Here is a 144,179-nt window from a genome sequence, read left to right as displayed (position 1 = left end):
ATCATCTGTAAACCCAGATGTAAAGATTGCAGCAGGAGAAAGGAGTGGGAGGCAGTAAGCTGATAGGAAGGGAGTTTTGGCAAGGATTCCCATGTGCTACTTAAATCTTCAGTTGTACTTTCCAAGTTCTTCTAGCTGTTCCTGTGAATAATAGGCTTGTGAGGCCTCAGAATTCTCTGGCCTTTCATGAGTAGCTTGGATAATTCTCTTTTAGGAAATATTATGCTATTTTGAAGTAGTAGAAGTCTGCAGAGATGAATGTGAGTCCATACAGATTATTGTGCTGAATTTCATGGATTTAGAAAAGAAATTGCCTCCCTTCATTTCCCTACCCCATGTTTATATTGCTCTGTAGGTCTCTAAGCTAGTGGTAGGGTGGAAAAAATAATTTTTCCTCTTTTTTTACCCTTTCCTGCCCTTCTTATTTTTTCTTCCCTTGCTGTGATTTCCCTCATGCTAGTATTTATTTGAAGAACATCTATGTTATGAAAACATAGTTTTTACTGCTCTTTATCCTGTAACATGAAAAGAATGAGCTAGAGTGTAAAGTAATACCATATTTCATAGTTTGGGGACTTACTGTTGAGGATTTTTTAAGGTTATTTAATCAGGGGTATAGAGGCTTCTTCTAAGCTAAGTACACATTGTTTCTCTGCTATTCAAATATCAATGCTAAGTAATTACTGAAGCCTTTTTAGTTTTCTTTTTATCTTCCCTTGGCTTTCAGTGACTTTGAAGTTTGGTTCAGGTCAAGTTGTACATTCATCTTTTAAAGCATCTGAAGTGATAACCTCAACTTGTCCTTTAGATCCTGAAAGCTTACATTTCTGTTCAGCTTTAATTCAGCTCTTCATGTTCTGCACCAAAATTATTAGAGGGTACCGAGTGATTTGGTTTTAATGAAAAATAGGAGACCTGCATCTGGCATTGCATAGACTTTGGAAGAATATATTTGGGGAAAAAACCCTATTGTTGGATTTTGCTGCAACTGTCACCTGTCAGTTTGCTTTCTGACAAAATCTGATTTATGGGTATGAAAATAGAACCCTTGAAAGCTGCCTGTTCAGGGAGAACATTTCTTTAATTAGTATTTCTTCACTCATGATTGGAAGTGATGTAACCTTATGTCTTGGAATTTCCTTTTTGCCCCCAGAGAGTCTAATATTTACAGCTTCTCTGTGTCTTTAAATATGGTTGTATGCACTGGGGTAAAAAAAAGTGGTATAGATACAAAAATATCTTTATAGATTTTGTAAAGATTTTTGTTTTCTGCGTCAACATCGTGATCTGTTTGGCAGATTTCTATCATCATTCTTCTGGAGAATTTTGCACTCTCCAAAATGGAGCATGCATTAGAACATTCATTTTGAATTATGAGCTGCTGTCTTCCCAGAAAAAATGTTGAACACCTTAGAGAACAGCCATGGTGGGACAATTTTTGGTCAGTCTCAGAGCTGCTGAACTATACCCTTGAAGTGCTGGGCTGTTATCCCAGGCCTGGGAGCTCAGCCTGCAATATTGTTGAAGAGTTGTAGCAATCTTTGATTCTTTGATTCTACAGCTCTTAATGGTACCAATAATTTTGATTTTTAGACAAGCAAAAATCACGTTGTCTTCCACATCAACTCTTGGGCACTTCTAGTCTAGCCACATTTGTGCAATGTGAGCTGTGGTTGAATGGTGAATGTGGAAATGGGATGCAGTGGTTCGTTGTGAGTTCTCACTTGCCATGTAACCATGGGCAAGTCATGATCCTCCTTTAAGAAAGGAAGATGGAGATGCTAATGGGGAAGTTGAATCCAAAAGTCAATGTTATGAAGCCTGTATTTGGGTACTGCATGTTCTGGGTACTGCGTGTGCTTTCGCAGTGCCTTACTAAGAAGTGACATATATGTCTTGTCTAATGAGTTCTGAGGAACGCTTTGGACCTGTTCCCAGCCTGATGGTATTTTATCATGAGGTCATCTTTGATATCAGTGAAATGATTGCTTAAAATTTTCATGCTTTGAAGCAGAAGAATTAGGTTCTTGCATGTGGGAAGACCTTGGCTTTGGTTGAAGTCTTCCCTTGTGCTGTGACTTCACTTCTCAGTGACAGTACTGAGATAGTGCTGGAGCTAAATTATAAAAGTCCTTTCAATATATGCTACTAAGATAGTGAATTAGCTGTCAAAGTTCAGGTCTGTTGAGAATCACTCCCTTTTTCCATAATTAACAGAATGCCTTCACAGGCACAGATGTATGAACTCAATGCTAAAGCATTATGATAAGGCTATAATGATCATGCTCCAATTTGCAATGGATGAGTACTTCCTTTATGAAGTTTTATTTCACCATTTCAGGAAAAAAAAAAAAAAAAGGAGGCAGGAGGAGAGGATAAAAAAAGGAATATTTTTAGTGAAAATAATTGCATTAGCTCTTCTGAGAAGTGCTCTTTGTAAGAGACCAGAGTTCAGTGATCTGGGCAAAGGCAACACATTTGAGTTTCTTTGCTCAGAGAGTTCCTGTGTGTCAGCTGTGTCGTGATAACTGCCACTGCATATGTGCTATAGGAAGTGTAAGGTAAAATGTGTTAGCATGAACCTCCAGGAAAAAGGTTTAAGCTAAATCATTCTGTCTCCTTTTGATAAGCTAAAAGCAACCACATACCGTGTTACTGCAACACCCTGGTAAGTGTCATAATTCAGCCAGGATCCTGAGGTGGAACTGCCCTGCTAAAGGAATTAAACACTGGGTCGGTAATATTTCTTCTTTGGTGCCAGTATTGTTTGCTTTCAAAACAGTGGATTAAATGAGGAAAGTTTCAGTTAGGTCTAGCTATCCTGTTAAAAAGAGTGATTATGCAATTTTAGAAGTATTTTGGGACCTGAGTTCTTAGTTCTGGTCATCTCTGCACTCACTGAAGTGCAAAGTCTAGCTTTGTAAATGGTATTTGTTTGACTGGGCAGTCAGCCCTGGCATAATCCCTAACCCTGACTCTGTCCAAGGAAGGCTTGGGCTGAGTTTACTTTAAGGAATGAGTACACACGATAATATGCTTGTACTCTACGTCCGTCCTGTTTCTTCATTCATGCCAAATGGGAAACTGAACAGTGTGTACAGCAGCTCCTGCCTGGCTGTCCCACATGGAAGGAACAGCCCAGGGAATGCTGAGTCATGTCAGATCTCACCCTGATGGGACAGAGGTTTGGTGTAATGCTGCTGGAATGGACAGGTCCTTTGCAACCAAATTAAAAATACCTCTAACCTGCTAGTATTCCCCCTACCCCTCATGTTTATTTGTATCTGCATGTGTTTGTTTAGAGAAAGTTGTTTACATTGTGCTTAGTGCCATTTCGGATGCCTTGTGATCAAATTCACCCACAGGTCATTTGATAAAAATCAGTGATCCAGAGGTCTGGGTCAAACATGCCTTTGTGTGGCACATCATTTTCTCCTTGATCTGTGACCTAGAGATCATACTGAAAACACCATGATTTAGAAGAGCTAAACTTGGGTGAAACTGATTTTGATATTTTCCAGAGGAAGAATTAATTGTTTCAAGAGTTTATCTCCAACATGGCAGGAGAAACGAAAATTGAGGTGGTTGTTAAAACTTCTGTGTTTTCAGACCATCTTTGCTAGTTTCCTTTGCTCAAATTCAAACACTGTAGGATTCTAGTAAGTTTTATTTTTGACGATTTCACCTCCACCCTCTCTCTCTTAAGGATTCACTTTCACCTCCGTATCTTGGTGACTATGAAGAAACATGTTCCTTTTATTCATATTTTTTTTCAGTTTCAATTTGGACCATTGAGTCCCTCCACCAGTAAGTAGGTATTTAGTCTTGCCCTTGCATTTAAAAACCTTTTTGGAAGGATTGCTGATTTTCCAAGTCACTATATTTGAGCTGGTTGTGCAATCATGAGGGAACAGGAACAGCTGTGATTTCCAATATGATAAGTACTGTTCAAGTCCTGTGTAACACTTAGGGTTGCAATCCTGCTCTCTGTGTCATCATTCTCTTCTGGAGTTCTTTCCCTACCACACTGTGGAAACTTTTCTTAATTTAAAAGATGTGATCTTTGAATCAAATTGGGAGAGTCATTGAAGAGGTAATGCCAGTCATCAGCTAGAACAAGCATATGCTGCTTAGTCATAAAGTGACACACATCCCAGGGGAATGCTCCCCTTACTGGATTCCTGCATGCTCTGTGAGAGACTTCTTCCAGTCTCATGTAACCAAATATTTATCAAGTCACAGAGAGAGAATGACTTCCTCTCTCACTCAGCTGCATTGTCACTGAGTGTGGTTCATTTCTTTGCTTTAACGGTTGTGTAGTTATTTATACGAAAGTATATAAAGTTATTTAAACAGTTTACCTAACAGAGGCTTACCCAACAGCCTGTGTTATAGAATTACAGACCCCTGGGTTAAATTCCATTTTAGGGGCCTGAAACATGATCTTCCATGGGAGCTGGAAGTACTCTAACCACTAAACTAATACAAGAAGCTAAGTGCTGAACATACAGGGAGAAAAATCTTGGTTTGGCTTTTGTGAGCGCTGTGTATATCTTAGGAGTGGCTCAGAGCTGACCTACAGGGTCCAGTTATCCTGGGAATGTGCTGGAGGAAGAGCCTGGTTGAAGGTTTCTACTTTGGGACTTCAGGAGTTTGCTTCAGTCAGTGGCATACCCATGGAGTGATCCTAGGATAGGTTTGAGGAGATCAAATCATGAAAGTGTACCTACATGCCATGTTAGACATTAGCTTTTGCAGAAATCCATTAGTCATCTAGTATCACTTGATGTTGCGTCTTTTCTTCTGTTTGTATGTCACCTTGGAGTTCTTGATACAGGGATGGATTAATTGTATGTGTCCCAGTATTGTCATTTTAGAATGAAAACAAAAAAAAAAAGTAAAATGGTCCTGGAAATAGTCATGAAAGTATCTCAGTTTCTCAGGGAATAAACAGATCTAAATGACTATTTGTAGATTTTTAGGTTCTTGTTCCTAAGAAAGAAGCACTTATTCTTGTTCCTAGATGCTTCTTGAAAATATGACAAGAAAAAACCTTAGTTGATTTCAAATATAGATCTGATCACAGTAAGCTTGGTGGACACCGCCATCCCCCTTCCTCTCCAAAAGGAAGGATTTAACAGTTGGGGGGTTTTGTTTCCAGTAGGATTATTTTATAGACTTTGGAAGTCAGGAAGATGTAGAAGCTTTGCAGCATGGACAGAAGCTCAGTAAAATAATTGCTTTACTGAAGTCTTGGCAGGCAGTGGGAAGCTGAGCAACCTTTTTGGAGAAAAGCACGGGGCAGTTCTTGCTCACTACCCAGAGCAATATCACCTGATGGCTCTGAGGGCTGCACAGAGCTCTCCAGAGAAAAACCAACTGATGCCTCTCAAATCTATGTTTCTGTAACTAAGGAACTGCCCAGCTCTGCAATGGTTTCATTGTCTGGGTATGTTTAAAATGCAGTGTGGCATGAAGGAAGAGGAAGAAGTTTTCAGGATTATACCTTCATCTGTGCTACTAAGCCTAAAAATTAATTTAAAATCTAGTTCAATTTCATTCCAGGTTTTCATTTTCTCAGTTATTTGGGGTAAATGCAAAGTGGATTTATTGGCATTGTTTTAGATGTGTTGAATTAAAACAGGATGTGGCCTAAACCACAGCAAGTACAACGTATTTTTCCACAATTCTCTTTTCAGTGCTTATTTCAGTTTATGCTGACAAATATTGCATGCTTCTTCTACTTGTCTTTTTTTCTAGAAATGTTTTAAAATAAGTATGGTTGAAGTTTAGGCCTGATTTAATGTTTTGAATTGAAGATCTTTTTACCTTGTCTTGGCAACAGCAGAGTAAAGTTAGGACAGTCTTTGGGAGGGGTCTCTATCACTGCCTCTGAGCAGGGACAGCTTTACAGAGGGTGGGCAGGAAGGTTGGGTATTGCTCAGGAAAATATTTGGGGAAGGGGGCTGAAACTGTCTACAAACTAACAGCAAACCTTTTGCATGCAAGGTGGAACCTTACAAGCAGTGTTCCTCCCGAGCCAGGGCGTCCCCTCCACTGGGCACATCTCCTCCACAGAAGGAATGATCTTGTCAGTGGTTTCTCCCCTGTGAGAAGGGCCAAGCAGCAGTGGGATCTCAATAAGGGGGGATTTTCTGCACTTGCCAGAGGGGAGAGAGGATAATAGGGCCTGAACCATTGACTCCATGTCAGCGTGAGAGGTCTCACAGGCACATGGCTCTTCTCTACAGACCTCTACTGAGTGTTGGGCCTGGCGGGTGGGGAAGTTTTTACATTCCCTCGTGGGATGGAGTGGTGATGTAGAAGGTTCTAATGGAGCAGCCAAAGCAGCAGGTTCAGCAGCACCCTGTCTGAGATGTGTGCCCACTTTTCCCATCATCAGCAGTTTGTGAGGTGAGTCCAGTCCTGTAGCACTGCAACAGATTCAGGATGTCAGTTTTCTTGAGTTCCCTGCTCTATACTCAGGTCCTCCCCAATATTAACTTTCAGGGTCCAGGGTGAAACTTGTGACCACTGTGCCTCATCTGGCTGCAGAAGGGAGGGCGGCTGAGGTGATGTGAGGACTGTGCCAGAATAGCCATGAGGCAATGCCAAAGGGGAGCCCAAGCTCCACACAGAAGAACACTTCTGATTTAGTGTGTCCTGATATCCTGGGTGCAGGGCTCTCTCAGATCGGAAAGTTGGAGATGTCCCACTGAAGATGTTGGACTAGATGACCTAGAGAGGTTTAGGTTAGGGATTAGAAAAGCATGTTTCATGGGGAGGGTTGTACAGCACTGGAACAGACTGCCCAAGGAAGTGTTGGAGTCACCATCCCTGGTGTATGTAAAAAAATGTGTGGTTGTGACCTTTGAGGACTTTATTTAATGGTGAGCAGTATGATGGTACTAGGTTGATGGTTGGACTTGATGGCCTTAAAGGTCTTTTCCAAGCTTAACAATTCTATGATTCTACCTTCAAAAGTCCTAATCATCCCAAATCATTCCATGGTCCTATGATTCCATGGAAGCGGCACTCACAAAAGATTCCTGTTTAATCAAGTATGTTTCCCAAGTACCAGGTTTGATATGGCTCTTTCAATTCCATGTGAAAAAAAAGTCTTTGGATTTATTAAAGAACCCTTATCTCCTTAGAAAGATAATTAGCTGCCCACCACCAACAGGATTTTGATGGAAAACTTTTGAATAAAGGTTGTAGAAGAAGTCTTTGCCTAGGTCCAGAATACTAGTTTAGTAGAATGGCAGTGTAATATATTAAAGTTTTGCCCAGGAATGGTGGATGTATTAAAGATTACCTTGGTACTCCAAGTTTTTAAACTAGATGTCTGTGGAAAGGTAAAGCAAATTCTGTGTTCAGTACTGTGGTCTTTGCTGTACAATGCATCCAGCAACATTAGTATTTACCTTGTACATTTTTTTCTCTGCTTTGGAGATGCAAATATGTACTCATAGCTATAAGATCATGTTAATTTTATCAGGAGATCCAGTCTGCCAAATCATGCAACTGGATTGTTGCCATGGTCGTGACTTGTAATGAAAGAGGAGCTTTTAGCTATGCCATGAAATAGGACTCCAGTGAGATTGGTCAGATGTATAATAGATGAGGGCTTGAACTGGCAGGACTTAGTGAGTCAGAGTGATTTGGTAAGTAACATGTTTTTCATGCTGCATGTCTAAAAGAGTGACTAAGAAACCCAACCCCCAGGGTGAGAATGAAAATAAAAAGGGAAAACTGCTCATATCCTGGCCAAATGGGAACAGTCCAAGTCCAGTATTTGGATCCCCATTTTGCCAGTTCTTTTTCTAAAGTTCAGAGACCTTCACCAGAATAAATGGTATTCTAGAGTTCTGTCCAGCCTGTTATCCACAACATCCATAGATTAATGAACAGCAGGAACTCTGACAGCAACAAAAGACTTCCAGTCTGAGATATAAATAATTTTTAAACAAAAGGAAGAGAAATATTTCTTCTTTAGACTCAGACAACAAATGGGACATCTCAAGTACGTGAAATTGGAATTTAAAATGGAAATCTGCAAATAATTTCAGTTATATGGCTTTTGCTGCACACATTATAACACTGAGTGCTTCCTGCAGTGCTAGTGCTGTGCAATAATTCCTTGGAAAAATACCTTTTCTGTCTGTTCACATTTATCAGTCACCATTAAAGTGATGGTTGTAATGAGGAAAGGAAAAGATACTGGGCTGACATCTGAATAAACAGGAGGAGAGGATCCATGAGGATCGAGATTTTTACCCATCATTGTTTTAATGTGCAAGTCAAAAGTCTTCTTAGTAAAGAGAGAGCAACTTTGGGAGTTGATTGAACTTGTAATGAAATGTCATCTTAATATTTAGTTAAACAGAAAAGCCTTATTTGAAGTTTGTGAGGGGAATAGCTTAAACAGCAAACTATTTTGCTGCTACTGTTCCACTCAGCCAAACTTTCAAAGTGTAATTAAAACCATATCCATCATATAGCATCTTTTTTCCCTCTTCTTGCCAAAAACATTTCAATGTATATTAAATGTTTTTACTCCTAATCAGAATGAGCCATCCAAACTCCAGAGGGCACCCAGCCAGAAACTCCTGAGTTTTAATTTTAGCTTCTATGTGGCTTTTTAGCTTGCTTTCCTTCTCTGAAGGGCAGCAATAGCAGCCCACATAACTAATTTTCTCTCAGGATTATCCCTATTCTTATTCAGAATGCAGAAGGGAGCAGGGAGCCAGCAGAGCCCATGGGGTCCAATATTGTCAGAAAGAAGGAGGAATTCTGCTGAGGCCCCACTGTGCTAGGTCCTCTGGGCACAGATGCTGACCGGCAGTTCCTGATCCAGATCTGGGCACAGATGCTGACCGGCAGTTCCTGATCCAGATCTGGGTGCCACCTCAGAACTGCTGTTTATGGACTTGCTTGTTTATTTTGTGAGTAGCTGCTGTAGGACCTTGCAGGTGGCATTGGGCTCTCTTCCTCTGAAAGCCCAGGCAGGATAACAAACAGTGCTAGCCAGCACCCAAGGGCCTGATCTCAGTCGAGTCATGATGCTGCCACACAGCCTTCCTCAATAAAACCCATACACAGGAAACTCTTTGGTGTACAGAATATTTATCCCGCCTCTTTCAGGTCACAATTTTACCTTTCAGTGTTCTGTGTGACACATTTGTGTCCAAACAGTTAACATCTGAACTGAAATCTTTACAGTCACTTCCAGGGGAAGAATGAATCGGGCATGAGTAATGATGACATACTGCTTCAAAAATTTCAAGAGGCAAAGTGAGAAAAAATTAAAAGCAGGGGAGTGCCATCCCTGCCAGGGGATTCTCTCACCTTCTCTCACCAGTTGCAGGAGTTTGTGGCTGCTTCCCAACCCAGCTGTCCTGGCCACAGCCCATGTGTGCTTACCAGGTCCCTCCCCTGTGCCCCGTGCAGCACTGCCAAACTATGAGCTCCATGAGCTGTTCCTCCCTTCCTCTTCTTATCTGCTGGCACCCTGCAGTTGATAATGCCTTCTTTCCCCACACACCTTTGCCTTCAGCTCTCCTTGCCTTCATCCTCTCTCCCAAGGGCAGCACACAAGGAAAGTACTCATTAGAGGGAAAAGAGGGGGCTTGATCTATACGCCTGTTTTCTAAGTAGAAAAAGCAGCAGGGCACAGAGGAACACAAAATTTTAACTTTAAGGTGTTATTCTATTTTTTGTGCATGTTTGCTGTATACACATCTGAATGGGTTGTGCCAGCCATATGGATAGTAGAACTTCTGATTTCCAAGAAGTTTCCTATTTTTTCTTTAAAATGACTGTCAGCATTCTGGGGTTACATTGCTAAAACCACATTAATAAATGTAAACTCTTGATTTCCACATGAAATGCTAAGTAAACTTTTCAATGAAGCAAATCAGAAGAAATTACCTGTGATTTAATCTGAATTTTCCTTTGTGTTTTTTTTTTTTTTCCCTCAGTTTGATTGCATTGCAATACAGTCAGTTCTGTTCTTGCCCTGTTGGGGAATGGTTCTCTTGGTTGTCTCCCAAAACCACTCATGGGCTCAGCTACCTGATGTTCCTCTGTTCTGGATGTTTTTCCATCATCTCACTCTCAGAAAGTGGCCAGTCAGTGCCTTTCTGACTATCCTGTTCCTATTTCAGCCAGGTTTTACTATCTGCTCAGTCCCTTGCTAGCCATACAGCCATTATGGACCTGAACAGTTATATTTGGCTGATTGGTAGCTCCTTTCAAGACCACAAATTTTCTCCAAGGCTCAAGGTATTGCAGCATAAAGTAATTTGGGATCCTCAAGTAGAAAATACGAAGATAACAGCTTTCCTCATCTGTCACATATACTAATGCCACATTACTCTCAGCTGCTCTTAGCTGCCCACTAATTTCCGTCACTCACAGCTATTAGAAGACACTAATAATTTCAGCTCCTTTCCAATACCAGTAACTTCTATCTTCTATTCAGCTCCTCTTCCCCATTTGGCCTTTTCCCTGATCCACATGCAAGGAATTTTGAGCATTGTATTAAATTCTCTCCTCAACTTCTACTCCTACTATTTTGTCTCCTTCTGGCTCATCCCAGAAGACCCTTATGCCTTCCTGTCACTTAAGAACCCCTCCTATAACGTTTGGTCAGGGCTCTCCATCATCACTATTATTGCTCATTGCACAGAATTCCTCAGCTTGCTCTGTAGTGGGAACCCCTCTGCACTTTCCTCTGATCAATTGCTCCTTTCATGTTGACAGTCCAACTGCTTCCTGTTGACTCTCAAAAGCTGCCTTTTCAGCAAGCAAATCATGAAAGCACCTTTGTTTCATCTTGCTAGGGTTTTCACAAAGTACAGTTGAAACTAATTTTAACTTTTGGTTAGTATTTCACAGTGGGTAATAAATAGCCTATTACTAATGCTTGCTTTTGATAGTTTTTATGTGTTCTTGAACTTGGTATTGCCTTGTGTACTGATTATTGCTTATGTACTAGTAATGCAGACATCTTCCTTGTTAGTCCATAGTGATTCCCTTTTAGTACCTCTTTTTTAATACCTCTTTTCCATGGTAGCCCAGAAATGTCATATCAGACTGTGATGTTTGGTCCTAATTCTTTCTCCTCTGCAATCACGAAAAGAGGCTCAGGGGTGACTTCATTGCTTTCTACAACTGCCTGAAAGGAGGTTGCAGCCAGGTGGGAGTCAGCCTTTTCTCCGAGGTAATAACATAGGGCAAGAGGGCATGGCCTCAACCTGCATCAGGGAAGGCTTAGCTTGCATATTAGGAAAAAATTCTTCACTGAAAGGGTTGTTAGGCATTGGAATAGGCTGTCCAAGGAAGTGGTGGAATCACCATCCCTGGAAGTGTTCAAAAACATGTGAGCACGGTGGCTGGGGACATGGTTTATTTCTGAGTATGACAGTGGCTGGGTTAGCAATTGGATTTGAGGATCTTTGAGGTTCTCTTCCAACAGTAACACTTCTATGATTCTTCAACAGCTTGCACCAAAAAGAATTTCAGATGGGTATATTCTCACTGTTTGGGCTGGATCAGGAGCTGTGAACAGATTGTCTTGTGCAGGTCTGTGGGTTCACAGAGCTTAGATAGAAACTGGGCCTAGAAAGCCACAGGCTGACATTGCTGAAATTGGCTTAGAAAGCTGAGCAGAGGCAGACTTGTGCAGAAATGTTCCAGGGGAAGGGGAATGTGCTGACTTGCATAGCACCAAAGCTAAATGCAGGACGTATTGAGATGCAGCAGATTTGGAACGGGCTACCTGGTTCAGACAGCTGAAGGTGGATCTATCTGGAGTGCAAAATAGGCTCAATTTACTGATTCTAGACAATTTAAAAGAAGGAGAATTACAGACAAGCAGGCTTGTTGTATACACTGGAGGGTGAACCACTGGATCAATGCCTTGCCACCAATGGAACCACAAATGCAGAGCCAGAGCCAATTCACTTTCATGGCTTGCCATACCCATGCTATTTCTGCCAGGGCCTGGGGTGGGACAGGTGAATTCTCCCATAGTACACTGTAAAAACATTAACAGAGGACCTACACAGCCTACTGCAACTTTACAAACCCTAAGTATCACATCTGGAAAAAATGGTACAGGGTCAATGCATGACTTCACTCAGTCAGGCACTTGCAAACCTCTTTCCCACTGTCCTCTCATTCTCTCTCAAGGTAAATTGATAGAATGGGAGAGTATTGAAAGTGTCCCTCTCAAATTGCTGCTGCACCAGAGACACTCTGGCTGAGGAGCTGAGGGCAGGGAAAAGCCATGCATGGAAATGCTGCATTACTTAAAGGAACAGAGTCCTGTGTGTTGGAGTGCTTGGGCTGTGACATAACAGCTCAACTGAGAGGGACAAGTCTATTAAAAAAAGACAAGAGTGGTTTCTGAGGGTGAGGGCAGGCAGGACCTGAGCAGATGCAGGTACAATGTATAGCACAAATTTGGTATTCTCCTATGTACCACCTTCTCTCCCCCAGTTTTTTACAGTCATTTAGGCTTGACAAATGCTAATCCTCTAAATTGGGATTAAAGCATTGCTTCAAGTGCTTTGGCGTTGAAGACCATTCTAGGAGTTGGAGGAGCTCATCCACAACTTTCCACGAGTCATAGGCCTAGGCTGTGCCTGTAGTATAGGACTTTGGCCATCTTCCTTTTGAATGTTTAAGGACTGTTTGAAGAGGGAGCAGGTCAAGACAGAGAACGTGTAAGAGCTGTACTTTGCTGGAGTTTTACCAGGAATTGCAGGTCAGATTTGACTTGTGACCCTGCCGCAGGGGGGGAATTTTTGATGTAAATTTGCTTCCCCAGCTATAAAATCACAGACTGGTCTGGGTTGGAAGAAACCTTAAAGATCATCTAGTTCCAGCCCGCTGCATGAGCAAGGACACCATTCTCTAGACCAGATTGCTCAGAGCCTCATCCAACCTGAACACTTCCAGGGATGGGCTTCTCTGGGCAACATGTTCCAGTGTGTCACCACCCTCACAGTAAAGGATTTCTACCAATATCTAAACATACTGTCCCTTCAGTTTCAATCTGCTCCCCCTTGTCCTATCACTACATGCCCTTGTAAAAAGACCCTATTGCAGACCCCCTCTGGATACTGGAAGGTGCTGTAAGATTTCCCCAGAGCCTTCTCTTCTCCAGGCAGAATAGCACCAGCTCTATCAGCCTGTTCTCATAGGAGGTGTTCCAATCTTCTGATCATCTTCACGGTCTTCCTCTGGACCTGCTCCTACAGGTCTGTCGCTAGAGAACACGAAATAAAACAATATGCACGCTGGAACTTCCAAGGTATAAAGAAGGGAAGTTTATTTTCTGATTTCAACATTTCACTTTCAAAAGTGACAGTGGATTGAACGATGAAAGTGCCATCTCCCCAGTGATACTGAATAAACTAACAGTCCATCAAATTTCTCTTTTTCTGGAAAAGAATGTAAAACAATAATTATTTACATAAAAGTGCATTAGAAAGTTCATTACAAGAATGTAAACATAAGAAGGCTTAAAGAACAGGGCGACTCAGGTCCATGTGTTTCCTGTGCTGAGGACCCAGAGCTGGACGCAGCACTCCAGGTGCAGTCACACAAGAGCAGAAGAGAGGGAGAGAATCACCTCCCATGACCTGATAGCCATGCTGCTTTTGATGGAGCCCACACAATGTTGGCTTTCTGGGCTGCAAGGGCATGTCAACCAACAGCTCCAAGTCTTTCTGCTTAGGATTGCTCTCATCCCACTTGTTCCCCTGCCTGTATTTGTGCCTGGAATTGACCCAAGTGGAGGATCTTGCATTTGGCCTTGTGGAACTTCATGAGGTTCATGCAGACCCACCTTTCAAGACTGTCAAGGTCCCTTTGGATGGCATCCCATCATAACATCTATTTGTACATCAGACCTCCACAAATGAGAATAATGTATTCCTTGAAGCAGGATGTATTTAAAATGCAACAATCCTGAATAACTCAGACCCTCCTTCATGACTAACGAAGCATTACGGAGTTTCCATCTGCAGTTCACCACCACCACAGGCCCCTCGAAGATATTTGGGGTTGTAATTTCGACGTGTCATGGTCTCAGTCTTGGTCAAAGTGATGGCTGCAGAGGATCCATCAGGTGGTGGGGACAGTGCTGGGGAAATCCTCAGAACACAGCCTCTGGTTTATATTCCCGTTCAGGTAATGCCCAGGCACCTCTCTGGGTGGGTAGCTTCATACTGGATGATGTATAAAGGACACTTTTGGAGTCCTTCACACTTTCTAAGGCAACACAGCTGCCCATCACACCAGGCAGTTGAGCCCATTATGGCCCATTATGGCCCATCAGCAGAGATAAACACCCTCAGGCCACACATGAATGGCCCCGGGGGATGGGGGAGGGAGAGGGGGAGCCCCACAACCTAGTGGTTTGTGCAAGGGAGGACAGCTTTCCATGACAAGGGGCACCATCATCTCCACAGGATCCCTCTCCTATCGCACATCATTCACCCTCTGTCTTATCAGATCAGAGGCTGGCCATTACACACACAAAAGCACACTTCCTCCATGTCAACAAAGCACTCAGGCATCTCCATAAAAGGGGAAATGTTTTGAGTCATCCCCAGAGAGTTCAGTCTCTCAGCCTTTCAATGAAGGAGCCCAAGTTCCCCAGAAACTTTTGAGTTTCAGACCCAGGTACATATGCTGTCTCGTTCTGTCTTTTCCTTGTTCTCCGTGAATTCCACCCTCTCTTAAATGTCCAGATTCACTAGGAACAGTAGGAAAAGCTCTCATTTTAAAAGAGCTCCTGCTGTAAGGTCCTTGAGCCTTCCCAGTCTCAAAGGGAAATTGCAGTCAAGTCTCAACTTGCCATATGCAACCTCTAGTTACTGAGCTGAAACGCAAAAGGCATGAATTTCATCAGTTGTGATTTTGTGTGAGATGCCACTGAGCTTGTGCTTAACTCCAGGCTGTTCACCCTTGCTAAACACATTCAGCATATTGCTGGATGCAGGCTCTGAAGGAGCAGGATACAAGTTAGGCACAAAACATCATCACATTTTAGAACTAACGTGGCTTTAGGTTGGAAACAATAATCAAGCTGTTCAGCTCAGCCCTTCTAGAAAAAAAAAAAAATTAAAAGACCACTCCAGATAATCAGACATGTAAGCAGTTAGGACAAGGAAAGTACAGTTCACTCTGTTAAGAGTTTGAAGGCTAAATTCACAAAGAAACCTGAAAATTTTAAGTTCCTTTGCAAAATCCATGCTTACAAGACATTATTGGTAGATGATGAAGTCATTTGTTACTGTAATTATCTCATGTTCTGAAAAACAGAAGTACCTTTCAAACACTTTGGGATAGAAACAGATCTTCACTTGTTAAAAAGTGAGTTGCAGACACAGAGCCAAACTTCCCTGTCAAACTTGTACACATACTGGATTTACTTGTATGGATGTAGGCTAGGGTTTGGGCAGCACAGCTTGTCCCCGTCCCAGTGTTTCAAATGGCAATTGGATGCTCCACTCTGGCTAGCTGTTAGTGCAGGGACTGAGGGTGTCCTGGCAGTAAGGTAAATAAAACAGTGGACTAGTAGTTGAGCTGAGTTCCTGAGCTTATAAAACCAGTCTGGCTGAGGCTTCAGCACTGCTTTCACCTATGTGATTCATGTTGTAGCCACCTGCAGCTACAATTAGCTGGGTTAAGTGTGAAGTCCTCTGAGAGCCTCTCTGAGGGCTCTTAGTAGCTCACTAATTTGTGCTGCTCTAGGGATTGGTTCAGGGCTCATTTCCTCTTTCCCTCCGTGGAAGGGAAGGGCTCAGCCTGCTGACACGTTTACCCCAGTCACCTCCACCTATGCACATGTGCCAGTTCTGTCCATTCATGGTGCCACAGCAAAACTCCAATGCAGAGTGGGCTTCTTTTGCAAGATGTAATAAAAGCTGCATGAGATGAGATGGGTGAGATGAGATGAGATGAGATGGGATGATGATTTAAGCCACGTTTTCAGTTACCAGAATAGAAGATGAGTTCTGTGAGGTGGCATCAGAGCTGCAGATACCCCAGGGTGCAGAGCTGTACCCTGGAAGGGAATGCATTCACCCATGCCCAGAAGAGTCAGTGGAAACTTCAGCACTTCTAGGGGGGAGCAGAAGTCTTCTGGTGCTTTATGAGAGGCTTTCTTCAGAGCACAGCAGTGTGGAAGCCTTACTGCTGCTGAAGCAGCCAGCCACTGAGGCTGAAGCCAGGTCTCTCACCCAACTGCTTGTGGTCAGCTACACTCAGAGCACACAGACCATATGGTGCCCAGATGATGTATAATAGCGTTTACTTAGTGGTCTGGAGTTCTGATGTTTCACTGGCTGGCAAAAGGGACAGCTTCCCTCTGAACAGCAGTTACTGACAGGTGCCAGTGCTCGTGTTTGCCCTTTTTTGTGGTACCATGCCCAAGTAATGCAGGCCAGGGTTGTGTGGAGGGGCTGTGCAGACAGCATCACAGAATGATGATTAGCAACTTCATGACAACATAAGTCAAAATGCAAGATTAAAGCACAATATGGAGTTAGCAAACAGGGTACAATTGTCTCCTTTTGTCATTAGGCTGTAGGATAAGAGAGGATAAGGCAGCCTTGAAATATTTTGGTTGCCACTTGTTATCTAGAACCTTTCTAGCAGAAAGCTGCTAAATCATCCTCGCCAAGCTAGAGGTGAAACTGATGTTGTTCGAATGAGTTAGAGAGGGCCCAGTGATCTCTAAACATAGCTTTTGTCACATATATTAGAAAAGTGCTTATTACTTTTATCATGGAAATGCCGTAAGACGTTTAATGTTTAATTTTCCCACTCACACACCAATCCCCATTGTGCTTGACACTGTATAAACACAAAGAACTGCTCACCCTTCTGGAGCTCTGGGAGCATTGGCACAGAAGATGCTCTTCAAACAGTTTTTTTTCAGTGTATTAAGAGGAAGTATGCTCAGCCTTATATAAAAATATCTACTAAAGTCAACTCAGGAGTCTGTCAGTAAAGATGTAGCTTTTTTCAGGAGTGCAAACTACTTCTGCCAATGGATGACAGGACAGACTGGCATTGCCCAAAGTTTCTCTCTTAACTCTGCTCTTACTTAGTACCTGGCTGGAGTAATAACTTATTGCATAAGGTTATATAAAACAAGACTGTACTGTGCAAAGTGCCCCAAATTATTTAATCAATATGTCTCATGGTGTCTGGATGATTACACACAAAATGCCAGGGGCAACAAAGCAATAAAAGCAACAAGACACTGGAAGTATTGTTCAGATAGCTGTGTAATAATCTTAGGCAATTTAATTTTCTGTGTTGAAAGTTAATTACTTACTTTATGGAAACACCGTTTTAATGTTTTCAGTCAACTAAGTGGCAAAGATTCATTAAAAGGAACCCATATTACAAATACCTTCATGCCACATTGCTTTTATTTCCAGGGATAAAACTTTTCACCTCCTACCCCCCAACCAACTTCTGCTCTAAACAGATTTCATACAGTGCTTTTCTCCATAGCTTTTGGGAAGAAAAGCTGGGAATAAACTTTTGTGGACCATGTAAGAATGTGCCCAAGATGTCACAGGTGTCTGACATCAGCAGCATACAGCAGAGAAATGCAGGGAAATTCTTGAAATGAAAATTTCACCTGCATCAGAGACAAGATGGGGCTAACTGTATAGGCAAGTCATTCATATAACAGTGATCAGAGGCTAAAACTTAAGCAATTGTACCTTAAAAATAAAATAAACAACCACTACCCCCCCCATCCCCCCCCCAACCAGCCTTAAAGCAAAGAACAGCAGAGTTAAGACATGAGCCAGAAATATGTATTGGTATGTAAAGATAAATATTGGAAACTTGAACAATTTTGCTGAAATAGCCCTTTTAGGTGAGCCTCACTGAATTCAGTATATTTTGTTGGTAGAAGCATTGTCTGTTAATAGGCTTAAGGGAGGCATGGAGGAATTGGAAGGAGAAGAAATAAATAAAATACACACACCCTAACTTGTTCATAATAACAGCATCTCCCAAATGCTTTCCTTGCTTTTATAGTCACTTAACAAACCACCAGTAGGTAACAAAAACATTCCTGCAAAGGGTGTGTGTGAACTCAAAATCTGTCCTAGGTAGGAATAATTCAATCACAGAGGTGTAAATAACACTTGGAGTTGGGAAAGTAGTGTGAAAATAAGCAGCCAGCACCCTTTTGCTTGATACTTGCTCTTAGGTAGCAATTCTTGAGATCAAGAGTTGAAGAGGCAGAATTACCAGCCCTGAAAACCTGGCACAGGGCAAGATCTTCCAGGCATCACTAGTAAGATCATCAGCCAAAAGCCTCCTCTTCCCAGAGGCTCACCCACTGCCCTCAGAGGAGAGTTTTGTCATGTGTTGTGTATCCAGGGATGTGCACAAGAGTCTGTATTTTCACCCCAGAGCCTGAAATGTCTGAGGTACTGCCATTTAGATACTTGCCAGCACTTTAAAAACTGTCACTGAAATACTCTTTAATCCAGGAGGTGAAGTTTTGCTCATCAAAATTTGCAAACCCTGCCTTACAACTTATTAGCTGCTTTGAATCTTATCTCAAAGTGAGGCCCAAGGTGTGGTACACAAAGCAGGGAAGGGAATGCCTTTCTTGCTTGAAGGTCTTAACCCTTCAGCACATGTAAGGCTTGCAACAGAGAGGGCAGATGCAGGCTCCTGACATGTGGAAGGCATTTAAGTGCTTGCACAAAGGATGGGAGGGGAGGAGTCAAACATCAAATAGAAAACAGAACTCTGGAAAAGCTGTCAGCTGGCAAAGCATGGGGCTACATAAATTGTTGACTGGGCACTGGTGTCCAGCCTCTGGAGAAGTCTGACTACTGGAAGCTCAACTAGAGAGTCTTATCTCTGATCAGCTGCATCAGGAAATGCTTGAGTGCCTTGCCCCCAATCTTCTTTTCTGGTATTTTAATCTTCATTAGTTTAGATGGCTACTCAGATACCCAAAATCTGTGTCCAGAGCTTGGGACAGAAAATTTCAGGGACAGCAGGCTGCATTCTTTCCAACAGGAACAGAGTAGAACCAATTATTTTTAACAAGTGTCATCACTGCCTTCTGATTATTGTCCCATCCACATTGCAATTTGCTTCCAAATTCAGCTGCAGCTGTTATCAGGTAGGTTTTCTACTTATCACACTGTTGTAACTAGCACTTCATGGCAACAATTCATCCTTCTCTTTGGGGCTCAGATAGCCCCGTGTCATCTTCCAGCAATTTGTACAAGTTTGATGACTCCTCTTAGATCTGCATGTAGGAGAGCACCCCCAAACACATTTGTAACAATGCTGCTGTTCTGTGCCCCACCTGGGCAAAGTGGCCACGGAAGAGATGGATATGCTAAAAAACATCAATAACAACAGCTTACATACCAAGACTTTCTACAGCAGGAAAACTAGTTATTATTGCTTAAGTTATAAGGTTATGCTCAATTAGGTTACAAAAAATTCAGTCTGAAAGAAATGGTGTCTTCTGACAATTGAAAATTGCATTACTACCTTTTTATTTATTTTTTTTTTTAATTAGCAGATAAGAAGGGTGGACAAAGTGGGAGGATTAAGATTCATGACCAAGTTCCCCTCTTTGCTAAGAGGACAGCAGTAATAGTGTTATAACTTGTGTTTTGCACAACATATATCTCAGGTTGTAAGAAAGATACAATACATTATCCTCTGAATTAGTGAAAGAAATAAACAGGCAAGTACTAACTGCAAGTAATTTTGTTCCATTTAATTATCTTCCAAAAATGAATCACAAAGTTCATGAGCTTATCTCACTAACATGAGTCTTGTCAACTCTCCTTTTAACTAACTCCAGCCCTGTAGCTTTGAAGCTTGCTAGGGTTGTGGGGCATGGAGCTGAGCAAATTTCCCAGGAAATCTTGTGCATGTGTGTGGGAGGGGGCAGCATGCCATGATTGTGGTCTCACTGTAGCTTTTTGCAACCATTTCCAATGTCACAGTGACCTGCAGTTATTTGAAAAGGAAGTTTCCAGCTGCAAGTATCTTTAATTTGCAAGTCTTACCTACTCAGTGAAAGAAGCCTGCTGGGACTGGTATGCATCCCCATTAAAGTCATATGAACACTTTTTTATGTTTTCCATCACACCGTTTACATGACACCTCCAATCTCAGGATGATCACATAGGAACTCTGGTTAGGTTTGCCTTTCACAGCTCAAGAGCGCTACTGAAACAATTTTTATATTTAAGCACTGGGATGTGCCCAGTGGAACCAGAGATGAGTCAGCAGTTAGCTGGGCTTATTTGAATAGCAGAACGAGCCCTGCCTGCCGCTAGGAAACCGTCCACAAAGGTCAGACCGAGTGCTTAGGATTTAGACACCACCACCCTGGTGACAGGAATTCTCTCCAGACCTCGGCGGTTTTTAGAACAAGCACCGTTCTATTTGACATTTGGACGTTGCTGTATTAAATTCCAGCTACTTGGTATCTAAATGAAGAACTCGGCACCACTGCTACTCCCCAGAGTGAGCTGCCGCACTGACAGATGCTGCTGTCTCCCCAGACAGGGGAGTTAGCTGCTAAAATTAGTAACTGTTAAAACAAAGGTATTGAGTAAGGATCTGCTGAGTCTCATCAGCATGAAATACTGAAGAGGAGGTGAGGAGTCACCACTGCTCTTTCTACAGGAGTTCAGCTGTAATTCACATCTAGGGACAGCACAGCTGACAAATTGACTGCCCCAGTAAGGAGAGAGCTGAGTTGCTCGGGGATAATCAGGGGCTGAGCCACAGCCGCTTACAAAGCACAGCATTCAAACAGAGTAAAGACAGGGAGAACCTTTACAAGTTATTACCTACACTGGCAGAAGTTTCTGGGGGTTGTTAAGCCAGATACAGGATGTGTGAGACAGTTCCCTGGCGAGGCACTACTTCTCACAAACAGTCCTGGAGAGGAAACGGTTTATAAGCTAAAACTCATTTAGGGTTCAGCTCTGTTGCCTCTGCAACCACAGGAAACAAGCATCCCAGCCCCACTTGTGAGTCATGGCTTTTGGGAACTTCACCTTGAAGAGCAGGAAAGAGTCCTCTCGAGGTAGAATGGATCTCTTTTATTCCTTCTCCCGAGATCACTGCCTAAGCTCCTTTATTTGCAAAAAAAAAAAAAAAAAGAAAAAAGAAGGCACAATAAGAAACACAGCTGCTTGCGATGGTTCCACCCTCCCTTATTCAATTGTTCAGTGGTTTAACATTCAGCCTGAATGTTGCAGACCTACTTTTAATTCCCTCTTCTAGCTGAGAGGATTCAAGGCCACATTGTTCCCGCCCTCCACTCAAGTGACCTATCTACAAAACAGCTGAATTAATAACAAAAATAAAAGGAGAAAGACATCCCACGACAAATGCCTTCATGTTCTGCTGACCCACTTCAGTGAGAACACTTGAAAATTCTGTGGCTCTTACTGAGAATGATTTTGCCAGGACTAAGGACTGCAATTAGTCTATAAAACCAGTGTTACTTGTTCCAGACACACACAGACTTTAAGGCACCCTCTGCATCCAAGCAGGGGTTTAAAATTTCTTTGCAAGACAAATCCCAGACCTCTGAGTTACACACCAAAAATCCATTTTTATCATTCTCTCTGACATGTTTTTATGAGAACATTAAATGCCATTAAAGCCAAGAGAGTAAAACCAGGATTCTGCCGAAGGCAAGGCTTAGAACAATCGTATTAATGAACTACAATTCGTCATCGCAAGGCCAAATGGCATATAGGTGTTGCTATACAGCAACACAGCCCTGGCCCGTAAGCAAGCACTGGGGTTTAACAATTGGCATTTATTGCTGTAGGTAAATACCAGCTGCCTCACTCTGAGCCCCAGCAGTTTAGTTTATATCACAGGTTTTAGTCTTTCGTGTGTAAACAAAGTTATGCAAACATATACGTTTGAATTTGGGGTCGTTTTTTTTCAAACCTAATCTGAACAAAAGAGGAAGAGCCCTCACTGAGATACTGAGAAGTGAAATGCAGGAGCAGTGTCTCTGGTTTGAGTTACAAGAAGGCCATAAGTCCTTTTGAAACTCAATCTTTGCCAAACATACACCACATGTGTGTTTGTAGGCCTGTACCAACGGCTTGCAGAGGCCTCGTTTTGCTCTCTTCTGTAATGAACGAATTTGATCAAAGGGCCAAAAATTCAACTCGAGCAAGAGCTGCAATGTGAAAAATCCTGGCACCATTAGCTTTTGTTGTGGCAGGAACAGGCATTCTGTGGGAACGGAGCATATCTTCCCCCTATGCACTATGCACCATGCACCAAACGAGTTTTCGGAACTAAAAATCCTCCCCCAACACAACAAACAAACCCAAAACCCCAAACAAATCCAGCAAACATTTGGGCTGGGAGCCGCTCGCCCGTCCCAGCGGCGGCCGTGCCGAGAGCTGTGCTGCCACCTGCTGGTGGCTCCCGGCATGGCCCCAGCCCGAGCCCGCAGGACTCGGCCTCCTGCAGAAGCATCAAAATCCTTACTAATTTCACCGATAGTTAACAAAAGTTCTTGTTCGAGTTTTTAATCTCTGCTCCCTCCGAACAGAAGTATTTCTCTGGGAAAACATTTGTGAAGCGTTTGGGTTTCTGCTGATTCAGCTCGGCACCTTTTTCCCCTCTCTGCTTTTCCATGCGCTTCGTACAGGCCCACAGTCCAAGGGATCAGGTCATCCCTGGGGGCACAGCTCCCACGCCTCGCAAAAGCTCCCTGGGACTGAGGCAGAGCAGGAGCTTCAGAGCTTTCATCACTGTCTTCTGGTGGCATTTCTTAAAACTTCAGTTTGCACCAGCAGCCTACCAAGAAACAGCAAAATGCTCTCAGCCAAATGATTTTTCTTAATTTTGTAATGTAAATTCTGAAGGGATTAACAATGTAATTCCTGGAAGTGTCAGAAGCAGCTCTGATCATCCTTTCTCTCAAGACATAAAAACCGCAGGACCACAAGCATTCCAATTATGGCAAAATTGCTTCAGAACACTGTAGCAAATCTGCCATGCCTTCCATACCACAAAAACTATAGAGAATAGAACTATGAGAAATGCAACATGCCTCAAGTCTCACATGTCCAAAACACCACTCACAGCAGGAGGTCTTAAAAAATACAGTGTATATTGTTTCATTTAACAACCAAGAATAATATTTTCAGACAGAAAATGAAAAGGACAGAGACAGCACACCTTCCTTCTTCATCCAGCCCTCCTCCTACTGTGCTTTGAAAAAACAGAAAGATAAAAGAAAGAAATCAATGGTTGCAATGAAATGTCATTAATTCAGTATCAGCAGCCCACAGATCTGGTAAGAAGTATCACTTAAGCAACTCTACTTATATATGATATCCTGTTTTAAAAAAGACACTAGGATTTACATTATAAGTTTTGTGGTATTAATATAGTACTCAATGTCGAGAAATGGAGGGACTGAGGTGGTAAAATACATGCTCAACTACATCCATAAGATTTAAAATGTTTAATGTGCAAGTCTCTGACAGAAATGATTAATTTACAATACACTAAAATTTGAAGGATGGGAATTTCTTCTTCATGTGTACGCTCACAGTAGCAGGTGAAACACTCAGCTGCTGAAGTACAAACATCAGTATGCTTAAGTGACATATACATAATTTTTAAGGCAAAAATAGGTAACAACATGACTGCATACAGTTGCAAAAATATTTACAGGTATCATTAGAGAAACATTATACTTCTAGCATGAAAATTTTAATTTTGCACTTAGTAGACAGTGATTTATTTGAAAAAATTATCATTAAAAATGTAAAATTAATCTAGCTAGGATGAGTAGCAGTGACATTTTTACCCAGGCCTCCACATTCTCTGATCTTTGTTCTTCAACATCTATCACTGAAAGCTATTCTCTCTCTCCCTGCCACTTTCCAGTCTTATTACAAACGTGCAGGTGTGCCTGAGCAGCCTTAAGATCCACAGAGGAAGAAGCTGCAGTGCTAAAAATGTATGCAAATGGTCCCAGAAAACCAGAAAAAAAAAGGAAAAAACAAATCCTGAGAAATAAAATTAGTGAGAAGAAAAAAAAAATTAAAATGAAAGGTGCTATCTGCATGTATCCAGGGATTTATTCAGTCATCCTTGTCCTTCGCTCCGTGTTTGAGGATGCGCGTGAATTCGATGTAGTTGAAGTTGCCCTTTTTGTCAATGGGGGCCTCTCTGTACAGCTCATCCACCTCTTCATCCGTGAACCTGTCTCCCATGGTGGTCAGCAGCTCCCGCAGGTAGTCTTCTTGGATGAACCCTGGAATGAGACACGCAGAGAGAAACACAAAAGGGAGGCCAGCCCTCTTAGCTGGGTCTTCAAAAGCAGCAGCACAGACGTGCACACGGGCAGGCAATTAACCAGTGCAGCACGTCATATATTACATCTGCATTTGCACAGGGCCCCCGCAAATTTCCTTAACTGAATTCTAAAGAAATTCCTTGAGTGCAAAGGGAAAGGAAGTTTAATGCATTTCATACAGATTTTTGAAGACAGGGCCTGACCTGCTGTGGTATAATAACACTTATTTCCATCTACTGGTCTTCAACGGCTCAAAGTGGAAAAACAAGTTCCTGTGACTGCTAGTCTTCATTATAGAAGCAGTTCTCTTAAATTAACTATATTTTTCTTGCCTTAATTAGATATATTTGAACATCCTCTATAAACTAGTTTCCCCTGGGGACTGAATAACCACTCTGGCTCTTACAGCGCTGCACTACACTATTGCTGGAGGCAGTTTATGTGGATACAGTGAACTCCTGGCAAGTGTCCAGGGAAGTAGTTTATAACAGAAGAGACTTTCAGACAGGACTGAGCAAGTTAGCTCAGGAGGCAGGAAGAATGTTTATGGTGGAGAGCTAAAGGTGGAGAGTGGAGAACACAGTAAAAGAGTAGGATGTATTATTTATTATATGCTAAAAGAGCAGAAGATTTTTGAGGAAGTTAACAAAGATATAAAAAGGAGCAGTTTCAACAAAGATATAAAAAGGAGCAGTTTCTAGGTACCTTCTGCTAATTCTATTTCAAGAGATGGGCAGAACCACCAGTTGCCAAGCAATTCCAGGAAAATTCAGAGATGAAAAAAGAACCATGCATAACAAAGGGTAGACAGTAGAATGCAGAAACTGCTAAATGCTGATATACAACCAGCCATAGCTTTAGCAGCAAATAGTTGCTTCATTTGAGAAAGAAATTGGTTATTGAACTTTAGCTGGAGAAATGTCAGTAACAGAACAGGCGAGGTAGAAGTAGGTTCCAAAAAGAAGAGTAAGAAAGTAAAGTCTGTGGAACAGCTGGAAATCATATGTAAACACCCACATCAACGAATGTATATTCAATTAGAATGCGATAAAAGAAGTGCTGCTTTGGAAAGAGAGCTGCCTGCATAAGTTAAGCAAACAGAGTTCATTAGAGAGACAAAACCAAACAGGGAATCAGGGGACCAAAAAGCAGTCAATGAGCATGACAAATTAGCATGGGGGTGGTATATGCTGGGGGAAGGGAAAAAAATGTGTTTCAACATATGCTAATGAAAACAGCACCATATCCCAGTGCAGACAGCCCCTGCATACTGACTGCAAAAGAAGAAGGCTAGCAGCAATCTTCTGCTTCAGAAATAGGGAGACTGTTCAGCAGGCCAGGCCCATCCTGATCGGGTCAAACCTTGGAGTTCTGTCTTTGAAGATGGGCATAAAGAAGAGGGAAAAGGCAGCTAAACAGATGAGACTCTTTCTCTGTCCTACAGAGACCAAGCAGTGATGAGAGATGACATAAGGATTAGTATTCAAAGAATGCAAGGCCTTTGGTGCTGCAAGTTTAGCCTCAAGGACTTAATTGCTCCTGTCTGAATAGGTAGTTGTTTAAACACTGAACTGGGCTGCCAGACCAGGAATAAGGCAAAAGTTTTATCAGCAACAAATTGTAAAGCAAACAAGGCTCCTGTCCCTCCCACACAGCTTCAGCATAGATGGGGAGTAACAAATAAATGAAGCAAAACTTAAGAATCAGACTGTTGCAAGCGGCACACAGCAGGTGACAATGTAGGATCAAAGACCAGATAAAAAATACTCCAAATGCAGACTTTTCTACCAATTTATACCAACTTTTATACCAATTCCATAGCAGTACACAATAGTAATGCTGAAGCAACATATCCAACTGGGCTGGCAATATAGGAAATGTAAGACCTAACAAGTATGACTACCTTATCCTCATCTATAGGATCTGATTTGTATTACTCCCTTTCAAAAGACCTACACTTATGCAGAGCTAGAAAATCAGGCCGATAACAAACACACATGTGCAGACCATGAAATGAGAAAAAGAGTAAAAGAGTTTGATATAGCTGGAAATGCTCTTGTACATTTTGAAAAGGAACAAACTGATCAGAAGCCAACTAAGAGGAAAAAATTAATAAAGCATTAACATGACATGGGTTCTACAAACACATCACATGCTATTTTGAAGACTACATTTTGACTATTATGAATCAAACTCAATAAAACAGTGCAACTATCTCACATATTTCCTGGTTAAAATTTGAGATGGCATAAAACACAAAACAGACTGTAGAACAAACAAGTATCCTCAAATCATTATAGGACTAGACTAAAACATTTACCACACAGAGCTGAGAGATATTAAAATCAATCTTATCAGTATATGGGTGTCCAAATTAGTAACTTATTGGTTACATAGACATAGAAGTTTCTGTTCCAAAGAACTGGTAGCACAACCATTTTCTTTATATTGTAATTCACAGGCTCTTTTTTGGTGCACACACAAAAAAAATGCCTAGCACAATGAGTCAGACTACCTGTGGAGAGAAAATAATTTAACCTACTAACAAACTTCCTTCTCTAGGAAACGGTAAAGAGATTTCCCTTGAGAGGGAGGAAGTCGATTAACATTTGAAAAGGCCTTACCAACTGAAAGCCTGTTTACCTACACCTCAGCAGGAAGGTGATGCACTTTGAAAAAGCAAAAGGTGCTAAAAATACACAGACTGAAAATAGCTGTTGAAAGGGAAGGATATCCTTCAAAAGGTGCAAAGCACAGATCTATTGGTTAGATTAAAATATTGCGGTGGACAGTTGTGAGGAAAGGCGTAAATGCAGTGTCATTTCTAGTACAAAGGTTACATAATTTCAGTGTAAGCTAGTAAGAAAAGTTCACAACATATCAAACCACTGATAATTCCACTGAATTGTCTTATGGATTCATCCCCTGTTACCACACACTTCTCAGGAATCTCAGCCTAGGTGAATAAACACATAAAAGCATAAACTCTAACCTCAAGATTACAGGCACAACCTTGGAAGACCAATATAGTAAAACTGAGTCCTGTATTTTACTCTTTCCCTTTAGCTTGCTTTCCAAGTCAGTCCAAGCTGTCATTTCTGCCTTCTACACCCCACACAGTTTTTATCTTTAGACCACTAAGACTGCAGACCTTCCTGCAATCTGAAAACAAACTGAGCTGCAGGTGAGGGCATGACATTTGTCCTCAGAGCCACAAAGAATGCTCAACCAAAGAGGATTTGTAAGACTTTATGAAGTCTGGACAGTGTGTCTTGAAATATTAAACACCTGAAGAATTTAGATGCATTTCAGACCCACTGAAGAGAGGTGACAAACTCATTTGTATGACAGATTTCCTATCATTACTTTTTAACACCATAAAAAATCACACATTACTGGTTGGAGTTCCTCATCGTAGAGCAGATACATCTTGTTTTACACTTTGAGGTACATACACACTGTCCAATTAAAGAACTCTTGTTCAAAGCCTCAAAGAAGAACAGTCCTACTAGTCCTCAGTACTGACACAGAACAGCCAGACAGATTTTACTCTCACACAGTAATTTAGCAGAATATGCCATCTAGGATTACCATATCATATTTAATTTATAAAGGTGCAAAAATCAGCATATTGTTCAGAAACCCAACCAACAAACATAAAACACCAGCCATACCCCTGCCAAGCAGCTGAGTTGCACCCACGTACCTGTTGCTTCTTCATCAAAGCAAGCAAAAGCATTCCTGATGACATCCTCTGGATCGGTGCCATTTAACTTCTCACCAAACATGGTGAGGAACATGGTGAAGTTGATGGGGCCTGGAGCCTCATTCATCATGGCATCCAGGTATTCATCCGTTGGATTCTTTCCTACAAATAAAGGGATTCATACTCGGCTTAGCTTTCAAACTGAACAAGTAATGTCAGTAGTGTTAATACAAACTGAGACACCTCTTATATCCCAAACTCAATTTTTTGATTTTTGCAGCACAAATTTGCCTGGCAAGCATCAACAGACAAAAGGGACATTACCAAGGGAGGCGAGCATGTCGTGCAGGTCCTCTTTGTCAATGAAGCCATCCCTGTTCTGGTCGATCATGTTGAAGGCCTCCTTGAATTCCTGGATCTGCGACTGATCGAACATCGCAAACACATTGGAAGTGGCGCGCTGAGGGCGCTTCTTGGTGGTCTTCGTCTTTGCCTTTTTGCTAGACATGTCGATTTTTGAACACTAGGCAGAGCAAGAAATACAGGAAACGCAGTAAGGTCAGAGTTAGGATTTTTAAAAGGAAAAGGTTTTACGGTTTAATGTTACAGTGCGCCTCTAACGCGCTCTCATCAGAACGTATTTCCCTAGTATTTTCAAGAAGGGAAAAAGAGAAGCAAAAAATACGGATAAAGGAAAGACAGAGTAATAAACCAGAAGAAGAGTCATTTTTTAGAAGACGTAACTAAACTTGAATTTTAGTCTTAAAACACCTCACCTCAGCGGCGGCTGCGGGGACCGGGTACGGAGCAGACACGGAAGGGAGGAAGCGGCACCGGCGGATGCTCCAGCGCTTCCTGGAGAAACCATCGCCCTGCCGGGCCGCGGGTGAGGACGAGCGCCGGGAGAGGCGCCGGGAGAGGCGGCGGGAGGGCAGCGGGACGGCAGCCAGGGGTTTTTTTTACGGATCGCAGCCCGTTCCGGCTTCCCTGGGCGGCGGCCGGCTCGGCACGGCCCCGCGGCCGCTTCCTGCGCCCCCCGCCTCGGCCGCGTTGGAGCATGCCAGGGGAAGCGGCCGCCGCCGCCGCCGGGCCCTGGGCGCCGCCTGCAGGGGAGGGGCGGAGGCAGCCTGTGGGGACGGAGCTCCGGAGGGCTTCTGCAGGCAGCGGGAGCTTCCTGGAGGGATTTTCTTTTGTACAGACAAACCCTCCGCACGCTGAAGGTGGCGCGTCGCTCCGTGCTGCTGGGGCCGGCGGCCGCGGCGTCCCCAGGGTCGCACGGTGGTGCCGCAGCGGGGAGGTGAAGGAAGGCTCTCATCCCGCGGGGACGTCCTGCCCGGATCAGCAGGTGTGAGGTGTTAGCCTTACCTTCAGTCTTCCTCCTGTTTCGCTCGAGCGATCAGAAAAATTCCAGATTGCATCCAGATCCTGCTCGCGCAGGATTGAAGCTTAATGCCTCTCGCAGCCAGAGGTTTATTTATTACAGATTTAGTAAGGCCACTTGGAGGATTTATTTTTGCATATATTTCCTTAATGAAAAAGGGTGACACATATTTTTCCATTCATCAATTGATGTAGGATCTCAAATAAATTGAGGTACAAGCTGCTTTTAGCACTGGGGGATGGTGTCTGAAATTGCTTCAGAAGCAGTTTGCTTTCAGCCCACTTGTACATTTTTTAAATTTTCCAAAGGGAATGCTTGTTCCCATGCTGCTTGCTGAAGTCCCACATAAATAGCCTGGGCTTCAAGAAAACTGTTGTACAGTGCACAGAAGGTTCCTGAAGTAGTCAGATGGGAAAGCTGCCCTGCCAGATCATCATTCTTTGAATCCCCCTCCTGCCTGCTCTGGGCTTTGTTGGTGTACAGTCTGTGTCTTGGAAAACAAGAACTCTTACGAGGGAAAGGCATTGGTGGTGTACAGTGTGTGTCTTGGAAAACAAGAACTCTTACGGGGGAAAGGCATTGGCCAGGCATTGGAGTAAGTTGCCCGAGGAGGCTGGTGGAGTCACCATCTCTGGGAGCGTTCAAGAAGTGTCTGGATGTGGCACGTGGGGATTGTGGTGGTGCTGGACTAGATTATCCTAAAGGTCTCTTGCAACCTTGATCATTCTGTGAAAAGAAAAAATAGATGTGCAAGCTTTTCCTGAAATTGTCAATTATCTTTGTAAGTGTAAATTATCTACATTTAGCCACTGGAGCTACTGAAATTAACACGTAATCTAATATGTAATCTAGAAGTTGCAGTCTCAAATTTGAAGGGAGACATTTTAATTGCCAAGAGGCCCAACTTTCTTTCCCTGCTCTCTGCTCAAATCAGAAGTTATTTCATGAGGGCTGAGAATTTGGCCTAATTAGCTTATAATACTTCCCCAGTTAATTTCAATATCACTCTTTTAAAGTTTGCTTCAAAGTGCAATAGAAACTAAGACTAAACTTTGCTAAATTGAAAGCCTATTAATGGAAAAAGTTTTGGGTAAAAAATTCTCTGCTTATTAGACGTGGCACAAAGTTTCAAGATAATTACATGCAAAGTATGAGTGGGCAGAAAAGCAGTAGAAATATTAAGATGTTAAGAGAGTTAATAAAATACTTCATGATAATGTTGAACAACTGAACTGCGTGTTGAAATTTAATTATGAAAAGCTATCTGATCTCTTAATTTAAACTTCTTTCATCAGTTACTTTAAATTGAACCACTACTGCAAACATGCCACTCTGTCTTGTATTGTTTTCATGCTATTAAAAGGGTGTTACATGATACCTGTCACCATGTATAACTTCTGCAGATGTGGGGATAGGTACACTAATATTATTTGCCCAGTATGAGATCAGTTCTTAATGACAAAATTGCATGTCAGTGTGTGTCTCTTAAAGCTTTTGTCTCCAACTTGTTGCATCATGGTGGAATGAGAAGCAGTTCCTACAGGCAGACCATTTTCTGTTTGATATAAATCTAAGTAATACTTTTAGAAATGGTTCAATTTTACTTGATTACAGCATTCATCATAGCAATAAAGAAATTTAAAGGGAAAAGAAAGATTTGTTTTGCCTTTTATAGTATTTAGAGGATATTTTTTTTAACTTGTTGACATAAATGTTGAAAAGGGGAAAAGGTAAGGACACTGTTTTTTGTGAGTGTGGCGCTTTCTCAGAGCTGTGCAAACATTGAGAACAGAAATGATCCTTTCTGAAAAGATGGTTTAAAAAAAAATGCTGAGCTCTTAACCCTTTACTTTTTCTTCTTTCTACTTCTTTTCTTCATTATTCCCTTCTTTCTCATTTATGTCAGTCTTGTTTAAGAAAAACCCTTTTTAAGGAAAATTAATTAATTGTTCCTATCTTTTTTGTCTAAAATACTCAATGATTTGGTGCCATTGAAATGCTTGTTTTCTTTGAATTGTCAAAAAACCTTTGAAATTATCTGTTTCATACTTAAGTTTTAAGGCTACTATAGACATTGAGCAATTTACAGTAAACCTCTTCCCTCCTTTCATTTAATTCTTTCTGTTACAATTGAACTTAGAGGTATTTTCCAACTTTTAACAATACTATGATTCTATTTCCCCACCTTTGCTGAGTTACGGTGACAGTGCAAATATTTGTCATTAACTTGGTTGCTTGATGAAGCAGAATCAGTTTGTGTCATATGATGTTTCTTTATGAATGTTACAGGAATGGCTGCACTGGCTCACTGTAAAAGTCTGCCTAGACCAGTGCAACCCCCAGCTGCAAAGAGATGTGGATTCTGCATGTGGAAGGCAGGAAGCAAAGTCTTGGCAAAAACAGTCTTGAGACTGGGGATGGGGAAGCTCAGCAGTTGCTTTTTCCATTTCCAGGTTGGAGCACCACTAGGATGGATTTACTGGTATCTTGGATGCCCTCAAGAAATAATAGCTGCTATGAGGTCTTCCCTCCCAGGTCACTGGAGAGTTTTATTGTTTTGTATTTTTTTACCCAAAACTTGGAATCATACTTTTTTTTGGAAAAAAAAAAATTCTTTCTCTATACTTGTGGGTTTTTTGAGGGGAGAGAGAGCATACAGGGTGTTTTTAGCTAGTTCTTTAGGGAAGGGCAGCAGCAGTGGTACTTAAGGAAGAATAAGAATCAAGGTAGCCTATGATATCTTCCCAGCTCTCCCAATATCTACTATTTTTAGTTTTGTGGAGGATTAAGCTACCCTGAGCCAGATGTGGTATTGAGTAACCCAGAATTAGCTTTCATGAACTTGCCTAATATGTAATCCTTGACTTGATGTAAATTTAGCATCCACAATATGCTTTGCTGGTGTTTTTGGAAGGCTTTGCAAGGCTGCTATTTGTTACGTGAAAAACTGCACCTTACTAACCATGACTGTAGCTATTGCAATGTTTATTCTATGCTCTAGACTTTGTATTGGAAGAAGTACTAAGGCTGAATTGTGTGTCCACTTCTCTTGTGTTACTTTTGCTTCTAGAAAGTTCTTGTGTGTTCCTGGATCAGCTGTAGCAGAGAGTCCCACTTAGGTAGTTTTTCCTGTACAGAAGCCATTTCACACCCTTGGTCGTCACAGAAGTAAGACTGAGGATGTGCATATGAAACGAAAGGGTCTGAAAAGAGAGACTAGATGAAAAAGCAGATGTGTGATTTCCACATTAAGAATTAAAATTGTTTGAAAGTTGAGTGGAAGGTTTTGCAGTTAGGAGATTTTTTTTCTGAGCGTATTATCACTGTTCAACAAATGTTAATTATGGAGATTAAGTATTGACAGCAGAGTAAAAGCTAAACATATCCATCTAAATTCTAGGTCTAAACTATCATTTAACAAAAGCTTTTTGTCTGTCAGTTTCTTCACTTGGTATTTTGGCTCATCCCTCTGCCTTTCCATCCCTTCATCCCTGATTCCAGCTGGCATCTGTTGCCTCTGTCTAGCTATACCAAGTGCAGTGCAGTGACAGTCGGAGAGACAGTCACTCTTTCTGAAATGCTGAAAGAGCCACAAAGTTCTCTGGAATTTCTGCAAAAATAACTCCAGTGCTGTGATCCAAGGGAAAAACATTTGAGGAGTCATGAGTTAAAGAAGGGATTCTGAAATGTGTCTTCACTTGAGTCTCTTGGGAGGGCCTAAGACTGCAGGTTATTCCCTGCTTTCATTCAATGACCTCATGAATAAAAATGGTTACTCCTTTCCCAGGTGGTCCCTGCCACAGGGTAAATGCTGAAGCATGAAAAATAAAGGCTCTCAGAGGATGTAGTAGAGCCTGTAGAAGAAACACATATTCTTTCTCTATACTGAAAATTAAAAATAGCACAGTTTTGACTTTCTAGTAACTTCCAGTGTACATGGCTGAGGAAGAGGCAAGAACATGAGTTCTCTAGAGCGTGGTATGACAATGATATAGCAGGTCAAAGGATAAAGCAGAGATATTTAATGGAATGTAAATAAAATGCAGTCAGTCTATGAAATATTGTAAACAGGAGAAAACAAACTTCAATATATTTATTTAAAACTGCATCTCAGTGACTATATGAATGGGCACTGACGTGTGTTTTACAGAGTATTGAGGGATTTTACTCAGCAGACACAGTACTCCTTGCATTCCCAGACCCCCAAGTCCTTTACACCTAAGGAACACAAGTTAAAAACCCCACCTAAACGTTGAAAAGTACATCTTTGGCTGTTGGGCTGTTGATTTCTGTAGGTTTTTTTCCCTGTTCTCTATGATCAAAGGCACTATTCTGCCTCTTGTGCTATATGTCCGTCCCTTGTTTTTAATCCTAGCTGGTAAGTTGCAACAATTCTAGCCAAGTCTGTGGGGTTTTCAGCTCTTGTATGAGTTTTAATGAGGAGTGTTGCCAGACACTGTGATTCCATAAAGTGGAGAACTGAATTGCAAAAATAAGCATTAGGTATTCTTAGTAAGGAGAGCTGAAGGCCGCCCATTTTTAAAACAAATGTAAGTAATTCTGCTAAACCTAAGGATGTATGTGCTCTCTCCTTGTGTGTTAAGAGTTTGTATCTGTCTGCCAATGTGTATGTACAAATATGGAAGAAAATAAAATGATTGGCTATAGATCTAAAATAGTCTTTTAAAACATACACAGAAAACAAGAAGCAGCATATTTAGTCAGGTGTTTTCACACGAGAAGTAAGCTGTTATCAGTTTTCTTATCAGGTGATGCCTGTGCAAGTCTGGTTGGCTGGTGGAGCAATTTCAAAATCAACATACTTCTTATGGGGTGGGAATATCTTGCCACTGTCTTTTGCTTTAGATGGTTAGCTCACAATTGAGGAAGAACTCAAAAGAGGGAAAAACCCCAGTGCCTGTTAGATACAAGGCTAAGTCAGGGTTCAAGTAACTCATGTCTGATGCCAGCTCTATTTTAGCACATACTAAGACAAGCCTTACAGGCCTCAATTTACACCCTCTCACTTGAATATGCTTGGCACAGGCTGGAAATTATTGTGAAATGCTGTTTTTTAACTCCCAGGGACTATTCATAGTTAAAAAACAAACCAAAGCCTATTTCAATATTTAGTGAGGTTGCACTCAGTGATACCCTAAAATAGTAAAAGAGGATTAAAAATTAAATAAACCTTGCAAAACTCAGCCATTTACAAGAGCAGTAAATACGGGTGCCTAAATGAGCCGATAGTGGCAGCAGAAAATCCTGTAGTATTTGTAGCTGACTTTCAAGCTTTATCAAAGTGCAGTGCTGCTTTACTGAGGGATGGAATCACAGCTGCATGGCAGAAGTGTCAGCGTGCAGCAAACAGGTGGGATTTTCCAGGAGGCCAGTTTGATTTCCCACTCTCCTGTTAAGTGGGTTCTGCTGAGAATCATGTAAACATCTGCCCTCAGATTTATTACATTGATATGAACTACCTGACCTCTTAAGTCCCGTGATGCAGGGCCCATTATGTATGGCCTCTAGGGAATATACACTTCTGGTCTGAAAATATTCCTTGGCAGTGTTTCTACCCATGGGCTGCAGGGAAAAGTAGGAAAAGGAGCCATGTGCTGCCATCTTTTTCTTTTTTTTCTTTTTCTTTAAGATGGGAAGTTTTCTATCTAGTATATCAAAAGTTTGGGAAAACAGTGATCTCTGTGGAATTGCTGCTCAGAGCACAAAAAAAAAAAAAAAAAGAGCTGTGTGGAGGGTTTTCCCCCCCTCAGTACCCAGTATTACTTTTCAGCATTTCATGGTAGCTTAATTTTAAGCTGCATTTTAAGAGGCATTTATCAAGTTCTTTTTCCCTCTGTATTGTTCCTAGTTTCTGCAATACTGTTTCTGAGGTACTGTAATCCTAAATCATTTTTCCAAAGAAGAAAGTTATCTAAAAATGACAGTAAGGTTTTGCAAAATTAAGTAAGAAGCCAAAATAGGAGCATGGATGCATAAGCAATACCAAGGGAGGATTAACTGCTGATATCTAAAATGTTCCTGACTACACTTTGTTACTCACCCGTTATTTGGATTTACATTGTTGAAATATCTTTGCATTTGTTGTTGTTTGAAATTCCCCAGGAACATCCCAAATAGTAGGTTAGTAACACTCCAGACTAGAAATATGTGATGACAAGATTTCAGATATTTTCCAGCTTTTGGATCGAATGCAGGTGTCAGGACACAAAGGCATGCTGTCACTGATGCCCTGTGCCAGGATGGAGCCGCTGTGCTGCATTCATTCCTCCAGATACCACAGGGATCCTAGAAACAAGCGATCCAAAGATAGTCCTTAGGTCAGCGGTGAAACGGATCCTTGCTTTGGAGTGTAGGGACAGCCCCCCTGTGACATCCCCTACTTGCTGAGCTAGTGTAACAAGCTGCCTTCATGTTGTGAAATGCTTCAGTCATCTGATCACTGTGCCATAAGGATGGGTTTATTTGCTTAAATGAAGAGCAGAAACAAGTGTAAAATATTGCACGTTACCTTTATCTCCAGCAACTGATAGGGACGAAAAGGTAGCAGGCAAACATTCCCTGGCAGCACTCGACAAAAATATGGTCCTCTTTGGAGTTTTCTCATGCAGCCTCAGTAGCTCTTTGGCTTCATTTTGACCTCTGCATTTGTAGCCTTAGAACAGGGTAAGTGGGTCATGTAAAATAAATCACTGCTTTTCAGTAGTGCTTCACGGGGCATTATAGATCACTATAGATGTAAGACTATTAAATGTGTGCATGAGCCTATGAAAATAGTTTTTCATCATAAACCTAATCTGGTGTGGAGCTTGGAGACTGTTATATATGAACCCCGAGGCAGAAAAGATTAGGTTCCAAGATTTTGGCCGCAAAATGCTAAGGCTAAGTCATCAGAATTTTAAGCTGTTTCAGTGACCAAAGTTATTTTTATTTTTGGAAGTGAATTATTGATGACACATCCCCACGGCTCTCGGCACGTAACCTCAGCTGTCACATTCCTCCCTGCCTAGATACAAAATGCATCTGATGCTCTTATATGGTCTCTTGGCTGGGGCTGTTGGCCTTGTATCCTCTCAGCAGTTAAGGGGTTTGTGCCCACTTGCAGGTTAACTGGTCTCCTACAATATAAAAAAACAGGGAAACTGGAACTTGGAAGGTTGTCATTATACTCACACACCCTTGGATATTCCTTCTCAGTAACACATCTTCCTGAGCAGGTATCTTTACCTCCGCACAGTTCTGTCTCACCCTCTACCCAGAGGGAGCATCCAAGGAACAAAACAGCTACATCCCACCTTTCAGCTGGCTGTTCAGAAAGCAAGAACAGCAGTACAGAATATTTTTTAAGTGGACAATTTCCTCTCAAGGAGGATACCAGGTTCTCTTTATGATCATATTTATGATTTTAAAATTGCTACTTCCAGCAGGAAAAATCCAGCTGGCACACCTGCTGCTTTCTCAGTGTAACATACCAGCACCTAACATTTACACAAAGAAAACAGGATCAGGAAAAGAAGCGTTTAGGGATCCAGGGTTCCTAACAAAAGTAAACTGCTCTCTGACTCTTAATGCCATTTATACACTCCAAGGGAAAAAATGTCTGACATCTGTCCTTCGAGCAGGCATGTATGCACACAGTACTGAATTGCAGCAGTGACATCAGTCTAAAGAAGGGACAGCATAACTCGTTCTGCGGCCTAACATTACATAGCAACATTTCAACAAGACAGTTTCCTAAATCCCCGCTCTCTTGTCTTTGACACAAGGGCACTGTTGGTGAAAACTTCCATGCATACTTGTAAACTACTTCCTAGAACTTTGCAGGCGTCACATGGAGAAATAACTCAGCAGCCATTACTGAAGAGCACCAAGATAGTTAAAAACAAACTTTCAAAAAATGAAGCAGCTGTGACAACCTAAAGTAGTATAGAACATAATGTGGGTAGGAAAAAAACTGAGGCTACGTTTTTTAGCAGATAAAACACAAAACTGGGAAAAGAATGGTTGAAAACTCAATTTTAATTAAGCCTGTAAGTGGAAAAAAAAAATCAGCCTGGAATAAAAAAATAGTCCAAGTATGCCAACTCAAAGTATACTCATACTTTGTCAAGTTATTTACAAACCTGAAGCCAGAATATCTTCCAGAGTTGCGATATGGGAACACAAGCAGGATTAAGTAACCAAGCCTTCATGGTATCACACGAAATGAGACAAACCCACCTTCCAGGATAAGCTGTCAGAGCCTTTACAGTCCCTTGTGCTGAATTCCTACTCCTTGGGGTCTTAAGTTGTGCAATAAAGCTGAGGGCAAGCTTTCTGGATAAGAGGTCATTGTTTTAATTGATAAATACATAGGCAAAATAAATTCTCCTCCTGCTTTCTAACTTGCAGTAGCCAAGAGAATGAGGTACACAGAAAAGCACGGTCATACTAACAGAACAATCCTCCTCTTTTATGTTTTAGACAAGATCAGCACAAAGCAGTTCTGAATGACTGACTGTGCTTGTTTAAAAGCCATCATGCTAATATATCTGAGGAAGATGTACGATATTGTAAAAAGAGAAGCAATTTCAGCACCTATATGTTTTACCAAGTTAATTCTCAGAATGACTTGGCTCACATTCTCACATGCAAATGAATTAGCTGTAGAAAAATAAAGCTTTGTGTAAGTTTTCTGGCCATGTATTGCTGTTAATTAGTGCCAGCAGAGACTCCTTTGCACAAGCTTCCTTCAGCAGAAGGGAAAAAAATATGCCTAATTGCCCCTTACTTAGCAAAGAAGAATGCACACTTTGACATGAAAGTACTGCTAGAAAACCCATCAATATTAAAAGGAAGCAAAAGCTGGGCATGGTATCTGCTTAAGAATCAGATGTTCTCTGCTGGCCATGGGGCAATTGTAACACTCTTCCCTAACCATTTATTTGGTTAACTACTTACATAGTAGTCAGATCCCACTTCAAAAACCTGAGATGAAAGCCTTTGCAGCTGCATTTTTAAAGATGCCAGCAGATGCTGCTAGGTGCATTTCAGAACTCTGTGACACTGAACAAAACACCATGAAAATGAGTTTTCCAGCTTGACTTGCAACTGCAAGAAAAAGACAATGAACACACCTGCATTTGTAAATGTGTAGTAGAAATGTCATTCTTCACAAAAGATTTTGAGGTATTTTATCTATATAGCAATCTTTATTTCAAAATGGCATTTATTACAAAAATGTAAAAATCCAGCTAAACCAGAAACATTGAGATTATTTTCCTGGACTATCAACTCCAGGGAATGTTTTTCCTGTAGCCTTTCCCTCAAAATATTTTCCCTGCTTCCAGTCTGATTACAGGTGCAAATGTGCCTAAATGGCCTGGAGTAGATAAATATATAGAAAAAGACAAAAGCTTTGGAGCTAAATGCATGCAACAAGTTCTATCAGGAAGAAATCATTAAAAATAAACATAAATGTAGAGATAATGTGCAGGTATTCAGGGATCTGTTCAGTCATCCTTGTCCTTCGCTCCATGTTTGAGGATGCGCGTGAATTCGATGTAGTTGAAGTTGCCCTTTTTGTCAATGGGGGCCTCTCTGTACAGCTCATCCACCTCTTCATCCGTGAACCTGTCTCCCATGGTGGTCAGCAGCTCCCGCAGGTAGTCTTCTTGGATGAACCCTGCAGCACAGTGTAGGAGGACAGAGGAGGAGTTTTTACATTTATACGCTAATACATGGGTGATAATTTCGTTCTTCGAGTTCTTTCCCTCAATAAAAGATACCTACAGTCTTCATCTGCCAAATTAAAACAATACCATTAAACCCTATCACTAAAAATGCTCAATAATTACAAGGATTCAATCAAATCAGGCATCTTAGTTTGAAAGGTCCCACTACTTAAAAGAAAGACCATGATATGCTTTGCCTCTGGTGTTCCATAGAATATAAAAATTTATTAGCATTCATACTGGACATTCTTCTGAACAGCAGGGCTACATTTCCAATAGTACCAAGAACCTTCTAGCTCAGTATTTTAAAAATCACAAAGGGGATGAGTTTACCTTGAGCATTCCTATTGAAAAACCAAAAAAAAGGTCATGGAACTTGACTATTAACATTCAACAAGTGCATGAAACATAGGACAGTTTAGAACATTTCAAATTGATCTTAAATCACTGGTAAAACTCAAGATTTACCAGACTAGTTGCAAAGAACAAATTCTTGGCATGGTTTATTAAAGAAGTAGGCTTGTCTAACTTGTGATTGCTTTTACCATCACTCCTGTGAGTCACACAAGAATTTTCTTGCATTCATTTTCTTCTCCTTTTAGTGCACCTCAACAGAGGGAAGGTGGATACAAGTTGCTGACAGAAAAATTCTTGATAAAAGCACAACAGCTTTGAAAACAGTGATTTCCCTCATAAAAGCAGCCCCAAAGTTGAATTTTAAGTTGAGAGTAAATTAAGACCCTGGTTCCAGATCAACATCTTTTATATTTTCTCCTGTCTTGAATGGGATGAACTGTCAGAAATTTGAAATTTCGACAGAGACTGAAAAGGCAAATTTAGCACAGGAGGATACGGTCACGATTTTCAGTTTGCAGAAACTAAAATTTTCAGAGTTAAAAAACTGATCACCACTTCTATGAACACAAGTATTTGTTGTTACAGAAGTAAGTAGAAGTAATAAATACATACACTGTTATTTCACCCACGTACCTGTTGCTTCTTCATCAAAGCAAGCAAAAGCATTCCTGATGACATCCTCCGGGTCGGTGCCATTTAACTTCTCACCAAACATGGTGAGGAACATGGTGAAGTTGATGGGGCCTGGAGCCTCATTCATCATGGCATCCAGGTATTCATCTGTTGGATTCTTTCCTACAAATAAAGGGATTCATACTCGGCTTAGCTTTCAAACTGAACAAGTAATGTCAGTAGTGTTAATACAAACTGAGACACCTCTTATATCCCAAACTCAATATTTTGATTTTTGCAGCACAAATTTGCCTGGCAAGCATGAACAGACAAAAGGGACATTACCAAGGGAGGCGAGCATGTCGTGCAGGTCCTCTTTGTCAATGAAGCCATCCCTGTTCTGGTCGATCATGTTGAAGGCCTCCTTGAATTCCTGGATCTGCGACTGATCGAACATCGCAAACACATTGGAAGTGGCGCGCTGAGGGCGCTTCTTGGTGGTCTTCGTCTTTGCTCTTTTGCTAGACATGGTGGCTGTTGGTTCTAAAGAGACAGAAATATACCCAAGATTTAGCCTTATTAAATCACACTGCAAGTCCCTGGGGTAGAGGAACATCAGGTTTCACATTATTGGCATATCCTGAAGTACAGATTTATTTCAATATCTCCTGCTCCATTTTCTTTCAGACTTCATTTGCTGTGAAAGCATACAGCCTTTGAGGACTGAGGGACCAGCACAGTAGGCCAATAGGAGGCTGCATCAAAAAACCCAAATCAAATCAGAGCTCTTGAAACTCACACATTGCTTGTATTGCTGATACAATACTCCACCTGCATCTCCCACAAATTAATACAACTACATATTCAGGAATTTGGGAGGCACTGTTGACATAGAAGGATATGTGCTGCTAAACTAGCAGAGTGGTTAAATAGATCAGACAGTATGCTAAACTAACATTTTGGAGGAGAAAAAATGTATTTTAGGCTCTAAATAGCATTTTGTTAGACTAGCTACTGTTGAGAGAGAGGGAGAGAGCACCGACTTGGTTCAAAAGTTCTACAGTGCTATTCCCTTACACAGTGGAACTACTACACAACACATGCAAATGCCAGCACACTCTTTAGAATTAATTAAAAGGCATGATCCCTACAAAAGTGTGAAGACTGTTTCTTTTAAGCTACCAACCCTTATAAACATTTCTATGTTTTTTAAAATTTTAACATATCACAGATATACTAATTTTATTGTTTCCCTTGAAGCTGTCAAATGAAGAAATGACATGGTAGGTTATTATATATTATAACACTAGTACATTCAGACTAGAAGTGAGGCTTTTAAATTAACTGCATCTCTTTATCTGGGAAGATACATGTAGTGTTCCAACAAAATGTATGACAGCACAAACTGGAAAAGCTGAGTCATTCACTGAAAGGCAAACACAAAGTCCTCAAGACTGCTTTTGGATCAGAAGTTAGACCCTTTTTAATGTTGTTTCCAAAAGTCTCATAACCTCTTCTTGTATTAGCTAAAACTAAAGTGTCATCCATACTGCTAAAATCCTTCATAATACTCAAACAAAGTGTTATGCAAACCAGATTCCTTCCATCCTTCCCTCTGAATTTTACAGAAAGCACCTGTAGCGTCTCCTGAAAGAAGAAAATTCAAGCTTCACCTGTAATTGCAAGAATATCAATATTCTGAAATTTACACTAAGTATTAATTTTATAACTTAGAAACAAATTATCTGGTCAGAAAAGCAATGCTAACTGGAGTCATAACACAGTTCTAACTGTTTCTCAGATAGTTTTCTCAAAGATAGGATATTTTCTGTTAGAGTCCTGAAAAGCAAGACTGAAGTCACTAACTGGGATTCATCCTTAAAAAAAAAAAGGGAGTAAAATTAAGCAAAGTAACTCCCTTATACAATCAACCCAATATGCAGACACAAAGCGGTTATTTTTGTTTTTTGGTTTTTTTTTTTAACAAAAAAGGAAGGACATTTTACCTTGCTTTGTATTAGATACCTGACAGGGTGTACCAAGCATCTGGATCATAAAAGGAAATTCCATGGTTACGTCCTCCTCAGTCTGTCCACACAGACAGCTACTGATGTCCCCTGCTAATTCCACACTTTTAAATCCTAAGTGCATATACAACGTTCTTCTGACGTACAAAACAAACCATTATGTCCCGAACTAAAAATAGCCCCTGAAATGCAACTGCGCATCGCTCAACAACGCAGACGTTCTCTGCACTGCACTCAGTAACCACCAGCTACCCGAGATGTCTGGCCTCCACAACACTGCAACAAACAAACGTGAACTCTTGACTTCCAGATACTTATGCAGACAGCTGACAACAAAGGTAGTTTGCTTTCAAGCTGCAGCCAAGGGTTGTGCATAACTTTGGTGGTTTTCTTACCGCTGTAGAAGCCCTGAGGCAAGCTCTCATTTAACTCTGGGCTATTGATTAGAAGTTCCACTACCCAAAATAAAGTCAAACAGTAGCTTTTAATTACTCTTCTCTGGAATAATGCAGTTTTCAGGATATGGCTCATTCAAAGTAAACAAAAAAGTTTACTCTGCACATGCTGATGCTGACCAAATTGATTTTTGTCTTTTTACTTTTATGTATCTCCATATTCTTTACATATATATTTGCACCTCTGTAGCCTATTATTGTATTCATAGCTAGCATTTTACCTACTCTATTAGAAAGACAAAATACATGCCCCAGCAGCTCTAAGGTCTCAAGGTCACATTCTTTGGGATCCCAGGTCAAAACAGCTTCCTAACTTTTCGTAAAGTTTAGTTAATATCTAAAGTGGGGGGTGGGGGCAATGGTGGGATGTTCAGAAAAGGGGAGAACCAGGGGCAAATTATCTCATCGCCTCTGTCTCTAACTGGGGATTCTTGCCAGCAGTGCTAATTTGCTGAACATATAAAATTGTATCCATTTGTTACAGTATGCATCTTCAGCGCTTTTTCATCCAGCACGTTGTGCACCGTAAGGATCCTTATAATGGTAATCCCTTTTTATCACCGAATTGTGTCTGGCTTGTAATTCTAGGATCAGTGAAAAGGCATGAGTGCTGCAAAGGCAGTGCTCCCAGCAAGTCACTACCTGCAATTCTCTCACCTACAATTCAATCCTAAGCAAGAGGAGGTAACAAAAGCAGGCTGTCAGCACATTCTTTTTAATTCTGTTGGGAAGATTGACCTATCAGAGTATATTTTACTAGAAAAACTGAAAAAAGTGCCAATGCTTGCATTACTATTTTCTGAGTTTCTCTGAACCAGACTTGGGAACTCCTCCAGTCCAGAAGAGCTGTCAGCTCAGCTACAGAAAAACATCAGATCTCAGAGGCCTGCAGTGTCCTTCAGCACAGGTTTGCTGCAGCTATGCCTGAAACACTGGACTCAGCTCCAGGAATATCTGTTAGAAAAGAGGGTGGTACATTTTGGAACATGTTCAGGAAACCAAAGGCATCAATCCAGTTAGCCAAAGAGATCAATTTATGATTTAAAAGTTCCAGAAGTGTTTGCACTTTGTGTTACCCAACAAAAAGATCCACATCTATGCCAACACTTTTGTAATTGAAATAGGGTTATTATAGGCTGGAAAAAGAATTTGAGTAAATAAAAAGTGGGAATACTTCGCATTAGAATAGTGCAAGTCATGACAGGCAGGTTGAGTCCCTGTTGTTTAATACTATGCTGCACTGAATGGTCTGGGCCCTGTTTTGGAAGCTGTCCAAGAAACTTCAAATGTAAGACATTACCTGTGAGACACATCATAAGGTATTTCTTAAAATGCAATCTTTCTTTAAGAAGATTTTCACATATTAAAAGAACAATAAACAGGTAGTAGCAGCACTGTGCTGCTTTGTGTTGCCTGTATTGCCATTTCTTCAGCCACAGTGGATATCAAACCACAGAAGCACAGAGAATCATCTTGTGGTCCCTTCCTCTGGTAAAGTAATACCCTTGGAGGGAAAAAAAACCCAAGCAACTAAAAATTTTGAGTCACACAGTAAGCTGTGAAAATTTACAGCCCACTAACAGTGGTGCAAACTGGACCTGCTCAGGTGTAGTGACCAAAAGTTATGCTTTAGAAAACACTCCCATGTTTCAAAACTGTGACTATTGTAATATCTGCAAAATCTATTATTGAAAAAAACCAAACTACCACACAATAAATCCCCAAACCCATAGCCAAGAAAGTCTCTATGTGAACTAAGATAGAAGATCAAACTCCAAAGTCAACCCTCAAAGCTGAATCCCAAATTCTGTCCACATACTCAACTGCAGCATCACATCGAGTCACACATCCATCACAATCTGGGTGGCAACAGGAAGAGATAAGAGCAAAGTGCTCTCCAGCAGATCTGTGTCAAGGCTCAATAAAGAACAGATTACACTTTATGAAAGCAAACTAGCAAAAACCAAACCCTACGCTGTCCCACCCAGTCTTAAAAGCCACTTTAACACACTTCTCACTAATAAGCTTCCCAAAACCCTTGTACAGGAATTACACTTGCCTCAAAATCCAGCACCAGTGAATCAACACAGCCTGTCTGCAAAAGAGAAAACAAGGCTCAGAGGTGACCTTGGGTCACCTCAGGGCTGACCCGCTCTCTTCAACCACCTGAAAGTAGGGTGTAGCCAAATGGGGATAGGCCCATTCAATCCCAGTCAATAAGCGACAGGATGAGGACAGTCTGAAACTGTGCCAGGTTTAGGATGGACATTAGGAAGAATTCCTTCACAGAAAGGGTGGTTAGACATTGGAATGGGCTGCCCAGGGAGGTGGTGGAGTCACTGTCCCTGGAGGTGTTCAAGTGAAGGCCAGACGTGGCACTCAGCGCCATGCTCCAGGTCCCACGGTCCCATGGTCGGTCACAGTTGGACTCGATGATTTTAGAGATCTTTTCTAACCTAATTGATTCTGAGAGCAGGGGAACAATGGCACGCAGTCCCCTGTGCGGCTCTGGTTATTTCAAAACGCGAGAAGGAAGGGACAGACCCAGGCCCACTACCTCACCCTCTTTCGACCGCAGCAGCTCCCAGCCCTGCCCTTCCCATGCTCCGACAAAGCGGAGGAAACACCCACAGAGGGTTCGATGTGACCGGGAGGCAGCCGAGCCCTTCCGACAGGGAGACAAATACCTTTTGACACCAGTTCCCTGAAACGATGAACAGGGAGTTCATCCCCGCGGGCACTGTCCCCGTGGCGTCGTGCCCTGCCCGGCTCACAGGGCGGGGTAGCGGGGCCCGGAGCCGGGGTCTCTCCCAGCTCCAGCCCGCAGGGCGGTTCCCCGTCAGGAGCAGCAGCACAGAGCCGAGGCCCGAGGGGAGCTGCGGGGGGCGACGCCGCAAGGGACCCCGGCACTGCAAGCGACCCCCGACCCGGCACCGCCCACTCCTCACCGGCGGCCAGCGGCAGACCCCGCGGGCAGCGGGCGGAGCCCCCAGACTCACCTGGCGGCGGGAGACGGCACCGGCGGGGAGCGGCTGGAGCGACACTTCCGGAGAGCGGAGCAGCCGCCGCCCCGCCGGGCAGGAAGGAAGCTGTGGGCGAGACCATCCGTGCAGGAGGGGGAGGTGGCGGCTTGGCTCATCGCTTCGGCGGCCGGGTGCCACGAGCCGTGTCGGGGAGAGGACCCGCAGGGGCCCGCGTGATTCGCGTTCTTTCCCTGGAGTCTGCCTTCCTTGAAGGAGAAAGACAGAGCCACAAGCTCAGCCCCGCCACCCTGTGTGTGTGTGTCCTCCCCCGGCGACGCGTTGGTGCAGCGCGGTGTGGTCACCGCATTCCACAGGCGAGGGGCGGAGGCAGTCGCGCGCCTGCCCTTGTAAGGCAACGGCGGGAGTTTCCTGCTCGCGCCGGTGGGCGGGGCCTTGCCCGCTCGCCCCGCCCCGCTCCGGCTCGGGGCTGGCCGGGGGCTGTGTGGGGAGCGTGTGGGGAGCGTGTAGGGAGCAGCCGGGAACGGAGAGCCTCAGAGCCACAGGTGGGCAGGCCGGGAGGGACCGCAGGGACCGCCAGCTGGTGCAGCCTCTCCGCTCAAGCACGTGGCACGGGATTGCATCCACAGCGTTCTTGAACATCTCCAGTGAGGGAGACGCCACACCCTGTCTGGGCTGCCTGTTTCAGTGTGTGGGCACCCATATAGTAAGGAAGTTCCTCCTCATGTTCAGGTGGCACTTCCTGGGCATCTGACTCCTTGGCACCACCAAGAAGAGCCTGGCTCCATCCTCTTGACCCTCCCTTCAAACACTTACATTTAAAAGGTCCCCTCTCAGTCATCTCGAGGCTGAATGGGCCCAGCTCCCTCAGCCTTTCCTCATAGAAGAGGTTCTCTAGTCCCTTGGTTGACTTTGTAGCTCTAAACAGCCCAACACATGGTGTGGCACATTCCTGCATGCTCAGCAGCTGCTGCTGTGTCTGGAAGATGCACAGAAGATCACAGTTTATCCTGACTTGGAAGGAACCTAGAGGGGTCATAAAAGTCCAGCTCCTGGCCCTGCGCAGGACACCCCAAAGATCACACCTTGTGCCTGGAAGCATTATCCAAACACTCCTTGAACTCTGTCAGGCTTGGTGCTGTGATCACTTCCCTGGGCAGACTGTTCCTGTTCCCAACCATCCTCTGGAAGAAGAAGCTTTTCCTAATAAATAATACTGGTTTTAAGCTGAAATAAAGAGGAATATGGGACGAACAGAAACAGCACCCAAAAACAGTGACCACAGGTCAAAGATACAAACAGCATCATATAACAAATAGATATCACAACCCCTGCCTACGTGGCCTGATTTATAATTTTGCGTCTGGTCCTACTTAATTTTTAGAGATTTTTCAACTGTACATGAAGTCACATAGTCTGTGAAAGCAGTAAGAGATTACCCATATTTCTGACTTTTTTTGAAGGAAATGAACTTAAATGAGTGCCTGGGAGGTGTGGCCCCTGCCGTGGGCTCCGCTGGCAGAGGGCACAACTCTGGGGGGACATCTTTTCTGCTCAGCACCTGCAGAGTCAAAACAAGCCTCTTGCAGTTTTCCCAGTCCCTGCTACTGCTGGCAGTATTTTTTACCTATAGGGAATTGTGGTGGTTGCTGTCGCATCTCCCACCTTTCCCTGGGCACTGGCAGGATGCTGCAGGCTGCCTGCTTGGGATGAGCCTGTTGTGTCACAACAGGCAGTTCCTGACCCTGGATACATGATTTCCTGCTGTAGAGTAGCTCCTACATGGAAGCTGAGACAGGCTTTCCTCTCTTCATCCAGAAGTGGGTCATTCCTCATGCGGCATACAAAGAATGTCTTTGTTTCTGATGTTTCTAGAGTCCACTGCTTCCACAGCTGGAGTCAGTGGCAAAAATTATGTGTAATTTATCCAAGTTAGCCTTCCTATGAGCAGAAATCAGAATATGTGTCTATTTAAAGGTATTATTATACAACAATTAAATAAATAATACAATGACAATGATTTTCTAATGTTTTCCTTCAAAAATTGGTACAATGTTAACTCAATGTTCATTTCTTTGACCTATACTAAAATAATATTTTAGCTTATGTGAAATTGGAAAAATGGAAATAACAAGCAAAGCCTAAAATGTCAGTAAGGAATATGTAGGAAGACCTGTCAGAATAATCCTTTATACTTGGGATCTGTGTATGGGGAGTCCTGGATATGAGAAGCTGTTGGGTTTAATATTTAACATAATGACTAATACTTAATATATTGACTAACCTCAGAGGACTTTGGCCTACACTCTAAATCACCATAGTTCATTATCCTTTTACAATTTTTTTTCTGAATAATTTCTTAATGGAAAAAGATGAGCAAGGTTTTATTTTGAGAAGTAGGGAGAAATTGACTCAGTAGATTTTAGGAATCTTTAAGAAATACAGCAGTAATACTGGCTCATGAAGAGCAGTCCTGTTTCCAGAAAAAGATAATTAACGAGTTGCAAAAAAATACATTATTTATTTGTAGCATTCTTCTCATTAAACCTCTTTTTGCTGTATAAAAGTGCCATGAGTTCACTATAGAGATGGTGAAATTGAAACACAGGTGAGCTAGACTAGCATAAATGCTAAAGATGAGGTTTGGGAATGTGAAGGGATTGTCAGTAAGTTAGGTAGTTGTGGAGTCTGCTTCCAACGGGATTTGGAAGTTTGCATTATGAGCTTCAATCTTTGCACATCTACGTAATTCAAGCATCTGCCTTAAAGTGACTTACCTGCTGCTTCCTCAGAGGTCCCTAAAGAAAGAAGTATTGCGAGGCTGCTTTTAAACTCAGTCTTGACTATACCTAGACTTAGGCTAAGCCTTCTGGGTCGGTGACCCCGTTTGTTTGTGTGCATAGTCTCGCTGCAGTAAATAAAGTATTAATGGAGCTACCAGGCTCCTCTCTTGCCTGGCAGGCATTCTGCCGAGCTCTGTGGTCGTGAGTCTGAGGAAGGATCAGCCATCCTGGGCTCTCCTGGCCTCTGGCATCTCTGCATTTTGCGCCTTCCCTGTCTTTCCATGTTCTGTCATTCCATGCTCTCCACTGCTGTGTTCTATACACTGCTTCAGAACTTCTCAGTCTCAACACTTAACTCCCTGTGTGTAGGTTGTTATTTCCCACATACATTGAATACAATTTCCCTCCATGGAAATGATTATAAAGTAATTCAGGCTGGCAGGGGCAACCTAAAGTGAATTAGATCAATTTACCAAGAAGAGTCTGCAGCCACCAAAATCCTTGCCATGGGGTTATAAAGAGCCATAATGTCACACCTCTTCATCAGTGTGTCTCCTCTGTGAGGATGCATTTTACTGGGAGAAAGATCCTTTAGTGAACTCCATACTTTAATTAAGTTCACGTATCATACAAATCCCCAGACAACTCACTGGGACCTAGGGTATTCAAAGAATAAAAGCAAAGCACCATACTCAAATAAATGATTTACCTGCTCTAACCATGAGTAATGTTAAGCAATGCATCTAATGCTTTTCAAATAATCAAAAATTATTTGTTTTTCCAAGAAGTGAAATGATTACCAGAGTAATTAAACAGTGCATTTCCAGCTTTTTTTCGGCATGTGGAAAGCGGGTACCACATTATGGTCTTGGTGGTGCTCTCCGTAAGGCATTCCTGGGGCGGGAATTTGTCCCTGTGCTTCACTACCGTGTCACTAAAGTGAATATGTGCCTGTAAAGAAGAGGTGCTGTTACTTCCACCCGCACTGGAGCCCAGCAGCCTCCTGCTTACAGGTCCTGAGGAGACTGAGGATGATCCACTCACCTCGATTTCGGATTCCCACCTTGACCGGGACACGCTTGTGTCGCTGCACAGCGCTCGGAGCCGGGAGCCGTTCCCGTTCCGGCTGCCGCCAGCAAGGGGAGCTCCGCATTTGGGTAGACCCGAGAGACAGCCCGGGTGCCGCTATCGCCACGGACAGGAGAGGGGGGACTCTGTGAAGTGACATCAAATCGGTGTGGGGCTAAATCCTGCTGTAGGCTGCAGAAGGAAGGGGAAAGACCCGACAAGTGCCACGTGCTCTGGGATGACGCTTGGGGCACTTTGCGTTCTGCAAATCATACAATGGAATTATTGAATTGTAGGGTGATTTGGGTTGGAAGGCACTTTGACAGCTAATCATCTAGTTCCAGCTTGGGCAGGGACACCTCCTGCTAGGTCAGGTTGCTCAAACCCCAGTACAGCCTGGCTTTGATCCCTGGCAGGGATGGGGCATCCACAAATTCTCTGGGCAACCTGTTCCAGTGCCTCACCACCCCCACAGGAAAGAATTTCTTCCTAATATCTAATATCTTGCTATTATCTGCCCTCTTTCAGTTCAAAGCCATGTCCCCTTGTCCTATCATCACATGCCCATGCAAAAAATTCCTCTCCACTCTTCCCTCTCCACTCTTCCCTCTCTTGGAGCTGGAAGTCTACTATAAGTTGTCCCCAGAGCCTTCTCCAGGCTGAGCAGTTCCAACTCTCTCAGCCTGTCTTTGAAGGAGAGGTGCTCCAGTCCTCAGATCATTTTCTGGGCACCTCTGGATCTGCCCCAGCATCTGCCCCTTGTCTTTCCTGTGCTGAGGGCCATAGAGCATTGCTAGTAGCATCTGCCTGCCTCTATCACAGGAAATTTCTTGGTGTTTTGCAAAGTGAGGGCCTGCCTTGTTATAGCTGCCCCTCTTTGCTCCGCTTCACTGCTGTTAATGGCTTTTTCCCAGTCATTGGAAACTTTAGAGAAGTGTCCCCAAGCTCTGGTTGCTTCAGAAGCTTTCCTGTGAGCTGGGTGTATGACAGCTGTAAAAACTTTATGAAACCTGACATTGCAGTTTTACATGTGATGAAACCCCAAGCAGTCCCTCTGGTTTTGGTACATGTAAAACTGCAATGTCAGGTTTCATAAAGTTTTTACAGCTGTCATACACCCAGCTCACAGGAAAGCTTCTGAAGCAACCAGAGCTTGGGGACACTTCTCTAAAGTTTCCAATGACTGGGAAAAAGCCATTAACAGCAGTGAAACAGAGAATCAGTGTGTTCATTTTATGGAAAGCTCAAATATTATTTTTCTAAGATGGAAAGCATTCTGTTACAATCGCAATTACAAACACAATAATAGATTCAGCATCATAGTGATCAACACCACCTATGGCAAATATGTTTTCCATTTGTATAACAAAAATGTTCTCTCCTTGTTTGCAGCAGAGAAACATTCTGTGTGCGTGTGAAGAGCCAGAGCTGACCTACCACTTGAGCAAGGCTTGAAAATCTTCCTCTGGATCTAGGCTGAATTTAGAAGGAATTTTTGAATAAATATGAATTAAGTAAAATATACAAGTGGAAAGTATATGAAAATATATGAAAACAAATATTCTAAAGTAGGTCAAGAGCTGGAAAAGAAAAGCAGTCCTTCAAACCTGGAAGGCAGTAGAGAACTCATAGTTTATGAGCCCTTTTTGGTGAGAATTGATGAAATGAGCTAAGGACAGCAGTGAAAAAAAAAACAAATTGCAATGGAAAAATGAGTTAATTAACACAAGAAATTAAACTGAGCTTCACAAAGCTCTGATACACCTTCCTTCTCTAGCCATGCTTCCTGGTTCAAATATGCCTGGATATCCCACAAGAACATGGTAATTTTGATGTTAATATTTAGAACATGTTTGCCCCTTTGTGTAGCAAAGAAAAAGTTATGAGGACTGCAAAAAATCAATGAAAGGTATAAATGCTTTTAAAATCAAATATTTGGAATTTTTCCTATCTATATGCCTCTCCCATTAAATGAGCATTATCTAACTAGTCTCAGTCACCCAGTAATCCATTGACTCCCTTTTGCCAGCTATGGAAGGATGTGTGATTTTATTCTGTTGATGAGCCCAGAAGACATCTCAAAAACCCTTCTTTAGAGAGAAAGATTTTGTGCTTTTTAAAATGAAATCTCACTTTTAAAAGAAAAGTAGTAAGACTCTGGCCATTTTACATATTAAAGCAGCCTCGAGACCAAAAACCAGACCGTAATGTGAAATGGCATATGTAACTTGACTCAACTTCTTCATCTGGGGATAAGGGAGAGCAAAATCCTTTTCTAAATGCTCCATCCAAAACTGTAATTTGACCCACGATTTTGTGATAATGTTGAAAAGTAGCTGATTGCAAAAGATAGGGGAAATTGAAAGAAAAAAAAAGTGGTTTTTAGTCCCTCTAGATATTCCCATTTTAAAGGTAGGCTCCTTGTGTCTCATATTGCAGAATAGCTGCCGAAAGACCGTGCTCCCCTGTGGCTGCACCCCAGAAAGGCTTCCTTGGGGTATCTGACAGATGTAATAAAATCCTTTTTTCCCCCATTTTCCTCCCCTTGTAACAATTTCAAGGAAGGAAAAGGACAAGCTCACACTTTTCTGACTGGAAGTTCTATAGCCCTTATCCAGCCAGCCCTCCTCCCACCAGATTGTGCTTGTCCAGCCCTCCCTGCTTTCTCTGGAGCTGCTGTCGGGGGGAACAGGGGACCCTGGTTTCTTTGCTGCAGGTTTGGTTTCCCGTGCTCCTGCACTCTCCTGGAAGATTGCCCCCTTGCTAGGACAGAAAGCCCATGAACAGGGCGAGACGCTGCTCACTTTAGCTTTTTCAGCAACCAGGCTTCTTGCTCTCTTCATGAGCAACCCAACAGCAAAAGAAAGCCCAGCTGCTCCACCAGGAATTTCAGGAGATGATCAGCAGCTGTTTTTAAGCCTCCAGCAGTCATTATGCAGCTGCACTTGGTCATGAGACCCTGCTGGCATGAGCAGAAGGAAGGGACAGATTCTCTCTATTTACCCTGCCAGCTACTGTAACAGCCTCTGGAGAACCCTAATGAAATAGTAAGAATTTACAGATGAGTAAGCAGGAAATCAGCCCTTCTTCAGGAAACCAGTAAAACATTCTTTCATGATTGTACTCAAACACGCTCCCAGACGCTGGCCGAGGATTCCACTGTCTGCCCACCATGGATGTTGGAGCAGCACACACCTTTCCCCTCCAAAACCTAAAACACAGGACTCTTTCATTCATAGGGAATGTCAAGTACTGTGGTACACTTAATAAGGTAACATTATACAACCAAAATGAGAGAAATTCAGATATCAGCTGAAAAAAATTTCCATAGTGTATTTTCTTTTAATTACACTTTAAACTTGCAAAGTGATGACAAATACATGTATTAAAAATTTCAAGGTGTTTCTGGCTGGTTTGATGAAAATTGTTTCTCCATCATATGGAAAAAAGTACAATAAAATACTAGTAAAATATTTAAAAATTATGTGTTTCTGGTCCCAATTTTTTGCCGATCCCCACAGTGTGGAAATCACAAAATTCCATTGGAATCTGGAGTTTTCAAGAAGTTCAGCTTCTGCAAGCTAAGTATACTAAAACTTTAATTCATAAAATGACAGAAAATATGCTTCAACTGTTCAGGTTGATCTCTCCTAGGTGGCTGACTTGAGTTTTCTTTGGGCTTTGGCCAGAGGAAAAGCGATGTTTAAATAAATGGGTTTTTTGCAACAGAAGTGTGGCTAGACTTCAAAGAACTGCCAGGAGGTGATAAATGGACATCAGATGGGCTCCAGTTTGGACCATCTCATAGAAAATAAGACCCATCTAGTAAAAAAACGCTTCCCCTCTGGTTTTGCATGTGGCTATAAATAGTAAACAAAGATATGCCTCATATATTTTTCTGTGTACATTTAGTCCTTGGGTTGGTACCAGCTTTTTAAGACAATGAATCACATGAACTCCAGGCTCCACATGCTTTTAACTTTATCTGGTAACTCTGAATGTTGTGGGTCCATATCTCTGTTCTAAGTATTCCTACAAAGATTATGCTGTTATCTATAGGAATGTTTCTAATTAATCCAAAGTGTGGGTGTCTGTAGAGAAGATTATTTTAGAGGCTATCTTCCTGGCACGTTTGTGTCTTGCTGAAGATTAGGAATCATATCTGTTGGTGTAAGCAGTGTCATGGGCCATGCAGAGCAGCACCTCTTGTGATAAAGAGATTGTACTGCCATAATGCTGGCAGGCATTTTAGGATCCTGTGCTGTGTGTGCCCACCCCTGAGGAGTGCAGACCTCTGTGTGTAGTTTTCTGAATAACTCATCTAGCCCAGTTTAACACACAGATGGATGCTGGAGGAACCATGACTACCAGCAGTTCAGAAGCAGAGAATACCCGGACAAAAGAGACTTTTCTGCCCCACTGTCAGCTTCTTACCAGCAACAGTGAGATCAGCAAGTAGGAACACATGTTGACAAGGATTTTATAGTACATTTTTCAGAACAATTTAAAGACCCATGGAAAGATAAAACTCAAGATGCTGGTATCACTGCATCTTCTTGAACGGGAGCAGCTAATGTTAATCACAGGATTATTGTGTTTGAGGATACTAGAACTAAAGATATTCTGTGACAAAAGTGTGGAATTATTAATGCCAGATCCCAAGCAGGTTTCAAATGGCTGCTACATTTACAAGGTGAGCAGGAGAAACCTGGGCAAAGCTTGAGGGCAGTAGCTTTCCAGTTAATGCAGAGAATTAGGTTGCAACATCTTCCTTAGACAGCAAAGTCAATACTGGCACTCATTGGGGTGGTACCTGCCCTACTGAGCAAACTCTGAGAGAAACCATTTTCAAACCAAGACATAGGCATGCAGCAGCAAAGTGATCATGACACAAAAACTTTAAATACCAAATAGTTTGCAAGTGTGTTTTGGAAACAGGTCTCTATTCATTGTACTACAGGGAAAGTATGAGCCAGTTACAAAAGAAAATACAAAGGCAATTATGCATCAGGATTTTAATGTTTGGAAATTTGACTCAGATGACTGGAGTCTGAAACACATTTCCAGAACTATATTCTTGGGTCAGTCTTGCACATATTTGGTTCCTACCCTTCAACCTTTCAACAAGGTTGCATATCCTTGTTGCTCCACCTCCATGGGCAGACTGAAAAGCCAGGGATCACAGAGTAAAAAAGGCAAGGGAGAGTATAACACCTCCTGTGCTCACACTGATGCAAGTGCCAGACCATTCCTTGAGACTATTCAGATTTGTTAGCCCTCCATCTGCTTGCCCAAATTGGAACAATCATGAATGAACCTTTAGCTTCCTGTGAACTTTAAGTCCACCATAATTAAAAGGTAGCTGTTAATTAAGTGTATGTGCAGCTCACCCAGTGAGTGCAGTTCCTAAACACCCTGAATACTACATCTGGAACAGTAATGCCCTGATAGGCAGGTCTTTCTTCCTTGAATTTTTTGGGGATTCTCAAATATATTTTTCCCAGGCAATTGCTTTTCCTAAGTAAAATTATTTGAATTGCAAAATGGATTTGTTATTACAAACTTGCTTTAAGAACTTGTGCTGAGAAGGGATTGAAACTAGAGAGCTTTGTGAATTGTACAGCTGGTTTCAGCTCATTACTCTAAAATTATTTTCAGTGAAATAATATTATGCTTGTATCTGACACCTAGAAAGAAAAACTAAAAACAAATAAAGCATTACCATGTTTGCTAGAGATTGTGAATATCAATATTGCTTTCAGCAGTTTTCTGTGATCTATGCAAATAACCATGTGGTTGATTAGCTAGTCTGAGCTTGCATTCAGAATACTGAACTATGATCCATTAGTTATATGCATAATTCAGAGATGCAGTGCTCAGAAAATTAATGTTCTTCAGCAATTTTACTGAACAGATAGAAATTGTAAAATGCCTGGTTTTGCAACAGCAACTCTGCATTTTCACAGTGTGCAAGGTCTGTCCAGTTCAGTGCTTTCAGTGTTGAATAAGGCAAATACAGATTGCCTGTCTCAAACCTTGTTGAGTGTTATCAGCGGCTTTTCCTTGCCACTGTCCAGTGTGAAGATGATCATTATCTTTCATGTGGGTCATTTAACTTCTGAAACCACTTCAGCTTCATATGCAGCTCTTTCAGAACTTTTGGAAAAGTAATTTCTTTCTTCTGAGGCCCACATCCTTTATCTGGACATGCAGCTAAAGATTTAACCATGTTTCTGGACATCATATTTGTGATCAAATCAAATGTTTGTAGCTCTGTAAGCCCTCATGACAATCTAGCAGTGATGTAGCACTAACCCTTCCATGAGGTATGCCCAGAGATCATCCAGATGTCAAGGTTTGCTTTCTTAGGAAAAACCCCCTCTTTGGTGACAGCCCACAACTGACTGCAGGAAACCAGTTCTCCTCAGCAGCTTTCACCAGCTGCATTCCTTCAGTGCTACCAGCCCATTGACTTGACCTCTGCCCCAATTTTCCAGGGTAAGGCAAAGTTTGAGAAGCAGGATGTGGGAACATAAGGATGGGAGATAGAAAATTGAGCAAGTAGGTTGCAATGTCAAAATACTCTTTAAATCATCTTTAGAGCCTGTCACTGTCAAAAATCAGCCCTTGAATTGAAGGAAAGGTTTGCAACCACAGTTATACACTGGAAGCTTGTGCAACAGAGCAAAAAATTTTTGCTTTGTGTCCTTGATAAACTACTGACTCCAGGGCTGATGCTAACAGTTCTGAAACAATAAGGAGAATAGTAAAATACAGCTGAAACTGCACTGCTTGAACTGCAGAGATTTTAAAAACAAATCTGTCATCAGATCTCCACATGGTCTGTTGTTACTCTTCCACAACTTTCAGAGTGCTGACAGCCAGCCTGTGGGCATTGGAGTATCTGGAGGAGTTTAAACACTAGATTGTAGAGCCCCAAACATGTCACAGTTTTTAAAAAAAAAAAAAGAAAAATCAAAGTAGGATTCTGGAGGAGAGCCCCCAGATTTGTGAGCATGTATGGATGATACTCCTGTCTCTCAGCTGTTAAACAAGGTGAGGGCTAGCACAGGTTGCCCAGGGAGGTTCTGCACTCTCCATCACTGGAGGTTTTGAAGACCCAACTCAACAAAGCTGTGAACAGTCTCACAGTTGACTCTGCTTTCAATTAGAGGGTCAACAAGAGACCACCTAGGTCCCTTCCAACCTTAATTATTTTGTGATTTTTGTGATTCTCATTGTAGATCCAAATTGCCTTTTAGATGTGCTGTGCTGTCTGTTGATAGCAATTACTAGAAATTGTTAGCTGGACTAGCTGTATGAAAATGGAAATGTAAAACAGTATACAAATTTCTGCAAATGAAAGGCTATTTAGACAGAAATAATTGCAAATAGAGTGATGACAGTAAAATGATGGGACACTTGTTCTCTGTCACCAGCAATCCTATCAGTGAAAATATATAGCCAGTTTCTGAAGTCTTTCACTTATGCAGAGGCTTAATTGCTTAATCATTTTCCTAGAGGGATTTTTTCTGCTTAAGATCAATAATGACTTTCTTGGCAACTAAAAATTTTTCCAAGTGCATAAATGCAAACTAATTAAATTAATAATCCCTCTTTTATTTTACTTCAGACATACCAACCAGAGTAGCTGAAAAGGTTGGTCTTATAAAGCTGCACACAATGCAGACTCATTGGAAAGAAGTGTGATTATGAATCACAATTGAAGTACAACTAGATTTAGAAATTCTGCTAGTGTTGCATTGTTTGAAATAGTAATTCTCCATGGTGTAAAGAAAATTTAGAAATAGGTGCTTTGTACAGTCAAGGAAGACCCTTTGAAGAGCAAAACCCTCTTGGAAAAGAGAAAAAAAAGAGAAAAAATGAATGGAAGAATACAGAATAACTAGACCAAAAGTTATATAACAGAGAAGAAAGATGAATCAAAACGTTCTGATTCTTATGCCCTGGGTACCATGCAGCTGTGGTGGTTACAGACTGGGAAAATCTCCCAGATTGCTATGGTTTATAAAGGGGGCAGTACCAAATAACCAAGCTGGCCAGCAAAATGGGGGGGGGGGGGGGGGGGAGGGGAGGATAGGATAGGATAGGATAGGATAGGATAGGATAGGATAGGATAGGATAGGATAGGATAGGATAGGATAGGATAGGATAGGATAGGATGTTTTGCCACAAACATTGGGTGAAGGTTTTGCTTGGAAACCAGAAAAGAACAGGAAGTTTATCACACTCTCAAGGTTTTGTTTGTTTTTCTTTTTTTTTCATTTGGAGGATATTTTTGTCTCAACCTACTTTCAATGCTTGATAATTACTGATCTATGAGAGCCTCCAGCAGGGTTTTTCCAGTTCACATTTACTTAATACTTCAGAAGAGCCAGTGGCTGCAATAACAGGACCCACTGGCATGAAGAAAAGCAGTTTTTCCTTTTGCAAACCATTATATTGAAGATGGGTTTCTGTTACGATTCCACACAAGATTCTTTTTCTGTTAGACAGATCTTTGATGGCTTTGAAGAACGGACTATGTGTTTAAAATAAATTTAATTTTTATTTGCAATCTCTCTGCCTTTTTTCTCAATATGGTAAGAAAATAATTTGTTAGGGGGCAAAACCAAGAACTTTTAAAAAAAATATTCATCACATGGCTAAAAAACTCAACTAAACAAACTTTCAAACTGAAAGGAATCAAATTTAAAACATATAAAGAAAGACAGTTCAGCTGAGATGGCCATGACAGGTACTACACAGAAAAGTTGTGACACAAGAAAATTAGATCTGATGAAAAATCCAAGGTTATAAGTAACAGTTAAATAAACTAATGTTTAAAATATAAAACAACTGGAAGATATGAATACAGTATCTTAATTCCTTTGAAAGCACATCAGCATCTGGAAGATTTTTGACAAATTACTTTGGATGGGAAGCTTGAATGTTGTAGCTCTCCAGCTCCCACAGCTCTGCTATGATTTATGCAAAGCAACAGCAATCATCACCAGAGTCAGGGAAATAAAGAGAGCAAGAGAATGTTTTCCCCACTTGATTTGCATATTCTGAATAAATTTCTGTTACATATGCCTGTCAAATTTACAAGTGCATATAAAATCTTTGTGCAGTTTACGCAGAGATCAAGTAGTGACAAAGTGTGGAAGAGATTAAAAGTAGCTGGTGTGAAACAGTACAAAGATTTTTAACAGAAGGATTTTTAGGTCAACTGGGCAATGATTTGTTTTCAACATCCATTTCAGATGACTCAGTCAAGGGCTAAATGATGAGAAGCTGAGTATGCAGAAGAGGCTGGGCTGTACACTCAGCAGTGCTACAGCCTCTGCTTTGCACACCAAAATGGTCCCTATATCACTTGTTTCTGCCTTGTTATGTCATAGCTTGGCCTTTTAAGTTCTCATGAAAGGTCTCAGAAACTAAGCTCCTGGGATAGAATCATAGAATGGCTTGGGCTGGAAGGGACCTTACAGATCATCTCATTCCGACACCCCTGCCATGAGCAGGGGCAACTTTCCACTAGACCAGGTTACTCTAGGTCCCTTCCAACCTGGCCTTGAGCACTCCAAGGAATGGGGCAGCCACAATTTTCCTGGGCTGTTCTGGTGTCTCACCACCCTCACAGTGAAGAATTTCTTCCTAATTCCCAATTTAAACTTGCCCTCTTTCACTTTAAAGCCATTCCCCCTTGTCCTGCCAGTACAAGCCCTAGTAAAAACGTTCCTTTACAGCTGACTTTTAGACCCCCTTTAGGTACTGGAAGGCTGCTCTAAGGTCTCCCCAGAGCCTTATCTTCTCCAGGCTGAACCTCCCCAGCTCTCAGTCTGTCTTCATCGGAGAGGTGCTCCTGACCTCTCATCATCTTTGTGGCCTTGCTCTCTCCTTCTCATGTCCTTCCTATGTTTGGGCCCTCCGAGCTGGATGCAGCACTCCAAGTCTCACAGAGCAGAGAATATTAGCTTTATATATATATGACCACATAACACATGCCAAATATCATGGTTATTTTTCTCATGTATTTTTTTTTTCTCAAATGCTGGACAGCAACATCAGCATGCAAAGTGGTGTTTCGAATTGAAAATTTGTTGATGAAAACTAAGCAAAAGGAGAGTTTTTAAAAATAGCACGGGAACGAGTGAGCAGGTGATCAACGTGCCTCCACATCAAAGTGATGTGGTCATGCTCTTTACTGTGAGAAGTGGTAGAAATACAAACACAAATAAGAGAAATAATCAGACAGGGACAGAAATAAGGCTGCATAAGCACAACCTTGACTTAATAGTGCCCTTACATAAGTAAGTGCTTTCATTAGGAGGCTGGGCTTTCTCATTATGCCTATTATGCCTCATTTTAAAGCATCATCTGGGTTTACAACAGAGCCTCAATGACCTCAAGCTCTTGTGCTGAAAAAATAATTAATGTAATGACCACATAGACATTGTCTAGAGATATATCTGGAGGAGATTTAAATTAACTGATTCATTTGGACTAATTATATAGTGCCAAGATCAGGGCTGGCTAAAAAACTCACCCCAAACTGTTTAGCTCAGTAAATAGCAGGTGGAAGAGTCCTTTGCTGAGCTTTAAATTGTCAGAGTGACACCATCACTACTAACGTTGGATTTAGTTAATGAAATCTCTCGTGGCTAAATCTCCCTGTTATACCTGTTATCAGGGAAAAAAAAAGATGCTCTGTTTTCTGAGCCAGCTGCTTGAGTAGGCAGAGGAGGATATTTTAATAGCTGACAGTCACCCCCCACCTGTCCCTCCCCTTCCCTGTGAGTTGCCCTTGGTACCTCTTTGGTACCCAGCAGCCAGTGGGGTTTTGGGCACACCTGGTGCCCGTTTGGTATTTGTGCTCCTCTCAACATCCCTGCAGTTTGCTTAGTGGAAGTACTGAAAGGAGGTATAAGTCATTCACCCAGAAGTCATTGCAGTGGAAGAGGCGGGGATGTGCTAACAAGACATTTACAGTTTCTGCTAGAAAGTCAGGAACAAACTATAGCAAGAAAAAGATGAGGAACTAGAAATGTTCAACGGCTTATAAAATAACTAAATCCCAGTTGATTTTCAGAAAGTGAGTAAAGGCTGAGCTCTCAACTGTAGGACTAGTGTTATACTGAATTCTAGAATTTTACTGTAAACAGCTATTTATTATTTATTTATTTATGTATTTATTATTTATTTATTTTAATAAAGGGCTTGGTTAAGCCACCGCAACTTCTCCTATAAGTCACTTGAGCTATAAGATCATAAACTAGGTAAGCTACAAATGTTAAGGTGAAACTTCCCCTGGAAAGGATATTGAAAACCTGTCCACTTTGATTTCTTGCTTGTTTTCCTGAACTATCCAATACTGACCATCATCAGACAGAAACTGATCTTGCCCTCCAGTCTTTGAAGCATCTTATTTTAGTTCATGCCAGTCCCTTTTGTTGAGTATCCAAACTTAAAGTTGCTTAGAAATAAAAAAAACTTGTCCTACAGCATGGATGGAGAAACCAGAGTATTGGCCCATTAGATAAAAGTCAGGATTAATCCATTTCAGAGTTAAACATACTGCTGCCTTTGTGGAATATAGCTGCACTGGAGTCTGAAGTCATCAGCTATAGCAGATATTTTAAGTTACTGAAAAAAGCTATTGAAATAATTTGATCAACTCTCTGAATATTTGTGAAATGTCCCGGTGGGTTTGGCAATTGTCTCATAATCATTTGGTGCTACAGCTTACGCCGCTGATGTTTGAACTACTTCATTTAAAGTTAAATCACACCTGGGAAATAATCACCAAAATTATCTCTGACTTAAATGTCCACCCATCAGATCCTAGTCTCAGTTCCTTCTGTTCTTTAGTGTATCTCCTTATTTTCTTTAAATACTAAGCAGTCTAATGTTCACCTCTTTGTATTCACCAGGTCTTTTTGCATTCACCCCCAATTTTTGGAAGACGTTCTTACTCATGATTGATATTTGAAATTTGAGGGTCTGTCCTGCAGGGAGCGTTGAGTAAAGCAACGTATGAATTTCTGATGCAAACTTTCCTTAAAACTTTGTTCTAATTGTTTGAGCCTAATTGTTATATTAGGCATAATTTCCAAGGGTGATGGTTAAAGAGCTAAAAACATTTTTTGTTTCTTCTCTTAAGAATAGCCACTATCCTTTCTTTTAAAAGAAACATTTGATTGATTCAAAAGTATTAAATCAATTAATGTGAGGACAAAAAAATGGAAGATGTTCTTGTGTACTGGGTACGTTTGTGTTAGCTGTGCCTGAGTGATTGTGGAAATGATTATTGTAGTACCTGAGGCAATTGCTTTGTATTATTGCAATAGTAGCTTGCGCTTCAGTAAGATGATATCTACAGATTGTTTTCTTTGTAATGACATAGTTCACAGGCTATGGATAACAGAAAAGGGAGTGACAATCAGAGTCACTGTTTTTAGTGCTTCCCCAGGGGCCATTGGAGCTCCCCACAGGCTCCATCAGGACCTGACAGCCAGTGCTCATCCCACTGCCCCAGTCCCTGACATTGGGCACCTCTGTTTGGCCAATGTCCTACCTAAACTATTTAACTCATATTTTGAAGCATATTACCTGCTTCTAAAAGCTGCATGCCTAAGTGGCAGTGGCTCAGATATTGTACCTCAGTCAAGTTTTTTGGGTTTGGGTTATCTGCAGTTACAGGTAACAGTTACCAGGTACAACTCTGACCCTTCAGCAATCATGTGTCAAGGTGTTTTGGCCAGCCTTTCCAAGGTACAAAGCTAAACACAACAATGATATTAGAAACTATCCATCATTATTGGAATAAAGGTATTGAAAAATCTGTGATGTTTAGGAAAGAATGATAAAATGTGGGATGACATTTGACAACCATCTGTTTCTATATGGAAGTTAAAATGACAGGAGATACTATGGCTTAAAAAAAAAATCTAAGTGCTAAAAGCACTTACCTCAAGAAATTATAAGAATTTTCTTTTGGAATAGCTCCAGGAATCTGCTATATGATCTTGGGGTAAGGTTTTATTATGGACAGAAACCTTTATAATTTTATTTTCCTTTATAAGGAAAATAAATGCTGTCAGCAACATTTTTATGTGACATTTCCAGTTCCAGAGAGACACTGCAGAATAAATGTTGCTAATAATGGTATGGCAAATATTTCTGTATGATGAAAAATTGATCTAGGCACCAACAGTCTTGAGGCTTTTGGAAAATTTTCTATTGGTATCAAGGAGACAGTGGTCTTGTACTTGGTTCTTCAGGTGTGAGGCCAGACACTCAGACTGTTGTAAGCTGCACCCAGACCCTTCTGTTAAAAGGTTGACTCCTTGTTAAATATATGAGCTGAGAGTGATGCAGAGAATCAACAGAAACCTGGATATTAGTAACTTCTTATGGGTGAAGCCAGGGAACACAGGCCTCCTTTCCCTTCAGTGGGTTATGAACATGGCTAGTTGGAGTATAATGGACAACAGCAATCTTCCTAAAGGGATTTTTCTTCTTCATAAAAGTCAATTCAGAAAATTGGGCCCAAGTTTGAAAGCAAACTTGGGACAACACGTGCTCAAAAATTGTTTTGCTAGGTTTATTTAAGATTATACTCCAATGAAAGAGATGGACTGGGATGCTGTGGAATTTGACTTACACCCCCAGCTACAGGATGCTGTAGCTCTCAAAGCTTCAATGGGCAGTCTGGAAAGCTTTTTGTGCTGTCATGTTGGGTTCTAAAGTAATATTCCAGCTTTCCCATTCAGAAAAACAAACTGGTCTCCAGCACTATGTAGTTCTAATTAGGAGAAGACAGAACTAATATTTCCTAAGAGTGTCTCTCCCAAGCCCAATGTGACTGAATACATATGGATACAGAGTGCTGCAGGGATTCTGAGGCTTGCCCAGCTTCAAGTGATTTTAAATATGTACTTTGATATTCAAATAGGAGTTCAGTGATTTGAAATTAGCTGTGGATACTATATTATCTCATAATAAAGCTAGATCTGAAATTGTGTAAATTTAAGGGGCAAAATAATATTTTGCTGTTACACTGTATCTCCATTCTATTTACAGAATGAATGGAGGCAGCACAGAATTTGAAAACTGTATTGAACTTCACAGTGCCATTATGCCTTACAAAAACACTAAAAATGTTGTTCAGATTTTTATCCCCCATGTGTGAGCTATACAGATTGTCTTGCAATTAAAGCAGAGAAATGTGATGTTTAATTGTTTTCATTTCTCTACATCTTCCTGTATTCTTAAAAAGCAATTTGCCTGTCATTAAGACTTTTACAATGTCAGTGCAAATGACCCATGGCAAAGGAGTGGATCAGGAGTTTGTAATGCAATCCAGGAGTCTGTCCACTGAGTCTCCATCTACTATAACTAAAAATATACATTATAGCCCAGAACCTATAGTTCAGTGGCATTGCCACTGGCACAGCATTCTGGGGGAAGAAAAGCTTGTATTAAGGTTCCCATTTTTCATTCTGCTTGTTGCAGATTAGGCCAGTTTCCTGAGCCACAATAGTTTCTATGACTGTACAACTTTTTGCTGGCCATGGTTTCTTCCTCATGAGCAAAAACCAAAAGCCCAAACGTTTGGTGCACCTGAGCAGCTCCTGGTGTGGGAGGTGAGGAGGCTTCTGAACTTACTGCATGATGGAGCTCCAGGCAGGAAGCAGTGGCTCCCCAGGGAGCAAGTAGCTAGTAGGGACAATGAAGTGATTTCATGTAGAATCAAGGTGGTGAGGTGAAGAAGAAGATACTGATGAACTATTGTAGAGAAAAGCCTGGGATCCTCTATCCTTGTCCAGACCTTTTTATGGTGGTTACACCCATAAAGGGGACAGTGCTAGCAGAGCAGGAGGATCTGGAAAGTTCTTGGTTGTGTTGTATGTCAAGTGTGAAAAGAAGCTATAGCAGAACTGAGGGGGTTAATATTTCTGTCAATGCAAATGATCAAAATAAAATACAGTAATCACTTTTATTGAAAGCTAAATTTACAGTGCAGAGGTAAATTGTATTTACAATGAAGTCACACTGCATTCCACCTATTAGATCTCAGATGAGATCTAGATTACAGCAGGGCTTGTTCTAATGTAATATTCAGCCACACTGATTACTCGTTTTTATGCCAGAATGCTGGGACCAAAATGAAAGAAGACAAGCACATTTAATTATTCCTAGAGGTAATACTGTTTAATTTGGAAACAAAAAGTTGGATTTTACAGCTGCATTGTTTATATCTACTTAAATGCCTCATGAGATCATGTTCTTAATTTAGCATTTTATCTTAAAGAAGACGATAAAAAAGTAACACTGTCAACAGAACAAAGAAAATACATTTCTGTTGAAATGTAGCTCATATTACTTTAGAGAGTCTTGATGGATTGTCTCTCATTAAGCTGAAATATTTATATTACATGTGCTGTGGCTTGGCATTAAAAAAAAGAACCAGTAAAATGTTCAAATTCTTGTACCGTAGCAAAGGTCAACATAGGGTTTGGTCTTTCCTAGTTTCTGGTTCATGACACAATTTTTTGTTCTCTCTTCCTAAATTTGATTTGACTAAGAAAAAAAAAATCCTAGAAATAATTTTTAATTGGAATCCTGATTTTATGCAGATTTTAGTGAGGATATTTTAAAGGGAGAACTCAGTATCTCCTTTAGTTTGAGGCTGCCGTCATCATGTCTTTGCACAGAGATAGTACAGGGTATCGGTATCTGTCTCTGTCTCTCTCCCTCTTCCATGCTATATTTATAGCATCCCCCTGGCCATAAAAGGTCTGGACTGGGGCTCTGACATTCCACTGACTGCAGGCATTATTTTTGTTCTGGACCTTGAAGTCCAGTCCTTACCCCTCGTCCTAACTACCTCTTTCTTTGCTGGCTTCATTGTTGCTGTGTTTTTGTGCTATTCATCCACTTGGGAGCTTTTCCATTTGCTGCCATTCATTTGGATCCTGGTAAGTGGTTTTTTTTTTATGCCGGAAGGTTTTATGTGTTCAATTATTTTTAATCTGAATCTGTAATGCCAAGCTGATTGTAGCTCCCTTTAGTCTTCATAGCTCAGCAGTTGAGGGATTTGTGGATGTGAATTGAAGACATCTGAACATTCAGCTGTGAAACAAAAGAAAGTAGTGCAGGGGCTCTTTTATTTCCACTCAGCTATCTTTGCATATTGTCACAGTACTCTCAAATGAAGCCTGGGTTACTGAGATATAGGAGGAGTTTGTCATGTACTCTCCCGTGTGCTTAGAGAATGTTTAAATAACATAAATATTTTCTTGTTGCATTGGATGTTATCTTTGCGTACAAGAGTTTCTTTTTAATCTATTTCACTCTTTTCATTGATTGATGGGGTAGATCTTTAAAGAATTACACAGACTGATAAACAGCACAAGAGGTAATGCCAGCAGAATCACTCCCTTTAATGTGTAGCTATGAACTATGTACAAGTACAGAACTGTCTGTCTGCTCAGTAGTAATTTTAAATACTCAGTTCAACAGCTGCTAAAATGTAACTCCAAAAACTGTGAATTCATCTAACTGTGGCCACTAATATTTTTAGGCCAAGTTCTGAAGTGCTACACTGATCTTGAGAGGGATTGTTGCCCTCAGACTGAAGGGGGCTGGTTGGTGCACACAGACTAAGTGAGTGCAGGTAGCATAGATAAAACTTAAGAGATGGGAGTCAGTCTGATAATCAGGCAGTGCTCCAGATAGGAGCAAAGTCCTTGGAAGTTTCTGAGTTACTTGTCATCTCCCATAGCATCACACTGCTGTATCTGATCAGACTAATGTAACCACCTTATCCTGGCCTGTGAGCAATCCGTGATGTTTCAGAGGAAATATAAAACATAATTCATGGTGTGATAAAATACCTATGAAAGGAGTTTCCTTTTACATGATGTGAGTCAGTGCTGGTCTTTGATTTGAACCATGACAGCTGACTTAGTGCTCAGTGCCTGCCTTGCTATCACAGTCCTTACTCCTATCACAGACTTTTACTCCTGAGGACAGCAAGATCCAGACCTTTCATGTTTGGAAGAAAAATGTTTCCTTTGTACATTTTAATTTGTTCTTCTGGTTTGATAAAATGTAAATGAAATGCCTCGTTTAACTTCTTAATGGGCAACACATGCAGTGCTTCATACTTGTGGATCACCTTCCATATTTTGAAGCCTGGAAGACTCTGGGAATGCCTGAGCTGAATGCCTGCTAGCATTGTGGCTGTTGTATGAATGGTGAAGCCAGCCAACACTTCAAATAAAGCTGGTGAAGACAAACCATAGTACTCTGCGGAAGGAAAACAGGATGTTCTCATGTTCCTTCCCTTTCAGTGTGCAAGACAATATTCTTTTGTACGCCTTAACCTTCCTAGGCAGTGATCACTATGACTTACAAGTCCTAAACCCAGCTCTGCAGAGGTGGAAGAGAGAGACAATGAAGAAAAATGAAGAAAAAAGTCTTCTGAAACTAGGGAAATTAAGAGGAACTACATATTACTGGTAGCTAACAAAGTGAAATAGGTAACAACACAAAATACTGACAGGTATTAGAAAAAAGAATGTAGACAGAATAATTGCATTATTTTAGACTGACATGAAAAGATAGCCAGCATTAGGAATAAGAGAGTTAAAGAGGAACATCAATTTTTGTCATAAAGCCCAATGGGTTAACACTCTTTCCCATTTCTCCTTCTTCCTTAGATAAAAATAAAGTAAATGTATAATCTGGTCTTCTTGAAGTTACAGTTTTGCTCTGGTCAGGATATCAGCAATTTCTTTTACATAAAAAGTTTCTGAACAAATTTCTTCCTTGTTGAGTTCCTGCAACTAAATAATCAATTAAGTTACCATACAAGTAGCATTTCCCTTGTGAGATCCCTGAAATAGAAGAAAATTTTCCTCTTTGTTTTTGGTTTTTGTTGGGTTTGGGTTTGGTTTGTTTGGTTTCTGGTTGTTTTGGGGGGTTTTTTGTCATAATTTGCCTTGGCTAGGGCAAATACCTCAGCACTTGTCAAAGAGAATAGTTTGAAATTTGTTGACTTGCTATCAGAACCAAATAATAAAATAGAAGCCAAGGTCTGAAATCTCGGGGGCATTAAGACTAGGGGGAAAAATCACAGAATCACAGAATATTCTGAGTTGGAAGGGACCCACAAGGATCATCAAAGACCAACTCTTGACCCTGCGTAAGACAACCCAAATTGGATGTCTAGACTTTCATGAAGTCATGATTGTCTTCCAGTTCTGTAAGTGTATTTTAAGTCCAAACATTAAATAGTTTTTCATTAATATGAAGAAATCATGAAGCAGAACAATTTTCCTACTTTTGTGATTGATACTAAAAAAAACCCCAAAACAATAACAAACACCTCTCACTCTTGTTTTTGGATCTTCTTTAAATCCTTGTTAACATTTCTTTATTGTAGCTCTTTTCTATTACTAATCAGGGATCTTGTCAGGGACAATCTTAGTAGCCACATGAGCCTAAAAGAAAGAGAGAGAAAGGTTGCCATATGGATTACTTGAGGCAAGCTTGCATGTCATAGTAGAAAAAGTCAGTTATAACAACAGCAAAATAAAAAAGCAAATTAATGACTGAACTGCTGGTTTTAAAACAAACAGGCAGACAAGGGAAATTTTGCACTCAACTTTCATCCCATTTTGAGAGGGGAACTACTTCTCACCTGGTCAAAATTTGCGTGACTACAAGACAACCAACTGATGACATGCCAACTAAAATTAAATGGACATATTATCTGGAGGAAGGGTCTTGGCAACCTTGAACATGATATTTTAGGTTAAAAGAAAAGGATTTACATTGAGGAGCATGATATTATTTTACCTATTGCATACAGACTGGATCCCTGATTCAACTGTAAAACTGTATTGCACAATAAGCCCTTTTAAATTGAACCCTGCTATCACGTACAAAACAATCACTGTAATGCACATTTAGAGAAGAACTGACTTCCTTCTCAATCTTAGTGTTTGAATTCACCATTGTAGTAATAAATGGAAGATTAAATTCAATCTGAAAATTTGATTACAAAAATAAATGAAATGTTAATATATTTTTGTTTCAGCTTTTATAGCCTTGTTGGATTTGCTCATGCCTTTAAAAATAATTTATTACTTTATTATCTCTATTGTAATTGAACAAAATTACTTATACTGTCTCTGAAGAAGCCAGGCACACAGTTTCATTAGTTTGCAGTAATAAGTGAGCACATAAAACTTGAGTAGTTTGCAGTAGCAGGCAGCCAACTACAAATGGACAAACACAAGAGTGGAAAGGTTTTTGGTTATGATGGGTGACATGTGAGCATCTTGAAACCTGAATATGAACCTGTCTGAAAGTTTAAATCACATCACAAAAAGATAACTCTAAATTCATTGCAGTTGATTTTTCAAGTTCAGTGTTAATTTGTGTGAAGTTGGGTATTATTTGTATGCTAACTCATGAGTTTCCTTGATGGTAGTCCTTATGTTTGACCTGTTCTTTTTCAGACATTATCCTGTTTTAATTTGCACTCAGAAAAGTGCAGCGGAACCCAAAATTTGAAGGCACCCATGATGTCTTTACCGTTCTACCAAAGACACCACGAGCACTATGACCGCGCGTACCGCCACAAAGCGCTGTCGTCCACTGTGAGCCAGTACCAAAAGGAGACAAAGAGCAAATCTGCCCTCTATGCTCAAGGATCCGCAGCTTACGCCAGGGGCTCTGCAGCCTATCGCCACTCATCTGCAGCAGGCTTCAGCCTTGACTCCTCTGCAGCTTACAGCCATGGCTCTTCAGCCTACGACCTCGAGTCGGCAGTCTACAGCCATGGATCCACTGCCTACGACAGCTCTGCCACGCAGAAAAAGAGGTCTGCTGCCTACAGCCTTGACTCTGAGTCCCTCGGCACCAGCTCAGCTGCCTACAGCCATGCATCTGAATCCATCAACAAGCTGGCTGCAGCCTACAGGCTGGGATCTGAAGCATACAGCTTTGGGTAAGAGAGTCCATCTTCAAAACAGCACCCTGGTAGAAAAATGTCCAACCACTTGCCACTGAAAACAATGGCAAAACTCTCCTCCTCCACATAAAGTTTCTCTATTACTTGGCATCAGTGTATTTTCCTGGTCCAGTATTTTCCTTGGCATTGGCAATGGGAAGGACCGTGGTCAGCTTAGTTTGTTGGACTAATCCATGTGTGGTGCTTGGACTGTCATAAGAATAGCACTGGCAATGCTGATGGGGCTGAGTGCTGACATATTCACACTCCAAACTGGTTAGGCATGAGCTGCCTCTTCTTCCAAGTTGTTTACCCACATTAGTACAGCTGAATTTAATATGAAGAATTGAGATAGCTTTGGATTGAGGCTGTCTCTTGTCTGGCAAGGTTGGAGTAGTACAAGAACTCAAAGCTCTTCAGTTTGAGTTGATGTGACCATTTATGATTAATTCTTCTTTGGCCTAATAGTTTCCCTTTTGCGCTGAGTGATTCAAGAAACTAATTTTCACACTGTATATTGATGTTGAGGCATACTGTTTCCAAACCTGAAGTGTCCTATCTTACAAGAGAAGAGTAGTTATGCTCAGCTCTTAGGGTTTTTTTTTAATTTAAGATAATCAATATTGCTCAAGCAATTACATTAGCATAATATTTTTGCTATAGTAGCCTCATATTATTTGTATGCGTATATCTCAGAGATTTACAGAAATTAGAGAAGTATTAAAGTAAGATTAGAGCAGCTGTTAGCAACAGAGGAAACAATCAACAAATTATAGCTCAAAACATCTGCTTGCTGTTATATTAATGTAAAATTAAGAGTATCATTAGCAGAACTGATCAAAACTTGTCCAGCAGAAAATTTAAATTTTGAAAACCGAATATGCTCCCAGAATTGTGGATAATGGTGAAGTCTTGGCCAAAAGAAATGAACGAAAGCTACATGTATCACAGTGAACAACATCTTATGATTTCAGCCTTCACTGAAATCTTGGCTTTCAGGAAGCTCAGGGTCTGATCTCTGTTTGCCAGAGTTTTTTCAGGAATTTGATCCTCAGGCTGTTACAGTCACGGTGAATGACTTTACTCCTTAAGTTACAATTTAACTGCTACAAGAAAAGCATTGAGTTGATGGAACCTGTCCAAAGAGGGGCAACAAAGCTGATGAAGGTTCTGGAGCACAAGTCTTATGAGGAGCAGCTGAGGGAAATACGGTTATTTAGCTGGGAGAAAGGGACACTCAGGGGAGACCTTCTCACTCTCTACAGCTGTTTGAGAAGGTAACCACGCAGGGCTTGGTCTCATCTCCCAGGTAACGAGACAGGATGAGAGGAAATGGCCTCAAGTTGCACTAGGGGAGGTTTAGACTGGATATCAGGAAATATTTCTTTACTGAAAGAAGCACGGGTGGTCAGGCATTGGAAGAGGCTAACAAGGGAAATGGTGGAATCCTCATTCTTGGAAGTGTTCAAAAAATGTGTGGACACACACATAAGGATGTGGTTTAAAGGTGGGATTGGCAGTGCTGGGTTACTGGTTGATGATCTTAGAGGTTGTAATGATTTTATGACTCTGTAGCTGATTCTCTTAGACTGGGTCATATCCAGGCCTTGCTGTTGAAACAATTTTACTTGTCCAGAGAATTTACCACTGAGAAAGCAGTGAGAATCTAATTTATAGTCTTCTGGTGAAGGGAAGAAAACTGGAGGTGCTGGGACTGAGGATTATGCTTCCAAAGGCTGCTGGATAAGGGAAGATATCCCAAATTCCTGCAGCAATGCAGCTATGCCTGCACTCTGTTGCTGACCCTAACCCAAAGCTTGCTTCTTCTTGAAGATGTTCTCATAAAAAAAGAACTTCAAGTGGTAAAAAAGATTGTTAAAAAAACCTGTTTCTGAGTCCTGCTTACAAGCACTTCAGCTGTCACACAAGTTTCTTCTGAAACCTGTGTGTTCTCCTTAAGAATAACTAATGTCAACAGTGTAATATTGAAGGAAATGAAATTACTTAGTTGAGAGAGAATTTAAAACATTTCCTAAGGTTTTGTTCAAGATAAAAGTTTTTGGTTTAAAGTAGCGTATTTGCATATATAATACTCTGTAGTACAAGACTTGCCAATAGATTGATCAGAGATAAGAATGTCTCAGCTGCAGCTTCTTTATTTCTGTGATCTGTCATTGTATTGGAGAAAATTCATTGCTGCTACCTCAAACAAGGACTCTGGAGATTAGATACATGGGATTCCAAGCTCTCTTACACAAAACCTAATTAACACAGGAGACAATATTTCTGAATGAAAATCTCAGTATTTAATGTGGGTTTATGGTTAATATAGCCTCTATGTTGGTATTTCTTTTCTGCAGCCCATATTTCTGCAATTTGCAAGAGGCAAAGTGGAAAAAATAAAGCAATTCTACAGTTAAATGTAGTTCAAATTTGAAGGAATTCTTGCCAAATTTGTCTTTCCCGAGAACCCAAAATACTTCAAGGGGTAATGTGGAGACAACAAGTGTTACTCAAAAAAATTAGGAAAATCAAAGACTTTCTGTTCTCATTCATATGAAAAGAATGGTGTAGAAAAAAAAAAAAGAGTCTTCAAATTCTTTCAATTTTCTAGAAGTAGAAAAGGTTGAATTGAAATGCTGTATCTAAATGACCTGAATAGTAGAGTGTTTGCTTGAAACCAGAATGGACACACAAATCCAAATCCAGACAAAATTTTTCAGCCAAGAATTGATGATTGCATATAAGGGAATATTACCATCAAATATAGATTTATGCATAATGGATATAGTTTTGCAGATAAACACCATTAAGCCCAACAGGAAAATTCACATATTAAGCTTTTATTCAGGTTACTTCATATTTTTATCTAAAGTAGCTTCTGGTAAATTTATAGTTATTGCAAAATTTAAGCCTCATCCTTTTTTGTAGTCACAGTACAGGAAAGAGTTCATGAAGCTTTGGTGTTGACACGCAGTCGGTGCTATGTGAGGAATTTATCATGAGGAAAGCAATGCAGAAGGACTAGGAACTAGGTAATCTGCAAGACCTTGACCTGGAGCCAGTTCTGCGACATTGAAGCCTCACTTGAGTGGAAAACATTCCCAGGGTGTGAACACAGGTAGTTTGAAGGAGCCACAGATTGATTTTTCATGATGATGAAAAATTTTCCCTGTGCAAGTGGCCTGTCCCCCACATTTTAAGTCTTCTTCACACCACAACAGCTTGAGGGTGTACAGGGAGCAAAATGAAAACTGGCAAAATCAAGAGCAAGTATGGAAGCTTGCAGCTCTGCTGGTCACGGTTGGCCGAAGGTGCAAACCTCTGGGCTCCCAATAGAAAGGGCATCTCACCATGCAGAGCTTGCCTCTCCACACCCAGCCCTCCCCACCAGCTTGTGGGGCTGTCTCTAGCCAAGCCCTTCTTCTTTGGCTTCAGCAGAGCAGGAAAAGTGACATGTGCTGCTTTCCTTGAGGCTCTGTTCAGGTGAGGGATGTATGTCTCCCACAAGCCCATGTTGTGGCCACACATCCTCTTCCCCATCCAGTCCTTGGGGGCTGCCAGCATGGGCAGGTTGGCTCCTGTGGGAAACCTGGCTCCTTCTTCCACAGCAGTGCTCCATCCTCTGTGTGCTTCTGAGAAGATTTGAGTCAGATCTGCCAAAGCTGCTTATAGAACTACAGGGCTGTCAAACAGGGCTGCTGGATTAAACTCGTTTAACTCTTTTTTGTGGAAGTTCAGTGATTTGCCTTTGCTCAAACTTTCACTGCTTTTCCATCTGTTATTCTCCTGTCTAGCAGTATCAATAATCCCATTGTGTGACAGATTATCTGCCACCAGAAGGGCCAGACACCTGCTTAGAGGGAAAACAGAAGTTACTGGTGTGGCTCAGGCATTTGCATGTATTTTGCAGGTCAGGCAAAACAGCAAAGAGGACATGGTGTAATTCAGGTGTACCAAGCAAAAAGAGGAATGATGCCTTTCTAACTTGTCATCAATTGGGCTGCCAGTGGAGCTAATGCTCTTCTGAGCAACATAGTAACCAGGATCTGGACAAGGCTGAGTAAATAATACACTTCCAGAAACATTAGAAGACCATGATCCTGGTACTGCTCATCCTTTGGTTTATTATAGGTGAGGTTAAGAAGCTGGATTCCAGATGTCATACCCAAGCATGGAAATTGTTTTAATGAGCCCTGCTATGTGGAAACAATTCCCCTTCAAATAAAATTGTTGTGGAAGCTGTGTTAGGGAATATTGCCAGCAATATTTCCTGGGCTTGTGACAAACCTGTCAGCAACTTAAAATTAATATAGTCACCAGAGAGCATTTCCCATTTTTAGAGGCTGAATTTAAAGAGTTCTTTGCTGAAAATATTTTTTTTCCTTTCCTATAACTGGGTTTGCCAATCCCCTATCTCCTATTTACAGTAAATTAAAATTCTGCATATTAGGGAAAAAAAAACAGCAGCTAAAAAGAGAGCCTGGACAAGGCTTTGTAGCTAATGGAGCTTCTCCAGCAGGTACAGCTGGTGCAACCATTGGGTATACCATCATCTCTTTCTGCTTAGGACAAGATACATGGTTTTGTAGAGGTGTAAAAGAGCTTATGTGTGCCTTTTCATGCAGGAGTGAAATAACTAAAGAATAGGGTGTTGTGGTCTGCTTCCAGAATACATTTCTACATCCACTGGGTGCAGGCTCTCTTTGGGCAGTGTGGGAAACCTGTCCCTTCAGGCACAGAAACCAGGGCAGTGCCAACATATTCTCTGTCTGAGTGTAAGGCATCAAGACAGAACAAAGAATCTGTTTGGGAGTTGCAGATGCCCTGCACAGTGTTTTCTTTAGCTCCTCTTTAGAGGGAAAAGTTAATAGCATCTGTTTTTTACATCTCTACAGAAAAGGCCTGTGCCTTTTACAGCTCTAATGAAAAACCAGGGAAATGATGGCATTGACATTTTAACATGCTGCAAACCCCCCTGAAGTAAGGACAGTAGGCTTAGGTCACCAATCTTGATAAATCTGTACAGATAATATCTGACCTGGAAAAAAAAAATACATATATGCTAGCTGGGCATATCAGATGAGGCTGAAAGATGTTAAAAGGTCATAGTACTGTTCCTCCCTATGAAACTAGAGAGCACTGATACCCTGCCCTTGCTCCTCTGGGGAGATTCTGTTCCACATATCAGGTAAAGGTTGGAACATTTTAAAATAAAGGGCAAGATTTTAGAATCTGGTTCAAGAAACAGAGTCCTCCTTTGGGCCACCTAAATAATGGTTTTAGGCAGGATTTTGTTTTTGTGTTGCACAGGAAGAAATAGTAAGAACACAGGAAATAAACCTCATGACAGAATAGTGTTTAACCTATTCTCTCAAGCAAAGAGTGCCATTTGAATATGTGTTTCTCCTAGCCTCCATCTAGTTCTGCCAGAACAGAAGCAAATTATAGAATTTAGAAAGGAGAAACATTTTCTGCTGCTTCAAATTTATTCATTTAATCTCTTGGTTTGTGTGGTGCAATTCCACAGAACATTTTGGAGTGACTCTAGGTATCCCTCTGGAAACATCAGCTGGGTGCTCTGGTATGGTCATGAAGGTGAGATATTCAACTTCAAACACATGGAGTGTTTGAGTAAAAAAACAGCCTCCAAACAAACAGGACCTGTAGCAATTTATTCTTGCCTTTTCAAATAGTTTTAGAGAGATATAAATGAAAGATAGGAAACCCCCAATGCCATACAGGAAAGAGATCAACAACATGCCCAGCAGGGAGGGATGGGAACTGCTATATATGTTTCCCATTAATTTCCTGAATGAATGTGTAATCTGGACCTTAAATGAAAAATAAACTGACTGCAAGGCCAAACTCTCCTTTAGGAATAATGTGTTTGTCTGGATTTAACAGTGCTGTAAATGCCTGAGCTGAAATTTTCACCACATTTCAACTACATACATGAAAATAAAAACTTCTAGACATTTTAACTGAAGTTCAGTTGGTACTGTGATCCTTCTTGATCTAGAAACAACTAGGAATGAAGTGGCCTCCTAACAGGTTCAGCCTAAAGCTCTGAGGAAATCTAATGTCTGTCAGAGTCAAAATTGCAGGTTTGACCCATTTTTAAATAGGACAGGAATAAAAGTCACCTGCTAAGTAAAGATCTGCAGCTCCTTACAGACTCTAGTTCAATTAAGAAAAGTAATGAAAACAGTTTGCCTTTGATGTTTCTTATTCCTTATTTGATGAGTTCTCCCAGTGCATTTGTGGTTTGCTGTAGTGATTGCACCACATCGTTGTCCAACCCAGGAGTAAGGCCGTTGCACACCCCATTTCAATGTGTTTCTCTCTTCCTTTTTATTTTACTCTGCCTGGACTCTTCTTGAGTGATTTCTGCTTGGATTTCTGTCCCTAAAGCTGGATCTGCCTCTCTTGTACTCTGTCCCTGGCTCTCCCGGGCAGTGCCTCGTGTCAAAGCCCAGAGCCCACAGCATCTCTCTCCTGTAGATGTGGTCTGTGCCTTAGCTGACCCAGTGATGCCTGACATGGAAAACCCTTGGCCCCAATCCTGCAGTGTGTGCCACAGTCCCTCACTGGCTGTGCCTTCTTTTGTGTGGAAAGCAGGTTACAGGGAGAGGAAGAAGGAAGGAGAAGCAGTGCATGGTTGCTTCTACACCCTGTGCTGAGTGTCTCTTGGCAGGAGTGCTGCAGGCTTGGTGATGGTGGCACCTGGGGAGCACAGAGGAATTACAATAAGAAAGACAGAGAGCTAGAGAATGGGAGACTGATTTAACAGGAACTGGGTAAGGAGAGAACTCAGTCTGGGCAAAGGGATGGACACAAAGAAAGGAAGGAAGGGAGGACAGGAGAATGAAAGCGATCCTGTGTCATCTCACGCAGTCCCAGTGGATAGATTACTAGCACGCATTTTGGAAACGAAGCACTCTTCTTGTGTTGGTGGTGGTACTTTTGCAGGGATACAGCCTAAGGAAAACATTAGCCCAAGGATACAATATTATATTACATTATGCATGTGGAACATTCCCAGGGGCCCAGTGTTAGCATGGCTTTTGATATATGTGTGCTGCATGCTGTGTGGAGACACCAGTGTAAGGCATCCAGGGTGTGGGAAGCAGGTTATCCCTGACAGAGGCACATGTCAGGGCTAACGAGCCTTGCTGAGAAACCATCACTCTCCTCCTGTATCTGCACATGGCAGCAGGGAGCTGATCCCCAGACCAGAAGCAGACTCACATGTGATTTTCTGTGGTGATATTGCAAGACAGGTGAACAGACACTTTGGGGATTTATTGAAGGCTGACAAATAATTAGCATATTCCATAGATATGGCAATTAGAGATGTGTTGCTTTATCAAAGGAGGACCAGGTGTTTCAAGCTTTGTTTACACAATTTGTAACTATGTTAAAAATTAACCTAAAGTGATTGTCTCAAATATGCTTCATGCTCTTCAGAATCCCTCCCAGGCTGGTGAGGATGGGGTGGTGGGGGGGAAAGCTCTTCCTCCTTTTTAGTCATCCTCCATTTATTTGTGCTATCTTAAATGGTGCTACTTCACTCAACTCTTCCCACTGGAGTGGTATGGGAGAGCAGTGGGAATGGCAGCACTGGTTTCTGAGCAATGCAGTGCCCTACAATTTCTGTAGAGAGACTTAAATGATCTTCCCAAGTCCCAACCCAAAAGCTGTTAAAAGTACATTGCTACCAGGTATATTGCCTACTCTATCTATTTAGATTTAATATCAAGGGATATATTTGGTGTGTTTGTAATGATGGGGCTGTGAAAAGTACACTTACTTATGTGTTTAATAACTCTGAAACTACAGCTACTAAAAATTACAAATTCTTGATTATAAAACAAGACAGAAAAAAGTTGTAGTACTTTAATTGTATTTTTGAGTGCTTCTTAACAGCTGTTTTCCTGATTTTAACAGTATAATTTTTATTTCAGACTGAAAAATTCCAACTTAATGATAGAAGATCAGTCCTATAAGATGAGTCCCAAAGCAAAGAGAGCAAAACAGAGTTTGATATCAGAGGACAAAGAAAACGAAGCCTTAGACTACTCAGTGCCCATATTCACAGGACGGTATGTTCATTTTCATTTTGTTTGGTATCTTATTTCTGACATTTTATTGACAAATTATAAAATAACAAATCCATTAATCTGTATTTACTCTCATGGATCCTATGGTGATAGTTTGCACTTCATATGAGTGATAAAAAGAAAAAGAGAAGTCAACTGACTGGCAGGAAATTGGACATTGTTCATCCAGAGGCAGGACAAATGAACCTATGTGTCTGGACTTTGTTTTGAGCACATTGTCAGGGCCACTTTCTATGAAATGAAAATATAATTAGAACCCTAACTGAGGACCTGGCAAGCATGTTGTCCACATTATTTAGCTTATTCTTTTGGTTTGAAGACTTGTTCTGTAATCAAATCTCTCTTACCAAGCATTATACATAGAAACAATGAAACAATGTGCTAATATCTTGTCCTGGCACAGGGAGAACCTGGAATAAAACCAAATGCCTTCTCAAATCCATTGTAATGATTCACAGTGATCTCACGTGTTGGTGGTATTTATTGCATGGTTACTACTGATGTAATACATCTTACTGCAGCAGTGCTCTCAGTAAAGCTGAATGTGAACTTTATGTGGAAGCCAGAACCAACATCAGCAAAGAGGCTCCCCTGCCCTTTTTGGGGTATGGCATGGTGATTTCAGTAGGAGTCTCCAGCAGTTCCAGCATAGTCACTTGTTCAGATTAATACATACTGGGGTGTAGTGTGGAGACTTGTTCCTGGTTAGAGGCCAGGAAAAAATGTTCTTGCCTACCTGCAGTTGAACAGAAACCTCCCTTCAACTTGTCTTTCCTCTGCAGCCCAGCATTTTTAAGGGGACACATCCAAGTTGTTTCTGGGAGCCAGTGCTTGTCTGTCTACTGCTTCACCAACACCCAAAGGCACTTCTGCTTTATACCCAAACTTGTGGTTTCATATGAACTGAGTTCCACTTTGTCCATGGAGGATGTTATTGCTCTGGCCTTTTGAGCATTTCTGATGCTTTTGTGATGAGAACAGTAGTTGTGTTTTTTGTTAGCTCCCTCCCACTATCTCAGAGTAATTTTTTCTCACCCCTTGTACATATCTGTTTTGGTTTCACTGCTCTTTGATCCAACCAACATTAAAAACACACTGCTACCTTTTTTAAAAAAATTGTTTTGGAGTTTCATCTGTATCTTCTGTGATAGAAACACATAAAAATGTGACAGTCTCATGCAAATCTTGAATAACATATTCTCAAGGCTCCTCACTACTTTTGCATTTCAGCCAGTGTTTATACTTATGTAGCAGATTTGCAGCTCACCATCATCTGTCTCCCATGCCCTCAAGCACAAATATCCTTCCTTTTTATTTTATGTTGAGTCTACACAAGTAAAATTTATAGTATTGGGCAATAGTCAAGAAACACAACTCTTGATTAGTACTTAGCTTTTTTACAGGCCTCTGTGATCTTAGCACAGCATGTTAACATTTCAACAAATATTAAGAAATAATTTCATTTATTTTATTTTTCAATGCATAAAGTAATATGTAACTCAATGTGACCGTGTGTAGCTTCATTTACTTGTTGTCTGTAAACTATTTTGGTGTCCTGTTTGAGATGCTACATTAATAGGTACTGTCAAATTCTTATGTCATTGTTATTCTTTTTTGTTTTTTTTTGTTTGGGTTTTTTTTTTTTGTGCATGTTAATCTTACTTTTTGCTTATGGCAATTCAGAAAGCTGTGTGTGTTTTTCTGCCACTGAAATGACACAAAAATTTTAAATTTTGTTTTGGGATTGTTAAAAAAATTTTTAAAATTAGTTAAAAAGAGCATATGATGGCTGTTGAGTGCTCAACTCAACATAGCATGAAATGGTATCTGGTTTAGGCTTTTCACTGTTGGCATCATGCTCATGACCACATGCCAAGACTGTGGAAGTTGCATGCCACATTCCTCTCAGATATTTATTTTTGTTTGAAAGATAACAGCTGAAGACCATTGAACCATGTGCATGCTATATGTCATTCCCAAATTCCACAGAGGAATTGATGTGTTGTTTCCCATGGGCAGAGAGCTGTTAAAAGGAATAGTTATTTATAAAGGTCATCTCTCTGGGGTTTTGTTGGAGCTGGGTGACCTTCAGCGATGTGTCACCATTTCCATTATTTAGTTCTACTTCAGAACCCTCAGGTTTTGCTGTAGAAAAAATACTTTGCTCAGATTATTCACTTAACAACTGATCCTTTTAAACACCTTTTAAACACCTGGGCTAATCCTTGCAAGAGAAAATTGTGGAGAGCCAGACAGCATTTTAGACAGTAAAACACCCAGAGCTTGATATAATGCCATAAGTGCTGAAGTTGCTGAATGTGGCTCATGAACTATTTGCAATCACTAATAAGCCTATGCCAAAGGAATGTAGATGTGAGATACCCTTAAAATTATATTTTGCCTGTGCCATTTGGGGTTGGATCTGGTTGGATCTGTTTGAAAATTATTTTCTACTGAAACCCTTGAGACTTGACTGTAAAATCTGCTCTTAAAGGCACAGTTTGCTGATTTAGTGCATTTGCCATTTCAGGGAACATGTTTCTCTTTGATCTGGGAAGATTATAACAGGGAGAAATTATTAGAAAAGCTAAATATTTAATACTGTTGATCAAAAGCATCTGGGGATTACAAGAGCAGATGACTAGGATGAGTTCTATTTTAGTCAGAGGATATTCATCAGCTCCCAAAAGATGCTTAATGTCTTGAGGAACCAGTCCATACTGTGAAGTTGCTGAGATCTTAACTAATGTAATTAAGGAGGAAATAGTATAAGTTTGCCTTTGAAGAAAAATGCCATGGATTCATTTAAAATGAATGTAGAAAGCTATATTCATATTCATTATACTGATTTTTTTCAAAATTGTTTTTAAAAATCTCTTCCATATCACCTGAGCTTCAGGTGATATGTGTGGAGATAGCTGATGTGCCTTAGTGGAGGAAGGAAGGAACGCAGGAAGTTGAGTTTGAGGGTGATCAAAGCTCTATGCTTTTAAGTAAGATTTTTAGTCTTTTCAGCAGTTGTTAAATGTAATTAAGTTAACAGTATTCCACTGCTTGACTGACTTGCATCTCACCAAATTGACTTCATATATAAGGGGCTGGACACTTAATTCTGAGCTTAAATTCAATTATTTTTATTATTGAGATGTGCTGTCAGATGCAGAATATTGGCAATCTTAAAAAAAAAAAAAAAACAGAAAAAAAAATTCTTCCTTCTATTTTTGGCTTTGTAGTAGTAGTAGTAAGTATTTCAGGATAAAGGAGTGCACTCTAGAAACAGGGGTGATGTTCTATAGTGCTTGCAAGATGGCACTTCATGAGAACTTAAACAGAATTTGTTTTCAGTGTGCTATCTAATGTTCCCTTAAAGTAACTAAATTGAGCAGGAGGATATTAATGCTTCTTCTTAAGTCAAGGAACTCTCACTGTGCATGCACCACTACATCAGCTGTAACGTCCTGGCAGTGCCAAAGCAGTATGGTTTCAAAAGTACATCCACATGTGAGTGTGGAAAGAGGATTGCACCCACTGAGAGCTCTTTGTGTCTCACCTCTGTACAAAGCCTGAAGAGGAGGCTGCAAGAAAATTCACAGTTATCTTCCTGAACGATAATATAGGATGGAATTTATACAGCATATATAAATTATATAGCATATATAGCAATATAGGATGGAATTTTCTGTGAACAAAGAGAACTTTTTGTTGTCTACAGTGGTATAGGGTGGGATGGGGGAGTTTAATAATTCATGAATGAGGACATTGATTGTTATACAGCTACAATTTATCTCTTGCCCCTTTGGCAGTGCTGTTACAAGCACTGCAGCTGTAAGTTAATACCTTGAGCATCTGTGGTTGTGCCTTTCACTCATCTTTATAGTGATGGAGATAAAAAGCCACAGTAGGATAATGTTTAAACTGAAAATGTGTATGGCATATTTAGAGGGAGAGGCCCTGAACATGGCCATGACTTTGGACAGTAAAATGCTCAGTCTTTCTGCAGAATCCTTTCCATGTTTCTGCTTTGAATACATGAGAGTGTTGTAGCAGAAGGGTGTTGGCCACTATGCTGGCTAATTTGGTAGCAAGTAGAAATGGAACATGTTCTCAGCATTTCCCAATGGGATTCTGCTTTCTAAAAATTCTTACAGACAAGTGAATATCAGTGGTATCACAGACACTGAAGAAGAGAGAATTAAAGAAAGTGCTGCATATGTTGCCAAGAGGAACCTTTTTGCCACAGGGGAAGGAGTTAGTGTCAGCAAGGTGGCCAAGACAACTTCTGAAGAGGAACATCACGAAAAAAAGTCAAGGAAAGTGGCGATCCGGGAGTCTGCTGAACGTGTAGCCATGAAGAAAACGGTAAAAGATTAGAAATTAATACTTAAACTGGAAAAGAAAATTAGTCTTCTTTTGTTCGGTGTTTATAAAGTGCCTAGCACACCAGTGCCCTGATTTACTCCATGGGCAATCACAATAATGGTAGTAATAAACCCAAGTATTTTCAATGGAAATCTCTTGAATTATTTAAAAGTCTTGTTATCTAGGTATCAAATGGAACAGGAGAGAGGCACTGTGCCCCAGGCAGGCGCCAGGAATGCTTCTGCTGTGCTGAGAGAAAAGGACAGAGTAGGGGACCAGGGAAGGCTCTTTGGTCATGCCCACACCTATTTAAATGGCACAGCATCCTTCATCTGGAGGGTGAGGCAGCTGCTGGGCAGAGAATAAAGGTGGCTGTATATATATAGGTCATAAGTAGGTGAATGGGTAATTTCTGGACTTTTATGGCTTGTCCAAAGTGTTCACCCCAGAGTTTTAAACATTGGGTATTAATTAGGATAGAATTAGGGTAAATTAGGTGTAAATTGAAGAAGAAATGTGGAACTGAATCTCTAATTGTGTGCATTACTGTCCAACTTCTTAAAAAGTAATTGTCAGAGCATAGTTACAAATTTGTTGTGACCAGACAGGACATGTAAATGCAAATATGTTTCATTTAGCAAATATATTACTTTATTTCTTTTACTATACTACTTATATTACTATACTATACTACACTATACTATTACTATATTTTATTATTTATTGTTTTGAGCAGAAGAATTGGCAATATGCTTATACAATATCCTTATGACATAAGGTTGGAAAAGGTGTACACACTATTAAAGACAAGGTAAAAAAGTCAAAATCATCTCAAAAATTGAGAAACATTGAGGGTGAAATTGGATAACAACCAATGGAAATTACTACACACAGAAGGAAAAATAAAGTAAATGAGGAATCCCTGGCTAAGTAGAAGTACCTCAGGAAGGATCTGAGAGTTATAAAAGGTCAGTCAATTTAGTGACAGTTGTAAAAAAACAAATACCAATCTAGAGTATTATCAGTCACACATACGGAACAGTTGTTTCATCATGTTGGAATCTGCTGGGTCTATGATAATGAGCAGTCACTGTTTGATGAATGTTGAGGACAAATAGAATCTGTCCAGTACTGAGAAACCACTGTAAGGAAAACTGGTATTGCCCTCTTTATAGAAGTCCTCTTTTAACAATCTGAATACAGGGACCTGTAATTCTCCATATGTTTGAAAGTTAGGGCAGAAAAGAAATCATTTAGTTTGCAGAAAGCAAGATTTTTACCATATTAGGAGTTTTTTCCAGCTCTGTGGATAGTCAAGCAGTTGAACCAATTGCCTTTTGAGGATGAAAGATCCTGTCAGGAGGAAAGGTTTGAAAGTAGTTCTGTCAGAGATGATCTAGGCAAAGAGAACCTTGCATTACAGCACAAGTACAGAAGACATCTGAGTTTCAGGCCTATTTCACCTTCCACTCTGTATTTAAAATAATAAATAAGTAATTAAATGTGGACTATTATTTTAGTTAGAATAATTTTGAGGGGAAAAGCCCTGTAAAATCAAATCTAGTTATTTTGGAAGGACAACTTCTGGAAAATGAAAACTTTCATTTCTGTGTCCAGGTGAGATAAATACATTAAGTGTGTCTGGATGTTTAAAAAAAATTTCAGGGGGGTTTGCCTTTTTTGTTTTGGGGGTTTTTTTTGTTTGTTTGTTTGATTTGTTATTAATATTTTGCACTTCTAACTGCTGCTACAATCAAGTGTATAATAAAATGTTTCTTTTCCAGCTAGAAGAGACTCAGGCATTCCATAGAAAGTTGAATCAAGATAAACTCTTACATGCTCCTGAGTTTATCATTGAGCCTCGTTCCCACACTATCTGGGAAAAGGAAAATGTTAGATTTAATTGCTCTGTGGCTGGCTGGCCAGAACCCCGTGTTACGTGGTAAGTTTGTATCCCTGGCACCGAAAGTCACCACTTAACCAGAATCTGAAGTCATCTCAGTACATGTTGTCATTTTTCTGGAAAGATATAAGTTAAATTAAAAAAAGATCAGGTACTGATGGCAGGCCTGTCAAACACCTTTCACATCACATTGTACAGAAAAAGAGCAAAATATTACAATGAAGTGATAATAAAAACAATACAAATAATTATATAATTATTATAGTAAATTAACTAATAGAATAATATTTAAAATATTTGTGTAACAGCACTAGGAATAAATAGACTTTTTTATTTGGTAGAGACATCAACTATAATCCTTTTGTCAATGATTAAAGAAAAATAGCAGTTTAATTTATCATACTGTCTTTGAAAATGTTTCCCAAATACTTGAGTTTAGTTCTACAAATGACACTAATGTCCCTGAAGCATTAAAGCAGGCTTTGGTCAAGGGCAAACTTTTTGGCAGCTGAGCAGTTATAGTGCTGAATCTCTATGAAATAGAAATCCCTTGATGATGCTGTGAAATCTCAGTAATGATGATGTGTTCATAGCAAACACATTGTCAGTGTTTGGAGTCAGTGACTTCAGGTAGATCTGGAACCATTCAAATAAAATGAAAACTTTGGAAGTATTGGAAAATTTTGCAGAATATGCTGAGTTGGAAGGGAAACATCTACTATATCATAATGTTATGTAATAATCATATATTGCAATTTGCTGCTTGAATTGCTTAAGGGAGTCTACATTTATTTAGGTCTGAAAAACTTTAATCTCAGGGCTTGTCAAATATTGCTATTAAGAGGTATATTAATAGGCCAGAGCTGAGTCCACAAAGTCACTGATCTCTCTCCTGGGACTCTGACAGCCAGGCTCTGCATGGACACAGTTTTCCTCTCCTGTAACGGTCACAAGTGCCCTGTGTTAACATTCCACCTGGAGAGGATTCCAGACAAACCCTTCAGATCTGGTCTCAGCTGGATATAAGCAATGGAGAGCTATGCTGATGGCTGTAATCCAGCTCTGTAACCTGAATACTCCCCAAGAATTCAGGAGCTGGGTCATTTTCACTTTGGTTGAGATTCACCTTATCCCCAAAACTTGACATGGTTAAACTGAGCCTTCAGCTGTCTGTCTTTCCTCTCGCTGTGAGCCAGCCTTTCATCTGAGTGCTAAATGTGGATGGTGGAAATTAATACATCATTTTACTGTACATCTGAATTCCAAAGGGATTTCAGTTTGCCACAGGCTACTAATGGAAAAAAAAAAAAAAAAGGAAAAGAGATCACATCCTTTTCAGCAGGTGTCTTTGCTCTAAGATATAGAACAGTGCTGACCTGGATCTGTCAGCTTTCATTCAGCCTTCTAACAAAATGTCAGTAGATTATTGCAAACAGTCATTCTTTCTATAAGCAATGAAGACCTTTTCATGCTGAGCCTGAAAAACTATAAAGCTTATGGACTTTCTCTAGAGAAAACCTGCCTGTTGCAGCTGTTCTAACTCCCCTGGAAAAAAAACCATATGGAAAGCTCAGGACATTTGAAACCAGTAGCAGAAAGCATAAATTATCAGTGCCTAATGACAGTGAGAAGTTGCAGTCCCACATTAGCTAATGACTTGGCTGCTCTGGAATTTGCATTTCCAGAAATAACAAGTGGTTCTTCTAACACGAGTCCTATTCTTTCTACAGATGAATATAAATAAACAAAAATTGAATCAATTCCTTTTTACTAACCTGATAATGAAGACAAAAGAAGTGAAAGTCTTCTTGCTGCTGGCATGACCCAGTAAAACCTTGTTTCTGCACAGCACCCCATGCTACCAAACAACTTTGCTGCCATAGGATCCAAGAGTTGCCCAGCCCTTTGGATAGATACAGTGGAGCTAAGACCTGTTCACACAATATGCCCTGGAAAATATTGCAAACTGATGGCATTATTCTATTTTCTAAAATATTTTACACACTAGAAGTAATATAAAGATGCCCTGATGTTCCCAGGCAGTTCAGTCTGGGGGTCACCAGCTCACAGATGAGGTGAAGGGTGGTGGTGAGTGTATTACTCTTTCTGGGTTCATGTATTATTCATTGCCTAAACCAGGATAATAGAGTAATGAGGTCAGGCATCTCTGCAAATGATTGATGTGCAGAATAGCGAGTACTGCCCTGCACTGGGTCCCTTTTCATGGATGTTTGCTTGAGAGAGAGATGAGGATAAAAAGCGTTAGGTTTGTGGCCCTTACTCACTTAAGCACTTGGAAAGCTCTCAGTGTGTTACTATGCCCAAATATTTGTAGTCAGGGAAATATTCTTTATTGTACAACACTGATGCTGCTGAAAGACAGTTTTCAGATTTATTGTGGCTATAATATACACAATATTAATCTTGAGACATATTCAACTGATAATATTCTTGGTGAAAATAAAATTGTTAATTACTGATTTGTTTGGTGAAGTGTGGCAAGCCACTGACAGCAGACCAGTTCCCTTTCCTGACTGAAAATCATGAGAGTTTTAAAATATAAAATCTGAAAATGAAGAAGCAAACTTCTTTGTCTGGTTATCTGTTGTGAGAAGAAAGATTTATTTAAGCTACACCAGAGTAAAAGATGAAGATACTTTTATCTATCATCCTCTATCATTTCACTTTATATATATATATATACACCTTATGAAGGACAGGGAAGAAGCTATGTAACGTAAGACACTCTCTTAGGAAACATTTTTTCTTTATGGACCTCACATCAGTGCCAAATGTACTGAATACAATTCAGAGTGCAATTTATTTATTTATTAGACTTCTATTGCCAGGTTTTTCCATATTTCCAGTGCCTGCTTAAGACAGGATTGAGAAAACATTCACTTGGTTACACCATGTATGAATGAGTGACATCTGATGCAACAATTGAAGAGGAAGAATTTATCATGCACCACTGTTCTTCCACTATGAGAGTCTCAAAGTGTTTGTATAAATTCTGAAATTAGCAGTATCAGCTCACCACTGATCAGCACTGGTTCATTCATTCCTTCAAACTGGGACAACTGCTAATTTTGAACAGTAAACCTTTCCTACCAGAAAATACTCATAGTGGATTCCAGTCTAACCCTGTTAAGTTGCAAGTAAACAAGAAAGTTAACTTTCTACCTGACACTTTTGTGTATATAAAGGTTTGAAAAGTAGGTCAAATATGCAAACTGAATAAAATATTTATGATAGCTAGTAAGTAAGGAGGCTACAAAATTATTATTTGCCATTTACAAAACTCTGAGATGTTGCTCGTGTGACTCCTCCTTTCTTTTACAAGTAGCAACATGAAGTTTGTGGTAATATGAACTGATTTTCATCCCACTCAGGACTATTTTCATCTTTTAATTTGAGAATAAAATCTACCTGGGGCAGGTCAAAGAGAAAGAGAGAAATGTTACACTTCCAAAGATATGTAATGTCTTCCCAGGGAGTTAGACTACAGTTTATCAAGAAGAAATTATGATGTTCTACTGATGTTCTACTTCAAATATCAAGCAGTTGACCTTTTAAGGTATAGAATGACTTGTCTTTGTGACATACTGCTTCTTTGCTTTTCCATAGGTACAAGAATAATGTGCCCATTGATGTGCAGGCTCACCCTGGCAAGTATATCATTCAAAGTCGATATGGTTTGCACTCCCTGGAGATTACAGAGTAAGGAAATATTAAATAATTTAACAAACAGCTTTAGCTGAAATAGAATGAGAGCTATAGAATGAGAGCTGCAAAATGTGAACATACCTCTTGGGGATGTAAGAGATATCAAGTCAGGTAATATCAGAGATATCAACTGTGGAGAATGCTGTCTTCTAAATGTTGAAGCAGTTCCGGTGTACCTCAGTAGAGGACATACAATTTACCTGAGTTATTTATCTGGATATTTTATTTATGGCAGACTCAGAAAAGTGCGACATCTATGATTACTTTTTCCATTTCTCTGCTTTTTAAGTACAATGAAACATGTAAAAATATGTGAATTAACTGTTTCAAATATAGCAAAGTACACAATTCTTACTGAAATAAGGAACAGAACTGAGATGTCCTCACTTATATACAAGAAAGATCTTTAACAGTATTCATCTTCCAAGCGGGAAATTTTTGCACTCCCGTTGCATTAAAAATATTGAAAACGTAAGTCCTAATCAATAACAACCTGGATTTGACAATTTTACTGGAAGGTGCCCTTTGAAAATATTTTATGAAACCTACCATTCCTACAAGTTCCATGTTAGGCATCTCTTTGTAGAAGACAGTAAATTAGCAATTAATATTATCAGATAATTTTTCCTACTTATGCTATATTCCCAATTTCAAATCTGTAAGAGATATTTGAAAAGAGACATTTATTTCAAACACCGGGATCTAACATTGAGAAAAACTTAATGGTTACAATCAGTCCAGTGTCTAGTGTGTCTGTCTCCCAAGGTTTTACTTTATAGATTTTACCCAGATTTCTGAGGGTTTTCTTAATCTAAAATACCAGAGAGGCTACGCCAAGGAGCGACTGGGTGCTCTGCCTAATCATTTTTATCATTTCAGATGCGAATTTGACGACACTGCCCAGTATCATGCCTCTGCTATGAATGTTAAAGGAGAAGTTTCGGTTTATGCTTCCCTCGTGGTAAAGAGTAGGTTGCAAAATATTTCCTTCAAGTTTTTTTTTATTAAGATGCACATTGCCAGTTTTGGTTTTGTGTCTCACATAGCCTTTGCCTCTTGGTGGTAGTGACCATTTTGTCTTTTTCTGTGTAGGGTACAAAGGAGAAATTGACGCAAGTCTTTTGCATGCTAGAAATCTTTCCCTCTCTCCATGTAAGTTACAATACGTTTCTTTGGCACTTCCATTTATAGTTTGACATCATGACACATGACTAAGCGGAATATTTAGTAATATTATTTTAAAAAGAAGCAGCTCTGATTTACAATGGTGCGGGGCTTTACAATTTGGGATGGTGCTGGCCTCATTAGCGGGGGGAAATGGCATTGCCTTCCAGGTCTGTTGGATTATATAAGAAATATCCTGTTAATATTGCACTTCACTATGAAATAGAATCTGTCAAAGAGAGAACCACTTCCTCTTTTGCAATATGTAAAACATGGCATGAGGAAGCATGTGCCTACACACAGTAGGTGACTTAATTGTTATCTGCTGCTTATGTGGTTTCATAAGCTATGAAAATGAACAGAAAATGCATAGAAAGGACTAAATATCCAGAACCCAATTAGACTATTTTGGGATGTATGAAGGTAAAAATTGTAGTTTGTTTTACCTGAGAACTTCCCATTTTAACAATATGGGATCCATGCTTCCATGATGATAAGACAATCCTCCCACATATGCCATGTGGATGAAGGTGCCCTGGGAACCCTATGAAATGTTTGACAGATGAGACTTCTATATATTTCAAATAAAATTTGGGATCTATCACTTCTTTATGAGAAAGAAAGATCACAATTTGCATATATTCATTGATCACAGAAAGAGGGAAAGTTATCAGTGTAGGCTAGTTGAGTAAAAGTAAAGTGTGACCTTATTTTTTATCAGCTGAGCTGTTTTCAAAACAAACATGGAAACATCTCTACCACGTATGTACAGTACAAGTGAAAGGCACTTTAGGATGTTTTGTCTGAAAAACTGCACCACCTGGGACACACAGCAGCTGAAGAAATAAATTCAGGAACAAGAATAGAAACAGGCTACACTTTTATGTTAATAGTAGCCCCCACAAAGGCTTATTAGCTTACAAAAACAAAGGCTGAGTGGACACATGACTGCTCTGAGATAGAGCAAGGAGTTAAAATGAAGAAAGAGATCAACTTGACCTGAACAAATAATTAATCACAAATAGAAGTCTTTTAAAGTTATAAAACAAACCTTGTCATAAAAGACTGGATTAGAAGATTTGAAAATTCTGAAATTAAATCCTGCGAAAGCCTCTCTTTGCTAAAATGAAGTAGCTGTGTGATCTAGAGCTGAACAAATGAAATAGTTGTTTCTCTGCAATAGAAAGGACTTGGATTATCCAACGCTGCAATTGCCTCTCAAGATGATGACTTAATATACATATTGTTCCTATTTATACCTTGAACTTCACCTGTGACTGTATTCATAATCACTGAGTACTTTTTCTTCCTACTCTTGTCACAGAAGGAGAGAAAACCAGATGTTTTTTTTCTCTTGTACAGTTGCCGTTACCCCTCATGGCTATGCTTCCAGGTTTGAAATCAGCTTTGTCGACAAGTTTGATGTAGCCTTTGGGAGAGAAGGTGAAACAATGAGTCTGGGCTGCACAGTTGTCATCAATCCTGATATCAAGCGCTTCAAACCAGACATTGAGTGGTACAGAAATGGTGAGAATGTTTGACAAGAAGAAATAGAAACTTCTTTCATGTAAATCTTTACTTATTTCAGCTTGCGTCAATGTTATTATTTGGTCATCACTTTCTCAGGTTTTCCAATGAAAATATTTTCTCTTTTTCAACTAGAATTCTTTCATAATTTAGCATTTTGATGTGAAACCACAGAAAACTAACAAATCACTGTGAAAATGTCTTCTAGGGATTTTTAATTTCTTAAAAAAATCTAAATTGGAAGCATTTTTATCAGAGCCAACAGCTATGTGGCCCATTTTTAGAGCTCATATGGCTTTTACTATTTATTTTTTTGTACGCCAAGATATTTTTTAAGTAGTTGCACAGTGTTCTGTAACAGCAGATAAAATATAAAAAAAGATTGCTTTCTGAAGTAATGCTTTGAAATCAAAGTTGTCATAAGAGCAGAATTAGATGCTCTTTATGATTGTTTTCATATACAGAATGTTGTCTAATAAGAGGGATCTCTTTTGTATTTCCAATCTATCCCAATATAGTCTCCATATTCAGAACCTATTCCCCAGTAGATCCTGCTGGTGCTCATCATGAAGTTCTCTGATTCCTAGGTGTTCTTATTACACCATCCAAATGGGTCCAGATGCAGTGGAGTGGGGAGCGAGCTTCTTTGACACTGACTCATGCCAACAAGGAAGATGAAGGTCTTTACACGCTCCGAGTGGCGATGGGAGAGTACTATGAAGAGTACAGTGGTTATGTCTTTGTTCGAGGTAAGACACCCTCTCGTGCACAAAACTCACTATAGAGCTGAGGAAAACGTTTTGGCAAAAACAGATATTTGAGGTGTTTCCCCCCCTCCCCTTGTCATCCCCCATCACAACAGAATAATTATTTTCTATTCATAGATTCTAGCGATGTACATTCCAGTTGTTATCTCTGGAAAAACCCCGTGCATGTGTCAGGCTTTGGTGTCGTGTGCCCAAAGATTTCTAAACTCCATTGTGACAAGGAAATTTAGGGTGTTGTGTTCAGAGTGCTGAATATAAGGCATAAGGAGGAAAAATGCACATAAGAAGTTACAAATGCTTTTTTGTAACCATCCCACTGCAAGCTAAACTGCACTATTTTTATCAAGATTTTCTTCTCAGTTTGAGGGGCTCTCTCTAATGCACACTGCAGGAAAATACACATTGGAATGGAAATATAAAGATCTGCAGCTGGAGAAGCATAATCTCATGCAGCAGAATAGGCTGCTGTCGGTTTGGAGAGGTGCTTTTCAGGAAGGATCCTGGTGGACCAAAGTGAACATGGGCCCTTGTCACAAAGACAGTGGCATCCCGGGCTGCATTAGGAAAAGCATTGCTAGCAGGCTGAGGAGGGGATCCTTACCATCTACTCAGCACTGGTGGGGCTCATCCAATGCTAGATCCAACTCTGAGATTCCCCCATGCAAAAGAGACATGGGCTCACTGAAGTGAGGCCACTGAAAGGATGTGAAGGTGATTTATGGCTTGGAACATTTTTCATATAGGAAAGACTGAGAAAGCTGTGACTGTTCAGCCTGGAAAAGAGATCATGAGAGGAGTTTATCCATGTGTACCTGATGGAGGGGAATAAAGAAGACACTGGAACAGGTTACCCAGACAGGCTGTGCAGTCCCAGTCCTTGAAGACAACCAAAACCTGATTTGACATGGCCCTGGGCAACCATCTCTGGCTGACTCTGCTTTGAGCCAGGGGCTAAACTAGACAATACCTGGCCTGTCTGCCAATCTCAACCACTGGGTGGTTCTCTGAAGTAATGCAGTGAAGAGCAGAATTAAAATGTAATTTTTGTGAATGTTGTTTCTTGTACCATCAAAAACTTCACTGAATATCCATTGAGAATTATTTCTTTAAAAGGAGCCATGGCTATCATGTTGTGTGCTGATTCTATATCTGTCCCAGCTGCTAAAAGCAGCTGAAGTGTGCAATGCTAATTCAAAAGGCTCTGGAAATTCTTGGCTCTGAGACCATGCCCAGAATGGCTCCTTTTTGCCAAGTCCACCAGAACTGTGTGAGACAACAACCTGCCCAGAAAATACCACTGAAGCAGACATTTTCATCACCTGAAGAAAGAGTCGATTGAAATGAGCTTCTGTGACAAGAAACAGGACTTGTCCTTCTTTATTTGTTTTACATTGTGCTGCCATATTAATAAATTATCACCCTCAATCCTGTTACATCTTCTGGCAACATAGGTGTGACCTGACTGAACCCACCACCCCTTTCAGTAGAGTATCTTCCTAGCCAAGGTGTGTTTAGCAAAATCTATCTACATTAGTTAAATTCTGCATTCCTGTTTAAATGGTCCCCACAATCTTGGTTGGCTACTGTATTCTTCATTGCTCCTCCTAAACTGTAGCCAACTTTTATTTAAATGGTAGCTCTGGTATTTAAGCTGGGGCAGTTGTCTTTTTGTGTCACACACAGAAATCAGTGTATCAATGGAAGGGAGGCTCATAATGTTACACGTTCAGATGGGCTTCCAGAGCATGTGTGACTGCTCTGCCATGGCTACAGGTCATCATTTGTCAGCAAGCCATCAGGGATGAAATCCTAGCGGCTGATCGGCAGTGCTGGTTCTCCCAGCTGTTTCCCAGTCTGTCTTGGAAAGAAACTGTTGTCTCACGTTCTCTCAAGTGGTAAATATGGGCAATTAAAACCTGCCATAAAGAGGTCACTGAAGACATTTTGTTATTACTAATGATTCTTAGTATTCTGTGATGTTAACTGGATGGTTTACTCTGTATGTTACCATTTTAAAAAATACATCAAGTCAGCTTCAAAAGCTCCATGTGATGTTACTCTGCCTGTAAGAGAAGACTCTGCAAAGTGTTGCTGGGATTTTCTTTTTCTTTTTAGAAAGACTACTGTTTTACTTAATGAAGCGTATTAAATTCTCTAATAAGGTATTTTTTCATGAAAGTCAATATCATGAAAAATCTGGATTACTGTATACTGTACACCAAAAACCTGTAATGCCTTGAAACATTAAACCTTTTTGAGAACTCAGGTTTATATGGAATGCATGAATAGTATTTATTAGCAATTTTTTTTATTCAGGAATATAACTCAGGTCTAATTCTGAAGTAGCTCTCAGTTGTACAAATTGATGTTATTCTGCAGAGAAACAACATCTCTTATTTGAAAGTCTTTCACAGAATCTTGCTGCAAAGGTTATTTTTCTCTACATGAAGATTGCACCGTCTCACAAACCAGACTCTTTGTAAACAGCAAAAATTCCCCAGTGCCCAGCATTATGCTCTGTTTTTCAAAGCTTTAGATAAGACGTGTCCAGAAGCTGATGCAGGAGTCAAGGCCCTTTGACACCAGCAGGCCCAGATTTGTGGTAGACTCTTGAAAGGAACAATACACTTATCCTTATGAAGTTTCTATTCCACAGTGATAATGTATGTGCAAAACATTCAAAAGGTTTTGGTACCTTTGCTGTTCACAGCCAACCAAAATCAAACAATGAAGGACTATAAGGGGAGATATTTAATTCAGTATTGTTATATCCAGTGCATGAATACTTTTAATTCGACTATTGCCTGGCTGCCAAGTTTTTAGTTCAACAGTGTCTCTTGCAGCTCCCTAACCAGAATGCATGGTACTAATTTGATTTAAAATGTCTAGGTGAATTACATTTGCAGTATGCTGTAACATTTGTAAATGTTACAAAGGAAAGCCAAAACCTAGAAAAACACTAGCAATATAAAAGAAAATACTTTTTTAAGTAGTAGTCACTAGGAACACAATTTAATCCTTAAAGATTAATAATTTGAAAGAACTGTGGTTCACATTTGCAAACATATTTCTCCATCCTCATAGATGCTGATGCTGAAATCCCTGGAGCCCCTGGTGCACCACTAGATGTGCAGTGCTTAGATGCCAACAAAGATTATGTCATTGTCTCCTGGAAGCAACCTGCTGTCGATGGAGGAAACCCCATCCTTGGATATTTCATTGACAGGTCAGTGAGTGTGCTGGACTGGAGAATTCATATTGCTGCTCATTCCAACTCAAAAAACTAAAGGCACATTGAAACATGAGATAAAACAAGTAGTTTATTATTTTCATTCTTGTTCCTGCCCAGAAGAAATCTGATTTTGTTTTGTTTTGGTTTGGTTTTTTGTTTTTGATTGGCTGGCCCTGATCTAACTTTCATGGAAATAATCACATCTTGCTTCATTTAATTGCATAGAAAGGATTCTGCCAGATCTGCACAGCACAGCCCTCACTGCTTCCTCTGAGGCATGAGAGGCCTCAGGATTTTGTAGTGTTGGGTAGTTCTTCTGCATCAGACAGCTGTGGCTCCTTCAGTACCAGGGCTCTCTTGCCTTTCTCTTAATACTTACTATGCACCAGAAAGCAAAATATTATCTCAAAGGGACTTGGATTTATTTCCCAAATGCTGTTGTTATTCCAGCTCTTAGAGTCACAAGCTTCATGGAAATTATTTTTAAAAATGTGAAACCCCCATGTATTACACATGGAGGTGTAGGATCCTAGAAGCCTGTGATTTTAGAAATTAGGTCAGTATTTTGAGACTTGCAGTGATTTTCAGTGCTGGTAATATTTGTTTGAATTTCAGTAATAGAGTCCATCATATGAGGTTCCTCTGGGCTTATTCAAATGCATGTAAAAAACACTCAAACATTTACATATATATATATGTGTGTGTGTGTGTGTGTATGCACAATTATATTATGCCTTTGAATATGCATAAAATATATCTCTGTAAAAAGAGGGTATTGCTTTGTGAAATAAATGTGACACTCAAATACAACTTTACTGGTTTGATAACTTTTGAGTGCCAGTCACTGCTGTGCTAGATCTAAGCTATGGCTCTTTAACATTCATTGAAAAATTCTAAACAAAAGCCAGGACTAGACTCTGAACAAAAATATCTCATTTTAAAACTAGGCTATTGAGGGATGTTAGCCCTGAGAGTAAGTGCAAGAGAAACAGCATTTTGCTTTTTCTGTTGTGCTCACCTTGTTTATTCTGCATTTCCTCCCAAATCCAAAGCTGTGTTACTGCTCTCCAGTGTTGGATTCCACCAAAGGTATTTAAGGACTCAAATATTCAGGCAGGGTAGCCCCTAACTGCCTTGTGGATGAGCCAGCAGGACTGCTCTGTGCTAATGGTAGAAGCAAAGCTTGGGCATCCCTCACCCCAAGCAGACACAAGAATCACAAAACCACCCTGAGTGGGATGGTAACAATACTCAGGAGAGATTCTTGCATGTACCAAGAAATCTGGGTAGGAGCTCTACCCTTCTCTTTGGTAGATATCTCACCAGATAGTCTCTTCCAAGCTGCAAGGTCATCTTTCTGTTGACCACGTTGCTGGATACAGGGAGGCCATCACCACAGGCTTCTCCTGCCTCCCTGAGTCGAAGTGGCTACTCTCATATCCTCCTTCTGCCATAAACGAGCCTCCTGCTATGTGTGAGGCTTCACAGGTGTGGGACCACGCTGGGTCCTGTCACTGTAGGGACTGCAGCCAGCCCACCACAGGCTCCCTTGGCAGCCCCAGCGGTCTGGTCTCTGAAGCAGGGCCTGACTGAGTGTCCCAATTTACCCCCATTCACAGCTACATCAGTGCTGGGCTGGTCCTAGAACTCCCAGTGGGGGTCTCTGCACCCCATGAAGCCCAGCATCTTGTGGGATGTACAGCATTGTGCAGGAATGATGAAGCAGTGTCCTTCTGGCAACTGCACGGGATGCGTATTTCCCGTCCCTTCAAGTGAGCCAAAGCTGACACTCCCTAAGCATACTTTGGAGGGTTTAAACAGTGAAGTGATTCTGCTCTTATCCCTTTTTCAGTTCAGGAAAGAAGGGGTGCAGCTGTGAGGGATTTAGTGCATGCCCAGCTGGTGCTTCAGCCTGACGCCCTGGTGCAGCTGCTTTGATGTCACCAGTATATAATTCTGCTGAGGAAACTGGTACAGACCAGGCAATGAGCACAAACAGATGGTGAAGCTGCAAAGGCGTGGGGGTGCCCTGAGTTCATGTTTTTCCCTTCCCAGCACTGCTCTTGCTGTTTGTATTTTTCAGGTGTGAGGTTGGCACCTCCCACTGGACCCAGTGCAATGAGAATCCCGTGAAGTTTGCTCGTTTTCCTGTCACTGGTCTGATTGAAGGCCGTTCCTATATTTTCCGAGTCCGAGCTGTGAACAAGGCTGGTGTCAGCCTGCCATCCCGGGTGTCAGAGCCTGTGGCTGCTCTGGATCCTGCAGACAGAGCCAGGCTTAGAAGTAAGATGTGCTTTTTACAGGTTGCATGAGGGGTATAAGAAGTCTCAACTCATTTAAAAAAAAAATTAGAACTCTCAACTCATAAGCCTTCAAAATCCCACCAGAGGGAGCAATGCAAAGCCAAAATATCCTTTGGAGACAGCTTTGCCAAGAAGAAATCATCTCAGTGCTTTTGCACTGTGTTCTATCTGCTGAAATGGCTTTGGCTGACTGCAGTGCTATGCTCCAAACTTGCAGGAAGGGGGGGAAAATGCACAGGAGAGTTTAATTGCCTACAGAGACTTGCTTTTGTTCGGCCAACAAAACAGCTGAACAGATCCTGTGAATAGTCTCTCTCTGAGCCACAGACAAAGGTGGCCGATGCTGTTCTCGTGTGACAATCCAAGTCTTGCAATAACATCAGAACAACACCAGGACAGCCCAACAGATCCCAGGCACTGCTTCAAGGTTAGCATTTTACAAGTCAAGGGTATTTCTCCTGTGGCCTCACAATGTCGCAGACATTTTGCTTCCAAACCCACCTCTCTATGCCTATGGCAGAATCATATGCCTAAAAAAATTTCTACTTCTATTCAAACACTATTTCTACATGTTTCTGAAGTTTTGCAATTTAAAATGGTCCAATGTGAAGGGGCATTGTACACAAAGCTACAGTGCTCCCACGGTCCCAGCTTGTCTGAGCTACTGTGTGTAGTGCTGCAGCCAGATGATCTGGGTTTCCATTCAAGATAAAACAAAAGGCCAGAGGAAAGAGACTTGGCACTGCCAAGAAACATTGCACTCAGTCAGACATGTGAAACCCTAAGCCTGGGGAGGGCAGAGGGCGCTTCTTCTCAATGGGCAGCATGGAAGCTGTCACAGGAGGTGAAGTCTGGGTTTGGTGGCCTATTCCTGCTATATCTCCTCCTTTCATCCCTCATAATTTTTCTCCCCACCTGCTTCCTCTCTTCCTTCATCTCCAAATCAGATCAGCCAATGTGAGGTGAACAACGTGGAGGCAGAGAATGGCGTTTGCAAAAATTATCTCTGAAAGTGCACTGACCTGGTTGAAAGCTGCATAACTGCAGTAGTGTGATAATGTATTGGTTGCTCAGAGAGACACCCAAGTTTATCAAGTGGACATGCTGAGTCAGGCTGAGCTGTTACTGTTTGTGACTGTGACCCATGATTTACAAGCTGGTAATATGAGAGAAAGTGGTTAAAAAGAGACAAGATGCAGCCTGCAGGAATTTGGCTGTTCCTTTAATAAGTGAACTGTTAAACCAAAGGAACAGAGGATGGAAAATAAAGCTGAAACTAATTCTCTGAAAATTATGAGCTGAGTGAACCAAATACCTCTGCTTGTCACCTAGGAGACTTCAGTGACATTTCAGGAAGGAATAGATGTTTCAGTGGATTTTCTAGCTATGTTAAATGCTGAGCTGCTCTCAATATTCAAGCTGGTAAGCCTGAAGCTAGCTTGGGTAACTAGCTTGGTACGTAAGCAACAGCCACAGCATTAACCAAAAATGGAGCTCGTGAGGATCTTGCAATTGTTAGTTTTGAACCATAAAAGAGTCAGTTTTCACATTGTTCTCATTGTGTTATCTTGGACATTTGTTTCAGGTCACCCTTCTGCTCCTTGGACTGGACAGATTATTGTGACTGAGGAAGAACCTGCAGGTAAACACAGCCCTTTTGCCTACAAATGTCTAATGTGAAGCTGGTTCAGTAATTAGGAAAGCTCTGAGTGAGTTCAGTGGACTTTGGCACACACTCAAAGTTTGTTGTTCTGAGAGTCACTTGACCTTGAATAACTCAACAACTTGGTTTTTGAAGTGAAGTTTCATTTTTCAGGACCTAACAAAATCATGCTGAGAATTAAAAGAAGGAAATTTAAACCCAACATTTAAAAGACTTTTAACTATACATTAAAAAGAAAAGATTAAGTATATTGATAGCTGAGGTATATTGATAGTCCTATTTTTAAATATGATGCTAATTCTGATACAAAACCAGAAGAACTAAATCCAAGTTCCCTTTCCTATTTTTCCCTGTCCTTCAGAGGGTGTTGTTCCTGGTCCCCCCACAGACCTCCAGGTTATTGAGGCCACCAAGAACTACGTTGTGCTTAGCTGGAAACCTCCTGGACAGCGGGGCCATGAGGGTATCATGTACTTTGTGGAAAAGGTAAAATCGGACAAAATCAGAACCATGCTGTGGCAATAGTTTAAGTTTGTTTTGTCATCTCTTCTGGACCTCTGGTTTACTCTCATTTCTGTCTGAGAATTGTAAATTAGGGCAAAGATAGGAAGTTCATCAAGATAACTATCAAACTGGAGATTAAGATAAACTTGGAATAAAAGAAAGATGGGAAATAGGAAAGTAAATGAAGAATGTGTCACACCCTTGAATAGTGTAATTGACCTACCTGAAGTAGAGAGAACAAAACTCCTTCTATAATGTGAAAACATAGACCAAAGTCATATGTCTTTATATATATAGATATATATATAAATGCATGTTTATTTTTATGTATAGGTATATAATAAATATATGTTATATACACATATGATATTATATATATAATACCATATGTATATATAGTTATATATATATATATATATAAGATTTGTATAAATGAAGTCGTCTGGCAGGACAGATTGTTAACATTTTAGATGTAAGCATTTTGCAAGAGTTTCTTGTCATCAGCACTTTCTATTCCAGCTGCCTTTTCATGTTTATCCTCTGCATTAGCTTTATATTTGCTCCACCAACTCAACAAAGATCACAAAATATCTGTTCTTATCTATTTGAACAGAATCAGTTTTAATTTCCGTTTTAATTTTTAATTAATTTTTCAGAATCAGTTTTAATTTCACCTGCTTTCCTGAGGTGTTTTTGCATGGCTGCTAGCCTAGAAAATTCTTCACACCATCACCCTTCCTTCTAGCATCTCTAGCTCATAAACTTTTTTATCAATGTTTTTTCCTATCAGTCTAGAGGTGTCATCAAGGGAGACATAAATATCTTCCCATTATGTGTTTTCCATCTCTCATACAAAATCTGGTCTAAATAAATGAGTTTTACTTAGCAACAGCGTTAGAGAGGGTGAATATATGAATTTTGAGTTTCCATATAAGAAAGCTTTTTAATAATCGATTGCATGCCGAGTACTCAGCACTAATGTCACATAGTCAGATGAGAATTTGAATCCCCCAGGAACCAGAACCATTTACTTGAAATTATACTTAATGTAAATCAAAGCAAAAATAAATCACTAGTGTTAGTGGTATAAGTGATCATGATCTAGTCATGGAAGTAAAAACAATTCACAAATTAATTGCAAATGTTATTTTTTTTTCTGGAAAATGAGGGTCAAATCATTGTTAATTCTGATTGCCACCCCAAAAACACCAAGAGTGCCACAAGAGCATCTAGAAGGAAAGTGGTAATGTTAGGGTTTTGCCCTTAGCATAATGCTGAATATCTGCAAAACTAATTTTGAAAGTGGTCCAGACTGGGTGCAGTTAATAACATCACTTCCTCACAGTGGAGAGGGTTTAGCTCTGGTATATTAAAACCAGTAAACTTTCATGGATGTTTTCTGGAGAAAGGAACACCTGGCAGATTCATAAGCTTTGAAATATGCTCATTCTGTGGAAAGCCCCAAAGAAGGGATGTGTCTCCCTATTCTCAACAGCAGACATGAATTTGGTGGTCCAGGGAAGAAGTCCTGTTGTGTGAGATGGTCAGCCTTCAGATGCTTCTATTCTAAACGTGGTTTCTGGGTTTGACTGCAGTGCGTTGCTGGCACAGAGGACTGGCAAAGGGTGAACACCGAGATCCCTGTGAAGTCCCCTCGCTTTGCAGTTTTTGATTTGTCTGAAGGCAAATCCTACTGCTTCCGAGTTCGCTGCTGCAATTCAGCTGGAATTGGTGAACCCTCAGAAGCAACTGAAGCCACTGTAGTGGATGACAAACTCGGTAAACTGTGGTAGTGTGTATTAAATTACCTCCGTGGTAACTTTCCAGTTTGTGATGTAATTGTTTTGTCTGCAGGCAGGTAGCTGCCCAGAAAATAATTCAAGTGTATGAAAAGCAGTGATTAATCCCTTTAGCTAAAATAATTTTTGTTTGGGTTGTTCAACCTTTAAAGTAGTCAAATGACTGATGCAAAGCAAGGAAATTAAGCTGCAATAACGATGCCAAGAACTGCAAAGACTGCAAATAGCAAAAGAAAATGAAAACTCAAGGAAGTACAAAAATGTTTTGTTTTACTTAGAGTCTTTTTTGAAAATAAGCCCAGACATCAGCAGAGTCTAACCTTCCTTGTTTGCCAAATCAAACAAAAGTGAAAAATTTAATACTTACATTGAAAGCAGAGATTATTTTCACTGGAAGAGAAGCCAAGATGTTCAATACAGAAAGTCATCAGTAGCTACACCTACATCACCAATTTGTTTCCAAACAGCAATGCAGATTTCAATCCAATTCCCAAATGATCTCTGTTCTCTTCATATTGACTTCTCAGGGCATTTGGATGCCCATGGAATACATTTTTTAAGGAGAGCAAAACATCTCTTCTTAAAAAACACTATAGATACCCTTTGCTACTTAACAGGAGCCTTGGTTTCTGGCTTATCCTGTGGGCTCCACAAGATCTTCAATGTGCACCTAGCGTATTTTCTCTTTTAAAAAGCTCCAAATCACATCTCTGGTGCAGATATTCATCACAAGGGGATAAACTAAACATGATTTTAAGGAAATACACTGAATCCTAGGCAATACAGAAGTGAGGAACCCCACCACCAAAGGCTTGAGCCTAATGATCCTTTCTTGTCCTGTCCTGTCCTGATAGATTACTGAATTTAAATCAGAACAGTTTTTTTTAAGATTAACTCTGTACTAGTCATGCTAATATAATCAAAAATAGAATTTCATGCTTATTTTATGTGTAAGTTTAAACTAGCAGGCCACTAATTTATTTCTGCTTCTCTCCCACAGATATTCCCAAAGCTCCTGGCCGAGTTATGCCAACTAGAAATACAGATACTTCAGTTGTTGTCACTTGGACAGAGCCCCCAGATGCCAAGGAGTTGGTTGGGTACTACATTGAGTCAAGTGTGGAAGGATCTGGTCGTTGGGAACCATGTAACAACAATCCAGTGAAAGGCACAAGGTAATTAACCTTAAACCATGGAAATGATGGTCACCAATATGTACTTTCCAGCCATTAGTAGCAGTAGAGCTGTGGTAGGCAGCAGGCTGGAATCCCTTTTGCATGTGAAACTCCTAAGGAAGTTGTAAAAATATATTTCAAACAGTGAGTTTCGTCCAAAGAGAAATTATAATCAACCTTATATTAGAAACAATTAGTCAAGGGGGAAGAAATATGGACATTGCTAATGAAGAAAAGAGAAGCAGCTTACTACTTCTTGCTATTGTACAGCCTAGCAGCTTGATGAAAAGCAGGACATTGAGGAATGACTGAAGTTACAAATGTGGAGAACTAAGCCTCATAATGTTTGGAAGCAATGTGCTTTGTTTTGGAAGACTGCTCTAAACATTTCTGGACTGTGTATCTGGACTGTCAGGAGGACATGTGGACCATATTCCACTAAAAATATTACTTTCTGACTGCTCTTTCTCTTGTAATCATCAAGAAATTAATGAATACTGTTAAATATTTGGTACAAACCCACATTTCTCACAAATATGAAGCTTGGTCTCCAGTCAGAAAAAATAATCAAGACTTAAAACTTTCTGAGATAAATCAGATTTGGTTTTGTTTGAATAAGTATGAGATCTTCAGAGTCTGAAAAAGTGCAGAATTTTTTCCTCAAGGGGATAGATGCCAATACAGAAGTAGTCTCTGCTTGTTATGACTGATTCTGCTTATTTGTACTTGCTATCCATGGCAACCCTTATTACAATAAGTAAAACTCTGCTAAATACTCCTGGACCAGCTTTGCTGTTTAGAAGGGCATTGTAAATGCTAGTATATCAGAAGTACCTAAAACCTCACTTGGTTGAACACAGACCCAACAATGTCCTTTATATTTTTTAGTGCATTTATATTGCATTTATATTTATGTGTGCCATTACTACATCCTTTCATATTCTATTTCTATGAGTTATATCACAGTTATATTGAAAGTGGGTGAAGTTTTGTGCTCTCTGCTTATTTTAAAATATATGTGACCTTTAACCACTGTAGAAATAAAAATATTGTTCTGAGTTACTATATATTGTGATACAAGTACACTGCATAGGTTTATATCACTGCATTTTTAGTCAGTGTAATATAATATATGATGCAGTCAGGCACAGGCTCTCTGTTAACCCTTGGTTTTTCTGGCTGAGTCAATCTTAAAGCATTAGCTGTAGTTCATCGCCTGCTTTATGCAGTATATTTTGATCTTTTGAAATTCTGCTCACATCCTAGTGAAAGCAAATGATTTGGAAAAGTTTGATAGAATGGGTAGGGGAAATTCCACTTTGAAAATCTTGATTCAGGTTTTTTTTTTTCTTACCCCAAAATAAAACTTTGATTTTGTTTTCCACATTGTAGTTGCTTCATATGCTGTGCATTGGTGACGCAATTATTACTACATTATAAAATAAAACAAAATCAAAGTAACATGAAATAAAATGCACTTAAAATACCTGTGAAAAATAAATGAGGTTTTAAACAAAAAAATTAAATTTCCATACCACAATCTATTCCTAAATAAATGATTCCTGTCTTCAGAAATTTTGTGTTTTCAGGGTGGATGCCAGAGAAAATTTATGAGGGTTTTTTTATGTGACAATTAGATTATCAAGTAAACCTCCTCAAATAAAAGAATCTGTCTGACTTGGATAATTGTCATGTATTGAAGCAAGAAAGTGAAGTACAAAAATAATTTATCTCCTATATAATGCCCTGTAATTTTTTTGAACGCTGCAATTTTTCATTTATGAGAACCTGTGTTACATGTGGTTTTTACTTGTGTCATGAAAATATCCCACAAGAAGCAAATACAGACCTTACCTGTGCAGATGTTCACATTTTTCTATTAGGAAGTATGGATTTTATACACAGGCAGACGTAAGGTAGACCCTGTGGTAACACAGAAACTTGTGTAGTCTCAAGAAGGAAAGAGGGTTGAAATAATGTGGCTTAAAAGAGCCACAGTTTAGACTTTGTTTTGTGAATGAGGTGCCCAGATTCTGCATTCTCCGACCTTCATATAAGTGACTGGGGTCATGATTGGTTTTTAGAAACCAGAATAAATATGATGGAACAAATGCTTTCTTTTCCCCCTTAAAACTTTTCTCTATGATATTTCCTAAGAATTCCTTGACTGGTTTGTTTCAGATTCGTTTGCCATGGGCTCAGCACTGGTGAGAAGTATATATTCAGAGTCAGAGCTGTTAATGCAGCAGGACTCAGTGAATTTTCACAGGAATCAGAGCCTATAGAGGTGAAAGCAGCCATTGGTAAGTTATTTTCCATTGCCCCTTTCAACGGTAATTAATTAAGTAAATATGTTCTCAGCAATTATTAGTGACTAATTAATTGCTTTGTTTCACAATGTTGTTCACAAATAATAATTTATCCATAGATCCTATAGTCTCACAGACATAGTTTCACACTCACTGCCCTCTTGTGAACTGTTCACCTTCACCATCCAGTTTTCTTCAGGTGTTTCTTTTGAACCACTGTATGAGAGCACTGCCAAGTTCACTTAATAGGTATCCTGGAAAATGGAATGTCATTCTGATTCTGTAATCTGGTATATCACCTCTAATGCACACCATCCTCTATACTGTCAGTTCCTAAGAAATTTGTTTCCATGACCAAACCTAATAGTGCAATGTGCTGTCTGCAAACCTTCTGTAACCCTGTGTGTTCTCCCTTTGCTGATGGATTGTTTCTGTTTGCCACTGCCTGAACTAATCCATAAAGATTAATGAGATCATTGGACTAGAATGAATTGTATGTCTGCAACACCCTCACTCTCATTTGTATTGAAGCTGCATACCTCTCAACCTTAGAGCAGAGACATGTGGCCTAGGGCAGTTTTGTGAGATCATTTTCATAGGAACAGAAACGTGACCTGGAAGATCTAAGACTAAAATAACTGAAGCAAAGTAATACTATGAACTTTACATTTTTTTTTCTGCTCTGAATAGTAGACATTATTTAAAAATGTATTATTTGTGAACAGGCTGAGAGGTATTCTATGCATTTCAATTTTCTTGAATTCAAGCTTAACATTTTGTGCATAAACACAGTGACTTGTCATACTTCAGCTGTCTTCTTCATTGCATGCATTTCTTAACTCTATTGCCTAAATGAAGAAAAAAGAATGTGTTCTAAAACCAAATGTCTTTGCTGTTTTCTGGCATTTATAGGGGGAGGATTGCTTCATGGTGTGTGTCCTGAACTGAGTGGTAAAGCTGCTGGACTAACAGACCGCACTACCAGCTGGGAAGGCATGCATGAGGCCTCCCAGCCTATCTTTGACACAGATGCTTTGCTAAAATGCAATGCTAAATTTAATAGAGACACACTGCCCAGTAGCTGTGGCAAATTGGGGAGTACAGGAGACAGTAACACGAGAGGAGTGGTTAAGGACGCTGTCACATCTGCACCACAAAAAGTTGCTGCTAAGCAGGCAAGTAAGTCTCGACCCGGGGAGCTTTTGACAGTGGAAAAAATTACAAAGAAGAAAGATACAGGTGAGAATTAATGAAATAAATAGATTTTGCTGCTTTGGTCGGTCCACTTCAGACTGATGTAACTTCTGTTCAACTGTGCCACAAGTGGATGTGCTCTACAGTGATGTATCTTCTATCAAACCTATTTATTATGTGCTCAACTCTCCATTAAGATCATTATGCATGTAATGGCATTGGAGATCACTTTACAAACTTAGTGGTCAATGAAAGTGAAACAAATCAATATTAGTAATTTAATGGCTTGTTTGACTGCATATTAATGTATCCAAGGTGATATATTATTTGTAAATCACTTCAGTAATTTGTTAGGAATCTGGTTACCTAGTTCTCTGGGTTATATATGTGGGAAGGAAACAAAATCTGTTTATGATGGTAAGCATGAAAATCTGTGTTCTGTTAGGAAATATGAAGCTCCTTCGTGGATCTAAACACCCATTTCGCCCAAGATATGTGGGGATTGAATTTCTTTAGAGTCCTGGTACCTGGCCAGGGAACTAAACTCCTCCCTAGGCTTCTGAAGTGAGACACAAAATGTTGAACAGAAAACAAATTAGGTGCACCTGGGCCTAGCTGACACCAATACAAAACATTACATACAAAAGGAAACATATATGATGTGGGATTTCCATCCAAAGTATGGCTTCAGGGTCACAAGTAAGGCTTTTCACTGGTACGTTACATATTGGATGTGGGCAAGTATTTTCCTACTAGATACAGAAGAAATATAAGAAAGTTGTTTAAGATGAAGTGAATTATTTCTGTATTGTAAAAAAAAAAAATCTAAGAAGGAGGATTATGCCACATATTTTTTAATGTAAGTTCCAGTAACAGACATGTTCCATTTCTGGTCATACTTCAGTGTCTATAATCACTCTGCCTTCCATCCTTCCATTAAGGTAAGACCACATGATGGGTGCAATGATAAAATTTGCACAGTATATAAATTTAAAAGAAAAAAAGAAGCAGATAAAGGCAATTCTTGAGAGGAAAGCATGTGAGACTATTAAAAAAAAAATAAAGGAGACTAAAATGAATATTGTGTTGTGAAAAGGGGTTTGCTTTCTGCAAAAGAAAACAAATCATTGCATCTCCAATTTTTTTGCTTCTCCTGCAACACTAGTTGTAGTTCCTCATTTTTCACAGAGTAAAGTGAGTCCTGATCACTTGCATCAGAGCTGCAATTGCAACACAATCTTTTGCTATGTATTAGCCTGCTTTTCAAAAACAAAGGATCCTGAAAACTAATTCCTATGCAGTTTGGACTTTGCATTTGGTTTGTGGAAGCTTTCATCCTGCATTTCTTATTCCAGCTCCAGAACCTTCCCTTGAGCAATAAATATTGTCCTAATTAGGAAACGCAGGGTAGGAGCCGCCTGGATACGGTAAGTGAAAGCAAGCCTGAGATTCTGCCTCCTACTCACGTGTCATTGACATCAAAACAGCTGCTCCATCCCCACCTTATGACATCGTGGTGCTCGAGAGTGTTCGTGACTCGATGGTGCTGGGATGGAAACAGCCTGAAGCCATTGGTGGAACTGAAATCACCGGCTACTACGTGAACTATAGGGAAGTGGTTGATGGAGTTCCTGGGAAATGGAAGGAGGCCAACATTAAGGCTGTTGCTGAGAGGGCATACAGGGTAAGAGGTTAACTCCAGCTGTTGCTGGGGGAGCAGGCAGTGTTTTCAAATCAAATCTCAAAGATGGGTTGGGATGAATTATGATTAAGTGGACAGATAACTGTTCAGAGGGTTTGAATTCCATTATGGTGAATTTATTTAGCCCTATTAAACTTCTCTACAAAATTGTTTGTACACTTATTTGTTAGTCTGGACCATTTGTCACCTGTAAATTCACTGACATAGTCTGATATTTTGTTAGTCAGTCCCTCAGACTAAATGGAATTCCTACTGGTGTGGTGGACATATCCCAGTGCTTGCTGGTGCTAAAACCAGCTCTGTACCAGCTGGTTTTTGTGATCAGTTCTTGACCCAATTTAGAGACAATCTCATTGAGCTGCTTTAGAAATGAAAAGCAATGCCAGGACTGAGTTTCACCCCACTGTGAGGCCAAATCTTGCCTTAAGTGAACTTGCTCCGTACCACGAGACAGACTAAGATGATTGTTGAGCAAGACCTTGTTTCCTCCCTGGCTGCCAAAGTGCCTATCAATAGGAAAAGGGGGTTGCAATTTGAGTATGTTAATATCACTCATGTGTCCTCCATCGCTGATCAGAGGAAAAGCCAAGATAATTATCATGTTAAGGTGTCAATAATGCTTCCATCTTCAGGCACACTTAAAAGCATGCTCTTATTTTCAACAATTACTATTTGACTTTCTTCTGAAGTCCTAATCCAAAGTTAATAAATACCATCTTATTGATCCTGCAGATCGAAAACCTGAAGGAAAACATGGTGTACCAGTTCCAGGTGGCTGCTGCTAACCTGGCAGGGGTTGGGGCACCCTCCAAACCCAGCAAGTCCTTCAAATGCGAAGAGTGGACCATTGCTGTTCCTGGTAGGATCCTGAGTGGGACACAGCCCAGGGGTGCTCTGGGACTGATTATCTAATGCAGGCATTTTGCAGGGGAGTCAGTGAGACACAGAAGTTCATGGCCAGGCTTGAATTGTCAGCAGTTTTATTTTGTACCATTACAGTGATAATCCCTATTTAATTGGTAGCATTTTACAGGCACCTTCTTTAGTTTTCTTTATCTTTCCTTCTTTGTTCCTCTACTGTGTCTGGCACTTTGCTTTCTAGTTTAAGTACTAGACATAAATACCTGTCTAAGGTACAAGGCAGAGAAGAATGGGGCCTTGTAACCCTTGTCTAAATGTATCACTACAAGGCCAGATCCCTGACCTTTTAGCGTTCATTGAAATTTATGAAAACAACCTCTGCTGACTTCAGTGGACTTTAGACCAGTCCTTGAAACAGCACATTAGCTTAATAATTAACTTATTTCCCAGAGTTTGGGGATTATTTGTCCATTTTGTAAGCTCATGAATATTTGATCAAGATACCAATCTCAACCAATTAGATTGTGTTTTGGGTTAGTCTTTTTAATTGGCATGGGCTGTATTTTGTACATTGGATCTAGGTATGATACATAGGAGCTAAATGTTATATAAGTTCTGTGTACTGTTCTGGGTTCTGTCTGGTTTTGGTTCTGGAGTCTTGTGCACTGGTCCCTTTGGGATTTATTTTGACACCACAACCCTAACTTTTACATTTCAGGGCCACCCCATGATGTCAAATGCACAGAAGTTAGGAAAGACTCTCTGGTTTTACTGTGGAAGGAACCAGTTTATTCTGGTCGTAGTCCCATAGTGGGTTATTATGTTGATATGAAGGAAACTGAAGCAAAGGAGGAACGCTGGAGAAGTGTCAATGAGAAGCCCCTTCAAAAGAAATACTTGAAGGTAAATTGCTGAAGATTCAAATACTGTCATAGCAGCTTAACCTTGGGGAAGTCAGTTTTGATATCATCACCCTGTGCTGATCATGGCTCCACTTAAAGGAATACTCAGTAGGCCATAATTTGGTGGAATGACTTTGAAATAAGTGATCAGCAGTATCACAGTTCTAGAGATAAGTCTGAAGTAGGTTTGCTATTTTTATACTTTTCAGAATATTTGAAAGACAAGTCATTTTAAAGTGTGATACTTTCATATATGTTTTATAGGAGTGTCCCCAGGTAATATAATTTCAGCAAAATTCCTCAAGTCACTGCAATTAACTCTGCACTATTAAATTCCTTCTTGTTTCTAAATAGGTGTGGCTGGGACTTATTGCCCTGATAATTTAATTTTTCAAAGCCAGCACTTATCTGCAGTAAAAAACGATGATGTTTCAGAGGTCAATGTACATGAGTTAAAAACATCCTGTTCCAAAACCAGTCCTCCTTTTGCTAAGAAATCAATGACAGCAATGACGCTGCCTGAACATTAACTATGCACACAAGAAGGAGCAAGTCACACAGATTAGTCATGTCACTCTGGAGTTGAATTTAAAAAAAAAAAGAAAATTGGAAAAGAAACAAAACAAGAAAGGAAATGGAATTGTCAAATACCCAGACTGATCTTAATAAGTGTGAAATTAAAAGCAGTGTTTTGCAACACACCACTATTTATATTTTGTTCCTCCAGATTGGTGGCCTGACACAAGGTGTGAGCTACGTGTTTCGTGTGCGGGCAACAAACCAGGCTGGCGTGGGGAAGCCATCAGATGTCACAGATGCTGTCATAGCAGAAACACGACCAGGTTCGTTAGAAAGACTTCCTCTCTGTCATCATATTTACACAGGTTCCTGTTTGTGCAATGTGTTTACCTGCAGGCTACATGCCAAGAATCTGACCCTTCTCAAGTCAAGCTTTTTTATGAAGCAAGATGTGAGTTGAGGGCCATATCTTAAGTTCATTGTCTGGTTTATTTTAAGGTCAGAACAGATTTTCTTATCATAACTACAGGTTCAGGAATATAAAGATAAAATAAAGTTGTAAGATTTGCATGTCTCTACAGGTAGGTGCATAAGTAGAGGAACAAGTAAGATCAGCTCAACAAAACAATATTACAGATGTAAATTTTGCCTTTCCTGTATTAAACCAGTTTTTTATGCTTTATGAATCTCCTTTTCTTATGCATTGTAGAAAGGATAAAAGAAAATACATTTTTTCTCTCGGTCTTTAAAATAAAGGCTTTAAAAGCACAGTGTAATAATTTTTAAGACCACTTTCAGTAGTGCAGCTCTCTGTGGGAGACATCCTTGAAGGCAGGCTCCAGTGTGTCTATAAGATCAGCAAGAAACACAGGAACCAGTGCAAAGGCAGCATCTCCATACCTGGAATTTCAGGAAACCTCTGAGGTTTACTTAGCTGTACAAATAACAGAGGTGACTGGTCAGAGACAACACTTTGTTGTCACAAAAGCATGGACTTGTGGCTTCCTCATCTATAGATTATTTTAGAAATGCAGGGTCCCACAAGGTGCAAAAATGAAATCCCAGATATTTTAAACAAATCTAGTATAAGATTAGTATGATGTAAGAAGGTACAGGGGTACAACTCAACCTGGATCCATCATACACCCTCTTCTCCTCTGACAATTCCCTTCCTACAACTGCAGAGTTCATTTCCCTGGGATCCTTTCCCAGTTTCTGACCCCTAGGTTAATTTTTTCATCCTCCTACTCAGCTCTCATAGATGCCCAATCCTTATGACCAGGGCAGCAAAAATTCTAACAAGTATTGAGTTGGACCTCAGTGAGGCTGTAAGTCAAAAAAAGCCCGAAAAAGGTGGTCTGGAGCTGGGGGTGTAAAAGAACTGGAAGACTCAGACTAGGGAGGCTGAAGTGACTGCTATTGAGCTGGGATGGGAAAAAGAGACTGGAAAGAGTAGATGGTCAGTTGAAAGCATATAAGATTGGGATACAAGGACAAAAATAAGGTAAGTAATTGTATGAATAAGAAGGGTTTGAAACAGGATCTTTGAAAAATATAAGAAACATAATTTCAGATCTATAAGCTGTTGAAGCATCAGGGCTATTTCTATCACCTGCAAGGGGAATAAGGCAAACCTTAAAAATGTATTCCTGAAAACAGCTATATACAGCAGTCACTTCTAACAAGAGAATTAAGCCACTATTAATACTAAACTTTTGGCTTTGCTAATCCATTTTCATTGAGGGTTAATATCTGTGCATCATACTTCTGAAAATACATTGTGATGATAACACTCTTCAAGTGTCCTAAATAAAAGATTGACCATGTTACTAAAACTGAGAAAAAATACAAACAAACTCTTGTGAAGATGACCAACATGACCAAAAAAGAATTGTACAGTGTTCACTCAAAAGAGGTGAACTTGAGCAGAACATTTGGTTTACAGACCTCACCATTAGAGAAGGAGAATTCGTAGGTATGACGTCTGAGGGATCACCAGAAAGTGAGGATTTAGCCCAGTGAACACTCAGGGAAACTGAAAATTATTTATGTGTACAAATCTACTTGACCCATATTTTGAGCTGAGATCTGCTGATACAAAATCCACCGCAGTAAGCTTCTTAGAGGTATTAAGAAAAGACAAAAACTTATTAAAAACAATTATTTCATAAAACAGCCTCTTGAGCAGGCTTCCACCTTTCTCACCCTAACTACAAAAATGTCAAGAACAATCACACCATTTAAAAAAAATTGCCACAAATATTTTGGTGCTGCCCTATGAATCATGCCTCTATTACCATCTTGGGGGGAGACAAAATATTGTCAGGTCTCTATAGAAAGTTCCTGCTGGAATGCTACTTTTGGTGAATGTGTAAAATTGCAAGACAACTGAGATTTCTAATCAAAGAATGCAAGCAAATAATATCCCGAATGAAAATACCTGCTTTCATACAAAGAGTGCCAGTTGTCTTTATCCAAAGAAATGTGTAAGTATAATTATTCAATACTTTGCATCCACTTTCTTTTCATTGAAAACTGTGCTTAATTTGTACAGTTACCTTCTAAAATTAAATGAAGAATCCCAATCATGTAAACTAATACCAATCCAGACTACTTTTGATCTGTAATTTTGGCTTTTGACAAAATCACTTCAGCATACGTAGATCTCACAGGAAACAAGAAAAATCTAAAAGCAGACTTCAACTCTTCCACATTGCTGCCCTTAGTCCTTGTTTATCTTGATACAAAGCAAAATTAGATTATGAGCTTGGATCAGCCACTTGAGAAGGGCCTGAACCTCAGAAACTGAGGAAACTGTCCCATTCAGCTTCTGGGACTGGCTGTATTCAAAATAATGCCATTACCTCTAGTGTGTGGAAGATGTCTGCTTTACGTTCTGTTATTTCTGTCCTTTCAATGCAACAAAATGCTCAGATAAATGGAGATGTGATATGACATGCAAGTATTTTATTTCTTACTGTAACTCTAAGAGAAGCTCTGGATGATATATTAAACCACCAAGCTCTCTAGAGGAGGGAAATTAAGACTGCTAGTACCATGGCAGCTTCTTTGGCTCCACTTTGCAGGATAGGTGGATCCAAATGTGGTCAGTAATTTAGACTTTTTTTTTTACTCATAGAAATATTAGAGGTAAATTCCAGCATCACTTCTGGAAATAAATGCTATATATTGTTACCACAATGAGAAGGCTTTGAAACAAATGTAAAAGATCCTATTGTTCAAATTACCCTTATGGCTGTAATTCTTTCCATGTCACATAAAGTGCCATAAAAAGATTCATGGGTTAATGACCTAGAAGAAACTAAACACTAATGAAATTTCAAGTGATGAATTTTGCATATAATAAATTGAATTATAACAAAAATGTGCAAATATACTGTTGCCTAGTAAAATATTTGTAGGTCTCAGACTTCATTTATCACATATTGGTACTTAATGTGCTTCACTACTACAAAGGCTGGTACATAACAATACAAAAATGGGAATATTAATCTCATCTTTCATTAAATGCTTATGGCAAAGTGTGAAGACTAAGAAAGCTGTGTGTACACAGATTGTCATGACAGGAGCTGCTGGCAGTGCTGGAAAAGATGTGTATAGTTTTAGGACGATGACACAGAAATCTCCTACTATGCTTGAGGGTCACTAAGAATCATGCTGAAAATAAAGCATTCAATCTCAGTGTCAGGAACAAGGCTCTTGTCTTTGAAGTACAATACTTTGTGGAGAAAGTGTGTCATTAGTATTCTGGGCAGCCCAGAATTGTCTTAGCCCAAGTAATAGGACATGAGTGCCCTATTCAGATGCGAGATCCAGCTCAGAGCTATTCAGAAAAGAAGGCTGGATGTCCTCCAGCCCCTCTCAGTGCACATGCTCTCCCTGACATTCTGAGACAAGTTGTTGAAATGAACGTTAATGCCACAGATGACAAGTTCACTGGGTTGCCCAAATCCCAGATGAAATTCCCTCAGCTCCACTGGGGTGTGAGGGAGCAGAATAGAGGTGCCTTCAGGTTGCTGACCCAGGATTCACCCCCAAGGCCTTTTATAGTACAAACTGGGTCACCCTATCCAACTCAATGACTGAAGGCACTGGCAAGACTGGGTGGGTGACTTAAGCAGCTAATTGCAAATATTCACTCCCTTTGTGGGCCCCGGATTAATGGTGCAGACGGCAGCGGGGCTGGATGCCAAGCACAGCAATTAAACCAACCTCCCTGAGCAAAGCCAGTGTCACCAAAAATGTGCCTCAGTCACAAATGCGTGCTGCTGGGACAACTTGACTGCTTCCTCTTCTTCACCTCTTCAAATGCTCACATTTGCATGTTATTCCCTGTATTGCACTTACCCTATTAGAGAATACAAAATCCATGCTGTATAATGAAAGCTCTAACTACTGCTTACCATGGAAAATATTGGTATTTAATAGCTCAGACATTTAGTGGATGTAGAGTCTTGCTTTCTTTACCTTCTTCAGCCATTGCCATAGCAAATACTGCAACTCTTGTGTATTCTTAGATTCACACAAGTAAATCAGTTGATTTATTATGTGTTTTAACTGGTGGATTAGAAAAAGAGCTGTTCTTGTAAATCAAAGACCAGGGATATTGATGAGTGCAGCAATTTATGTTCCAGCTGAGAAAATGGCAAGGATCTGCTTAATCCACTCTCTGAATGATATCTATAGAAATTTGTTTCCTGAATTCTCTGAGAAACTGGAATTGCCTTGTTCTGCTCTTTAAGGAACCAAGGAAGTGGTGGTTGATGTAGATGACAATGGAGTAATTTCCTTGAACTTTGAATGTGATCAGATGTCTCCAGACTCCAAGTTCATTTGGTCCAAGAATTATGAACCAATTGAGGATGACCCTCGACTGAACATCGATACCAAAGGCGGAAAGTAAGACCCTCAGGGGTAGCAATAGTCTTGTATTTGAGTGATCTAGGCTGTCACAGAAATCCATCTTTTTAATGTAAGGCCTCAGGAAGAGTTAAAACTGCCTCTGTTACTTGATGGTTACTTCCTGAGAATGCTGTTCTCCAGTAAATCCTTACCCAGACCATTAGGAAACTGTAGCTTGCACTGAATGAGTCAGACCTCCTCTGTAGGCACTTTAGTGATGTTTAGGCATGGGGAGATAAAATCTGAGCCCTGTCACCTTATAACCTGTCAGTCAAGGCAGATATTATTATTATTATTATTATTATTATTATTATTATTATTATTATTATTAGTCCTAGTCCTAGTCCTAGTCTTATTCCTATTATTTTAAATCTCCAAATAATAAAATTATCGGGCTTCTTAAAAATGCTTTTGCGCTGTAACACAGCAGTAATCTTTGGAACTGCTGCAGTAAGCAAGACTCTTATGATGGCATCCCCATGGCCTGATTTAGTAACTTATACAATGTCCCCAAGCCTACTCTGTTTCTTCAGGCTTTTCCCAGAGGAAGACAAGGTGGATGCACAGGTTCAGCCCAGGAAGGGCCTGTGTGCTCTCCTAGTGATAGAAGCCATATTGAAAGAAACAGTGGCCCACCCCAGTCACGGTGCTGCCATATGGAATCTGTGCCAACCTGTACCTACAGTATCCTTCCAGGGTCATCAAAGCCTTGACAACATGCTTTTTTTTGTTTTCCTGCCATCACCATTTGTACCACACGTGGTAGGACTTTGACTTATAGCTGACAGAGCCAAACATTGGTCTGTTCAGTCAGAGCAAAAGCTAACACAAGGCTATTCATATCTGGTAATATAGACAGAAAGGAGGTGTTTGGTTCAGATGGATTTCACCTATTTATCATAATGTTTGTTTTTTTTTTCCCTTATAGGTCAAAACTTTCCTTTAAGAATCTTGGAGAAGATGATTTGGGAATTTACTCTTGTATTGTCACAGACACTGATGGAGTTTCATCAAGCTACACAATTGATGAGGAAGGTAGACACAATGCCTACTAAGCATGCTGCCTACTTTGCTTTCACATCTGTTTTTCCCTGCTGCTGTGTCTCTCAGATCCAAAAGGCGTGCACACACCTCATATTGTTTTATTTCTTTTGCAGAAATGAAACGCCTGCTTGCTCTGAGCCATGAACGCCAATTCCCAAGTAAGTGAATCAATCATGTCTGTAGGGGAGAGCTTTGCATGCAGTGGGGTATCACAAGCCTGATCTAGTTGAAGATGTCCCTGCTCATGGCAGGGGGCTTGGAATAGCTGACCTTTGGAGGTCCCTTCCAACCCAAACCCTTCTATGAATCTATGGGCACAAAGCTCCTGCCACCATCAGGTAAGGAGGTCACTATAGTAATTTCAAGTGAAAGTGGATTTGGATTGAACAATTTAAGATTTGGTTTTTTCTCTCCCTCTTTAAGTACATTTGTATATTATTGATGTTCTTCCCAAACTATTGCAGGTTATTGGTCTACAAAATAAGTCTGTATAACAGCTGGAAAATAACTATCATATTGGCTTTGCTTCTTCTGCAGAACAGGCTTTAATACTTACTCAGCGTGCTTGACCCGATTTGAAAACCAGAATTTGAAAGATTCTCTAATTTTGCTCCAACTGAAGTTAACATAAGTTAAATTTAGGGTTAACAAATTTGGCAAGTATAGTAAATTCAGCTGTAACGATCTATATGTACGGAATTTTCTTGCTGAAATTTATTCTCTCCCTCTTTCCTAGAACATTTGACAAAATTTGAACATGCTTTCTACTCTTGGGATGGTATTTTTGTCAATTCCACAGACATTTATGACAACCTGGTAGTAGCATGATTTGGTTATTTTATTGGAATATTACTTGAATAAATGGGGGAAAAATAATATTGGATTACATAATGAATCTTAATGCACACAACAAGATGAGACCTAAACTTGTTCTCATCTCCCACTATATTCTCTTCTTTTTCATTCCAGGCACTAAAACTCATGCCTGCATTTTAAAATCTTCAGTTTAGTGCATGCACTGCTGACACCTCTTCCAACTCAGCCCACATTGCACCTCTCAGCCCAGCCAATCCCTGGCTACAGAAATGGCCTTTTTGCCTACATCATCTCTCTCATTTCCTTCTTTGTCTTTTTCTCATCGGCTCTCCTCTTCTCAACATATTGTATCACCTTTTGATAGCTTAATGACAGCCCAAACAAACTCTTGTTTACTCCTGCTCCTCCCAGTTATCTTCTCCTAGTTATATTTTCACACTACAAGTCGGTCATCACAAAACCTTGCTGCTGTCGCATGACCTTACTTGCCCTGACCCTTCACTTCTTGAGGACACTTCCATGCTCTACCAATGTCACAAAATAAGCTCCTCAGGACACAGATCAGATCATCTTTTTTGCACTGTAGCAGGTAACAGCACAGACATAGCTGTGCAAGAGCTCCAAGAAGGCACAGGCAGAAAAGGGAGATCACTGCAGAAAATATCTGTAAAGGAGGAAACTGTCTTATGTGCTTTGGACACTCTGGGCCCTTGTGTACACTTCAAGAAAAATATATATTACAACTAGGGGTTGACATTCAGCTGCTTGTACTTCTGAGCAGCAATTAATGGAACTGCTTAGAAACACATGCAGCCAGTAACTCCATGGGAAAATGGATTGCTTGAATAAGAGCTTTACAGAACACAGCCACGTATGGGTATGACAGTGTGTTGGTACGAGGTAAAAAGAAACTCTTCCAACTCCTCAACTGAGCAACTGCCCAAGGGCTGCCTGTCAAGTGCTGCCAGTAATTTGTAATGCTATACAAATAGGATGTAAAACCACTGGAAAATGCCTAAAATAGCTATTGGTACTCATGGAAATATTTTAAATAAGACTTCTGCTCATGGCAGACTTTAGGGCAAATTTGTCCAGTTCCTTTAGGCTGAGAAGTGATCAGACTTTTCTCCAAAATAAATCCTTTTGCATCCTTTCAGCCATTTATTTAACAGCTGCCAAGATACTTTTCTCTCTTCCATGTTAGACTAAGATATTCTTAGTTAATAACAGGCAAGCCAAGTGGGGGTTTAACATTTCTGTAGAGCTGACAGTGAGACAAAAGCAGTGCAGCCTGAAGTCTATTCACACTCCCACTTGCTTCCTGTAGCATTTCAGTAGCTTTGTTTTAAGAAATTATGCAAGCCCTGAGATTCCTTCTGTTCCTTACACACACAGTGATGTGCTGGGTGAGGAAGGCTCACATGGACCATTTGCACAGCCAGGACAGACTTCCATGGGGCTGTCTTTGCCCCACTCCCTCATGGCAATGCTGCCCTTCCTCCAGGCTTTTCCCTCTCTGGTTAAGCATGTGCCTTTTCCATAATTCTCTGTTTCCTGGTGATTGTTGCCTCACCTCCCAGGAGCTTTGTGTCTATCAGAGGCAGACCCTGTGCCACTCAGGCACTAAGAGCACACACATGGGTGTGGGCTGTGGGAGGGAGAAGGAGTGAGTGTGGCAAAGGAAGAGCCGAGGGGTCCTCACCCCCTAAGTCTGTTTGGCAGTGGGGTGGGGTGGGGTGGCAGCTGTGCTCCAGAAGGCACCCCAGTCATTTAGAATGGAGCAAATAGCAGGATGAGAGAAACCAGACACTACTTTGGTCCCTGTGCTGTCCTGCTGCAGCTGAGCCTCTGCATATGCTGAGCTAAAGAAACCAGCCTGCCCTGGGAGGAGTGTCTTCACACACATGATGATCAGATCATCATGTGTTTTGCAACGTGTTTGTGCACTGTCCTCAGCTGTTCCACCCTAGCAACACAGACTTCACGCTACTGAGAAAGTGGAGCCTGGGGGAGAGTTCACACACAGCAGCACACATAATGCTGAGAGCATGATTTCTGCTGAGAATCCGCACATCCACCAAGGCAGATAACATGACAGAAGTCAGTGAGATGAGCAATATGCCCCAATGCCAGAGTCTAACTCCTCGTGCTTCGTGTTGCTGATTATGGTGTCTTAAAGAAAAGTTAAAGTGAAACCAAGCTGAGGACTGTTGCTAACAGGAACTAGCTAACAAAAAAAGTTACCTGTGGTATAGTACATGATTTTTACATTTTTTTTTCCCCCTGTTGACACACTGAATTGGTTTATATGTGGGGGTTTCAGTTACTTATAAGAAAAAAATGTACTGGGGAAACAAAGGATATGTTGGGATATTTGGTGAATTCTGGAGATGGAGATTCCACTCAGCAGAGGATCAGAGTGTTTTCAAAAATCTTCCAACCTACAGCTCAGCAGCTGACTATCTGATCTGGCTTTGTGCTTGGAGATTTTTTGTTTTGTTTTTTTCCCCTCTGAGTCAGTTCACTGTCTTACAGTAATATTATTAGACAACTCATTAAACATGGGTCTGCAGCATACAGACTCACATAATGCTGCACAGATACTTGCAGCTTGCATTTGAAATAGCCTTGTTTTATAATGGAGCATAACTCAAATCTTCAACACTTTTAGCTTGGCCAGACCTTGTGATTGAAGGATCAAAAGACTAAATCTCATCTGTCATTCTAGGTATATGTGGGTGGAGAGGCATTCTGTCTATGTGAAGAGCTGTTATGAGCTAGTTACCTTGCATACAGTATTTGAGTATGGAAGTATTAAGTGGCTTTCTGGTTGTAGCAGGCAGTAGTTGTTGAGATACAGGCAAAAAAGGCATCATTCCTTTCTTTCTTCTTTGTAGCTGTCCCACTTATCTCTGAGTTGGCAGTGGAAATCTTGGAAAAAGGAGAAGTGAGATTCTGGTTGCAAGCTGAAAAACTGTCTGGCAATGCAAAGGCCAATTTTGTATTTAATGATAAGGAGATTTTCAATGGAGAGGTAAGGCTTTTCACTGCCTACATGTGTTTGCATTTTCATGAGTATCAATGAGGATTAGTGTCTCTAGTATACTTCCAACTAGTGTTCCACTCTGATGAATTTTCATGAGAAATAGCATATGTCATGGAAAGCATGATTAGAAAGATTTTATCCATAGTTCTGAGGTCCAGATGAATTCTACTGGATGCATTTTATAAAGGGAAGTTATATGCCTTCCTGCCACTTTTGTGAATACCACGTGTTCTATTAACTGTGATTTCAAGGAACCACTGCAATTGCCCCGACTCCTCCTACCTCCTTCATCTATAGCCCTAGAATACCCTTGTTCTCACCTCTCTTTGTGGTTTGAAGGAATTTATTACATCTCAGAAAAATTCCCAAGTGGTTGTTTCCAGCTGCAGAATTTGTTACCCCCAAGGACGGGACACAGCATGATTTTGTTGCGACACTGATATCAGATAGAAGGCAGAGATGGGGCATTCCAGACACAACCTTGTACAGCATCATCACCCTCAAAGAAAGCATTATTCTGAAGAGATGCAAATCTAAACCTTTCTAATGAAAAAGAAAGAATAGTACTCACTGTGCAACAGGCGTGACATGTGCTTTACAGCATCAGTAAATAAACAGATTTATTTATTTGGTTGTACATTTGGAGCTGGAGCTAGAGAAAGTGAGTCTAGAATAGGATAGGGATCTGAACCAATGGGAACCTGAAGAAGTGGGACTCCAAATAAAGAAAACAAAATTTCTCCTAAAGAGACCATTAGAACACTTCAAAAATATTTTCTGTCTCTGACATATTAATTGTTGCTTTACTTTCCACTCCTGCAGAAATATAAAATGAAAGTGGACAAGAATACCGGCCTTGTTGAAATGATTATGGATAAACTTGAGGAAAAGGATGAAGGCACTTACACGTTCCAGCTGCAGGATGGAAAAGCAACCAATCAATCTAGTCTGGTCCTCATTGGTGATGGTAGGCTAATCTGTATTATGCAGTGGGCTGGCCTTTCACTGTTTTCAACACCAACAGACCTTCCAGTTTTTTGATGTCACAATTTTGCCTATGTGTGAACTAAAATTTTTAAAGTGATGGGAGGAAGGGGAATTGTTACAGAAATGTGAAATACTGCAGCATGTCGTGCTTTGCTTTCCTATGGGTGGAATGAAAATTTCCCATATAAAAAGCCCATTCAGTTGGGAACAAGTAGCTGCACCTGTTAGAGCTCAAGCAGCTGCTGACTCTGCTGCCTCTCATTTGCCTTCCTACCAGGAGCTGCGTGATTGGGGATTTTACATCATCAGACAGGACATAAAAAACTCCTGATGACTGCAAGCAGCTAGGGAAGTTGAGTTAGCCATACTCAGCTTCTGATACTCTGGAATGTCCAGTGGCAACCTGATCCTATGACCAGCTTCTCACTGACATCCAAGGGACAGTGTTAGACCGAATTGTTACAGTGACATTCAGCACTGTATAAATGGCACATGAAGTTTAACCTTGTATTTCTCACTGGTTTTAATTCCTAGTATTCAAGAAGCTACAGGATGAAGCAGATTTCCAAAGAAAAGAGTGGCAGAGGAAACAAGGTGATAATACAAATACTTATAAGTATCATATATGTGTTAGTCTGTTAAGAGTTTATTTATAGTTATACATGTTCATTTGAAATACATGGGTTTTGTTGTGTTACATAGCTACTTCTGAAGTAGAAATAGGAAAAATAAAACCACATTAAAATCTAACTGAATTCTTGTCAAGTAAAATACATCTGTCTTTCATTTTGCATCATGAATACCATTGATGTGACCTTTAAAAATACACCTTTAATTTCAAACAGGTCCTCATTTCGTGGATAAACTGGGATGGGAAGTTACTGATGAGTGTAATGTGATGTTGAAATGTAAGGTAAGGGGCAAGGAAAACCCTGAGTACCATATTCAGAGTACACCACGCTGGCTACCACTACCTAGATGGTTGGGAAGGGACTAAAGAGATGCCCTTTGCTTTTGTACTCCCAGCTGCATGCTGGACAGTGACAGAGCCTCTGAAGGTTAATCCTGCTGAGGCAACAACTCATTGCATGTAACAAAATATGTTGGAAAATAGCTTGAATTTCTTTCTTCAGGTCCATCAGCCACCCACTCAGAGAAAGGCATTGGAAAAGGAACGACAAGTCTTTGTAAATCCAGGGACTAATTACTTTTTGGCCAGTTTACGCATGTAGAAACTCCCTAGACAGGATCGACTCATTCCCTGGTCTCCTTTTTCTCTGTTTGCATCCCTGTTGTTTTCCCTCTTGCCTCCCTCATTTTAAAATGGAGGCCTGCAGTAACTCACTGCAATCAGGTTGTAAAGCTTGCTGTTCTTCTCTGAGAGACCTGAACAGGCTAACCCATGGAACTAGCTAACCCAAATTACAACACTGAGCTCCCCTATTCAGATGAAGTGAATAATTGCAATGTGGTTTTCACCCATTTTAGGTGGCTAATATTAAGAAGGAAACACACATTGTGTGGTACAAAGATGACAGGGAGATAATGGTAGATGAAGAACATGACTTTAAGGATGGTGTGTGTACTCTGCTGATATCAGAGGTGAGTGACTGTCTTCATTAGCCTTCAGTTGAAATTAGTGTTCAGATGAGTTATATGATCTACTCCAGTACTCCAGCAGAACAATTGAAAAAGGAAGTGGGTTTTAAAAATGGAAAAGCTCACAAGGCGTCTGTGTTTTTGCTAAAGCAAATTCTGTCTGTAACTGCTTGTTCAGATTTTCAGGAAATGATGACAGAAGAGATAATAAGCTTGTCACTTCCTTTGCATGTCAATTTAGCAACAGATTGAGACCACATTTCCATTCTGAATAGCATTTGGAAAGTGCTTGTCACTCAGGCTTTCAGAGTCACCAGAGGGGTCCGGTTCATACCCAGCCTTGCAGCAGATTTGGGGTAGGACAAGGTCCTGCACACCAGGACCTCCTGGCAAAGCCCATCCCAGCACCCCAGCCAGGAGTAGGGCAGCTGGGGGGCACGGGAGCAGCCTCAGCCATCAGGTACCTGCTGGGGACAGGGATGGGATATCAGCTGGGTTCACAAGTAAAATCTATATTTTTTCTACAGTACCTGTTCTGAAAACTGGTTTTATCGTTACAATATTGCAGTTTTCTAAGAAAGATGCTGGCACATATGAAGTCATACTGAAGGACGACAGAGGAAAGGACTCCAGTGAGCTGAAGCTCAAGGACACAGGTCAGAGTCTGGCTGTGCTCAGCCACCCCAGCAGATACCAGGACTGAAGTGGGTTCAGGCATCTGCACATGTTGCCTTCTTGTGGCTTTGTTCCTCATGCATATAACATCATCTGGTTAGAAAAACTGAGATTTTTCAGTTCAAATAAGCTGTATTTGAATACAGCTTATTGCATCTGGATTCTGTATAATTTTGGGAGCATACAGTGATTACCACTGAGCAAAATGACAACAGATTTCCTCAGGAGGCTATCAGCAGGCCTACAAGTATAGAAAAAATTACAGAACTAGATAATTTAAAAATATTTTTATTATATTTTGTCAATTACTATAGAGGCCTTTCCACTTGCTGTGATTACTATGTTCTTAACATTCCACTCCTATCCATTAGAATGTATATAAATGGGTTAGCATTCTAGCTGAACAATGTAATTTACAAAAAAAAAAATATAACATCGTCTTGTTCAGCTGCAGCAGTATTCATCAAGACTGCACGTAAATAAAGTCTGGAAGCTGTAAAATAATAGGCTCCATTTCTGCATTACTCAGATTTCTAATATGCTTGAAAAGGTAGCTTTTTCAAAAACTGGTTTTTCAAACCTTCTGGGGAGAATATTTCAGAGACAGTACTTGTCCTACTGTTGACTGTGCTTGAACTGCAGACACAGAGTCTTAGTCTCTGGATTTTATTTCCACAGCTTTTGCAGATCTGATGAATGAAGTATGCAGAAGGATTGGTAAGCACTTAATTCTTTTCTCAAATGAATGACTCATTGTGGCACTCAATGAATGGCTGTATGGCTGCATAAAACCATGTGCTCTTCTTTCAGCTTTATCTGCAACAGACCTGAAAATCCAGAGCACAGCTGAGGGTATCAGACTGTACTCCTATGTTACTTATTATGTAGAAGATTTGAGAGTGGGCTGGGTGCACAAGTAAGTACACAAGAGCTTTGCAAAACCCAGTGCAATTTTGGTTTCATAGATCCAGAAAGAACCTGGATATGTGAGAGAGATGAGGCCCAGGCTTCCCCTCCTCTCTCATGAGTCCTTATCTCCTATGAGCTTGTTTCAGTCAATTACATTCACAGGAAATCAGTATGAGAGTCAGGTATGGTGGCTCCAGGCCCTCCTGTTGTTTCTCTCATGAAAGACAGTCCCATGCCACAGGATGCCAGCAGGATGGTGCTGCTTCAGAGCACCTCCCTCCACCCAGTGGGAGCTGCATCTTTCCCTGACTCAGTTTTAAGGAGTGATGCAAATATAACCCAAGAGACCGTCAGGCTTCAAAAGAGGCCAGCACCATGGGTCCAGAGATACCTGCCCTGGAGGTCTGCTTGTCTAGAAGCCACAATTCAGTGGAACTGGGACAAGCAGGCATATTCTCTTAATGCATGGCTTCATTTTTAGGAGGCAAAGCAAATTCCGGCATGTGCCTGGGGCAGTAAAATCCAGACAACCCCTCCTGCAAGCACTACAAACGTAACCAAGACAGACAGAAGAACTGAGATTTTTAAAAAGAATTTCAATGCCCAGCTCCCCATAAAATTAATGGGAGTTGCTCATCCAAATCTATGAGACAGCTTCGAGTTCTCAGCCAGCACAAACAGCTTGCACTGGAAAACCCAGAGAAGTAAATAAGAGAAGTAAACAACTTAGATCACTTCAAATCTATTATTAGTATTCTTGCTGTTTCACTTCCTGTGGACATGGTAGCAGTTAGTCTGTATGATGGAATCTGAATTACTGATCTCTCAATAAAACTCATGCAAATGAGGCACAGAATACCCAGGATGTGCTGTACCAGGCTTGCTGCAATTATTGACCCTGATGTTAACCAGCACCCTGTCAGAGAAATGAAAGCCATTGGAGGCCTTCTTGTTTCTTGGCACCTGTTTTGACCTGGTATCATCCAAAGTCCCAAATATTTCAAATAAGTGCAAGAGAATATGAAGTATTGTGGGTTCCCCCCCCTCCCCCTTTCTCTCTTTTCTCCATATCATTTTTAGAAACTTGTTTCATCTTGAAGCATGTCAAATTAATCTAGAATTTTTTTCCCCTCCAGTGCAAAGTTACCAATTTAAAGATAACAAGAAAATGAGTAGCTCATTTGGCAAATATCTTTTGCTTCATCCAGGAAAATTAACTGCTTAGCTAAAAAGCTAAGAAATTGATTTTGGGGGATGAGGGAGAGGGGTGTTGGGGTTTTGGGTTTTTTTGTTTTGTTTTCTCTTTTTTTAATGGAAGAAGATATGCTTATGCCAAAGTGTGTTTAAATTCCAAACATAGTAGAGCATCAGAAATCATTCCAACTGGGCAAACACCATTTCTGACAAAAGTGGGGTTTTTTTTGTAGATACAGCCCTGTATACTTTTATTTTGCCCAAGCAAAAATAAACCTATGCTAAAAAGAGAACAGCAACATTTGTGGATGCCTGGGCCACCCTTCAGAGATCTGGCTTTTAGACTTGTACAGCTTTTCTATGGCTCAGGTCGCAGACTGAGATGCATAATTTTTCTGCAAGCTCTGAGGACAGCTGGACCTTGAACAGGGAAAGGTTGTCACACCGATTCTGCCCAGCTGGCTCACAACTCTAGCAAGGGCTCGACTTCAAAGGTTTCAGAATATGGTGGCATACCATAGTGTCTTGGAAATCATTTAGTAACTCCAGATGTGCTCAGTGACTCAACATGAGCAAACCCTTTTAACACTCCAGTAAAGCCAAAAGGTAACATTGCTTTGTGCTTTCCAGTGACACCCAGATTAAGTTCACGGACCGGATGAGGACTGGTGTCACCGGGGAGCAGATCTGGTTGCAGATCAATGAGCCCACCCCACAGGACAAAGGCAGATACATAATGGAACTCTTTGATGGCAACACAACGCACAAAAAGACGGTGGATCTTTCTGGACAAGGTTGGCCATTCCCTCTGCTACCATCATCACCGTGTGGGCAGTGTGCTGTGGCAGTGTGGCAGCATCTACAGCAGCATCTTGCCACAGACCTGTCACCCTTTGGGGTCTGTGTGTGCCCCCACCAGTTTGGCTTTTTTGTAGGGACTGTGTCAACAAGCCTGACAGGGTTAAGAAGCATTTTTGGACAATACTCTCGGGCACACAGTGTAGCTCTAGGGGATGGTGCTGTGCGGCATTGGGAGTTGGACTTGATGATCCTTGTGGGCTCCTTCCAACTCAGCTTACTCTGTGATGATGTGTTTTGTTCTCCCCAGCCCATGCCATTTGTTTTCCCCAACCTCTGCTCCCAAGTAATAAAATACAAACTGCTTTTTCCTATTCCAGATACCCACTTACAGTCTGCCTACTGAGATGCCAGCCCAGTTTCTGAGCTATTTTACAAAACCCCTTGTGTTCCTGGCATTGATTGGCGGTTTTAAATATGAGTTGTAGCACTGAATGCCTTCTGTGTGTCTCTCTTCCAAGGAATATTTCCAGGAGGAAGTGAGGGATGAGTTTGTTCTGATACTTTCCTGCCCTATTTCTTTGATGGGTGTAATAAAACTCCTCATTCTTCAGAGATGCCAAGACCTCTCATCAGCATGAGGAAGGACTCTTGGGGAAAAAATTTGGATTGACTGTTGGAAGCTTTTACTCTGAGAGACCTCTCAGATCTTAGAGAACAGAATAACTCCTTCCAAATTGCTATTTCCATTCCCAGCTGTTCCCATCCCTAAAGCTTCACTTTTTGTTTGCAAGTTCTGTGTAAGGGCAATAACATTTTAATCATCTCCATGCTGCTCTTTCTGTACTCTATCTCCACTTCCTAGGAAAAGACATTTCTTCTTCCCTTTCAAAGCAGGAGAGGTTGACCTCCCCCATGATGGCAGCTTAGCCTGAATTTACAAAGGAGACAACAATTTGTTGTTCACTTTGCTCATAGCCATTAGTGTGATGCTTTAAGCAGATGTGAAAAATCCTTGGAAAATCATATCTCTTGTATTCCATAACCCAGTGGTCTCTGAAGCGGGTGTGTGCAAGATGACCCAGTGTACTTCACTTGTATGCATCTACATATATAAAAATAAGTTTATATATAGGGAGCACATGCTCAAAATAATTTTATATAGGGATGTACAACATAAAGTGTTTGGAAGGTCACTGCCATAATCCCTTATTTAGGTAATGTATTGTGCATTTCTTCCTCTCTTTTGTGCAATTACTTCAGCCTACTACTTTCTTGCCCTCTGTCTTAAAGCCTGATTTCTGGAAGAAAAAAGTGTGTTTATGCATTCATATGTATATATAATAGCTGCCATATACCAGATGGCCTTTATCAGTCGAACCATTCAGCATTTTAGTGTTTGTACAGTACACATGCATGCATTTTAAATTTTACATTTTAAATTTATTACATCTGCATTTTAAATTTCTTAACTTTAAGTTTAAACTTGTGTGATGATTTATCTCTAAATGTACTTTTTTCCTCTTTACATAGCCTTTGATGAAGCCTTTGCTGAGTTCCAGAGACTAAAGTAAGTTCTATGCCATCTAAATACAGTAATGGCAGCCATAAAATAATAACAGTAGTTGTTTGTTTTGTGCTGGAGATAACTTTATCTTATGAAACAAGTCCTAGTCATACAGAAGCCCGTAGGAGTTTTGCATGTGACTTCTTTGGTGCAACTCTTATATAACAGTCAGGTAGCAAAGAAAAAGCTGTATTGCCAAGCAATGAGATTTTCTTTAATGGACTAAAAGCAGTTAAAAAGATAATCTATTCTTCAATGACTCTAAGTAAACCTTAATTGAAATTGGACTTTCCCTTTGTTTCTTTCAACTCCAGGCAAGCTGCAATTGCAGAGAAAAGTAAGTAGGCCTTCTTTGACAATGATTGCAAGAAACTGTTTATGAAGCTTGTCTTCCTCTCCAGGAAGGTTGTGTGTTGGGAAAGAGAGGGCATGTAGGCATGTTTATATGCATGTGCTCATCCTAAAACAAATTTGTCCTTACACCAAGGAGAAGTAAGTGACCCTTTGTTGATTTAATATGATTAGCTGCACTTTGCAGCTAATCATATTATTCTTATGGGTTAGGTTGATTTTTCTCATCCAAGCTCTTGTTCTTAGTATCAGTTAGCCTTCTCTAAAAATAAACTTTATTGCTGGGTTCTCTCATGCATGTTCTCTGCACAAAAGTCTCTTTGTTTTCAAAGATGGAGAAAATAATTTGGCTAGTTTTGAATGCTCTAAAATGTCAAATGGCTCTGCATTACTTACAGAATGGCTAAGAAAGCAACAGTAGCTTTTGAATTGCTTAGAATCTCCTCACACTTTTGCCTGTATGTCAATTTCAACAGAGCAACTAAAACAGAAGTATGTATTAACTACTTAAGGAGTAAGTTATTAGACTTCAATTTGAATTATTAAACTCATTATCCTCCCTACTTACAGAAGAAGCCATGGAAAAATGAACTGTTCAAATTCATTTCAAATGACTTTCAGACCTGCATAAAAATGAGGGCAGAACTGGCATTTGAAAAGTTATTTGAGAAAAATGCATAGAGAGATAGAGCAGGGCTTGGATAGGAACAGTGACCCCCCCAAGTCCCGGCTGAGACAGCGCAAAGGGGTCAGTGATTGCCCTGACCTCTCATTTCTGCCCCTGGACTGCCCCTAAGGCGCTGGCACGTTAACTGTCACAGCACAGTGCCCTTCCTGGTCTCCTAAGGCTGTTATCTCTGCTCTCCAGAGCACATCTTCTACAGAGCACACTAGAGGGGAACATTCTGTACAGTCATTTCCTTCCTCTGCCAAGCTCCACCCAGACATGTAACGAACAAAATCTGTATTCCAGGATAAGTGCACTGAAGCCTGCATGTGATTGGCTTATTTGTATTTGTCTAAGATTTCTATGAGACTCTTGAGTTTAAAGCTAGATCAGTCAGGTACCAGTCTCATTTACACACAGCTACACACAAGTGGTGGAACTTCATTGCTGCCACTGAGACTGAAGTCTGTCTTTGTATCTAGATTAAAAGCCAATCTCCAGCACTTTACCAGGTGTCATTTATTTCTCTTTGGACATCCAATGTTTTTAGTTTGCTACAGTAAAAATTTTGAGCACCAGATCTCAAAAATGTAAATCATTTTTGTGCACTCAAAATTAAAACTCAACTGATATCAAAGTACACGCTGCACGTGTACTTTAATTCCTCTCTGTAAGTGATTGACACCAACTATTAACACATCTTTTGCTGTGAATTCAACATATTTTAAAGTCCAAATGGTATGCTAAAAATGCTGGATAGTTCTCTGCTAGCACAGATATCAGAGACAAGTTGTACATAAATAAGAAAAAAGCAAAGAACTAGAAGAGAAACAGGATTTGGCACACAGTTGATCTTGAGACACTAAAGAAAATGAATCTTCTTTATTTCCAGATCGTGCACGGGTACTTGGAGGTTTGCCCGATGTTGTCACCATCCAGGAGGGCAAGGTACAGTAAATTAACTGAAGCTTTACACAACATCCCAACAGCTTGAATACCTTTCAATGATGGCAAAACATTCACCCCTTTTCTTTTTTTTTTTTTTAAGATGCCATCTTTAAAATCTGCTACATTATTTATTCATCCCCTGCCTTCTGTACATAATTCAATGGACTTGCACAGATGGGTTTATGTATTCAGGGCAGTGCCTTTTCTTAAGAATTAGATAAAAGTGAGATGACAATGTGAGTTGGGACTAAAACTCCTTATATAACCAGCTCTTTAAAAATTCATGCACAGGTTTCACAGTTAGATTTTTTTTCTTATATCAGGAAAGTTTAACTTTTTTTTTTCACATGGGAGCCAGTCATTCTATGCCTTCTACAGTTAAATTCTTTGCAATGTGGCCAGTAGAGGCTGGCCACCTATAGAGGCTGGCTTTTAAATGGTGTAAAAGTAGTAAACCACAATAACTCAATTCTCATCCAGCCAATAGGAGAAAAAATTCTCTATTTCCTCAGAATAAAGGAGAAGGAAGTCAAAATAAGTCACTGGTGTGACTTACTGGATTATGTTAGGAGAGTTTAGCTGAAAGATTATGGTAAAGTACTCCCAGAGTAACATTGATGCTTGAGCACAGAACAGATGACCCAGAAACTGAGTTCTCAGTCTCACAACTTTTTCCCAGCACACTGCTTCTACAACTTGCTGTTTAATAGTACTGAGACCAAGAAGTGCCTGTTCTTCACTTCCTGCTGCTCTGCCACCAGCCATTCCTTTTCACAGTGTGTTCAAACAGTGAAATAGGGCATGTGAATGTCACTGAAAACCTGCAATGTGACAACTGCAGTAAGGCAGCTCCCTGGTATTTCTGGCTTTATCTGTCAGTAGGTCAGCTGGGTTAAAAGAATTTGATTATAAGCTCAGCAGAAGTGTTAAGGATCTAAAATCTTATTCTGAAACGCTTAACAACGTGAGATAAAGCCAACAAGATTGTAGACTGCAGCAGTTCTGGGAAAATCAAGTAGGTTGACATTACAAAATAAAATTCTTTAACAGATTTAGCAGTTTGAGAAATGCTGTAAAGTAAGAAGCACTCATGTGAACATTGTAACTGTAGCTAGAAGACACAAAGGAACAGAATGAATTAGCAGATTCTCAGCTAATCAGTGCTTGGAGGCGAGATTCTCATGATGCTTTGGCAGGGTGTAAACTTGGGTGTAAACTTTTACCAGTTTTAACCTCTCAGACAAAAGAGAGTTGATACGAAATTGTGCATGAGTTCACTGACACAAAATGTGCAGTGTTTGTAAACGAGTTTGTAAAAATGAGTTGCAAAATCTTACCCAAACACATGTTGTCCTTGACAGCAAGGACATTTGTAACGTTTGAATATATGGCTGAAATACTCCCAGAACTCGAGACAAATATCCTTGACCTTACATTTCTTGATTCAGTAGAGGATCATTTTGAGTAGGACAGAAAGTGATCAGGGAAAACAGGGCTGGTTTGGGTGGTGTTGGCTCATCTGTCTGTTGTTTGCATACATGCTGGAGAGAGAAGAGTGCAATTCTCTGTTGTGTAACTCATGCAAATTGCACAATCATTGAGGATTTTGTAAAACAGCAAATGAGGTAGCAGAGGTCTGGCAAGCTTTGATTGTGAATTCTAGTGCCACCATAACCACAGACTTATATGAACAGATTGGTATCCCAAGACTGAACTTCTAAGTACATGCATATCTCAAATTTAAACTTAACATTGTGACTGTGATGCCATTTATTAGCTTTTTACATGTGAGCTGAAGGGTATGGGTAAAAAGGAAGGAACCAGTGTTTACGGAGTGTTAATCAAATAGCATTCCAGATGGCCTAAGAGGCTTCCACTGATAGACATAAATGCTCCTCAGCAGCGTGGTATAATTGGAAAAGGCTAAGTGTCAGTTCACATTAGGGAGGAATCTGACCTGACAGAGAATGCTAGCCTAAGTTTTGTGTCCAGCCAGGCAATGTAACCTAAGTGGCTGTTTTAATGAAGGCCTGTAAATGACTGAAGAGGCTTAGGATTCTGAGAGGCACTTTCAGACACAGAAGCAACATGCAACATCCTTCTTCCCACCAACTCACTATTCTACCCTTCTGCCAGGGGTGTAGATCCTCACAGATAGGCTGGAGGAAGGGAGCAGATTTCCTTGACTGAGCTGCTTCAATCCCCTCCCCAAACCATCCACGACTGTGATGCTGTGCTAATGTGAAAGATTCAATTACAAAGAAATACAATGACACACTTCTCTCTGCCACCTCTACTACCCTACTCATGATAATCTGCAGTAAAAGGCAGAGGAGGTATTGAGGGGCACAAAGGCTCTGGACTTGCAGCTGCTGGTTGCTTCAAGTGGACATGCCTCAATACCCTGGGCCCAGGAGTACAAGAGACACTTTTTAAACTGTAATGATATCATGTTGAACACAGTATTATAATCAAAGGTTTCAGTGAGTAATAAATATATACATGAGCAAAGACAATCTCTTGCCCGAAGAACAGAAATCTGAAACAGACAGGTGCAGTCACAGTGCGCAATTGTTTCTCCTTGGGTATAGAATTACCTTCCAGAAAACCAAGATCTCACCATCTATATAGTGAATTATAAGACTCATCTCCACACATTAGTAGCTGGAAAATAAATAGAAAGGGTTGGGAACATCAAGAGAATCACTCATATCAAACAAGAGGTAGTGTTGCAAGGAAAATGTAGCTATTTTAAGGAACGATTTAGAAGAAGAAAAGAATTATGACTGCTACTTGAATCTCTTTGAATTATGGAGTATGACAGCACTTCAAACACCCCAGCTTTGAATGATGCCACTACTGGAACTGCGTGGACATGGACATCAGCTCATCAGCACTGTGGTGGAATGGCAGCTGGAGCCACTTGGTGCTCAGCTCTTGCTTGCCTGAGAATCAGAAGACAATAATGAAATATTGAGCACTTGAAGGGGTCCATATGCATTGCCTGGCTAAGGCTGAGGGCATGTTTGTATCCAGAGTGATAAGGAAGAGGGGGAAACATAAAACCTCATTTCCCACTTGTTTTTCAACAAGATGGACTGATATGACAACCAAAACCACACTCACACCAGTGGGCTACAAGAGAAGGGAGTCAACAGCCCCACGTGATCACCAGCTGTAGGTGCTGTAGGAAATCAGATAGAGGCCATTTCCACCATGCCATAACCACCTCTCACTTGGAACCTGCCCTCCTTCAGTACCAAGAATTATGTGTTGCTGATAGAGGAAAGACTTCCCCTTCCCTTTTGCTCTCATTTTGGTCTTCAGGTTGGGCACGTGGGAATTTTTACTTTGTTCTCAAAGATATCAACACCTCACACTTTTATAGAGGTATCATATTTTCTGTCCATTCATTTCATAAGCCTTCTAGGCATCCCTCTTCTGTCCCATCTTCCACTCTCTCACTACTGGATAAGAAGCAGTGAGTTGGAGGGAAGGTTGGAAGAGATACTTGATTCCAGTCTAGTGAAATCTTGTCTACTCTTTATTTATCACTTAATCCATTCCTAATGAAGCACTGAAGACTTTTCTTTGCAGTAAATGTTCTTCAATTTCCAGTCCAGTTAGATTCCCCTTTAAATGGCATATATATAAATAAATTCCTTCCCAAATAAAGCTCCAGGGACTGGCCTATGCACTGAATTGTCATGTGAACTTTTTTCACATTTGAGTCTCTACATGATACTCACTTTTGCAAATATTTTTGAGAAGATTGCCATAGCACTCTGACTGGAGGAGGGGATCATTTACATGAATCAATATCTCCCAAAAATGAGTTTGCTGACAAGAAAAAAGGGAGGCCTGTACAAAGCGTGCCCAAGAAACCCACCATCCTGCTGAAGGTACAAGAAGCTGCCAGCTGACCTCTCCAACAAGATGATTCTCTTACAGTGAAGATACTTCCTACAGGCTGATGGGACTGAATTCAGTCCTTAGGAACATTATTAACATCCAAGGGAAACACTTACATGAACACTAAAGAATGAGTAAAGCCTGTCTTGATTTCGGTTAAAAATAGTTTTACAGAAGTGCATAAAACACTTCAAGTCTGTTAGAAGAGCTATCAGGGCACAGTTTTAAAGGATCCCAAATTAAACAAAATATTCCAGGGCCACTTTGTTCTTAGTTATCTATAAAGGCAGCCACACTTTCTTTACTTATGGGAGATATATATATATGTGCGGTGAGTTTAATGTGAACAAAATCATCTGACAGTTCATTAAAATCTCATTTCAGGTCTAAAACACAAATGCAGATAATATCTAATTTTATATTAAAAAATATGCATGGAGAAACCTCTACTAATGATTATGAGAGTCGAGAAGAAGGTCCATAAAATATTGAAAGGTTTTAATGGCATTCTTGAATTAACTGAGTTCCTTCTTTTCCTTTATGATAGAGAAGAGTGACATAAATTATTGATTACTGATGATGGTATGCATCCCTTTACTAAAAGCAGGAAGCTAAATGGAATATCCAGCTAAGCTGGAATATTTGGAGAGTCAGGCATCAAAAAACACAGCAAATATTTACTGCCTCATAATTCTTTTGTACTTTTTCTGTAGGCACTTAATCTTTCTTGCACTGTCTGGGGAGATCCCACCCCAGAGGTCTCATGGCTGAAGAATGAAAAATCATTTGTATCAGATGCCAATTGCATCCTGAAGTTTGAATCTGGAAAAAATGTCAGCTTTTCCATTTCTACTGTGTCCACACAAGACTCTGGGAAATACAGCCTTGTGGTGAAGAACAAGTACGGTACAGAGACGAGCGACGTCACTGTAAGTGTGTACATACCTGAGGAGGAGAGAGAGGCTGAGCAAGAGAAAAAGCAGTAGGATAAAATGAAAGCGTGAATTTAAGTCTAGACAGAAGTACAGAGGAGATTTTGGATGTTAGGCTGATATAATCCATGTGTGTAAATGGCTTTCTGCTTTAGCAGGCAGCCTTGGATTTTTCCATTCACTTCACATTTGCTTCTAATGCACTTATTTATGCCAGGGAAAACAGGGCCTTTCCTGAATGTTTTCTTAATGCTAACTTCACAGAAACTAATTGTAGCATTTTAAGCAAGGCCAAGTGCATGCTGTCTGTAAACACATGCTCACCATTTCATCCTCTTCCTGGAGCATCTGGAAGGAAAGGGTCAAGAATTGTTTCAGTGGAAGCAACTAATGAGGTAGATGGAAAGATCAAAAATGATCGTGCGTACTTGAGCAGCAGTTAGGATTTGTTCCAGCTTTGGTAAAGCAGCATAAATGCAATGTGTTAGATCACAGAGAAATGAGTGCTGGCTTTTGTCTGTGCTAAGGCCCCTTTGTATTGCTGTGTTAATTTAGTGAGGCCTTAATACGGGTGTCATTTACAGCCCTAAGTATTGTTTAATCTGCCCAAACAGGGTAACAGTACTGTAACATAAATGAAAATAAAGCTTAGGAAGCCAGGGTGATAGTATATGTGTGTCTGTAAAAGTGTATGAACTCTGCTCTATGTTCACAAATAAACTGAATTCACTTCTTTCCTTCAATCACAAGCTTGTTTCACTGTGTCTTGTTTTATTAGTCACAGCTCATGTAGTTGTGCACCGTATGGTAGTGTCTTAATGTTTTCACCACTGTAACTATCTCCAGCTTCCCTTTAGATCCCTGTTAATCTTCACTTTGCTGTTTGCCACAAAACCACAATGGCATCTCTTCACACCTCTCTGTCCAGAACTTCATTGCTTCACACCTTAAGTCAACAAGGTATTTTTGCAAATCCTGTCACAGGAGTAGTCCTACGCTTTTCAATGTACCTGGGCATGAATTGTGATTTAAGGGTGATATGTAAGTATTTTGTTAGATAGAAAAATCAACATCTGTTACCAAAAAAAAGTTCAGATTATCTAGTCACAGCAGCTGAGTAAAACAGCAAAACAGCGACAAGGATTAATTTTTAAATTCCAAGATATAATCACGACAAGATCTGTAATTTGAGATAGAGCAAGCTTCCTGAGTTTGAAGGACTAATGCAAAATTATGTTACAATTTTCCTTAGTAGGACATGAAGCCAATTCAAGAATGACATGCAGGTCGCTCCATCTTTGTCCCATGACATACAACATACAAACAACAGAGTCACAGCTCTTCCATCCTCCAGAGTGCAAACAAGAATATGACCTGCTCTTTGCAATAACCAATGTTTATTACTCAGTATTATTTTTAATAATGATTGCATTTTGACAACAGTTTATTTCTGCTACTTTATTTTCAAAATAACTGCCTCCTGCCTCCCTCCTTTTGGCAGAACAGCCAGGGAATACAAGTGGGTCACCTTCCAGGTAATAGGCTGGGTTCTACTTTGCTTAGCTTTGGCAGATGAATGTGACCCCTAAAGTTAGAGATAAGTTGCTTCAAAAGGGATCGCTTCCAGGGATTCAATTATGGGGATTTCAGGCTGAATCTGTGATGCATCCACATGTCTTGCTTGTGCACGTTTTGTTCTTGCTTTGCTTCAGGTGATTGTGATGCCAGTGTCAGGGCAGACTGACACAGTCCAAGGACACAATCAAAATAATAAAACTGTATCTAAAAAGAAAAAAGCAATGTCAGCAAGCAAACAGAAGGAAGGGGGAAAGAAAGGTAAGAGTGCCTTCACTCTTGGAGACTTCTATTCTAATGAAAAAATTGTTAAATTGTGATGGAGTTAATTGTCTGTGCCAATCAATATTTCATAGGTCATAATCAATCAAGTTTACAGTACAGATGCTCTTAATCAACAACAGATGCAAAGTATGAATTACCAGGTTAGGCCTAAGTGAAAGAGACTTAAATCAATATTTTCAAACCACCTTTTCTACTTCCACTGCAAGTTGTCATCTTGACTAACCTGGCTGATGGAAGATTTTAAAATCATAATAAATACTTCTAAATTTCTGGATGCAGAGGAAAGACTTTGTAAGCATGTATACATACACAGATGGTGTTATTTTCCAAAGTAGACTCATTTCAGCAGCTAGATGTTTGATATTTCACCAAAAATAAGGCCTGGTTGATTCAGGGACCCTAAATGCCTAAGTCTTTTAGAAAACACTGACTGTTTAGCCACTACTTGAGATTAATCAATTGTTCTCTCCTAGTTTTACATCCATATTGAATGGTAAAGTTGGAGTTATAAGTGACCATTTTTTTGTCTTATTTATAGGAAGGGTAGAAAATTAAAATTCTGGCAATTCAGCATTCTCATGTATTACTTGTATATTATTTTACTGCATATTATTTTACTATTTTACTGTTCTTTTAGAGTCTACTTATAGAATTGCTCTTTGGACAGTGATTTATTCTTCACAATTACATCTCTCTCATATAGAGCATTTTAGCTCCAAATCAGTCTTAAATTCTGACAATATCAGAACATTTGTTTTACATATTTTTGCCTAAGTATTTTTTCTTTGTATACAGGGTGTATACATGTTATATAATTTCTGACAGAACATTTTTATGCTTTTATTCCCCCCCCACCTTTTTGCTCCTAAGGCAAGAACAAATATTTTACAGCCTTTCCTTCCTCTCTTGCCTTAATGGTATGGTAAACTTTTCTGAGCAATCCTGTAAATTAGGTGACTTAAGCAGGAAACAATTATTTCTGTACTTGAAAATGTTTGTACTTGTAAAGTATCTACCTCTTAATAATTTTAATTAGAGACATAAACACTTGGGCTTGGTTTTGGTTCCATAAGAAGTAGTAATATTATGTGTGATACTGAACCTCTTTTTATGGATAGGGAAAGAGGAAAGGAACATGATAAGGTCATAACCAATGTGAAAGAAATGTTGCTGAGCACACTAAATATCATTACTTAGAATTACTCAGAATTTTTATTACTTCTCCTAAATCAGATTTTATTAAGCCGCACGTAGAAGAAATTACTACTACAGAAGAGACACCTGATCCAAATGAAATACCCCCTGTGGAAACAGAAAAGGATGCAAAAAGCAAGCAGCAAGCAGCAAAGAAGACTGCTGGAAAGGCAGGAGTAGCAGAAAAGGTTCCTCAACCTACAGAAAGTTTGGATAGGCAGGGAAAGAAAACACCAGAAAAAGCAGCCTTGGGTAAACCCCACTGAACTTCAATGAAGAATGTGATCCTGTCACCAACAGCATAAGTTCAACTTGAGATTTCATGAGTGGTATCTTAACCACAATATTTTAACACAGAAGTTTATTAATATGGTTTTTTGTGTAACATTTGTAATATTTCCTAACTCTAAATTAAATGAATAGTAGGTGGGCACTTATGTTTCAATACCACATAACTGCACTGCACTGCAGGAATTTCTAAGTATCTGAATAATGATACATGTACTGTCAATGTGAATTTAATTACTAAAAATTGTCCATTATAAGCAGAGTTCATTAGAGCAAATCCTGTCTAGAACTGACACGTTTACTACAGTGTAAAGGAATATTGGTATCAGTTACACAGATGTGTTAATCAATATTTATAGGCCATCACAGCTTGAGGCAGATGCTGCTTACTTTACCAAGGAAATGACATACACAGTCCTCTCCATGCCAGGTGGGCTCTGCTTTTCCCCATGACCAGTTTGGCCACAGTGGAAGATCTCCAGAAACAAAACTATCTCCTATGGATGCAGAGGGGGCATGTCTCTTTCTTTTGATCCAAGTTCCTTTCATGCAAATCTTTTTCATCAGGTGAACCAGGACCACATCTGGCTATTTCTTATCACCAAGACTCACATGACAGCTTTCCAGTCCTCTCCATTAATTCCCTTAAAGCCTTCATGAGTTTCCATGAGTGGATAAATCATCAACCCATGAAGTATCAGCTGCCCCCCAAATGCTAATTTTCCTCCACAATTTTTGCCACAGCACTCAGATTTCTGATAAATCCACTCCTCTTCTTCCTCAGTGGCTCAGCCCAAGACTATCCCTTCATCCACTCACTATCATCATATCCACTGGTTTCTTATAAAAGAATGTAGCTTCATGGTCATGTAAGAAAGGAATAAATGCAAGGCAAGAATCTCTGCATTTAATCATTGCTGTGCTCATTCACCTTCATTATTGTGTTCATTCACATGTTTATGTACTGAGGATATAGGAAAATATGACTCATTTGCAAATGCTTAGATACCATGAAAGAAGCAGAGTTCAAGCTGAAAAACAAACCAATAAAAATAAAGGTCAAAATTTATTTTGTTGTTATGCAAGCTAAGTTCAACTTTAAAGTGACCAGAAGTTATAAAACATAATAAATTAAAATAAAATATTTTAATTACTAGGAAAATATTAATATTGCTTTCAATATTAAGAAGGCTCAATCATATTGTATTGTCTTTTTCCAGATGGATTATTGATGAAAGGTCACTGAATTCTACTGGTATCTCTAGGTGCTGGATCTATTACTAATGTAGAAACACTGAAAACACAAGAAATACCAGTTTCTAATCCATCGTTACAGAACTGTTAGTATAAGAAAGCAAAGAGTCTCAATAGTATGTAAATGCACAGAAGTCAAGACACTGATATCCCAGATGAGAAGAAATTAATTTCTTTCTAGTAGAATTCCAATAGGATTTTATTAAACTCTTTTTAAAACCAACAGAAATTTTCTGGCTGGATGAAATACTGGATAGAACACTTATATGTAGGCAAGTAGAGTAATAATGTTCCTGTAAATCATGTAAAGGGTTTAAATAACTTGGATGGTCCATAGTGAGTGACAGAAGGATGTAGGATGAGACAGAGAAGAAATTGTAGAAATCAAAATACTGACATCTACACAAAATGGTGTTGGGAGAAACTTAAAAGCAGACTGAACTACAACTAAAATCATCCAACTACACTTAGGTAGTGTTTGACATTGAGCTCAACCCAGTTCTCTGTCACATCTTTTTCTAAATCTATGTATTGTAGCCCTGCAGTGAAAGACATGGGTCCTTCAGAGAAATGCAGTAAGGAGCATTTCCATGGCACGACACCCAATGCATGTAATTTCTCAAGCAATTATTACAGAAAATGATAAATATCTAGAGATGTGCAATTCTAGCACTCTGTCAGAGCTACAGAGAGTCAAAAGCAGCACAAAGGTGCAGGTTGTTTCACACAATTTCACACACACATTTTGCATTGGCAATTATTTCAAGCTGCCTTCCATCTGTAAAGATCCATCACCTCTCACAGCTCCTTGGGGTGGGGAGCCTGTCTGCCACAAACACCAGCGGCAGTGAGTAAGTTATAAATAGAACAGACTGTACCACTGAGAGCCTGATCCAATTCCTGCAGAATGCCGCAGGGGTCTCTGCATTAGCTTTAATAGAAATCAAGCTAGATCTCAGAAGAATGTTCTAAAAATGTCCCAAATCTCAGATTACAAAGCCCATTTTTCTCACCATGAAGCCAATAGCAGATTTCTCTTTTGTGTCATTGTAGCACAATCAGGTCTTAGCTTTTTGCTGCAAGAAAAATTACTGCTTTCCTGATTTGTCAATTAAAACCTACTGGAAATAGCTTTAAAATTTTAAACTAAAATGCATTAGAGTTAGGGGATTTTTTTGTTAAATTTGGATGGCTCCTCATAAAGCTGGAAATGGCGTCACATCAGTATTGTTCTACAGAAATACATTTGCTATCCAGAAGAATAGTGTAGTTATGCACAATAATGACCTAAACATACAAAAGATTACCCTCCCTTTTTTATTTTGATTATTTGAGCTGTAGTGGTTCACAAATATATAACAAAATATTCAAAATTAATGTTAACAAAACCGTGGAGTATGCTAAAGCTTATTATGTTACTGTGGTTGAATAATTTCTTTCTTGCATTTTAAATGTATTATTTATATTCTATTCTCCATTATAAGTATGAAAAATTGTTTCAGTCTCTGTGCACTACATAATGATAGAATGCAAATAATTTCTGTAGCAACAGGATCTCCTATCAAACACACAGAATCATTTAAACTCAGGCACTGGATGCCATGTTTATCTGAAGTGCACTTCTCTTTATTTTCTTATTTCTCACCTACATGTTCCCTTTCAGCACACATTAGTCTTTATATTCACATTTATAACTCTTTTAGAAATTTATGTTCTCATGTACTAATAACTGTATTTAACTACAAGGGAAAGTGTTGCAATAGGCTATATTATCCAGTCACCTTCCAAAACCACAAAGGATGATTTTTGAAGATGAAAAAGGATGAGAAAAATAGGCTTTGACTTCCACTGCGGTAAAGGCACTGTGATTCCAGCTGCTCTTGAATTCTTCTGGATTTGTTAGCCAAATATTGAGGAAGATTTGTCTGTGCTCTGAGACTGACAGACATCATTTGGTAACACATTAAGCCATAATCTTTGAAGCAGCTGGATGTAAACTGAGATCATCTTTAAACTAGCATAGAGCGCACTTCTGCTCTTTGTCCTTGAACAACAACTGTAAGGTAAATGCATAAGTGACATCCCATTTAATCTGCACTTATAGGGGACAGACACCTGCAACAAGCCTTTCCCCAGTTTCTTGTTTGTCTGTTTGTATGTTTTGGCCTTGCCAAAAGGACATGAAGTTTTAAGAACTGAAGCAAAATGTCCAGGGAAAAGAGTCACAAAAGCTGTAAAGAGAAAAATGTTAGAAAAAACCTCTGTTTTACAAGGGCTTCTAGAGATAAAGGTATTGTGAGAGAGATGATAAAGGGTTGATGGAGAAGAAGGATGGCCCCAGATTTGGGTGCAATGTTCTGCTGACTTTTGCCCTTGTCTCACTTCCCATTTCATTATGTGAGAGCTCTTTCCTACAATCTCCTTCTGCAAGTTTTCAAATGAAACACCTTTCCTTCCTTCTTTCCCAATCTTGCATTTTCCAATATCCAATTTGACACAGTTATTTCCATTTACCATTTCATCACTTATCCTAACAGAACTGGAATAAAACCTCCTGCTTAATTAGGCTGTGATTTTGGCAAGGATAAGGAACTTCTTAACAGAAGGCCTAAAATCTTATCATTATCTATTATCAGAAAATGGTTTGTAAAACACTTGCTAATGGTTGACAAAGAATGGAGAAATATTGCTTATATGAGACTCGATTTGAGTGTGCTGGCTTAACCAATGTTAACTCTACACACAAGGCCATCAACTTTTGGGACTATTGATGTCCTTAAAAATTTTGGTGCATCAGGATACAGTTCCTTACAGCCCTGAATACTTGATATTAATTTCCCTTTTTTTTAATTTTGTTTTTTTTTTTGTTTGGTTTTCTTTTTTTTTTCTGTTTCTTAAATGGAAATGAAAAATTAAACTAAATCATAACATCCTGTCATAATGTCATTCTGATCTGAGAGATGTTATGGAAAATGCTTCTGAGGGACACGTGTTGGTCATGACTAAGAGGTCTACAGGGTAAGACATCATCCTGTCTGCTGAAGTATGAGCAGGGCTGATGGTGGGTCTGGAATAAATGATTGCTCCAGAGAGCTCCAGAGGGTGGTTTCTTTCTGAGTGTTGTATGCATACAAACAGGCAAAATGACAAAACTATACCTCATCACTAATGCCAGCTCTTTTTCTGCCTTATGTGCAGGTAGCCCTAAGCAGGCTACCCCACTCACACACTGCTGCTGCCAGACAGGATCCTCAGCTGAAGAGCCAGAGAGCCACTGATTTACATATGGCACTGCCTAACATACTTTCAAATTGCTTCCTCTCCACCAAAATACCACGCCAGTGAGCAGCTGCTCTCATCATGCCCTCCCCTCTCCCAGATGGGGGAAACAATAGTGACATTTGTGGTGAAAAGCAAAATGAACATAAATGAGGTAGCAGGTTACCTGTGCCCTGGAGGCCCTGGATTAACCAACAGTGAGCTGTGGTTCAACAGGGACCACAAATGCTGTCTCGATGTAGAGAGCTCCTGGCTACACTACTCCACACACCCACAACAGAAACCAATCCCACTTGATGGATACAGCTGTGGAAAATGCAAGCCATTTTACAGCTTGATTGTAATCTTCTACGTGTAAGTGCAAAAGAGTAAAGAATAAAGAAGGAGAATACTGAGGGACGTCTGCTTCAGTAGTCCTGATTGTGTAAGAGGTGATAATTTTGGAATGGTAAATGTTACCTAAAGGGAAGACACTGTGTTTTCAAATAAATGCCCTTTACTCAGAAGCACTTATTCCAGGTTTGAAACAGAAAAGTACGATCTACCCATTTGTTACCCCTTTTCAAGTAAAGATTTTTATGGCTTATTTTCATAATAGGATTTACTTAATGTCAATATTTGAGGACATATGACAGATTTAGCCCCCTCTTATCTCCCTGTGAACAGGGCTGCCTGGTGTTGAAAAGCAGAATCCCATCCACTAAAAAAATAACTTATTGTTATGACCAGCAAAGATAAGATCACAGAAACACAAATGAAAATACTCTGTTAGAGCAATTGCTGAAGAGGTTTCCCTCCCAAACTGTGAGACTGAGATGCCAAATAAGGAACTCAGCAAAGCAGGGAAATGATCTGCAGACTGTGTTTGTGACAGATGTTATGCTAATGTGGCTAGGTAATTATTATTGCAATGCTCTACTCAAACAGGAGGCCTCTCAGAAAACTGCTGCAGCTGAAAAATGGTAGCGCTGAAGGGTGGCAAATTGCTCCATTACTCTTTGTTGCTTCCATGTATCCTGAGTCCTGGAAAGTGTTCCAAGGTTGACTCAGAATTCCTGACATGACAATAACATCATCAAAATGGGCAGGTGTGAAATCTGACCTTCTTTTTTACATATCCATAATACAGTCACTCTATCCATGTAATTCTGTGTTTGTGCCTTCTTCCATTAACCAGTTTCCTCGAAAACCCAGGCTGCACGTTATTCAGGGATAGATTGTTTCAGTTCCATGCTGAAATGGATTTAAATATATTATCTACAAATAAGCAAACTCACTGGCTATAATCTTTTAGGCAGCTTGTCCCAGGGGGTACAGATGAATAAGCAGATCTTATCTCTTTGTAGCACTGGTAAAAAAAGATTGTCAGGTGTCTTTTAAGAGATACATGGACTATCACAATAAATTTTGTCTATTACTCTGCATGCTAGCATGTCTTTTTGTCAGTAGCCCTGAATGCTCTGCCAACCAGCCTGATTTCTCATTATGTGACAACTATATAAAACCTATTTGAAAACCTAAAATGGCTCTAACACCAAGTGGACCAAAGCCCCACTTTTAACAAAACTTTTGTCAACAGACTGGTGGATGAAGCAGTAGTTGGTAGAAAAATGGAAGAACAATAAGACAAAGAAGCAACGTGGATAGTGATAAAACACTTAATTCACATTTGTGAAACCCAAATTGTATTTCCAATTATGCTGCTTCTCCTTTTCTTTACCCTTTTTTATGGTGCAAGTTGTTTGAAGTGAGAATTTAACCATGGTGTAGTACATATTACATCACAGTATCATTTGGGGCCTCTGGGCAATAACATGACTCAGGTAAATAATAACACATCACCAAACCAACTTCAGCAAGCAGTGGTGTGAATCATAAAAGCAATGGGCAAACGAAGCTGCTGTCCTGAAATGCACACACAGCCTGCTGGACATGTTCTGATTTTACAATTCTGCACTTTCATGACTATATACATACATACTTACATACATACTTACATACATACATACATACATACGTGTAAAAAACCCCAGAGTCACTGAATTAATTGTGTTGGAAAAGACCTCCAAGATGGACTGCAACCTACCAAAGTGCCGCTGTGCAGTCTCTCCCTAAACACCTCCAGGGATGGTGACTCTCCCACCTCCCTGGGTTAGGCATTCCAACGTCTAGCCGCCCTTCCTGTGAAAAAATCCCTGTAATGTCCATCTGAAACCTCCTCGGGCACAGCTTGAGACTATGAGACATAGACAGACGGTACACTATAAATATATAGATGTATAGATAGAGATAGATAGATATAGATGATAGATATAGATATATACTATGGCAGAACGCATATATAACTTATATATGTCTGTATGTATAAGGATATGTATATGTATACGAAAAAAAATATTTTTCCCTCCTCCTGTGGGTGGGCCGGTAACTTTCAGGAGAAGGACGCAGCTAGGGACGTATGAAGTGGCAAACACCGTGAGGGCAGCGCGTCTTTTCCGCCGCCGTCTCACGGGGTGCGAATCCCGAGCCCCGGCTCCCACCACGGCCATAAGCAGCGGCTCCCGCGAGGGCTCCGCAGCTGATCCCAGCTCCCGAGGGCCCGGGCGGGATCCCGCCGGGAGGCTCCGGCACGCGCTACGTGCTGCCGGGGACGCGCCCGCCGCTCCCGCGCCGCCGCCGCGCG

General features: G+C 40.3%; 3 protein-coding genes across 8 annotated transcripts; 1 reads left to right on the top strand and 2 right to left on the bottom strand.

Annotated features, from left to right (window-relative positions):
- Positions 1 to 23,035: 23,035 nt before the first annotated feature.
- On the bottom strand, positions 23,036 to 28,998 carry LOC311155551 (myosin regulatory light chain 2, smooth muscle minor isoform-like). Of its 2 annotated transcripts, none has more exons than XM_084208804.1 (4): positions 28,871 to 28,998; positions 28,419 to 28,617; positions 28,095 to 28,256; positions 23,036 to 24,346 (listed from the first exon to the last, which is right to left on the bottom strand). In XM_084208804.1, exons 2-4 carry the CDS (start codon positions 28,600 to 28,602, stop codon positions 24,174 to 24,176), a joined length of 519 nt encoding a protein of 172 aa, XP_084064930.1. In that variant the 5' UTR covers positions 28,603 to 28,617; positions 28,871 to 28,998; the 3' UTR covers positions 23,036 to 24,173. The 2 variants fall into 2 exon arrangements, with proteins under 2 accessions (XP_084064930.1, XP_084064931.1); XM_084208805.1 differs by having other exon boundaries at positions 28,866 to 28,914.
- Positions 28,999 to 37,492: 8,494 nt separating this feature from the next.
- On the bottom strand, positions 37,493 to 45,767 carry LOC311154896 (myosin regulatory light chain 2, smooth muscle minor isoform). 3 transcript variants are annotated; one of them, XM_084207740.1, is made up of 5 exons: positions 45,657 to 45,733; positions 44,717 to 44,752; positions 40,521 to 40,718; positions 40,197 to 40,358; positions 37,493 to 39,157 (listed from the first exon to the last, which is right to left on the bottom strand). In XM_084207740.1, exons 3-5 carry the CDS (start codon positions 40,702 to 40,704, stop codon positions 38,985 to 38,987), a joined length of 519 nt encoding a protein of 172 aa, XP_084063866.1. In that variant the 5' UTR covers positions 40,705 to 40,718; positions 44,717 to 44,752; positions 45,657 to 45,733; the 3' UTR covers positions 37,493 to 38,984. The 3 variants fall into 3 exon arrangements, with proteins under 3 accessions (XP_084063866.1, XP_084063865.1, XP_084063864.1); XM_084207739.1 differs by lacking the exon at positions 44,717 to 44,752 and having other exon boundaries at positions 45,657 to 45,767; XM_084207738.1 differs by lacking the exons at positions 44,717 to 44,752; positions 45,657 to 45,733 and adding an exon at positions 42,182 to 42,357.
- A 19,569-nt stretch (positions 45,768 to 65,336) lies between these two features.
- MYOM1 (myomesin 1) lies at positions 65,337 to 139,831 on the top strand. 3 transcript variants are annotated; one of them, XM_084222215.1, is made up of 40 exons: positions 65,337 to 65,475; positions 69,028 to 69,518; positions 77,489 to 77,626; positions 81,793 to 82,003; positions 83,788 to 83,945; positions 87,534 to 87,626; positions 88,512 to 88,600; positions 88,725 to 88,784; positions 90,159 to 90,323; positions 90,911 to 91,072; positions 94,175 to 94,316; positions 96,406 to 96,605; positions 98,211 to 98,267; positions 98,650 to 98,774; positions 100,388 to 100,571; positions 101,592 to 101,766; positions 103,948 to 104,069; positions 104,988 to 105,005; positions 106,757 to 106,953; positions 107,704 to 107,830; positions 108,551 to 108,735; positions 109,462 to 109,576; positions 114,017 to 114,173; positions 115,105 to 115,211; positions 115,334 to 115,378; positions 118,934 to 119,070; positions 119,905 to 120,049; positions 120,604 to 120,663; positions 120,915 to 120,982; positions 121,558 to 121,671; positions 122,237 to 122,324; positions 123,022 to 123,060; positions 123,154 to 123,259; positions 125,077 to 125,240; positions 126,778 to 126,814; positions 127,126 to 127,148; positions 128,722 to 128,777; positions 133,403 to 133,618; positions 135,334 to 135,457; positions 136,715 to 139,831. In XM_084222215.1, the coding sequence occupies exons 2-40, from the start codon at positions 69,091 to 69,093 to the stop codon at positions 136,939 to 136,941; spliced, it is 5,064 nt and encodes a 1,687-aa protein (XP_084078341.1). In that variant the 5' UTR covers positions 65,337 to 65,475; positions 69,028 to 69,090; the 3' UTR covers positions 136,942 to 139,831. The 3 variants fall into 3 exon arrangements, with proteins under 3 accessions (XP_084078341.1, XP_084078340.1, XP_084078339.1); XM_084222214.1 differs by having other exon boundaries at positions 104,988 to 105,254; XM_084222213.1 differs by having other exon boundaries at positions 104,988 to 105,314.
- Positions 139,832 to 144,179: the final 4,348 nt, after the last annotated feature.

Source organism: Fringilla coelebs (assembly GCF_963513975.1).
Source record: "Fringilla coelebs genome assembly, chromosome: 1".
NCBI classification, from domain to species: domain Eukaryota; kingdom Metazoa; phylum Chordata; class Aves; order Passeriformes; family Fringillidae; genus Fringilla; species Fringilla coelebs.
Note: the sequence above shows the minus strand (reverse complement) of the source record. Positions and strands in the feature narration are given on the sequence as shown.

Coding starts and splice junctions, on each gene's coding strand:
- LOC311155551 (XM_084208804.1), bottom strand. CDS start 28,602: ATGTCTAGCAAAAAGGCAAAGACGAAGACCACCAAGAAGCGCCCTCAG. Junction 28,257..28,418: donor CGACATGCTCGCCTCCCTTG/GTAATGTCCCTT, acceptor CTTTATTTGTAG/GAAAGAATCCAACGGATGAA. Junction 24,347..28,094: donor CTTTGATGAAGAAGCAACAG/GTACGTGGGTGC, acceptor GTCTCATTCCAG/GGTTCATCCAAGAAGACTAC.
- LOC311154896 (XM_084207738.1), bottom strand. CDS start 42,326: ATGCACTTAGGATTTAAAAGTGTGGAATTAGCAGGGGACATCAGTAGC. Junction 40,719..42,181: donor GGTATCTAATACAAAGCAAG/GTAAAATGTCCT, acceptor CTGTCTCTTTAG/AACCAACAGCCACCATGTCT. Junction 39,158..40,196: donor CTTTGATGAAGAAGCAACAG/GTACGTGGGTGA, acceptor ACTGTGCTGCAG/GGTTCATCCAAGAAGACTAC.
- MYOM1 (XM_084222213.1), top strand. CDS start 69,091: ATGATGTCTTTACCGTTCTACCAAAGACACCACGAGCACTATGACCGC. Junction 119,071..119,904: donor AGGAGATTTTCAATGGAGAG/GTAAGGCTTTTC, acceptor CCACTCCTGCAG/AAATATAAAATGAAAGTGGA. Junction 120,983..121,557: donor ATGTGATGTTGAAATGTAAG/GTAAGGGGCAAG, acceptor CACCCATTTTAG/GTGGCTAATATTAAGAAGGA.